Source organism: Elephas maximus, chromosome 12, assembly GCF_024166365.1.
Source record: "Elephas maximus indicus isolate mEleMax1 chromosome 12, mEleMax1 primary haplotype, whole genome shotgun sequence".
Classification (NCBI taxonomy): Eukaryota; Metazoa; Chordata; class Mammalia; order Proboscidea; family Elephantidae; genus Elephas; species Elephas maximus.
This window is the reverse complement of record NC_064830.1, coordinates 109533668-109673511: the sequence shown is the minus strand read 5'-3', so window position 1 is coordinate 109673511 and position 139844 is coordinate 109533668. Positions and strand designations below refer to the sequence as shown.

Genomic DNA, 139844 nt, shown 5'->3' with positions numbered 1-139844 from the left:
CTAGTGGTTGGTGCATATATTGGAACAATAGTTGTATTAACTGGTCTTCCTTGCAGGCATATGGATATTATCCTATCACTGACAGCGTTGTACTTCAAGATACATCTTGAAAAATGTTCTTTTTCACGATGAATGCAACACCATTCCTCTTCAAGCTGTCATTCCCAGCGTAGTAGACTATATGATTGTCCGATTCAAAATGGCCAGTACCAGTCCATTTCAGTTCACTAATGCCTAGGATATCGATGTTTATTCGTTCCATATACTGGTACATATATTGGAGCCCTGGTGGTGCAGAGGTTAAGAGCTATGGCAAGACCTAACCCATCTGCTGCCTCTCCTGAAGAAAGGACAGTTTGGGGGCCAACGCAGCAACATGTACTCCCCAAGCCTTAGTCAGCCAGGCTGTATGCGGGACATAGACGTCCTCCCTGCCCTCCTCTGTGAAGCCGCCTCGGGGTCCCTCTGTCCGGCCCTCCCAGACCCCAGCATCCAGGACCATGGGTGCATATGCCTGGGTCTGTGCTCTGCACGTAGGAGGTGCTGCCCCAGAGCTTGTTCTAGGAGGCACGTCTGATCGGGTCATCCCCTGCCATGAGCCTCCCACGGCTCCCAATTACCTCCACGAAAACGTCCACACTCCTCAGCTTGGCATTTTGTGTCTGGCAGGCCCTGGCCCAACCGGGCTCTCACCTGTTTCTCTCCTCTCTCCACCTTCAACTCTCCACCCAAAGTGCAGTCTGCCATTTCTTGCCTCTGTGTTTCTAAATTGTGGTTCCCCTGGCTGCAGTACCCCTGCCCCCTGTAAACTAGCAAACTTCTTGTCCTTGAAGACTTGGCTGGAAGGTCCCTTCCTCCAGGAAGCCTTCTCTGAGCATGAGGCAGGTCAAGTCCCTGCTCTGGGCTCCCATGGCCCCTGCTTCCCTTAGAGTCCCCCAGCCCCCACACAGTAGCCTCCTCACTGGACTTTGAGCTCCTGGGAGGAGGGCTGGCATGGACACGGTGAGAGTAGACATCAGAGGGCATGTGGGGAGGCATCCACAGGCAGCTGGACAAGTGGCTCTGGGGCTTGGGAAAGAAGCTTGGCTGGGGCTGAGGGTCCCCCTGGACTGGGGAGCTGATGGGATCAGGGCTGTGACCCTCAGATGGATGTGGGCTCTCACTAGTGTCAGCCCATGTGGCCTGGGCTGGCACAGGGCCCTGGCTGTGTCCCACTGGAGGAAGATGTCAGGGGACCCTGGGCAGGCTGCTCAAATGCAGGACATCTCCCCTGGGATGTACCCCTCTGCTCCAAGTGGGGCAGGCAGCTGTGGAAACCAGCCTTGGGCAGCACCTCCACCTCCCTCATGGCTCCCAGGGTCTCTTAGCTTGCTAACAGTCTCCACACCTGGCCCAGCCCATTCTCCACACAGCAGCTAGGGGCACCAGCTCACAGGTAGATCTGACTGTAATGCTCTTTCCCTCAAGCCCTCATTGGTTCCCTAGTGCCTCACCACAAAGTCTTAGCCTCATTCCATTCTACTGACCTCTTCAGCCTCATGTCTCCACACTCACCTCCATCTCCAGCACTCCACACCTCACATTATGCACAGGTCCCCAAACTGTTACCCCTGAGTCTTGCCACCACACTGCCTCAGCTTGGTCCCCAAACTGTTACCCTTAGCCTTGCCGCCACACTGCCTCTGCTTGGGGCAGTCTCTCCTCCTGCCTACCTGGCCAACAGGTATACTGTTCCCTCCAGAGAGGACTGACCGCTTGCCTCGGCCCCCCATCTGCCCCTTACCATCTGTCCTGGACCATGGGCACTGGGCCGCTCCTCTGTACCTGTTATCTTCTGCAGAAGTAGGCCTTTGAGTTTCTAAGAGGTTGTGAGGTGGTTTCTGGGCCTCGTCAGATGCAGGCCGGGGACCCATACACTTCCCCCACCACCCTCCATGAGCCCTGCAGGGAGCAGCAGGCTTGAGCGCCCCTCCGGGAGCCAGAAAGGGAGGGGGCCACTGGACCAGTCCTTGGAGACCTTTGGGGGTGTTTCCTGAGGCCAGGCCCCTGTCACCTAGGACATCTGCACTGCGAATGGGGAGCTGGGTGCAGCAGACCCCAGGAGATGCCGGCAGCCCTGCTCCTGGGCAGGCCCCAAGCTTGCCTCTCCGTCCCTCTCTGCCTCCCAAGCCGGGTGGGACGGCTGCAGGTGTTCAGGAGAGGAGGGCCTGATTTATGAGGCAAGGACTGATGGGACCACACTACAGACCCTCAGAAATGAGAACCCAGAAGTATGTAAGTGATGTAAACACTGGGGGGTAGACACCCCAGCTCCTCCGTACCAGGTCGAGACACCCAAGGCCCAAGAGCTGGAGACGCCTGAATGTGCAAGCAAGGCCTTGGATGGGAGGGGGCTCCAGCTCTCCCAGAGCCTAGCCTGTCCTCCCCACCTGCCAGCCGGGACCCCTTATTCACCCTGATAGGCCCCGCTCCATGCCCCCCACTGAGACACCGTTTTATCATGTGATGCCCACTCAGCTCTCCAGCCTCTTCAAGGCCAACCTGCTCCAGAACTTTCCGACTCCTTCAGGAGTTCCATCTCCACTGTCCTTAGGCCGGGACACTTCGACTCTCACCCGAATGACGGCATCCATCTCCCACACCTGACTGTGTCAGTCTGTCCGGGCTCCCCACTGCCCTCAGAGTCACACCCAAGCACCTTAGCCTGACATTTGAGGCCCTCTGGTCAAACTCCACCAGTCTTTCTCTGCATGAGGTGTCACAACCATTCTCAACCTCAGCCTTGCACTTCCCCACACTTCTAGCTACCTCTGAGCCTTTACATACGTGACACGTGTGGCTCTAATGTCCTTCCCTCCTCTGGTCTGCTGGCAAACTCCTACATAGCCTTCAAAACCCACCTCATGGGTCTCATCCTCCAGAATCATTCCTGCCTCTCTAAGGTAGGTTAGGGGCAGGTCACAGCTCCTATAGCCCTCGCCCCCCACCGCTGTCCTCTCAGCCTGGCTGCTCCCTCGATGGGGGCTGCTCCAGGGCAGAGACCTGTTGGGTGCCTTTTCTGGGTCCCTGACCTCTGCCTTGGGCTATTGACGACTAGAAATCTCCGAAGTCAAGGCTGGAGGTTCTGTCTGTCTGTGAAGCGGCCCTGCACTAAGGGTGTAAAGGGACCAGGCTCCCCAGAGCCACCCGTGTGCATATCCACTCTCTGTACTGCCCCTCAACCTGGTCCTGGACCCAGAGACCCTTTATTTGACTTGCAGCAGTGATGTGAGGGAATGGCCCGGCCTACTCGGGGAGGAAGCTAAGGCTGGTGGGGACACAGCCCCCCAAGCCACACAGAGAATAGTGACAGAGCCCAAGCTGGTCGATGCCCTTAAATAGCCCTACGTCCAGAGCAGGTTGGGGGCGCACCCACCCAAGTACGGGAAGGACACATGGGCCGGGCACTCCCAGCTGGGGATGCTTCAACTGTGTGCAAAGGCAAGTGAGGCACTGGCTGCCTGCTTGGGGCAGGGTCACGTGGGCAGGGACAGCAGCTGTCCACCTAGGGCAGGCATCAAACCAGCTGAGTGGCCAGGGCAGGAAATAGAACCAGGGATTTGTCAGCGGTGTGCAGGGCTGGTTCACACTCCCTGCCCACGGGTTTGGGGACCCACCTGCCTGCCGGCACAGCCACCCAAGTGGTGCATCCCACATGCAGTGTGCACAGCCTGGGACCCGCATCCACAGAGGCCGAAGAGCAGGGCCGTATGTGCTGCCAGAGACCACCCCTCCTCACTGCCCTCCCGCAGGAATGTACGACTTTGGATGGAGACTGTGTCGTTCCAAGAAACATTCTGTTTTCCTTGGTGCACACTCTGGAAACGGCAGAGGAACGGCTGTCCACACCTTTGTCCACATGCTTGGCTGGCTGCCACAACACCGAGCTGCCTGTTCCAGCCCTGTCCTCAGCCCAGCTGGGCCTGGCCCCTTGGGGGCCACCGCTTCCCTCCACCGCCTTCCTGGGAGACCAGGTGGGAACTCTCTGGGGCTGGGGCCTGGGGAGAGGCTGCAGGAAGTGATGGTCAGCTGCCCCTGACCCAGGTCCTACTGACCAGGAAGAGCCCCAAGCACTGCCCCCTATCTGTGAGGCAGAGACATGCATGCTGGTTCCTGTGGGACTTTGGGCAAACCACAGCTCGTTCCGTGCCTCAATCTTACTCTCCATACAACAGGCTCCCTATGGGCTTCTCCAACACTGAGGGGTCTGAAGTTAGAAATGTTGGATCTTGGCTGGGGCAGCTTGAACCCACAGGATGGAAGAGGGCCTGCCAGCATTCCCGAGTCCCTCTCCCCTCTGTCCCTGTTGGCTTCATGCCTCCAAAGCATCCCTCCTTCCTGCTGTTGAACCCCTCTTTAGGGAGTCCCCTCTGACCACTCACCCCAGCTTCACTTCTCCCAAGCCCCCCACTGCCCACTATGGCCCCTGCCCTTCTCTGAATTCAGAGCCTCTTGTGCTGGGGTGACCAGAAAAAGTCGAGGTGGGGAAGCTGTATCCCCCTTTCTGGTGGGAAACCAAGGCCCAGCCTCAAGGCAGCTCTGAAACATCTCTGGGATGGGTGCCTTTCCTGGGAACACAAGGGTGGCTTGGGGGAGGGGTGCTGTCAGTAACTCAGCAGTCCTGCAGCAGCCAGCCTCCTCTGCCCCCAGTGGCCCTGTCCCACAGAAAGGCCTTCCAGAGAGGCAGTGGGGCTGGTGTCACTGCGCCCAGAGTGTGAGGTCAGCTGACACCATCCCTCTACCCCCACCCACCAGCCAGTGAGTCCTGAATGTGGAGGCTGGCAGGGGGGCAGCGGGCCTGTGCCAGCCGGCAGCCTTGGGGGCTGGGAGCTCTCAAGGGCAATGATGGGCCGGCACACCTGGACTCTAGCCCCCAGCCCCGGGCAGCTGCCCGTTCTGCAGGGATTAACAGCTATACTCCAGCTCCTGCCATTTTCAATTAGGATGTGGTGGACAGAGCTCAAGGATTTTCATGTTCTCGTACATTTCTGGGCTGAGGAGAGATGTCTTCAGGGAACAGATTGAGGGGGGTGGGCAAGAAGCCCCTGCCCCAAATACCAGCTGCACCACCTGCCTCCCCCCGGAAGGCCACCAGAACGGCAGGCCTGGGGAGGCCCCAGCTCACAGTGCATGAGCCTGAGGGTGGTACAGCCCACACAGCCCCTTCACAGATGAGGAAGCTGAGGCCCACGGAGGGCAGGCCCTCAGAACATGGGTTGCGGAGCCCAGACAGGGGCCAGGGCCTCCACCCCGTCTCCAGAGGAGCACCACCTGAGGTGGCAGCTTTGAAGAGAGGACCTCCTGGGGTCAGAGGCCAGGCTGTGGTGGGCCTGTTGGCATGAAGTGGGCTGTCCTTCTCTCCCTGGGCCTCAGCATCTAAAGTGGAGGCACAGGTGTGTATGTGAGGGGGTCTCAAGGCCATGCCACCTGGGACCTGGCCCTCTCTGACTGGCATTCGAATTTGAGGGATTCTGGGATTCAAAATTCACCAGAAAATGACCCCTCTAGGTCGCATACACCAGCCCACCACCTGAGGGCCTCAGCTGGACCCCTGGAGCTGAGAGCCAAGCCTTAGGTGGGCCAGGTCTCTGGTCAGCCAGAGTCCTAGACCCTGGCTAAACAGAGGCCCAGCCCACCTAAGGATCCTTTGAAAGCCCCGGCCCGCCCACACGCCCTGCCTGCCCCCTGCCCGCTCCCTGCCCAGCCTGCGTTTGCCTTGGCCTGCCTCCACCCAACACCATGGAGCCCGGTGCTCCTGGAACCGGTTACATCCAGCCTAGCCATCTAAATAGGCCTGAGGCCCCAGAGCCCATTGGGCCCAAGGGGAGCCCAAAATAACATCTGAGTCAGCGTCCCTGCAGACACCCCCACCCTCCTGGCCCATAGGGAGGGGCCTAGAGGTGGCCCAGACAGGGGACCAGGCCAAGTCGGGCAGCCACCTGCTCTAGTGGGGCCTAGCCAGTGGCAGGCACAGCCCAGCGTGCAGCAAGGCCATCAGAGTGGGAAGAGTGGTTTTGTAGGGGTTGAGGGACGAGGTGGTGGCCCTAGCCTGGGGGCTCTAGTCTGAGGAAGACAGAGGCATTTGCAGACGGTAGCAGCCCAGCATGGTCAATGAAGCACTAGGGGAGGAGCAGGGTACTGTAGGGGAGCCCTTGACCCAGCCTGGGGTTAGAGAGTCCCCCAGGAAGGGGGACACTCACTTGGGGTCAGAGAGCCTCCTAGGAAGGGGGACACTCACTCAGCCTAAGAAGCAGAGGAGGAGAGAGAGCCTAGGGGCCCAGGGACTCAGACCAGAGCAAAGTTGTGTGTCATCTGCTCCAACAGGCAGACGTGGGCAGCCCCCGCCCTCTCACGGGAACAGACCCCTCCAACCAGCTCTGCAGACTTACCTCTCGGTGGGCCTTTTATGCCATGACCCATGGTCAGGCCTGTAGATGCCACACCACCCCAGCTGAGCAAAAATGGCCCCAGTCACTCCTCCAGGTTAGCCCTGACCCCAGGAGACACAGAGGAGTAGAGATCCCATCAGACCATCTGGGGTGGGTCAGGACTTGGCCTGGGCTGGGCTAGAGGGTCCTCTGGGGCATGAGACCTGAGCCTATTCTGGGCCAGGGGTCAGGAGGTACATGCCCTTGACTCCTTCCTGGAGGCAGCCCTGGAGCAGCTGGCCCAGGCCGAACTGTGTCCTCACGTCCCTGGGTGTGGCTCACGTCAGTCCCTCTGTTCACAGCCCTGCACAGCTTCGAGGTCGCCCTGCCCCTCATCTCCAGGCTGATACCTAAGCCCCCACCAGCCTGCTGGCCTAATCCCCCAGCTTTCCTGAGAACGGCTCTGATGTTCTTGGCCAAAGGCCTCAGCTGAGCCTGGCACAGCCTCAGCTTGGCCCTCACCAGCCAGTGAGGACTTGGCGGGCGCCCAGCTGGTCGGTGGACATGATCAAAGCACAGAACTTGGGGTCTAGGAGGGCAACAGGGACCCAGCGGGGCCCTAGTCAGTAGTGCCCAGGCAGGGCAGGGGCTCACCTTTGGGGCACCTCTCTCTAAGTGGAGGCGCAGCACCTTCTCCTGGCTCACCTGGCTCAGAAAGCAGACGTACCCTGCCCCTTCAGGCTGCTGAGGGAAAGAACCAGACGACTGAGAAAAAAACTCTGGGCCTCCCTCCCTCCCAAACAGGCCTTGATTGAGTCTCTACCACATGTCCGGCTTGGTGCCAGGCCCTGGGCAGGCGCGCACAGAGATGAATTTTCTACAAGCACCAAGGGCGCAGCACACCCTTTCTCTCTGCCCCCCAGTTCTTGGACTAGCCCTGAGCCAGTGACCCAAGTGGGTGCAGGGCAACTCCTTGGTGCCAGGCGTGCTTTAGCTTGCTGACCCCCCGCCCCATGACCCTATCTAACAGATGGAGACACTGAGGCTCAGAGATGGTACCTTGCCCGAGGTCAAGCAGCTCCAAGTGGATGAGTGGGGATTTGAACCTGAGCCCAGAACCTTGGTTTTTAACTGGTATGCTGGGAGTGGGGGAGAGAAAGAGATTTTCTATGAGCGTGTTTGTGTCTGTGTGTGTACCTCTGTGTATATTATTTCTGTGTATATGTGTGTATGCAAGGGTGTCCGTGTGTCTGTGTGTCTCTGAGCATATTCTCTGTGTGTGTGTGCCAGTGTGTCTGTGTCTCTGTGTGTATTATATGTGTGTCTGTGTATGTGCCTCTGTGTATATTAATTGTGTGTGTATGTGTGCAATTGTGTCCGTGTGTCTGTGTGTCTCTGTATATTATCTGTGTGTGTGTGCCAGTGTGTCTGTGTGTCTGTGTGTGTCTCTGTGTATATTACCTGGTTGTGTCTGTGTGTATCTGTGTATGTGTCTGAATATCTGTGTGTGTGTATGTGTAGCTCTGTGTGTGCCAGGGGTGGGCAGTGATGGAGAAGGGTGAGCAGTGAGGCCAGGCAGAGGGTGAAGCCAGGCAGGGCCAGGAGATACGCTCCTGCTCAGTGACCAAGCAGTCCCTGGGGGCCAATTTAGGCGTCCAGAGCACTCTGGTTCATCTCGTTAGTAATTGGGGGGTCACACGCTTTTGTTTACAGGTCTCATTTGTGGACCCCTTTCCTGAAAGAAACCTGGAGAGAAGCCCAGTTACCCATCAAGTTCCATTATTTAAAACATCGTAATATAAGCCCATCCAGAAACTAGGAGTGAGCACTGGCAGCTCACCAGATGGTAAATGATATCAAAGGAGACGGCAATTCGTTAATTTACAGATTGAACACTGGAATCAAGGAGATAAGGTGGAGCTAGGAACACACCACACTAGGTCTTGCTCACCACTGCAGCTTCAGTGCCCCGCATGGGCCTGAAACACAGGAGGTGTCTAACCAACATTTGCTGAATAAATGAGTAAGTTTCCCTCTGTTGAGTGGAGAGTGCCTGAGCTTCCAGTCCATCTCTATTCATTAATAGCTGAGCGGTCTCGAATGAGTCCTTTTGGATTAATCCTAATGAGGGACTTAGACTAGATTGGGGCATTAGATACACCATAAGCAGGGCATCATTCCCACCTCTTGCTCCCAGGCAGGCATTACCAATCAACTGTGAGATCCTCGCCTGCAGAGCCTGACTCCTCAGAATTCTTTTTAACCCCACTTCAGACAGTCATTGCCAAGCACAGTCCATGAGGGAACCTATTTGCCATCTTAGGATGGGATGAGCACCACCAGCCCATAAATCTAAGATCAGGTGGAGAGAAGCGACTGGGAAGGCCCAGGCTGCGGGGCGGGCTTGGGGAGGAGAAAGGAAAGACCACGCAAGGAAGTTCCCGGAGACTCTTTATCCCAGCCCAGGGACCCCCTGAGTTGTATGAGCAGGTGAGCTTGTCCCACACCGGCAGGGAAAAGAAGTTTTACAGAGAGGGGCTGGCAGCCCCGACTTGCTGTCTGAGTCTTGCTGATTAGAACCAGCGCTCAGCCAGAAAACCACAGGCCTCTCAGAACTTTTATTAACTCCAGGGCCTAGAGGAAGGGCTGGGCCAGCAAAAGTGGGTGTGCAGCTGGCGACCCAGAAGGGAAAGATTTTCCCAAACACTGGGACCACCACGCCTGGGGAGGGTACTTCAGATAGGCAGGCTGAGGCCCAGCTCTACCGAGATTTAAAAGGCTGTGTCTGCACAGATTATAGACCTAAATGTGAAGGGTAAAACTATAAAGCTTCTAAAAGAAAACATAGGAAAATATCTTCATAGCCTTTGGGAAGACAGTGATTTCTTTAAAAGGGTAGAAAAACACTAACCACTATAAAAAAAAAAAAAAAAAAACACTATAGAAAAGATTAATGAACTGAGCTTCATTAAAATCAAGCACTTCTGTTCATCAAAAGACATTGAAAGACAAGCCACGGAGTGGTACAAGATATTTCCAACAAATATATCTAACCACAGAATTCTTTCAGGATATATAAGAACTCCTACAAATCAATAAAAAAAAAATCAAGCAACCCAATTTTTCAAAATAGGCAGAAGACTCAAACCGGCACTTTAAAAACAAGGCTATTCAAGTGGCTAGTGCATGAGAAGGTGCTCACTATCACTATTTATCAGGGCAGTGAAAGTGAAAACCACACTGAGATACCCCTGCACACTCACCAGAATGGCTAAAATTTTAAAAGACTGCCAATTCTAAGTGTTGACAGGACGTGGAGCCACTGAAACTCTCATGCATTGCTGGTGGGAGTATAAAACGGTACAACCACTTTTTAAAACTGTGTGGAAGTTCCCCCAAAAGTTAGACATATGCCTTCCATACAATCCAGAAATTCCACTCCTAGTTATATGCCCACAAGAGACAAGGGCACGTGAGGACACCGTGGGCAAACCCCACCTTTATCACTAACTGTGTGGCAAGGATCAGCACGAATCCAATTCCAGATGGAAGTGGATCCAGGCCTCGTCCTCCCACATTTCCACTTCTCGTGGCCAGCCGCTTCCGTGGCAATTCCTCTCTGTTACCATAACCACCCGGAGTTAGACCAGACTTCATCCCTGACTATCCGGAGCAGGACCACAACATCCCCGGCTGCCTGAGGCCAGGTCATCAAGGAGCAGCTCAGGAATCTGCACAACTGCCTGCACTTCAGACCAGCTGGCCTCTGTCTCTCCGCCTGGGACTAGCGCACAAGCTAGAGGGACTCTATCCCTCTTCATCAACTGCCTTTCTCTGTCACCCAGCCACCCAGACGTGGGCCTACACAGGTCGACTGTGTACTGCCAGACCCTGCTGGCTCATAGCCTCTGTGGGTTCCTTAATTCCCTATAACGGCTCACAAGATTTACGGAGACTGGTGTCTTATGGTTAGCCATTTATTATAACCAGAAAAGATACAAGCATAGAGAGGCATCAGGCAAGGTCTAGGACAGTTCCCAGCATGGGGCCTCCACTGTCCCCAGGGACGTGCTGCTCCGTCTGCCATGCCTGGCTGTGTGTGTGTGTGTGACACAGTGTGTGTGTGACACGGTGTGTGTGTGTGTGACACAGTGTGTGTGACACGGTGTATGTGTGTGTGAGACACGGTGTGTGTATGTGACACTGTGTGTGTGAGACAGAGTGTGTGTGAAACAGTGTGTGTGTGAAAGACTTGTGTGAGTGTGAGACACGATATGCGTGTGTCACTGTGTGTACGGGGGGCACAGTGCATGTGTGTGTGTGACGGTGTGTGTGAGGCACAGTGTGTGTATGTGTATGTCACACGCACACACCATGTCTCACACACACTGTCTCTCACACACCCTGTCACACACACACGGTGTCTCAAACACACACTGTCTCTCACACGCACAGCATGTCTCACACACAGTGTCACACACACATTGTCTCATACACTGTGTCACACACACACCATGTCTTACACACACTGTGTCACACACAAACCATGTCTCACACATACACACCGTGTCACACACACACACCATGTCTCACACACACACCGTGTCTCACACACACACCGTGTCTCACACACACACACACCTGTCACATACACACACTGTGTCTCACACACACTGTCTCACACACACACGTCTCACACATACACACTGTGTCACACACATCATGTCTCACACATACACACTGTGTCACACACACACCATGTCTCACACACACACACTGTCTCACACACAGTATGTCACACACTGTCTCTCACACACACTGTCTCACACACACACACCGTGTCTCACACACACACCGTGTCTCACACACACTATCACACACACAGTGTGTCACACACACACACTGTCTTTCTCATACACACTGTGTCTCACACACACACACACCATGTCTCACACACACACTCTGTGCCCCCCACACACATGGTGTGACACACAAACACACACTGTGTCTTTCACACTCACACACTCACCCTCACCAACACGTCCTCTGCACGTCTCCCCTTCGGGCAAGGGCTGCAGGAAGCTCGTCCTGGCTGCCCACTGATCTTGAAGGCAGAACGCTAGCTAGGTGGAGAGAGGATGGTCTTCCCCGGAGCTACCCCCGCCCCCCGCAGGGCACCCATCCTCCCCTGTGGCCTGGAAGGGAGGCCAGGCAGCCAGGCCTGTTTCCGATAAACAGCTTCCTGCAAACCCGGGCACCTGAAAGCCTCCAGCGCTGCCAGGATAGAGAGCCCTGCGAGCAGAGAGAGGTGCAGTCAGAGACACAGAGAGATGAGTGAGAGAAAGAGACCAGAGACAGAACCAGAGAAACACAGAGAGAGAGCAAAACAGAGAAGGGACAAGGAGGGGAGACCGCCACCCGTCATTTATCCTTCCCCCCAGGCTACGATGGGTTAGGGAGACCCAGGGGGCTGAGGCATAGGATAAGTCGCCAAGGAGCTCCTGGTGCGGACTCCACAGATCCCAGCGGCGGGAGGGGGCCAGGCTTTAGGGCAGGTCTGCCCCACCCCACTCCCTCCAGAGCCCCCCTCAAAGACCCAGAGACGGGGATAAAGGCAGAGGACAGAGGGCAGGCACAGCAACACCCCGAGAGGGCCTGGATGGTGGGTGAGCGTCCACAGCTCCGTGGCCACCCCAGGCGCCCCTGCCTGGGTGCAGAGGTGTGCTTCTTCCCGTTAGCCACCCACGTTTCCCCCTTGTCTTCCTCCTCGGCCTCACTCTGTCTGAGGACACTGGACTTGGAGTAAGGTCCAGCTTCAAATACCAGCTCTGCCCTTCACTGGCTGTGGGACATTGGACAAGTCGCTTAACCTCTCTGGGCCTCAGTTTATTTGAAAAATTGCTGTCAGTGGCTGTTGAGTCAGCTCCGACTCGTGGTGACCTTACGTGTGACAGAACAAGACGTTGCCCGGTCCTGCCCCGTTTCTATGTTCTGAGTCCATTGTGGTGGCCACCGGGTCAGTCCATCTCACTGAGGGTCTCCCTCGTCTTTGTTGACCCTCTACTTTTCTAGGGGTTGGTCTTTCCTGGTGGCATATTCAAAATAAGCAAGACAAAGTTCACCATCCTTGCTTCTAAGGCACATTCCAGTATTATTTCTTCTAAGGATGATTTTGTCCATCCTTCTGGCAGTCCCTGGTCCGTTCGATATTCTTCCCCAACACCACAGTTAGATGCACCAGCTCTTTTTCTGCCTCTTTCTTCATCGTCTAGGATTGAAAAGACTGTGCAGGGCATTGGTCAGGAGCACCTTAGTCATCAAGGTGACATCTTCACTTTTAGAACTTTGAAGAGGTCTTTGGCAGCAGATTTACCCAATGCAATGCAGAAATCTAAAAATCGGGGAAAAACAGCACCTCCCCAAGTGTTTGATTAAACTAGTTAAGGCAGTGGAAGCACCCAGCGTGGTGCTTGGGGTGTGGCAGCGGCTTAGTCCAAGCCGGAATCTGAAGCCATGTCTCACCTCCTCTGGGAAGCCTGCCAGGCTGACCCCACCTGGACAGCTTCTGCCCAGCCCCCTAACCCACTTAGCTGTCGGGTGGTTTTTCCCTACCCCAGGGAGCTCTCACACACAAGGTTCTGGGGGCCAGAGGTCTCAGCAGTCTGGGCTGAAGGAGGAAAGAGGACAGCCCAGCCTGAACCAAAGAAATGGATGGAAAATCACACATCTGCCCAGATACTCCAGCCATGTGGTGACACAGTGTGACCAAAGACCCCTCAGAGAAGTCAGTACAGGCTGAGGGTCTTCTCTCCTACACCAGACATTTTGAATATTGTTTCAGGAGGTTCACACACCCCGACACCTGCCTCGGCCCCAGGGCAGGAACCTGAACTGGGGAGTGTTCTCGGGAGAGGATGAGGTGGTCTGTATGAGCATGGCGGTGGGGGGAAAGGGACCAGAGCTCCTGGGGCTTAGACCCTGCATGTTCCTTCACTGTAGGTGAGGGCTGGGAGGTGGGAGGGGCCTCTCCAGGTCCCTGCAAGACTTCTGGGAACTGCTTTTCAGAAGCAGAAGCCATGGGTAGGAGACACAGGTGACAGTCCCACAGGGGGCTCCGTTGGACCAGGTCTAGGCCAATGGCTCTCACACTTGAATGTGCCCCAGGACCCCAGAGATCCCTAGGCCTCACCCCAGGGGTTTTGAGTCAGTAGGCCTGGGGTGGGGCCTGAGAGTCTGCATTTCTCACAGGTTTCCAGGTGGGAATTAGTGACCGCGATGGGGCTTTGAGGATCCCTGTTCCAACAGGCAGAGGCCCCTGCATGAGGGTCACTTGCAGGGGCTTCTTCTAGCCCAGAGCTTCTCATACTCCACGGTACATTGAGACTGCCTAGGGAGCTTTAGACAGACCTATGCCTGGGTTCCATCACAGAGCTTCTGATTCATCCACCTGGGTTGCAGCCTGGGCACCAGAATTTTTAAAACTCCCAGATTCTAACCACTACCCATCAGTCAGTTTGTCGTACTATGGGGGCTTGCATGTTGCTATGATGCTGGAAGCCCTGCCACCAGTATTTGAAATACCAGCAGTGCCACCCATGGTAGACTGGTTTCAGTGGAGCTTCCAGAATAAGACAGACTAGGAAGAAAGGCCTGGCAATCTTTTTTGAAAATTAGCCTATGAAAATCTAACGGATCACAACAGAACATTGTCTGACTTGCTTGCTTTGGACACGTCACCAGGAGGGCTCAATCACTAGAGGAGGACATCGTGTTTGGTAGAGGGCCAGCGAGGGAGAGGGAGGCCATTGGTGAGATGGATTGGCACAATGATGGCTCAGACATGCTGGCAGCCATGAGGATGATGCAGGACTGGGAAGCGTTTCATTCTCTTGGACGTAAAATCAGCAGGAATCAGAGTTGACTCGATGGCAGCTATCTATCTAGTGACTCTAACTCACAGCCAGGGCTGAGAACCGCCGCTCCAGTCTACGCCCCACGTTTGGAGGGGGCTTCAGGCCCAGAGAGAAGAGTGACGTATCCAGGGTCACACAGTGATTGGGGCAGGTCAGGGACTGGAATGCAGGCCCCTAAGCACCTTGGCCTTGGTCTTCCCACGAGAAGGGTGGTTTTCAAGATTTTTAAAGCCCCAGAACCCTTTCTTCACATAGTGTTACTCGGAACCCAGCATGCAAAACAAGAAAACCAAACCTACCCTGGTACCAACTGGGTGAGGCTCTGGTCCCTGGCCACCTAGCAGCCTCACTTCCACCCCCAGGAATAAAACAGCTGCCATCTAGTTGACTCTGAATCATGGCGCCGCCACGATTGTCAGAGTACGAACGTGCTTTATAGGATTTTCAATGGCTGATTTTCTCGGAAGTAGATTGCCAGGCCTTTCTTCTGAGGCATCTCTGACTGGATTCAAATCTCCAATCTTTCAGTTAGTAGCTGAGTACATTAAACCGTTTACACCATCCCCAGGGGTGTATCTCTTGAAAACCACTCATCTTCCCCAACACGTCTTCTCAAGGGACCCGCTGGGGAGTCTAGAGGGCCTGAGGGCCAGGAGTGGTGCAGCCCATTCCTAAGAACGATGGCAACCCAAGCTTGGGAACCAAAACCCCAGCACCCCAGTTCTCAACAGCTTGGGGGGAGCCTGGATGTATGACCAAGGCTTTTGTGAATCAAGGGGGCAGGTGTGTGGCAAAGGTAGTCCCCACCCAACCCTCAACTCATTCAGATTCACTCGGGTGTCTAACTTTGGGGCGGACTTTTTCCACCTGAGCAGGATAGCACCCTCAGGTGGAGAGGGAAAGAGCAATTTGTAAACAGTTATTGCAACAACGTATTTCCAAAAAAAAAAAAAAAATCATCATAACCCAGTGTACACATGAAAACACACACATAACAAAAAAATGTTGCAGACCCAATACTCAGACTGATAACTTGTATTACACTTGCAACCATTCCATTCTGTTCTATTCTACTTCGTTTTAAAATCCTCTTTGTGACCCACTAGACTGATCTCACCACTCACTGATGGGTCAAAACCCAAAGCCTGAAACGTGCTGGTAGAGCACAGAAGGTACTTACTTTATGAGAGCCACACCTTGATCTGGGCCGAGCAGGAGGGGCCTGTGTCCTCAGAGGCAGGTACTGGAGGGCTCTAAGCAGAGCGGGCAAGCAGGACCTGTGCTTCCAGAAGCTCCCCTGGCAGGCGGCCGTGTGGGTAGGCTGAAGGGCAGAGGCCAGGGCCTCACTTAGGGCTGTGTTCAGCCTCCTGCTTTTGTACACTCCTCCTGGAAAGGATCCCTTTTAAAGAAGGGAGGAGATTCAACTCCGGCACCAACTCCTCCAGGAAGCCTTCCTGATTGCCTCCCCACCCAGGTGGCTCTGACCCTTCTTTCCCTGGACAGCAGGCTCTGGTGTCCTCTGTCTGTCTCTCTTCCCAAGGTTCAATCACAGCCAGAGAAGGCAGCTCTGGAATATGGAGCAAGGAATGACCTAGGGAGAGGATAACCTGGGGCCAGCGGGAGTCTCTGGCCTAGCCTCACCTGCCTGCCACCCCACATCTTAGCAGTTACCCTGCCTGCCCTGCGGGACCTGCCTGGCACCACAGGGATCAGGCCGGCTGAGGGTGCTGGGCATGAGTGGAGGGGTCTGCCCAGGACAGAGAGTGGCCAAACATGGCGTGAGAATGGAGACCAGGCAGTGTTTCCAGCTCCAGCACTTAGAGAGGTCCCTAGACACGGCAGCTGGGGGAAGCCAGGAGATAAGAGCAGGTAGAGAGAGGCCTGGTGTGAGCCGGCAGTGGGGCATGGGATCGCGACAGCTCTGCCCACCCTGCTTCCAGGGCTGGCCAGTGACCCCTGGGGCAGGCAGCCAGGCCCCAACCCTACTGCGTGTCCACAGGGGGAAACACCCCAGAGGCCTCAGCTCTAAGCCACAGTGCCTTTGGGTGACCGTGGACCAGTTGTGTCTATTCCTAAAGGCTCCATGTCCTCACCTGAGAGGCAAGGCAGTTCCTGAATCCCTGTGTGCACCCTGGGGCCCTCCCCTCTCGCTCTTTCCAAGCAGCTGACCCTAGCAGACTGAAATCTTCTTCTCTGCTTGGAGAGAGTGGGCCCTGGAGAGGCAGGAGGCCCAGAGGGCAGGTTTGCACGGCCTGGGGGTCCATGAGCAGCCACCTACACCCAGGCTTCCCAGCCTCGAAGCCTCAGGGTGCCCAGAACACAGGCTTAAAAACAAGGGGGTTTGGTGAGGCCTGGGCATCTTTACTTCTCCAGATCCCAATTAAGACGCATGGATTTTGAGGGGCAGTGGCTGAGATGGAATTCACTGGGCCCGCAGAGTGACACCGGCTCAGAGTTGAAACTGAGTAGATGGACAGGAGACACCGAGGCTGCTCCTCCTGGCAGCCCGCACTTGCAGACAGGGCTCCTAACCCCATGTTTACACGTTGGGATAATAATATCCCCATCACAATTGGAGATGTGCTTTGTAAACTGTCAAGTGTCAAACAAATGAAAGGCGTGTTCTGGCCTCCTCCACCCAGGGCCCATGGAGGGGCTGCACAGAGAGGGCTGAGTCGCCACATTCCCCCCGCCCCCTGCCGGAGCAGACAGAGGGAGGCCCTGTGGGAACAACTCAGGGCAGAACAGCCCGTCCGGGACACCCACCCCCTGGCTCACACCGGCCAAGGACCCAGACTGACAAATGATTCAGACACACAAACACCCGGGGGAATGCCCAGGGCCACAGCGTGAGCCAGGAGCTAGGGCCTCCAGCCACAGCTTGGGGGGCAGTACTCTGAGAGGGGGCTTCCTCCTGTGCCTCCCCCAGCCTCACTGTCAACTTCAGTTGCCTGAGATAGTGTATGGACCCCACCCCACATTCGAGCCCTGGCTCCATACCTGACTTGCAGACCTAGATTTTCAATCTTTAAGGCTTGTGAAGATCCCGTCTCCATGGGAGGAAACAGGGTCTCCAGGGGTTAATGACGGGTGATGTCACCATCATCAGGTATCACTAGGTGGGCTGCCTAGCTCACACACCAGTCCCTGTCAGTCCTCATCACAACCACAGTAGTGACTCCTGGCCTCCAGCCCAGCCCAGGGGTCACAGAAGTTCCCTGTGCCCCAGTCCCAGCCCCCTCCCCAAATTCCAACACCCCCTCTGCAGTCAGTTCCCGCCTTGGCTGGCCCAGCCTGATAAACAGACCCAACCAGCCACCCAGCCCTGCGGTGTCAAATCTATGTTTTGCTGTGACCCTTTACCTCCAGCGAAGCATTACACCTGCCCTGCAGTGGGGGTGTCCCGTCAGCTGCCTGCAGGCCAGGCGGAGCTGCAGGGGCTTTTCTCATTATTGGCTGTGTGGTGGGCTCTGGGCCTCCCTCACTTGGCAACCACAGTGGGCAGCTGCCCACTCTGGCTCAGTCGCGGGCTGGAGGGCAGGTTCTCTCTCCTAGAGCTATGTCTTGCAGGGATGCCTCAGGCCCCAGGTACACACAGTACCTTCTTCCTACCTCTCTTTCTTCCCCTCATGCCCCTGTCCTACTTTTAACATTCTGAGTAGCAGGATATACTCCTGGTTGTTTCCGGAGTCCCTCACCACTCCTTCGTAAATAAGGCAGGTCTGTGCCCACCGGTTTCCTCCAGGTCTAGCCCTGTACTGCCCACTGCACTGGCCCCAGGCAGCTGTTGAGCACTCGAAATGCGGCTAGTCTGAACTGAGATGGTCTGAGTGCAAAATACACAGGAGTTTTTAAGTTTTTTAAGTTTTAACAGAATGCAAAATATCTCACTAACAAGTTTTATATAGATTACATGTTGGAGGGGTAATATTTTAGATATATTGGGTTAAATATAACATATTAAAATTAATTTTACTTTTTTTTAATGTGGCATCTAGAAAATTTTAAATCGGGGAAGGGGCAGGACCTGGCCTGGAGGTCTACAGCTGGGCCTTGCGGCTGAGGGATGGTGGGCGGGAGAAGGTCTGTGGAAGGTCCTTCTCAAGGGATGTTCTCCCCAAGCAGCACCCACCTTCCCAAACCTCAGCTTGGTCTGCGCGAGAAACCCACGCCCCCTGGTAGTAGACAGTGGCCTATGTCCGTGTGGTTGGCAGACTGACCATCACTCACAAGCCATGTAAATGACTACAGCAGAGCCTTCTGAACCTGAGCAGGGGTCCCAGATCTGGCTGAGGTCTTCTTAGGCCAGCCAGCTGCCCTGTCCATACCTGTCCCCTGGCTGGTCCAGGCTCCCACAAAGACAGCATCACTTGGATTCAGCAGGTGACAGGACCATGTGTAGAAAAAGGAAAACACAGAAACCACACCCCAGGGATTCCGGGGTTCTGTCCACACCAACAGCCTCTGCCCCTGTCTCCTGGAGGGCACACACATCTGTGCTTGTTATCTAATATTCTCAGTCTGAACCAGTAGTGTCAGGGACTCTGGGAGAGACAGAAATGGGTCCATCTTCAAATTGCCTTCAATGGCCAGGCCAGTGTGGGGTGAGATGAAGCACCTAGGCCCAGCCTGGGGGGGGGGGCCTCCAGGAGAGGCCTAGGAACAGGATGCAGGGGTGCAGACCTGGAGGGACAGAGGCTGGGACCTGCTGAAACTATACAGCTCACCAACAAAGGCCCAGCACCCAGCCTCCCAGCACAAGTCTGGGTGCTGGGGAGCAGCCCCTGGGAGGTGGGGTCAGCAGGAGGACAGCAGGGTGGACTGAGCTCGCTCCTGCAGGGCCTTAAAGGCCACATCCAGATGTCTGGACTTTCTCCAGAGGGTAACTGAGGGTTTCTGAGCAAAGCATGGCACCGCGTAGAGTGACAGTGCTGTCCTTCCTAAACAGGTACATGGTGCAGGGGGAGGGGGGCCGGAGGGCAGAGACTGTATGTGAGTGACACCTGGGTGTCCCTGGGTTGGCACTCAGCTAGGGAGCAAGGCTCCCCAGCACTTAGGCCCACCTGCAGCCCTCTGTGGGCAGCCTACGGGCAGGGCCCTGTTTAATCCGTACAGCTGTGCTGGGAGGTAGGTACAGAGCGGGCGAGGACTGCCGGGCTTCTTGAATAAACTCGTGAATGAATGGGTGTTGGTTGGTGGCTATAATCGCCATCCTGACAAGATACATTGAATGCATCGGACCAAACTGCACTTGATTGTTTAATCAGTTTGCTTCCGGGTTGGGGCCTTCTTTGAGGGGTACAGGAGCCTTACTGAATATGTGTTAGAGGGGCAGCTATGATGAACCGTGGGTGCGAAGGAGAAGGGGGATACAAGCTGGGGGCAGGATGCGGCCCCTGGGGGAGAGGTCTGGCCCAGCCACCTCAAAGCTGCCCCTGAAAAGCCCCTGCACACCTCTCCCAGCGCCCCCACCCCCCAGCAAGGCCGCCCCTGCTGGCTCTGGCCTATTTCCCTGTCCTGGAACTAATAAAGACTCCAAGCAGACTGCGGTTTTCAAGTCTGAAAGCCAGTTCCTGCCCACGTCACTGCTGCGAGAGGAATGGGGCCCAGAACCTCCCCAGACCCCGTTCCCCCTTCTCCAGGGAGGAGACAGGAGCACAGATGTACCCCGACCTCCCTTTCTCTCCAGCAGCCACATCCCAGGCACAGAACATCAGACTCTGGCCCTGAACAACCCCTGCCCCACACTGCAAGGGCTGGGGCGTTAGACTCTCGTAATCTCCACCAGCTACCTCCAAAGCATACACTGTTAAGTACAATTTGTACATTTGCTATGCAAACACAGCTTTCAGAGAGTTCTAGCATGCCGCTGCCCCCAACTCCAAAATCTAGAGCCGCTACCACCTGAGACCAGGAGAAGAAAGGGCCCAGAGTAGCCCAGCCCAGGGCCAAGAGGAACGGGGACACCAAAACCAGGAGAGGTACTTGGAGAACTCGTGACAGTAATAGTGCTAGCGCCCTGTGATCAAAGGGCATTTCCATCTGACAGGCGTGGTGCAGAAACCTATGGCTACATTATGGTTATCTTTCCAATAAATCTAGATAGGGATAATTTTCACCATTTGACAGATAAGGGAACTGAAGCTCTGTGGAGAACTTACCCAGCTAGAAAGTGCTACAGCCAGGGTTTAGCCCCAGGTCCCTCTGAGTCCAAAGTCTGGTCTCTGGCCTCCCCACTCCTGACCACCCCTACGCACTCCAGACTCCCACGGTGCTCAGAGCCATTGCCCCGGCCCCATCTCACAGTTCCCAGAACGAGTCCCTCCCTGTTCTCCATCTTGGGGCAGGAAACAGCCTACACAACATGTCACCTCTTCTTCTTCCACCGGCTGTGGCCCTCTCCTAACCTCTGCCTCCGAAATTTCTTAATGCTAGCCTTGGGGCATGAGTGCCTTGCCCCTTCCCAGGAAAAGCCCAGGGTCCTCACCCTGAGCAGGCAGACAGGAATGGGCACCCAGAGTCCTGGAAATGCTGGGCCCAGCCTTTTCAGCACAGGGCTTCCCCCTCCTGGCCGCCAGGGGAATGTCGCCCCAAGCATTCCCAAGGGGGGCCGAGAGAGCCAGCAGTCTGGGGGCTCCCAGGTCTGTCAGGGTGCTAGTGGTGTCCAATGTTAGGATAGGTGATGGTCAAGTGAGAAAGAGGGAACTGGGCCACCTATCTGTGTGGGCTCCCCATCCCCTAGCTCCTCCCACAGGGTACCAGGGGTCCAAGCCGACTTTTACTAGACACTACAGCACGCGCAGGACTGGGTGTGGGGCCGAGACGTTGACTGGTGCAGAATAAAGACCCTGCGGTGTGTCAGGGTCCTCCACAGTCCCCCAGGTGCCCCAGGTGCCCCAGGAATAGCACCATCACGGCCTTACCTCCTGGGTCGTCCCCCAGCCTGCATCAGCTCAGCCCCTGCAGACACTGACCCCTAGAGCTGCCCGACACCCCTCTCCCCAGTTTTGGCCAGGGCCTGTCTCTATCCAGGCCTGGGGGTGTTGAGGAGTCTAGCCGGCTGAGGTGGGGGCAGAGGCGCGGGACAGCTGGCCTGTGTCCCCGTACTGGGCCCGGGGCCCAGCCAGAGGGGCGGAGGCCTGGCCACTCAGGCCTTGGCTGGGGCCGGGATTTTTGGCCAGGCTGCCGGGCCCTCCCTCCTGCTTCCTCTCCCGAGGGCTGTCCTGGCAGAGGCCCCCCTTGCATTTTCTGGCGGGAACAGGGCCAGCAGCTCGAGAACAGCCACAGAGGGAGAGAGGGAGAGCGATGGGGAAACTGTGTGTGTGTGTGTGTGCGCGCGCGCTCATATGAGTGTGTGTGTGTTTTAAGGAAAAAAGCCCACAGTCCAGTCAGACCCAGCCGGGGAGGCTGTGAGCCGGGCCTTTCGTAACTGCCCCCTCCCCGTGGCCCCCTCCCCCGGGCTCCCCCTTCTCCTGCCCGCCCTCTCTCCCTCCCTCCTTCCTTTGCAGCCGAGGAGGCAGCAATTACGCTTTGGGGATAAAACGGGGCGCGGAGAGCGGGCTGGGGCATTTCTCCCCGAGATGGCGGGTCCGACGGCTGCAGCCCTGCGGCCCGGAGTCCTTCTGCTCCTGCTGTCCACCCTGCACCTGGCACAGCCCGGAGGTAAGGACCCCACACCCAGCTCTGTGGCTGCCTATAGCCCATGGGCCCTCTCAGCCAGGTGGCCGAACCGACTGGAAGGGGCCTGGCAGAAGAAAAGGAGACCTTCACCCCCGAGGGGCCTCCAGGGGGTCCCAGGCAGGAGCCCCTCAGCCACTGGATCATTGGAACTGCCCCTTCTGGGAGCCACCCCAGTGCTGAAGAGGAACCTGTCACACAGACGCCCATGCCCACATTTGGCTGCCCTGAGAGGGTACAGGGCCCGTCTGCCCTGGGTGCTCCCTAGCCCAGGGGGTTGCAGCATGCTGGGGAGGGCCTGGCAGGGTCCCACTGGGTCTGCAGGCACAGGCGGTTCCCACGCCTCTGGTCCCAACTGGGTATGCATGTATGCATGAGGAACAGGGGATCTGGGTTTCACCAGCTCAGTGGCATTGAGCTGTGTGACCCAGCAGGTTTCTTGTCCCCTGGGTTTGACCAGCTCAGCAGCAGCCAGCTGAGTGACCCAGCAGATTCCTTGTCCCCTGGGAAGCCAGGATCTCCCTCTGGGGAAGGCCAGGGTCAAGTTGACCATGCAACTGCAGGCTGGAAGCTGCTGCCATAGTCTGTCCCAGGGCTGGGGCTCCTGACGGAGTGGGGTTGGGGGTGGGGTGCTGTTGCACAGGTGTACGTGTGTGCCCAGTGTGGCCAGTGTGTATATGCCCAAGTGTGTCACTGGATGGGGGGGGTGTCTGGGAGGGCCTGACACCTGTTCATGGCTCACCACTGGACAGTATACGTGGTGGGGGGTGCGGTTCATGAAGGTACCTGTTAGTGTGAGCAAAAGTCTGCCACCGACAAGCACGTATGCGTGGGAAATTAGGTTACTGCGCTGGTGTCCTAGTGTGTCATTAGGTGTGGGTTGTCATTGTGCATGAGACCGTGTGTGCGTGCACGCGCGAGACAGGATGTGAGGCTGGGGATGGCGTCGTCTCCTGCGGAGGCTGTACAGCCAGTGCAGAGCTGGAGGGGTCTTGGAGCGGTGCTGAATGGCTGCCATGTGTCCTGACCCAGGCCAGCTGGTCATCAGGGTGCTATCTGGGAGCTGCTACACAGCTTGAGGAGGTCTTGGGTGTGGCCGGCTGGAGGACACTGAGGTGCCTCCTGGCCAGGGGAAAAGAGAGGTGAAGGCTGAGCCATTGGGGGGATATCCTGGGAGGGGTCTGGTTTCCTCGGGAGTCCTCTTTGCCATGAGAACCAGACTTTAAGTGGGGGGCACCTGGCCAGGCCAGTGAGCTGGAGTCAGAGGGCTGGGCCCGACCAGCAGCTGTTTCCGCGAGATTGACCAGCTGGGCAGGACTGCTGGGAGCAGGGACTTCCTGTGCAAGGTCAGCTCCTGGACCTGGATGAGGCTTAGGGACGTGGGCACCAACAGGCGGTGCCTGGCGGGGGCAGTGAGGCAGTCCGAAAGGACTGGCCATCCCAGTTCCCCCGAGTAGCCATTCCCGGCCTGTCTGAGCCATTCCACCCAGATGTGGCCCCCGCCACAAGCCTGCTCCTCCTTCCCACGTAAGGGATTATACTTAATCCTCTCAGAAATTATCATTTCCATGTGAAAAACGGGGAAACTGAGGCTCACACAGATTAGGTTGCCTGGGAGGTTATTCTCAGCTCTCTGCCTGGGCTGAGCTCACAGGCAGCATTTGAGGGGAGGCAGCTGAGGGGCTGTGTCCTTTAAGGGGGCATGCCCTAGAGCAGTGTCACTCCTGTGTCCTCAGTGACAACGTCAGACGCTCAGCTCCGTCCCAGGGGCCAGAGTAGCTGGGTCTAAACAAGGGGCCTGTGAATTGACGAATGTTGGAGTTTGTGCAGTCCTCCTAAAGTCTGAAGCAGGAGAGGCATCAGTCTCCACACACACACACACACACACACACACACACACACACACACACACACACACACCTGGCTACAGGGTGTCACATAAATGCACCAGCTCCAAGGGGCCATGTTGCCATGGAGGCAAGAAAGTGGACTTCCCTGGAAGCCTTGATGAGACAGCAGTTTGACTACATCCTTTTAGGATGAGTCAAAAGCAGCTTTGAGGATAAGCTCCCCCAAACCCCCATGATGTTAAAAAGAGAGAAAAAGAAATTAAATCAGGTATAATTATCTCCTAAGCCCCTAGAAATGTTATTAGTTTCTTTCTGATTTTAGAACTTGAGATAGTTTTGAGTGAGGGGTTTTTAACATACACTGCTCATTAGAATTACTGGGGGAACTTTAAGCAATTCCAGTGGTGGGGTCCCACCGAAGAACCCATGTTTTATTTGCCTGGGGAGGGGCCTGAGCACAAGGCTGAGAGCCTCTGGTTTCCAGGTTGCTCCTGTCTGTTGGGGTTGCCACAGGAGAGCAAGCATGCTGGGTGGTGGCAGGGAGACCGAGTCACCCACCGGAAGGACAGATTGTTTTTGCAAAGCCCTTGGCAGTCTTTCTGCATGCAAATAACAAATACCTTCGTGCTGTCTTATCTGCTCCCCAGAGTCGGCCCTCTGGGCTTTGGCTTGGCACAACCCCCTGCCAAGGCCCGCTGGCCCACGGCTCACTGTGAGGCAGCCTGCGCCCAGATCTTTGAACCTGGAGCCCAGGGTCTGGGCAGAAGGCCCTGCTGGTGACTGGGGTCAGCTGTGAGTCCCAGGCCAGGCATTTCACCTCTCTGGTCTCGGTTTCCCCCTGGCTGTAAAATGGGGAGAGACATCCCTGTCCTACTTAGCTCCGAGGACCGACGGGAGCTTGCAATAATGTTACATTCTGCAAAAACGTGTAAAATAGGGACTATGGGATGTTAACTCGGGCTAACCTGTGCTGACGGACACTTGCCATTTGTCCACATTGTAAGGTATGAGGCTGATCACACCACGCTGTGTCTAGTGGGGGCAGTTGATGGACATACATGCAGAGGTAGAAGAAACAGACAGGACTGCAGGATAAGGAGGCCTGGAGAAAACCCAGGAAGGCTTCCCAGAAGAGTGACATTTATGTCAGACCTTGAGAGAAAAGAAAGAAGTGGGTGCAAGGCGAGCCTCCGAGCGGCGGGACTGGAGGGACAGAGGGGCAGATTCCCTGTGAGCAGGAGGACCTCCCTGCAGGCAGAGCTGATAGCACTGGGAGGTGGTGAGTTTCCTGTCTCTGGAGGTGTGCAAGCAGGAGCACAAGGGGATGTTTGCACACGGAGTTCCAGAAAACTGTCACGGTCCCTGAGATCTAGGATTCAAGATGCAAGTCCCACCCTGGGCTGGTTGGCAAAATAAGCCAAACCCACATAAAACGAGGCAAGTATGCTCCAGGCCAACTGCTGTGGGCCAACCGTACAGCACAGTCCCTGACAGGCCGTGCAGAGGCAGTCATGCAGGGAGGCAGGAGGCAGAATTGGGCCTCAGTCCTGATGGAAGGGGAGCAGACCTTCCCGGAAGGCGGTGTGGACCAGGGAATGAGGATGAGCCACTGGGGCACACAGGAGGCGACTAGCTCTCTGAAGACCCCTTATCAATTACGGTCTTGTTTTATTCTCACCTCCCCTGCATTTGAAGAGAGGCAAGACTTTGACAGTTCGCAGCAGCCTGGTCAGGCCTGCACTGCAAACAAGGGAACCCAGGCTCAAAGAGGTTAAGACGGTAAGAAACAGCAAAGCCAGGACTAGAAGCCAGATGGGTCTGCCCTGAGCCCTGTGCTCTTTCCACCCATCACGCTGTTCCCTGCGGTCTGCCCTCAAGCATAGAGGAGGCTAGAGGGGGGCAGAGGAAAGACAGACCCAAGGCAGAGAGAGGCCAGAGCACAACAGAGAAAGACACGTAAGAGACAGCCTTCTGAGTGGGAGGCAGGTGCTGGAGCCAAGGATGGCATCAAAGGCCCGGGCGGGCCATGTGCATTCTTGGCAGCTGATGACAGGACCAAAGCACTCATTCCCAGCAGGTCCAGCCCCCGGGAGCCACCGATCCGAGCCCTGAAGCTCAGACAGATTGCTTGCACACGCCAAGCCTGGGATTGCAGGCCCTGGGGGGCCACCAGAGTGACGCCGGAGCTTTGGCATGGGGTGGCCATGACAGCTGGGCATTCCTCCCCCCCTGCTGGGCTGCAGCTGAGGCTGACAGGGCCTTGGAGCCAGCAGGGCCAGCTGCACAGTGTCGCCAGGCCTCAGGGCCAGACATCTGGCTGGGAGGCCACCCTGGACACACTGTGAAGCTGCCCAACACTGCCCCCAGCCCCACCCACGCCCACAGGACTCCCTAGCCTCTTTCGGTGGGGTGCCCCTGGGCTTCTTCTGGGGTATTGGCAAGGTGGCTTGTCAAGGTTGGAGGTCCTTCGGGGGTGGAGTCAGGGCCTGGTCTGGGACTAGGACCTGTCTGTTGCCATGACTACAACTCAGGCCTCCATCTGGGACCCAGCATCACTGTTTTCCCCACCGGAAACCTCACTGGTCTTGGGAACTTAGCTCATGATCTTGGCCAAGGCAGGCGTCCCCTGCCTTGGCCAGTGAATTAAATTTTCCTTAGGAAACTATTCAATTTGTTCATTCAGGGTGTCCTCCTGTGGGCCCCGGCGCCTTCTAAGACAGCCCCGTGTCCCACAACGAGAACCCCATCCACCCACTGTCACCCAGTGTCCAGGGACAGGGGCCTCACGCCACCCTATCAGTGTGGGAAAGGCTGCATTTTTGCAGCACCGGGAATATTTACTTACTGCTCGCTCCTGTGGCCCTGCCAGCCCCTGCCCACGCTGCTCAGCACCCAGGGGAGTCGACTGCCCAGGGAAGGGTGCTCAGACCCAGCCCCCTACCAGGCTCTCTCCCTGGCCACAGGCCACTGCCTCCCAGGAGAATGAGCTAACACAGTGCAACCAGCCATGCTCAGAGGAGCAGCCTGCATCTGAAGCCAGGCTCCATTTTGTTCTAGCTGTGTGGCCGCAGCAAAGTCCCTTAACCTCTCTGAGCCTCAGATTTCACATTATGAAAATGAAGATAGCAGTTCCTGGCTTTCAATCTCACTGGGCCACTTTGAAAAACAAGAATGAGAAAATGCTTGGTAAACCTAAATTACTTCACTATCGTCATTTTCATCATCACTGTTACCACGCTTTAATTAGTTCTGGCCAATGGAGAACTCAGAGTCCCTGGGTGATGCAAACAGTTAACATACTTGGCTGCTTACCAAAAGGTTGAAGGTTTGAGTCTACCCAGAGGCACCTCAGAAGAAAGGCCTGGCAATCTGCTTCCAAGAAAATCTGCCATTGAAAACCCTATGGAGCATGGTTCTACCCTGACACACATGGGGCCGCCTTAAGTCAGAGCCCAGCAGATAGTAACTGGTTTGGGTTTCAATGGGGGACTCTTCTTACTTCCTTCCAGGTGTCCCAGGGGCTGTTCCTGGTGCTGTTCCTGGTGGACTCTTCTATCCAGGTAATGTACACGGAACTTCCACACACCTGTTTGCATATGTGTTGGCAAGAGAGGCAGGACTTGGCATCGCAGGAGGAGAGCACTGACACTTTTACTCTAGAGGACCCACCACCCACCCTGCTTACACATGCAGTGTGGGTGGCCCTGTTTTATAGCTCCCAAGAGCCACGTTTTCTGAAAGCTTGTGACTGACACTGTGGGGAGGTGGGTGTGGTCACACAGTGCTGCCATTGGAAGGGTCACAGCCCCCCAACTCCACTTGTGGGAATCCATTCAAAGGAAATCATCCAAAAGAAGAAAAAAAAGAACAATCTACAACAAGGCTCATAGGAGTATTATTTGCAAAAACGTAGAACAAGACGCCCACGTGACTACAGGGTGCGATTAAGTAAACTGTGAAATATCACACAGCCTTTGAAAAGTGTGACGAGGCTGTCGGCCCTGCAGTAGGCCAAAGTGTTTCTGAAGTAAAAACAACACAAAAGTGCTGACTATGTGCAGATGGGAGCCCCAGGGTGGTGCAAATGATTAACACTCGGAAGCTAACCAAAAGGCTGGAGGCCTAGAGGTGCCTTGGAAGAAAGGCCTGCGGATTAACGTCCCAAAAATTAGCTTCCGAAAACCCTACAGAGCACAGTTCTACTCTGACACACACGGAGTCGCCAGGAGTCGGTCGACTCAGTGGCACCTGGTAAGCTGGTCATGTGTAGATAAAGACTGGGGGCCCTGAAGGAAAATGGGCAGAGTGTTGGGGTAATGGCTTTGAGGAGATCAGTTTTTATATTAATTTAGAAAAAAAAAAAAATCACGTTTTAAAGTAGACTGAAAAATCACAAGTAATATTTTCAACACCAAAAAGTACTTGGGTGTTTAGAACTACGTGGAAGTAAGGGGAGCCCATGGCGTGTTCCTCACATGAAGACATGGACTAGCGTGAGGCTGTTGACCCAGTGTGACAAAAGAGGAAACAGGCTCACGGACATTCAGACCTGCCCAGGTCAGGTAGGCAGGCAGTGAGCGACTGGACCACAGGTGGCAAGGGTTTTCCGGGCGGGGGAGCACTGATGGTTCTCTTCTCCCTCCACACAGGGGCTGGTCTCGGAGGCCTCGGAGTAGGAGGTGAGCTCAGAAGCCAAGCTTAGTTCCTCCCTGAAGGGTCCCCTGCCCCGCCTTCACCCGAGCCCACACACATCCTCAGCACCCCTGAAGGCCCCAGCAGCAACGGCCTCTGTTATTCGGACTGGGTGTCCCATGGGGAGAAACTGGTCCTAGAACCAGACCCCTGGCTCCCTGAGCCCCCCAGCCCAGCCTCTTCCCCTGGTGACCCTGCCTTCTTTCACTTCTCTTTCGACCATCTAAAACACCCCTGTGAAGCCAGCAAAGCAGGGACAGTTGTCCCCTTTTGAGGCTGAGAACCTGAGGCTCAGAGAGTATAAACCACAAATCAGGGGCTAGGCTGGGCTCCCCTGCTCCCCGCCTGGACGCCAGGCTCCCAGAGGTGCCCCTTCTGAGCTGGAGGACTCTTCCTGCCAGCCCTTTAGGACCGGGGGGCAGAGATCCCACAGGGCCCTCCACTTGCTGGGGTACAGAGTAGCATGGCTAGCTGGGCTCCTGTTCACTGCCATCATTTCCTCTGCAGCTCTGGGGGCTGGAGCCAAACCGGCCAAGCCAGGTAAGACCCAAGGCCTTGGAACACTGAGGGCAAGGCCAGGGGGTGGGGGGCAGGCCTGCAGAGCTGTGAGCCAAGCAAGGTGGCGGGAGGTGACGGGCAGCGACAGCTCCCCCTCCCTAGCTCTGAGCAGGGTTGGCCCAGGCTCGGTACTCTGGGGAAGGAGGCTGGAGGCAGCCTGATGACCTCCCTTTGTGAGGATTCCCCAGGATCCCCCATGTAAGTGCATGCGCTGGCGTGCCAGCTGCCTGGAGACATACCCTTCCCCCCCTCCCCCCCCCACCCCCGCCCGGCACGGGGTCTCCAAATGGTCTTGGTGCTGCAGACAAAGGTGCTCCAGTGGCCAACAAGCCTGTTAACTGCATACTGGGACCCAGACACAGACGGCAGCCCCGGACTCCACCCAGATGCCCCCTGACACCTGGTCCCTGCCTAACCCCAAATAGCCCTGACCTGAATGCCACCTTGAGCCCTTATCCTGACCCCTGACTGAGCCCTGATCCTGACCCCAGACTGAGCCCCAATCCTGACCCCTGACTGAGGCCTGATCCTGACCCCTGACTGAGCCCCAATCCTGACCCTTGGCTGAACCCCAGTCCTAACCCCTGACTGAGCCCCAATCCTGACCCCTGACTGAGTCCTGATCCTGGCCCCTGACTGAGGCCTGATCCTGACCCCAGACTGAGCCCCAATCCTGACCCTAGACTGAGCCCCAGTCCTGATCACTGACTGAGCCCTGACCCCAAGCCCAGGCTGAGTGCTGCCCTGGCCCTGGATAGGTTTGCTTTCTGATCCCAGCCCCTTCCAGCTATGACCACCATGGGGTTGTCCATTGAGAAGGTGCGGCTGGCTGTGTCCTGGTTTCACCCAGGGGCCCAGCTCTGCCACAGGGTCCATTACCAGCTCCCAGGGACATCCCCAGGAAAGAGGGAGGGCAGGTCCCCCCCCCCCCACCGCCCTGGGAAAGACCAGCGGATGAGGAGCAGGGGAGCAAATGGCATCTCTGTCCAGATTTATGGCCCTCTCAGCCTGAGATGCTCCCCATGTGGCCTTGCCCCCACCCTGGGCCTGTCACCCTGGCTGTGAAGCCTGAGGCTCTCAGACACAGTTTGGATGTCCAACAGCTCTTACGAAATCCTAGGGCTCGACGATCCAAGTGCAAACGGATCTCCAAGACCCAGAGTCCCCTTCCCCGAAAGCCCGTCGGGTTGTGAAATACCAGGGTGGGGCCCAGACCAGCAGGAGGCTGGGGCAGGATCTGGTGTGAGGGGCTTCCTGGGCTCTGCCAGGGCTTCTCCTCCCTGCCAGCACCCACATCCTGCCTTCTTGGAGTGTGAGGGACTTTGGAGCCCTGATGGTGTAGTGATTAAGAGCTCGGCTGCTAGCTAAAAGGTCAGCAGTTCAAATCCACCAGCCACTGCTTGGAAACCCTACTCTGTCCTATTGGGTCACTATGAGTCAGAATCGACTTGAGGGCAATGGGCTTGGTTTTTCGGTTTGGTGAATGAAGGAGGAGGGACATTCAGGGGGAAGGTCTGGAGGTGGGACTTAGCTTGGTCTGGAAGACTCAACTGGGGAGATCACACCTGCTCAGCTACAGAGGGGTACCGATGGTTCCCATTGGCAGCAGGAGAGACATGGCAGGTTGGGCTTAAACCCCGAGAGGGAAGGCTGAGATCACTTCCTACAGAGCCCATGATGGAGGGCTGCTAAAGTGGAGCTTTCATTAACGAACGATCTAGGTTAGACTTTCTAAAGAACTTCCAGCTCAGGGTGAGGGAATAGACCAAAAGGAAAGTCAGGACATCTCCTCTGATGTCCCCAAGGCTAGACTCATGAGCTTCCTGAGGTCATCTTTCAGTCTCAGGATTCAGGGCTACAAAGGCCTTAGCAGGGCCACATAGGGCCCCCGGTGGTATCTCCCCCAATCCAGGCTGTGGGGACGTCCGCACCTGCGCAAGTGGGACAGAATGGGGAAAAAGCAGGGTGTGTCGTGCTTGGGAACAACCAAGGATGGGTAAGCAAGGACAGGAAGGTCAAGAAGCACCCCCTGGGAACCCGCAGGCTGCACACACTAGGCATTTTCCATCCACCAGTTCCCTGGTCCAGGGAAGTAGGAACTTCGTGGCCATTTCATAGATGGGGAAACTGAGCCTCAGGGAAGTGAAGTAACTTGTCCTGAGACAGGCCAAGTACGTGGGGTGGCAGGACTGACTGGACAAAGGGCAGACTAGGCTGGCCAGGCACCCGGGCTCCCAGCTGTGGTCACTCCTCACCTTTTCCCCGCTCTGCAGGTGTTGGACTCCTTGGGCCATTTGGGACAGATGAGTCCAAAGGCCCTTCTCTGCCTCAGTAGGGGTGAGAGCGGGTAAAGGACAGACGAGTGGAAGGGCCGTTTGGCCCCCACAAGGGCCTGGACCTGACAGAGGCTTGGCCAGACCTCCCGCTCCACCCCTGCCCAGGCTCTTCTCACTTGCCGTCCAGTTTCTGTCTTCTCCCCAGCCCCTCTGTGGACAGGAAATGACCAAGTGTGTCCCTTGCCCTCTCTGAGCTCAGGAAACAGATTGGGCTGAGAGAAGCCGCTGCCAGAACTGGGGAGTGGCAGACCCATAGCACTGGGAAATGCAGCCAGGCACTCCGAGGCCTTGCCTGGCCACCATGCCACACCTGCCAGGAGAGAGACCCCTCTCACAGAGGAGCTGACTGAGTTTCAGATGGGTGCAGGTCACACAAGTAGGAAATGGAAGGGTAGGGGAATGGAGGCCACACCCAGTGGAAGCCGGGGCTCGGCCACCCCCCACTTCTGCCCCTGGCAGCCCAGGGCTGGTGCTTGCAGAAAAGAGGTTCACATAATTGGAAACAAACCCGGCACGGTTGTGAACTCCAACCTGATTGCCCCTGGGTCCCTGGCCAAGGCTGAGGAATGTCTCCTGGAGGGGGGAGAAGGAGCGATCGGGCCCAGATGTGGCAAGGTGTGAGCCAGAGGGAGCCATTTGGCTTCTCATAAACATGGGGGCATCAGCCTGAGAGGAAGCAGGCTCCTGGAGTGCAGAGAGGCTGGACAGATGGACAGACAGATGGCCTGGGCTGAGGATTCAAGCTGGGGGACACAGGCGCTCCCAGACACAGGGGAGGGGGGATGACTGAGTCAGGCGACACCTGCAAAGGGAGCAGAGAACAGACCCAGGCTGGGGCTCTGGTGGGGCGTTGTGGCCTGGTCTGGCCTGACGAGGGCTTGGTTCCTGGCTCTGCTCTGCTCTGTGCCACCCTCACCCTCACAGAAAGCCCTGCTGGGCCCCTGCGTTAGCGTCGTAGGGTTGCTGGCGGGCCTTCTAGGAAAAACGCAGGCTTGGCTCCGTCTGTTGTGGAAAGTCAATGCAGTCATGTCTCCACGGCGCACAGCCGTTGGCCATCTGATGGTGGCTGCCGTTTTATCAGGATAGGCCCCCACATCCCCAAGCTTCAGTTCAGCTGCCAGGTTCCTGCCCCCACCCCAAGTGAGACCCTCCCCCAGGCCCAGGAGTGATCCACCCCCGGCCTCTCCTCACTCATCCCTGTCTCTTCCTTCTGCAGGTGTTGGAGGGCTTGCAGGCGCTGGTCTTGGCGCAGGTTAGATTTGGCATGCAGACCGGATGCCCCTCCAGGGCCCTGACCCATGTCCACTAAGACCTGAGCCATGTCCCCTAAGACCTGGGCCATGTCCCAGGCCCAGCATGAGGGTAGTCAGGATGCAGAGGTGTCTACCAGGCCCTGTCCTGGGCCTTGACATGCAGGCGACACTGCTGAGCCTGCCCTGACCATCTCCCTTGGGCGTGAGGATGTCCCAGCTGGCAATGAGTGATGAGGGCTGGGTGGAGGGATCCTCAGCTGGGGGACCTCAGAGGTGTCATTCAGCTCAAGGGGCTCAAGGCAGCTTTCCAGAGGAAGTGAGTGTAGAAGTCTGACCCTAAAAGCCCCGTGCGGTTTGGCCCAGCTGAGCAGAACAGTTGGGCACATATTGGTCTCCAACATGGTCCTGATCCTGGTGGGCCACAGTCGTTGTGTGGCGCTCAAGTCCTGCAGAAGAGGCTGCAGTGTGCTTCCTGGGACAGGGCGGGGCGGGGCAGGGCGGGGCCACTCAGGACTTCACCTCGTCCTCCTCTCCACAGGGCTAGGCGCCTTCCCTGCGGGTGCCTTCCCAGGGGGTCTGGTGCCCGGTGGAGTGGCTGGCGCTGCTGCAGCCTATAAAGCTGCCAAGGCTGGTAAGTGGTACCCTTTGGGGCATGCCCTAGGCCCCTGGCTTGTATGGTCTCCCTGCGTTGCAAAGAATCTTTCCTCATCCAGGCCTGGGAGGCAGGTGGGTGGGATCATCATCTGATTACTGAGGTTAGGGAAATAAGGAGTCCCTGGATGGTGCAAGCAATTAACACACTCGGGTAACCAAGTCGACACTTCCGGCCCATCCAGAGGCATCTCGGAAGAAAGGCCTGGCAATCTATCTCTGAAAAATCAGCCACTGAAATTCCTGTGGAGCACAGCTCTACACCGACACACACAGGGTCCCCACGAGTCAGATTCGACTCAAAGGCGACTGGCAGAAGGAAGCCACTGGCTCTGCCCTGGCCTCATGTGAGTTGGTGGCAGGGTCAGACCTCAACGCTGGCCCTCAACATGCAGCCAAGGGCCCCTCTGCCTCCCACACTCTTTCTTGCAAAACTTCTCAGTCCTCCCACTCCTGGTTCTATAGGTGCTAGGCTTGGCGGAGTCAGTGGTGTTGGTGGCATTGCTGGTGTTGGTGGTGTGGGTGGCTTAGGAGTACCTACAGGTATGGTGGCTAGACCTGAGTTTGCTCAGGTGAAGGCTGAATGCCCAGGCGGAGCTGACCCTGATGCGGTCCCATTCATGACAGGTGCGGCCGTGCCCCCGCCTGGAGCAGGAATTGGAGCTGGAGCCGTGGGGAAACCTGGGAAAGTGCCCGGTCAGTGTGGGCTCTCTGGGGCTGGAGGGCAAAGGTCAGGGAGGGTCAGAAGGTAGCGGTAGGGGCAGTAGCCCCAAGTATAGCGTCTGGGGTCTGTGAAGTTGGGAGAAGGGCCACAGGCCCTGGAGCAGAAGGAGACTTCAGGGACCAGTTCTGTGTCTGAGGTCACATCACAGGTAACAGATGGAGAAACTGAGGCTCAGGGTGGGAAGTCAATGCTGAAAAGCCCAAAGCTAGTCATGGCAGAGTTGGGATGAGCCCCTTCGGAAGTGACTCCAGGTTAAACAAAAGGCTGTCTGAGTCCACACAGCAGGGAGGCAACATCTGGAAGCTGTTACCCAGAGGTGGGCTGGGCCGGCCATGTAAACAGGCTCCAGGAGACGGAGATAAATCCACACACAGAAGGGTTCACAGATGACTTCGGAAACTTGGGAAGGAGGGTTGCGGCCGCCCTACATCCGTCCTGGCTGCCCCATCGGCCCCAGGGCTGCTAGTTCCAGAGCCCTAGAGCTGCCTGGGTGGGAAGGGCTGGGATGGCTTCCTGAAAGCCGGGCTGCTGCTCACGGCTCCTCCTTCTTTTCGGCACAGGTGTGGGGCTACCAGGTGTGTACCCAGGTGGAGTGCTCCCGGGCGCAGGTGAGGGCAAGGAGGGGAAGGGGTAAGAAAATCAGCCCCCGTCAGCCTCCCTGGTGCCCTGTCCAGCAGAGGCCAGCAGAGGCTTGAGGTCTTGGCCAGAGCTGTTTTCCTAAGCATCAAAGCACAAGCTAATGGACACATGGTCATTGGCCTTGACCCCACAAGGGGCAGTCAGCTTGACCCCCCTGCTAACCCCAGGCCCAGCCCATCGTCATAACCCAAGGCAGGCCCCAAGGATGCACTGGGTCCTCAGTGTGGTCAGCTCTTTCCCAGAAGCTGTGAGTCACCAGGGGGCCCGCCCAGCCCATCTGCCTTTCGGGAGCCCCTCATCCTCCTTTCCTACCAGGGCCTGGCTGCCCCGCCCGACATGTGACCTCCTGAATTCCCCAAAAAGCCCAGAGCCAGGCTGCTCTGGGGCTTTACTGACACAGTGCCCCACCCCTGCACTACCAGGCCGTAGTGGCCCAGCCACAGGGGAGATGGAAGAAGCAGGGGCCCAGGCACACAGAGAGTTCTGGGCAGCATGCATCCACACGTAGCTGGGAATGAATATGAAGTGGTAGACAAAAGGACACAGGCTTCCTGGCCTGCAGGGAGCTTCTACCATCTGAAACGTTCTCCCGCTCTGCCTCCTCGGGGAAGAGTGCTCCAGGAGGAGGTTGTCACTGAGAAGGCTGAGCTGCACGCTCATTCTAGGGAATGGGATTAAAACTCAGGTCTTCTGACCCTGGGCCAGCCAAGGAAGGCAAGTCATGGGCCTGGGCTAGGAGTCGGTTGTGTGACCCCAGGGAGCAGGCACCCACACTGGGCTCATTGCCTCCCTCTCTCCCTGCTCAGGAGCTCGGTTCCCTGGTTTGGGGGTGCTCCCTGGAGTCCCCACTGGAGCAGGAGTCAAGCCCAAGGTCCCAGGTATGTGGATGGCCCAGGCTGGGGCCATGGTGGGACTCCCCACTTGCCCTCAGGGCCCGCCCAGTCCCTCCCTCTGGTCTGGAGTGGGAGGTGGAGGAGTCCTGGGCTCTGGGACCCTGGGTGGGCTCCTCTTGGGCTCCAGCCCCGATGCAGCTGGAAATCTCAGAGTGTGCGCAAGGACGGCATGAGCAGGCGTGGTCTGGGCAGAGTGGGCCGCTTCTGGGCTGCCCAACCCTCAGGCAGCCTGGCACCAGCCAGGGTGCCTCTGCGCCCAGCACCAAGGCCATAGCTGCAGTGACAGCTCCTTGTCCTGGCAGGTGGAGCTGGAGCTTTTGCCGGAATCCCAGGTGAGCAAGACTTGATCCTCCCTGATGGGGGCTAGCAGGGCAGCTGGCCAGGCAGGGGCTTTGGCCCTGGGAGGGGTTGGACACCCAGAAACCCACCCAGGCCTGCCCCACTTCCCTCACACTACTGCTGCAGGCCTGGGACTGGCTTCAGCACAGAGCTGCGTCAGCACAGACCTGCCTCCCCAACCCCAGCCCCCATTTGTGGGGCAGCCCAAATGAGCCCAGAAACCCTACCACCCAAAGGCTGTGAGGGCTGCAGGCCCCAACTGTGGCCAGAGGCCCAGGAGGGAGAGGGCCCTGCATCTTCCCGTGGTTGGGGAGCACTCGGTGATGAGTGGTGGAGAGGTGGGGGATCTCTGGGCAGCATGCCTTCCAGGTGCTGTGGGAGCCGTCCTGGGGGGCACAGAGGAAGAATATAAGGATAAGAGCTTAGACAGGCCCGAGGAGATGTGAGAGCCTGGCCCTGATGCTGCTCTCTGTCCCACAGGGGTTGGACCCTTTGGGGTCCAGCAGCCCGGGGTCCCACTGGGATACCCCATCAAGGCGCCCAAGCTGCCAGGTAAGTCGAGGACAGGGGCAAGAGGTAGCACAGCCCCTCAGTCCTCACTGCTGAGTGTTCAGCTGGAGGGGGGCCTGTTTGGCCACCGGTGTCTCTGGTAGAGCAGCCAGAAGCCAGGTAGGGAGGCCCCTTCTGGACACCACCAAAGGAATATGAGGGGAAGTCAGTTCAGCAGGTGCTAGTCTCAGATACACTGCACGGACATGCCTATACATACATGTACATGTATGCACACGCACATGAGTCCACATAAACACACACCTCCACAGCCCCTGATGGGAAACTACTTGTGTGACAGAGAGCAGCACCATTCACTGGAAGGCCCCTCTGCTGTCAACCACCGGCACCCCCCACAGTCAGCTCGGACAATGAGATGTTTGCTGGGGTGGGGAGTAAGGAAGACAAGCAGACTCTAGGCTACTCCTGGGCCTGGATTTGTAGAGGATGAGTGTCCCATCAGACCCTGGGGCAGGGATGTCTCTGCTTTCCTGAGAGCCTCGGGATCCTGAGGGGACCCACATCAGGTCTTAGGGCAACTGTCACCCTACTTGGCAGGTGGGAGTGGGGGGAGAGGATGGCTGGGGTCTCGGTGCCTGTGGGGGTGGGTGTGTCCACATAGGTAGGTGGGGTCCAGCGAGGTGTGGGCCTGTTGTGGGGCAGCCACTGAGCTGCCCTGCCCTCTTCCCAGGTGGCTACGGACTGCCCTATAGCACCGGAAAACTGCCTTATGGTAAGCAAGTCCCTTCTGGGCGTTGTGGACCACCAGGGGCTTCCAGCTCCAGGGTCCTGGCAGGGAGACCAGCAAGCTGGAGGGGGGCAGATCTTGGAATGGGAATCCCCTAAGGAAAGAAATGGAATCTGGACTCAGACTGGTCTTCAATCCTGGCTGGCCTTATCACAAGGCCTTGGAGGAATCATTTTTCTTCCCTGAGCCTCAGGGTCTTCATCTGTAAAATGGGAATAACAAACATCTGGCTGTAAAATGCCACACACATGTTTGTATTTGTTTGTACTTTGGCTGGAGGGGACAGGGTGGAGACTTGGGCAACCTGGCCCCTAAAGGACAAGGCAGGGGAGGGCAGCAGATCTGAGATCTTCCCAGATGACTGCCGAGCCTTTCTGTTTTGTAGGCTATGGGCCTGGAGGAGTGGCTGGTGCAGCAGGCAAGGCTGGGTACCCGACAGGGACAGGTAAGGAAAGCCTCACCCCACTGCCAGCCAAGGAGGTGCTTATCATCCAGGCTTCAGGCCCTGAGGCTGGTCAGGATCTCTCCAGAAAGCAGGCCAGCTTACCCTACATCGGCCGGGGGCAGTTCTGTGAGCCTCTGCTTGCGATGAAGCCTCCACCTACACCCACATGTGAACGCGTGGGTTCTTTGGGGGCTGGGAACAGGTGAGCTCTAGAGCTGCTGGAGCCCAGTTTTCAGAGTCTCCCCACTCCCCTCTCTTCCAGGGGTTGGCCCCCAGGCTGCAGCTGCAGCAGCTAAAGCAGCCAAATTCGGTGAGTACCTCTGGAGTCCCCACCCACCAGCCCTCAGCCCCCATTCTCTCACATCACTATCACCACTGAAGGCCTGTCTCACAGACAACTAACCCAGGCCACCCCACCCCCATTTATTATCCAGGGCCAATTTTTTTCAGCTCCATCCATCCACCCATCCATCCATCCATCCACCCATCCATCCATCCATCCACCCACCCATCCATCCATCCACCCACCCATCCATCCATCCATGCATCCACTCATCTACCCATTCAACCATCCATCCATCCATTCATCTACCCATAGCAACAACCAGGGACAGAACTTGTCCAAAAGGTGTAAGCCATGTTGCAGGAGTCAAGAAGAGGGAGGCATCATTTCTACCTGTGGAAAATTCTAGGAAGGCTGCCTAGAGAAAATGACATTTGATTCAGGGCTTAAGATATAGGTAGTTTGTCATGTGGTTAACTAGGAAGGAGGAAGGAGTGCATACCTTTCCTTAATATGTTCCATAATTTTAGGTGGAACATATACGAGAATTTAAAATTTTAATAGTTATCTATCAATTTAAGGTGACCTATAAAATTTTTAACTAGCTCCTCAAACCCGTGATCCCTGGGATAGCGTTGCCAAAAATATGGCAATGCAGGGGGCAGGGCGGCGTCTAGACCACTGCCCTGGGTGATCTCTCAGTTTGGGGTCTGGCTGTTGAGGCTGAGTCCCCTCCTTCATCCCCAGACCCCAAGGAGCAGATCTATGGCCATGGTAGGACAGAAGGCATCTCCCGACTTGCCCAATGGGGCAAGAATGTAGCGGAAGCACCCAGCAAGAGGCCCTCCCTACAGGCGCCCCAAGTCTCCTTGGCCGGCGGACTGGTGGAGATGGCTGGAATGTGGGAGGGGGCGAGCGGGCACTAGGGGCTGCCAGAGCCGGGCGGCCAGGCCGCTTGGATTACAAACTTGGCTGCGTCTTGGGAACACAGGGAGAGGAAGCCTTCGACATTCCTACAGGGGCCCCTCTGGCTGGGGAGCAGCCGCTTGTGGTTTCTCAGTATGTGGCAGTGATTAGAATGGGATTTGTCTGAAAACATACAAGTCCCTTAATAAGCGTGTTGAAATGGACACTTCGGGGGTGAGTCAAGGAACAGTGGGGAGGGGGCCTTCCCAGGCAGGCCCAGCTGGAGACGCCTGGACCTTGTTATTGGATGAGATTGCTCTGGTCAAGTCACCTTCCAAATGGCCTTCCTGCCTGGCCTCAGGAGGGACCCTGAGGAGCCACACCTGCTCTGTCCCCACCCCAGCAGGTGCTGCAGGAGCCGGAGTTCTCCCTGGCGTTGGTATTGGAGGGGCTGGTGTTCCCGGCGCCGTTCCTGGGATTGGAGGCATTGCAGGTAGTGTCTGTTCCCTCAGGGGGCGGAGACTCCCTTGAGAGGGCTGCAGAGACAGTCCTTACCCTCTGTGCTGTTTCTCTAGGGGCTGGGATTCCCGCTGCTGCTGCTGCCAAGGCTGCCGCCAAGGCAGCCAAGTATGGTGCGTATCCCCGGGGCCCGTCCTGTGAGACGGCAGGGCTTTGCCCTCATCCCTCTGTAGCAGCTTTGCTTCAGCCTCCCCACAGAGTGAATCAGTCAACCACAGGCCCTTATGTGGGTCTGCCCCCCTATTCACACCATCCCACTCATCTCTCTGTGGAGCACCTGGTTCCTCCCACCCACTCCCTAGGGCAGACCCACTGCCTGGGTGCCCACCTAGCCCAAGTTGTGACTTTGCTTTAGAGATAGCTTTTGTTCTTCCCAATCTAAGCCCTCAGTGCTCTTTAGGGACTCTCTAGGTCCCTCCCCACCTCCATTGGGCCCTGGGGAAAGCCTGCACTCAGGACCTGTCACTCCTGCAGCACCCCAGAACCCCTGCCCTTGGAGGGCGTCAAGGTCCCCACAGGGCCAGGCAGGAGAACAATCCTTTTTCTTCCACAGGAGCTGCTGGAGTTGGAGTCCCAGGTGTTGGAGTCCCAGGTGTTGGAGTCCCAGGTGTTGGAGTCCCAGGTGTTGGAGTCCCAGGTGTTGGAGTCCCAGGTGTTGGAGTTCCAGGTGTTGGAGTCCCAGGTGTTGGGGTCCCAGGTGTTGGAGTCCCAGGTGTTGGGGTCCCAGGTGTTGGGGGTCCAGGCATCCTAGGTGTACCAGGTGAGTTGGGTTTTCTGTGTGTGTAAAAGAGAACTATTGAAACTGTCGCCAAAGCCTTTGGATTCTGACACTTTACTAATCTGTCTTCTCCTTTCCATACCCTTGGTCATGCCACATCCTCTATCCCTTGGGCTATAACAACCTCCTAACTGGCTACTGCCAGTATCATCTTCTCCAATTCACTTTCTGCCTGTCACTATGCTCCCAGGTGCAAGAACCATGTCTTTTTCATCTCTATGCTTCCAGCTCTTGTATGAGTGGGTGCTCAATAAATGGTGAATAGATTGGTGGGAAGGTAGATGGATGGGTAGATGGATGGGCAGACGGACAACTGGGTGGGTAGGTGAGTGGCCATGTGATGAATGAGTAGGCCCGTAGATGAATGGAAAGATACAAGGATGGTTAGATACATGGATGGATAGACAGACGGGTAAAAAGGTGGCTGGATAGATGAATGGACATGCAGAAAGGAAAATGGATAGGCAGATAGGGGACTAGATAAGTGGTTAAAGATGGATGGATGGATGGATGGATGGATGGATGGATGGATGGATGGATGGATGGATGGATGGATGGATGGATGGATGGATGATTGGATAGGAAGATGGGTGGATATGCACTGGTCAGATGAGCAGATGAATAGATGGAGGATAGGCAAATCCACAAAAGATGTTTGGAGAATGGCTGGATGAATAGATAGGCACATGGGTGATTAAGTGGGTGGACAGGTGGGTGAAAGGATAACAGAGAGGTAAGTGGTTGGTGGGTGAATTGAGATCCAGGGATAGCCAGACAAATGGACAGACAGATGGCTGGGTCAGTGGGTGGATAAATGAGTAGATGGGTGGACAGAAAGACGATAGATGGATAGAAATATGAGTGGGTAAATGAATGGATGGACACTCTATGTTGACTCAATAGAAAGAATGCGGATGGGAAGACAGACGAGTGGTCGAAGGTATGTGTATTGGGCATCTCTTCTCCTTCTCTCCTGAGCACTTATGTCCCCCTTGATCTCTCCAGGAGCCTTGTTACCAGCCGATGCAGCTAAGGCAGCCGCCAAAGCAGCCAAGTACGGTGAGTGCTGTGCTGAGGCTCTGCCCGCCCTGTCCTGGCCTTCACTTGTCAGAATTAAAGGACCCTCAGAAATCTTCTACTGCCCTGTTGTACACCCCAGAAAAAGGGAGTGACTTGCCCAGGGTCACATGGCAGGACACTGCCAGAGCTGGGGCTTGGACCTGGTGGGCCCAGAATGTCTCCCCAGTTGTCTGCCATTGCTGGCCATGGAGCTTGGTGATGAGCAACCAGGCTGGCAGTGCCCTGGCCCCCCTGCTCTGGCCAGAGTCCTCTCAGGTCTGGTGGGGAAATGGGACCCCTGCCTGCAGTCATTCCACATCCAACAGAGAAGAGAGGGGCCTGGGGGTATCAGTAAGGCTTGTGGAGGAGGCTTATGGGGGCCCAGAATCCCATGGGCCAGACCTGCTCACTCTCCCCACCCTTCCCACGGAGGTCCTTTTCCACCTGGTTCCCTTCCCTCTGCAGGGGCCGGAGTTGGAGGCATTCCCACCTTTGGGGTTGGTCCTGGAGGCTTCCCGGGCTATGGTGTGGCACCTGGAGTAGGAGCTATCCCTGGAGCTGTCTGTGAGTCCCGCCTGGGGAGAGCTGCTACGAAGCAGTGGGGCTTCCCTCCTGTGCAGCTACACAAGCGTACAGGGGAGTGCAGACGGCTTTACCGTGTTGAAGGCTAGGGGCCCAGAGAAGCTGGGGGAGATGCAGGAGGGCCTTCAGTGTCTTTTCGGGCAGGAGAGCTTGTCAGCACAGCCTGGCCCAAGGTTTCTGAGGGTCTCCTTTTTTCTCGATTCCTCATAGCTGCAGCCCAGGCAGCAGCTGCCGCAAAAGCCGCCAAGTTTGGTGAGTGTCCCAGCCTTGCCTGTCCCCGAGCCCAGAGTGGCACCCTCCCCTCCTCTCCTCCCCATGGAACCCACGCTCCAGGCTGGGAGCAATCCCCGCAGAAAGGCTCAGCAAGTACCCGGCCAGGCCTCCAGGGGCAAATGGCCCTGGCTTCCTCAGCCACACTTAACTTTCCCACCAGTTGCCCACTGCTAGGATTATTAGTGCCCGTGCTTCCAACCCTACTCCAAACCAGAGAGTCCAAGGTGCCTATGCAGCCATTCTGTCCCTCCCCGGCCCACCAGGAGCTGGGCACTGGCGGGGACAGGCTAGGATGTTCTTCACTCCCCAGGTGCCGGAGCAGCAGGGGCCCTGGGAGGCCTGGTGCCCGGGGCTGGAGTTGCCATCCCAGGAGTGCCAGGTGCTGGAGTAGTGCCAGGTGAGCGGGGTCCTGGTCCAGAGACAGGCTGAGGCTGCTTCATGGAAGGGTCCCTGGAGTTGACCAAGGTCAATTGCAACATTTTATAGATGGGAAGACTGAGCGCAGAGGCAGGGAGGAAGGAAAGCAATTTCCTCTGCAGTGGTTCAGAGGAGAGCCCTCTATGGGGTTCTAGTTAATGAGTGAACTTGGGCAAGTCCCACCCCCATGGCTACCCCCACCCCGGGAAACAGGCATGCTGGCTGAGCATCAGAGCTGTGCTCCGCCAGGGCGGGGGTCTCAGCCACTGCGGGGAGCTTCCCGTCTCCTCATCAGGTGGGGGACCTCTGTCCCCCTCGGTTCCCCCATGCCCTTTCCCCTCCACCAGTCAGAGGCCAAAGGGAAGATGTTAGATCACAAGGGGAGGAACCTACAACCTTGCTTGGTGGTTTCTTCCCATCAGATCTCTTTCTTTTTTCTGGGAAGAATTCCCCAAGCCGTGGGCCACTTCCTCCAGTTGTCTTGGATGCAGGCACTCTATATTAGGGTATTTTTTTAATTACCAGTCCGTATACAGAAAGCTGAACAAATCTTTCAGACCGGGGTTCAGGAGAGGGTCTTCACTCCTCCAGCAATAGCATCTTTAGGCTCCCACACACCATACTAGAGCTAGAATCTCAGACCCTCAGAGCCTCATCTCAGTTCAGGCACTGGTTCCCAAGGAAGGGAAGGGTAGCCCAGGTCAAGTGTTTGGGGGGCCCACAGAGCCAGGCCCTGAACCCAGGCATTCTGCCTCAAGCGAGCTCTGTCCACCTCCTTCAGTGTCTCCAGCATAAGGACAGAACGCGTGGGGAGGGGCTGCTGGGAGAGGGGATGTTTCCCTAGAGCTGGCTTTCGGCCACGGCGGGGAAGCCTAGTGGAGTGGGGTGCTGGAGACCACTCCCAAGCCCCTCTCTTTATCCCTCCTGGAGCAGGGGCGCCGGCAGCCGCAGCCGCCAAAGCAGCCGCCAAAGCTGCCCCGTTTGGTAAGTGCCCCCCATTCTGTCCCACCCCCGGGCCCTAGAGGGCTGCTCTTGTGTCCTTTGTCCTGGGGGCTGGCAGCCTAGCCCCCTTGCTTTCCCATTCTGGCCATGGGCCTTGTTCACAGCTTTGGGGCCACCCGATCACCTTTGGGGGTGTGGGTGCAGTTTCAGATTCGGAAGGCAAGAACAGGCCCACTGGGCCCTGCCCTCCACCTTCCTGCAGCCCCAGCACGTCCCCGTCCCCCCACCCCTGGGCCTCCTGCTGCGCCTCTCAGGGCTCCAGTCCTCCAAAAGCTATTGCAGTACTTCTTGCTCTGGACGAAGTTTCCCATCTGTTGTTCCTCCTGAGGGCCACCCGGCAGCTCCAGACACCCACGGTTTCCTGAATCTTATGAATCACAGCATCCTCACCTGTACCAAACCCCACTGCCGTCGAGTCGGTTCCAACTCATAGTGACCCTACAGAACAGAGTAGAACTGCCCCATAGAGTTTCCAAGGAGCATCTGGTGGATTCGAACTGCCGACCTCTTGGTTAGCAGCCGTAGCGCTTAACTACTATGCCACCAGGGTTTCCCCTCACCTGTACAGCCAACTGTATTTTCAGCCCTGGGCCAGGAAGGCTGCACATCCTAGCTTTAGGGGCCTGGAGCAAGGTTCGGGTAGGAATCTCTAGGGCCCTAAGGCCATAGAACTTCAACTCAGGTCTGCTGATGACCAAACCCATATACGAGAAACAACTTCTTTTGCTAAAGCCACGGTTTGCTGAGGTAACCCTTGCAACAAGCTTATGAAGCTGGTATTATTATTCCCATTTTACAGATGTAGAAATTGAGGTTCCAAGAGCTTACTTGCCTACAGTCACACAGCTAAAGAGGGCTGAGCTGAGATTTGAACCCAGGCCTGACTCTCTTCAAAGCTCCTTGTACTACATAAGTCTGCTGCCATCACCTCCAGAAGTCTCAGAGTGCTCCTTGTCCCTCAAAATGTTAAGAACTCCTGAACCTAAACATACCTCACATGAGGGATAAGGAAACTGAGAAGCAACATATCCAAGGTCACTCAGCAAGTCTGTGCCAGGGCTGGGCCAAGGACCCAAGGTCCTGACTCCCAGGCCAGTGCTCATTCCACAGGCTTCTGGCCTCTTTGGTCTGGACTTGGTTCAGAACTGGCTCTTCTCCCTCTCTGTAGGCTTAGTCCCTGGCGTTGGCTTGGGTCCTGGCGTAGGTCCCGGCGTCGTTCCAGGCGTGGTTCCCGGCGTCGTTCCAGGTGTGGTTCCCGGCGTCGTTCCAGGCGTGGTTCCTGGCGTCGTTCCAGGTGTGGGTCCTGTCGTTGGTGATCAACATGAGTAAGCGGGCCTGAGGGGTCCCTGAATCCTCCGTGGACACCATCCCTGAACCTCCTCTCTCTCCCTCCAGGAATAGGGGCCCCGGCTGCAGCCAAAACTCCTGCTGAGGCAGCCGCCAAAGCCCAATTCCGTGAGTGCCCACCGGCTTTCTCTCCTGGCCCCACCGAGCCAAGGCTGGCCCCAAGCTGCCCAGGCTGGAGCTGGCCTGGGACACGCAGCCTCGAACCAACCCCGCAGCCATGCCAGATCCCACAGGCAGCACGCAGAGGGGTTGGGAGCATAGACTTAGCCTGAGGGAGACCTGGGTTCAGTCCTGGGTCCCACACTAGCTGAGCAACCCCTGACCCTGTTCTTGTGTGTAAAGTCAGCACGCAGACTGCACCTACTGCGTAAGGCTTATAAAAAAAAAAAAAAAAAAAAAAATTCACTCCTTCAAGAGAGATAATTAGAAGATTAGGTTGGAAGGGAGAATCAGGTCCCGGTGTGCAGCCCTGAATGCCAGCCCCGGAGGGGGCTGAGCTTGGTGGTTAGCGGGAGCTCTAGGAAGATTGCTCCGGTGCCTGCAAAGTAGATGGGCCAAGAGGGCAAGTCTGCAGACAGCGGGAAAACCAGAGAGCAGGCCTCTGCACCATCTGGGCCCCTCCCCTGGCGTCTGACTCAGCTCTCCAGGTAGGACACCCCCTGCACCACTCACTGCTCATCTCTCTGCAGGGGCTGCGGCTGGACTTGGCGCTGGTGTGCCCGGGTTCGGAGTTGGTGCAGGTGAGGGGCGGTGAGGGCCTGGGAGACACCTCCTTCTCTTGGCATGTCCCCAGCATCCCACTCCCACCCAACTCAGATCACCACTCAGGGGTGCCAAGTGACTAGTCCGTTCCCCATGAAGTCCTCCAAGCAGTGGGAGTCCCCCCAAACAGTGGGAGATTGCTTCAGGCGAGGGGCCCAGGCTGCCAGATTGCAGAGTTTCCGTCTCCCCAGTGGAGGTAGCAGGGCTTCAGGCTGAGAAAAAGCCTAACTACCCAGAGCAGGGGACTGGAGATCCCTGGGTTCTGTGGGCACAGGCTGGGCCAGCCTAGTTCCCCTTTAGCAGTGCTCTGTGGGCAAGGGGGCCACTAGGAGTCCCACTTCTTCACCTAGTGGTTACTGAGCCCAACTCCATGCCCAGAGGGCCTGGAAGGGGAGGACAGGAAGGGAGAAATGGAAGGGCAGGTACAGTTCAGGGGTAAGCACCCCAGACTAGACTGGCAGGGGTGTAGTTAGATACTAGAGCTCTGTACCTGGCAGAGTGAGCTGCTGCCTGGGGATCCACAGCTTCTGGGCTGTAAGAGAAAGTCAGGGAGGGCTCTCTGGAGGTGGCAGAACCCCCAGGCACAGAGCTCAGCTGCTGATCACCCCCCACCCTTCTACCCAGTACCTGGAGCCCTGGCGGCAGGCAAAGCAGCCAAGTATGGTAAGTGCGTCCTGTCTCCCCACCCGACCCTCACGGCACCCTTGCTGCCCCATCACCCCTGTCAGCACCTGGACACCCACCCCCTCCCACCCCGGGCAGGGCCCAGTGCCCAGAGTCTGCAGCCCAGCCTGGGACGGTCAGGCTAGAAAGGGGCAGTTTCTACGACACATTAATGAGGGCTGAGCAGACCTGGCCCCGCCCACTAAATGCCTGTCCTGCCTCCAGCCACTTCCTCACCGGGTCTCCAAAGTTCCTCTGGCCCTGATGGTCTCAGTGGACCTAGAGGTCCAGGGAGGGGCCACACCTGCTGTTGGCATGAGGAGGCCAGCAACCCTTGCCTCTTCGCCAGTCCCTTGGCCAAACAGCAGAGTCGGTTGTCCTGTCAGGGCCCCGGGCCCCTTCCCTGTCCACATGGCTGCACCCGCTACAAGCGAGTGAGCAAGTGAGCACCGAGGACATGGCAGACCTGCCTGTCTCCCCGCTTGGCACACTGGAAGCCACGAAGTCCAGAGTCCGTCCCCTCTGGCAGCCCAGCTTGGCCAGAACCACACTGTCTGTGGCCCTGGCATTCCCAGCCTCCTCGGAGCCGGGCTGGGGTCTCCGCCAGGGAACTACCAACCTGACTCGACCCATCCACTTGGGGCCAGATTCCCCCTTGGCAAATCCAAGCCCCCACTCCCCCACAGCCTCCTCTGTTGCCGGCTGAGTCTGGCAGATGGGCCAGGAAATCAAGTGGTTTCCTACAGCAGGTGGGTGGAAGCGCAGGCTCAGGAACCAGGTTGCCTGGCTCCCAGCACAGCCCTGCACACATAACCTTGAGCACATCGCTTAACCTCTACTGTGCCTCAATTTTGTCATCTGCAAAAGGGGTATTTGTAACAGTACCTACCTTTCTGGTTGCAACGGCCAGTGAGTGTAAAGCACTCAGAGCTGTGGCTGGCCGGGTGCATGGTCCATGGAGTGTCAGCTGTAAATACCATGATTTCCAGCAGCTGCACACAGCGTCCAGACTTACAGAGTAAGCACACAGATGGTGTGTCCTTTTCCTCTCCAAACACCTGTAGGAAGGTGAGCAGAGTAAGCCCTATCGTTCCCTCTGGGGAGATGGGGAAAGTGGGGTTCAGAGAGGCTTCAACCATAACGAGTGGAGAAACCAGGCTTCGAACCCAGGGCAGTCAGTACCTGACATCCTTGGAAGCACCACCATCCACTGGTGTTCCACCTGTCCCTCTGGGCACTAGGCTTAGGCAAAGGAGGGGGCTGCGGTCCTGCGTCATAAGTAGAAGACCAGACCCCATGGACGTGTCCTCACCCAACTGGTAGGGCAGAGCTGGCACTCAGACCCAGGTGTCTGGACGTAAACTCTATATTCACTGCTCCTTCCACTAGTCACGTGGCCTCTGCTGCTTGTCTGCTTGCCTGGTTCCCCTGGGGCAGGGACACCTGGCCCTCCAGAAATAGGGGCTGATGTTTCCATCCTATCTCCACAGGAGCAGGGGCCCTTGGAGGGATTGGGGATCTTGGCGGAGTGGGTATCCCAGGTGGAGTGGCAGGTGAGGTGAAACCCCAGGATGGGCTGGGTGGAGAGACTGGCTTCTGGAGAGTCCCTCCCTGAGCCCCCTCTGTGTCCCCAGCAGCTGGTCCTGCTGCCGCAGCTGCTGCTGCCAAAGCTGCCGCCAAAGCTGCCCAGTTTGGTGAGCGCTGGCCTGGTGTGGGGCTGTCGCTAGGCCCCCAAGGGTGGGGTGGGCTGCTGACCACATACCTGGAGCACGTGTTCCCTGACCTGCCCCCGGAGGGCCTGTGCTCTCACCCTGGGGACCCGTCCCCCAGTGCCCATCCCACCTCCTTGCCCCACTGCTACCCCCAAGTCCTCTGGGAGCCCAGGCATGACCTGGGTCCTATGACAAGTCCTCACCCCTCCACAGAGCCACTTTTCTGGCCCCATTGTGTGGACCGGTGTGGTCTGATGCAAAACTCTCTTCGCAGGTCTCGGGGTACCCGGTGGGCTCGGAGTAGGAGGATTGGGAGCCGGACTGGGGGTCGTCCCAGGAGTTGGGGGCTTTGGAGGTGAGGGGCTGCTCTGGAATCAGTGAGTGTGTTGTGTGTGTGTGAGAGAGAGAGACTTTCTCCCCCCGGCCCTTCCCCCGGCCCCTTGCTGCTCCTTTGCTCAGGCCATGCTCTCTGCTCTCCACCTAGCGTGCCCGCCCACCTACCCGCCACGCTTCACCTGTCCTCCAGGTGGGTGGGCCGGGCCTTCTTCCTGGGCTCCTGCAGCACTTAAGGGCTTGAGCGGGTCCTGAGCCAACTTTCGGTTGGAGCCCCCAATCCTCTCCCTCTCCTCTCTCTTTGAAGCCTCCCAACTACTTAAAAAAAAAAGTTGCCTGTCAAGTCAATTCCGACTCATGGTGACCCCATGTGTGTCAGAGTAGAACCGAGCTCCGTAGGGTTTTCAATTACTGATTTTGGGCAGTAGAATTCTAGGCCTTTCTCCCGAGGCCCCTCTGGGTGGAGTTGAGCCACCCACCTTTCTTCCAGTTAGAGGAGAGCGATCAACTGTTTGCACCACCCAAGTCCTCCAAGTGGGAGTTAGTCAGGATAATGATGGCTATGCCCATTTTCCAGAGAAGGGAATCAAACCTCACAGGGAAATGACTCATTACCATCATAGTGGCCTTGTGTGGACATTCACTCTCTCTTGGGTGCTCACTGTGCCTCCCTCCCACCCCCACCTGCAAGCCTTTTCCTGTGCTCTCCCTGAGCACGGACACGCAATACCAGCTCAGTAAAGACTTGTGGATGGGGGATAGGAGCAGGAGGGCCGGGGGTGGGGGGGTGGGGAGGATGAGACAGTGGGCAGATGGTCAGGAGGGAGAGTACAACCCTTGGATGGGGGTACTCCTGAGTCCTCATTGCTCCCCGTCTCCCCAGGTGTGGCCCCAGCTGTAGCTGCTAAAGCAGCCAAATATGGTGAGTTGCTCCCTGCTGCTCTTCCAGCCCTCCCCACCCTGGGTCAGGCCTCAGTCCTGCTCATGGTGCCTCGTCCAGGATGTCCCTGACCCCAGAGCACAGGGAGGATGCTCAGGACCCTGTCCTGACCCTCATTTGCCCTCTTCTCAGGTGCAGCTGGCCTTGGGGGTGTCCTAGGAGCCGCCGGGCCTTTCCCAGTTGGAGGTAGGAGCCATCTCAGCTCTGCCCAGGTCTGGCGGAGCCTGGACAGCTAGGAGCGGGGCCCCTGGAGCCTGCTTCTAGCAGAAAGATATGAGAGAGAGGGTGGGCACTCCAGGACAGGGAACATCCAGGGCCAAGGTGAAGGGATGGGCCTCGGGTTGGGCAAGCACCGTGGGCCTCCAACACTAGGCTGAGGTGCCTCGCCAGGACACTAGACAGGGACAGGGCTTGTTGAGAGAGCCACTCAAGACTGCAGGTGGGGCGGGGGAGGTGGTCCCAGGCAGAAGGGCTGGAGGAGGCCAGTGCAGATGCAGGTGAGAGGAAACAAGCAGGGATGGAGCCATCGCCTGCCAACCCCAACTCTTTTCTGCAGGAGTTGCAGCAAGACCTGGCTTTGGACTGTCTCCCATTTTCCCAGGTATGCCCGGGCTCTGATCCCGGCCCCTATCCTGAAGCTCTGGCCAGGCCCTTGCTCCTCCCCTGATTTCTTTCCTACCCAGGGAAAGTGAGCCAGTCCCCAGGGGTGGACCCAATTGCCTCAGATCACACAGGGTCTGAGCGAACACAAGGCCCCCACCCCCCTTAAAAGGACAAGGAACACAGCTTCTCCAGAACACCTGTGATGCCTCTCAGGGTGGCAGATAGAGTTCCCGCCATGCTCAGAGGGGCACGCTGAGGTTCAGAGAGTGCCAGGGGCCTGCCTAAGGTCACACAGGGAGCCCGGGCGGAGCCAGGGCTCCTGAAACCCCAAACTAGAACTTGGCCCTCTTGAGCCCCTCATCCCACCCCAGTCTCGGGACTCAGTCATGCTCACAGTGCCTGTGAGGGCTGTCCCTGAGGGCTGGGGGCTCCACAGACTTGGGCGTATCCGCAGCCCCCCTCCTCGCCTTGGAGGTGGTGGAGCAGGGGGCCTGGGAGTTGGCGGTGAGTCTGCCGGAGGAGCCCCTTTCAAGCAGTGCCAGGGCCCTGAGCTCCTTCGGTGGGGTAAGGGTATAATCCTAGCAGCTGGAGACAACCCCCAAGGGAATCAGAGCCCTGGGAGGTGGGACAGAGATTCAAGGACCTCGATTTCTGGGGCTCCCAGTGTAGCATTTGGCTAGACACCAGGGACCTGGGTCAGCCCTGGGGCTTAGGGGCTAACTGTGTAAGGGGAGAGCGGTGTCCATTCAAGCAGGGTGGCCACGGAGGCTAAAGCCTAAGGCATGTGAGAAGGGCTGCTTGTGAGGCTGAGGCTCGCGAGGTTGTCTCGGGTCTGACCATGATGTGGGAGCAGAGGCTGGGGTACTGATGAGCTGCTCAGACCTCCACAGGCTGGATGCAATAGGCAAGGATCATGGAAGAAAATCCCCCTGGCCGGGGTGTGGGGCTGGGCAGGAGGGGGCTTGTGGGCAGGCTGGTGCCAGGAAGGCCCTTAGATCTCCTGGGATAGGACCAAGCTGGGTCCATGGTGGGGTACTGGGGGAGGCAGGAAACCTTGGCCCTCCTTAATTCCCTGCACTTCCCACCACAGGAAAACCCCCCAAACCCTATGGAGGGGCCCTGGGAGCCCTGGGCTACCAAGGCGAGTAGAGCCTCAGCCCTGGAAGAGGTCAGGGAGGGAGGGCAGGACAGGAATAGGGCAGCAGTGGAAACGTCTGCCAGCCAGGACAGGGAGGGGCCGAGGCATGTTTGGACTGGCCCCAACAAGGCAGGTCTTCAACCTCCAACACAGTTACTCAGAGCTGGGCGTGGCTCACCCCAGAAGAGGCCTGACAGCAGCCCCCTCAAGTCAAATATCCTGCTGCCCACACTCCCCTGCCCCCCGCCAAGAGGGACCATGGAAAGAGAAGGGATGAGGAGAAGGGAAGAACCCCTAGGGCAGGGAAAGAGAGAGGATGGATGAGCCACGGGACCTCATAATTACAGAAATCAAGGGGGTGGGCAGGGGGCCACAGGTGCCCCACTTGGCCCTGAGCCACCCCCTTGCTCAAAGGTGCCATCAGGGTGTGTGTGGGTGGCTTCTGATCACCACCTCCAAGTCCCTTCCAACCATGGCCAGAGGAGTAGCTCTCGGGACTCCTCTCCACCTGTTCCGCCTCCCACTGCACAGATGAGGCAGCCGAGGCCAGAGGAAGGGGCGGAGGCAAGGCTAGATTCACCCTTTCCAGGGGACCCACTTCCAATTGCAGGTGGTTCTGGCCCTATGGCAGTGCTTTCAAAAGCACCTGGGCGGACTAGAGGAGGAGGATGGTTTCTGCTCTTACCTGTCCCTACCCTGCTCATCTGCTCACTGCCACCAGGTGGCAGTAACAAGCTATGTCGGAGTCCGGAGGGCCTGGTTCTTCTAACTGATCCCATGACCTCAGACCTGTTCTTTGCCCCTCCTCTATGCCTCGGTTTCCTCACTATCCTGGACCACATAGGTCCTGCCCTGCACCCACCCCACCCCACCCCACCCACTGCAAGTGTCCAGCGGGAGTTTAGGAGATGCAACCGGTCAGAGTTTGGCCTGGGGTCATGGCCTGGCTCCTCGTGGCTTCTCAGAGCCTCTGCTCCCCCTTTGATGATGTGTGTGAGAACAGCTTGGAGTTGTCTGGGTGGGCAGGGGCCTGAGCACAACCAAGAGGCCCCACTGACTGCCGTGTGCACCCCCTCCCCAGGTGGGGCCTGCCTGGGAAAATCCTGTGGCCGGAAAAGAAAGTGAGCTTCCCAGGACCCCTGACTCACGACCTCATCAACGTTGGTGCTACTGCTTGGTGGAGAATGTAAACCCTTTGTGACCCTTCCCCACGCCCCCCCAACCCCTGTCCTGGGAGGGACGAGGCAGGCTGGGCAGCTTGGAAATCCACAGGGCAAGGAGCCAGGAGAGCAAGGGGCCCCCAGGAGGTCTCCTGCTTCAGAGGCAAGGGGTGGGTGGGCTTGGCCCCCTGCTCCACCCCCTTCCCACCCAGGAGCTCCCCCTCCACCCTCGCCATCTCCAGGGAACTTGGTGCTACACGCTGGTGCTCTCATCTTCCTGGGGGGAGGGAGGAGGGAAGGGCAGCCCCTGGGGAGCCCCTCCCCAGGGCTCCTCTGAAGATGGTGCGGACACTTCCCGGGCAGTCCCACGTCCCCCTGCCCACCAGGACCCACCCCTGGCTGTGGTCCAGTTGGTACCCAAGCACCTTAAGCCTCAAGCTGGATTCGGTCACACCATCCCTTTCCCCTTTGGCCCCTTCTCTCCCAGCAATTGCTGTTCCCCACATCTGGGGTGCCTTCCTGTTTGGAGACCCCCATTGGGAATAGCCCCCTTGCCCTTGTGGAATCCGTCTGCCCACGTGTCCATCCTTGTCCCCAGTTTACCGCCTGGCACCACTAGCTGGCTGGGCGCCCCACCATCAACCTGGTTACCCAGTCTTGGCCCTGCCTCTGCCCCCACCACACACCCCACCCAAAGGAGCTGTTCAAGGCGAGGGTGTGAGGCTGTGCCGCTGGGATGGCCGGAATCTCTCCCTGACCTTGGTCTCCCCACACGCAGTACTGTATCCCCCGAGCCCCTGAGCCACTGTATTTCTGAGCATCCCTCCCACCCCGCCCATCTCTTTGTGTCTCGCTGTGATAGATCAATAAATATTTTATTTTTTGTCCTGGATATTTGGGGATTATTTTTTATTGTTGATGTTCTCTTTGGGCTTCATTTTTGCGGTTCATTGGGAGGAATTTTCTTTTTCTCTGATCTGGGGAGCCGTACCCCCAATAGAAAGCTCATTTTAATCACTTTGGTATAACTCTGAAGGAAACATACTTTTTTTAATAAGAAAAGAGAGTTCGCTGTTTCAGAAAAGGCTAATAAATGAAAACCTTTTAAAGGAAACTGTCCTGGCCTCTTTTATGCTCTTCCATCTGCCTCCAACTCCCTACCAGGTAGGGAACAGAGCTTTCCCCGGGGGAACCTGGGGACCCCCCACTACATGGGTGTATTTAGGAGGGAGGCTTTGGCATATTGGTCCTTTAACAATGGAAGGCCCTATTAGAGTAAGTAGGTACCCAGTCAGCCCCACACACGCCCGCCCCGGGTTAGGGCCCTGAGTGCGTCCCCTCTGTGGAAGTGGCCTTACCCACCCAGTGACACCTTCCCCTTAGGCCCTGGGTCCTTGAACACAGCCACCGAACGTGGAGGGCACAGCAGGAGGTGGATGAGATGAACCAGGCCCTCCAGTCCAGAAACCAGACCCGTGGCCTGGTGAACAGCCAGGTAGAGAGGGGAAGAATGGCCCTACCTCTAGGAGCAAGAGAGACTACCTAAGGAACCTCAGAAGACTATGCACAGGGGGCCGTTTACCTCCCTCCAAATCAGTCCCCCAACCATGACCTCCTGTAAGGAACTGCTTCACCCTTTTTTACAGGACAACAAAAGACGCCCACAGGCAGCCCTAGGAGACTCAGCACCAACCTTAGTTCCAGGCAAGACAGCCCATCTCCCCTCCTCCCTGGCTGTACTCACCTGGAGCCCACACGCCCTTCTGAGCACCAGGTCTAGGAACTCCCTCCCAAACGGCCAAGCAGGTGGCTACCGGGTCCTCCTGGCTTCAGCCTGAGCCCACCCTGAGAGCAGACCCCACTACCAGCACGCCTGCCCTCCCGGCCAGAAGGGTGTCCAGCGGTGGCTGCAGCTGGGAGCATGGGTGGAGCTCGCACGTGCAGATTGTGACATCTGTCTTTGAGCTGTGCCAGGGATGGCAAGAGGAAGGGGGTGGTCAGGGACAGCTTCCCAGAGGACAGTGAAGGGCAAGAGGCAATTCCCCAGGCAAAGAACAGAACAGGGAGCGGCAGGGATGAAGGCCTCAGGACAGGACAGCAGAGTCAGAGTGCCGTGAGAGTGGGCAAAGCTGCAGAAGTAGGCTCATGGAGCGGAGCTCAGGTAGACCTGCAAGGGGGCTGCTGTGACGGCCCAGCATGGATCCACACAGCCTACCCAAAGGAGTTTCACCCATTCATTCACTAATTCATTCAACATGAGTCCCTGTGTGGCACAGTTAAACACTCAGGTACTAACCGAAAGGTTAACAGTTTGAGCCCCCACAGGCACCTTCGAAGAGAGACTTCCAAAAAGATCACAGCCATTGAAAACTGTGTGGATTCAGTTCTACTCTGACACACATGGAATTGACTGGTTTGTTTTCATTTAACAAAAATATCCCTTGCTGGTTCCTCCTCATCTCCCTGGCCTCAAACAGTTGGCAAGCCCCAGCATTCAGCCCCAGGACCTCACTGCCTCATTTTCATATAGTTCATGGTTTTTAAATGTGCTTGGCAAAACTTCAACCCCCTTACTTTGGACCCGTTATCAGGAAAGACTAATTGCTAGAAAAGGACATCGTGTTTGATAAAGTGGGCTGCCAATGAAAGCGAGGAAAACCCTCAATGAGATGGATAGACACAAAATCCGCAACAATGGACTCAAACATACCAACGACCACAAAGATGGTGCAGAGCCAGGCAACGCGTCATTCCGTTACACAGAAAGTCGCCGTAAGTTGAATCCAACTTGATGACAACAACAACGTACGTGGGTGACTCCCAAACGGGCATCTCCAGCACGGGCCTCCCCTCTGAGCTCCAGGCTGGTACATCCACCAGCCAGTTCTTAACTTCTCCACCTGGATGGCACATAGGCATCCCCTATACAGCATGGGGCCTCTTCCCCCCAAAGCCTGCTTCCCTCCCGGCCTTCCCCATCTCAGCGAACTGCAGCTCCTCTCTTCCGGTCGTCAAATTAGCAACTTTGAAGCCATCCCCGGTTCCTCTCTTTCTCCCACTCCCTACAGCAGATTCTCCAGCCAATCCAGGGATGAAACCTTCAGAAAATACCCTGAGTCCAGCTGCTTCTCACAACCTCACAGGCTGGCCCAGGCCACCGGCATCTCTCCCTTCGGCCTCCTAGTGGAGCTCCCTGGCTCTGCCCTGGCTTCCCTTCAGCCTTCCCTCCACGAAGCAGCCAGAACAATCTTTTTATTTACTTTTTAATTTTTTGTTTTATTGTGCTTTAGATGAAGGCTTACAGCACAAATTAGTTCCTCATTAAACACTACACACACTGTTTTGTGACATTGGTTTCCAAGCCTGAGACATGTCAACACTCACTGGCCCCTTCTCGACCCTGGGCTCCTCATTTCCATTTGTCCAGCTTTCCTGTCCCCTCCTGTCTTCTCTTCCTTGCCCCTGGGTTGGTGTGCCCATTTAGTCTCGTATACATGGTTGAGCCACGTGTGTTATTCTTTGTTTTATGGACCTGTCTAATCATTGGTTGAAGGGCAAACCTCAGGAGCGACTTTAGTACCAATTTAAAAGGGTGTCCGGGGGCCATACTCTGGGGGTTTCTCCAGTCTCTCCATACTCTGACAATTAAGTTTGGTCTTTTTTTTTCTAGTTAGAATTTTGTTCTACATTTTTCTCCATCTCTGTCCAGGATCCACTATTGTGAGCCCTGTCACAGCAGTTGGTGGTGGTAGGCGGGCACCATCTAGTTGCACTGGACTCTGTCTGGTGGAGGCTGTCGTAGTTGTGATCCATTAGTACCTTGGACTAATCTTTCCCTTGTGTCTTTGGTTTTCTTCATTCTCCCTAGCTTTAGAAGGGGTGGGACCAGCAGAGTATCTTAGATGACCACTCACAACTTTTAAGACCCCAGATGCTACTCACTAGAATAGGACATAGGACATTTTATTTATGAACTATGTTATGCCAATTGAGCTAGATGTCCCCTAAGACCATGGTCCCCAGCCCTAAACCCAGTAACTCGGTCCCTCAGGGGGTTTGGATATATCTCTGAAGCTTCTGTGACTTTGCCCTGGTCAAACTGTGCTGACTTCCCCGGTTTCACCAAACGATCCTTTTAAAACTAGGTCAGCTCACGTCACATTGCTCCAAACCCTTCTATGGGCTGTCTCACGCAGAGCCAAAGCCAGAGGCCTTTCCAGTGCCCTAGAGGCCCTGCCTGAGGTACACCAGCTGTTCTGACCTCACCACCCTCCACCACACCATGTGGCCATGCTGGCCCTCTTACTTTTCCCCAACACAACAGGCCACACACTGCAGGCCTTGGTGTCTGCTGTCCCTTCTGCCCAGAATGCTCTTCCCTCAGGTATCAACGTGGCTGTCTCCCTCACCTCCTTCAGGTCTTGGTTCACATGTCACCTTCTCAGAGGGTCCTTTCCTGACCTTCTCTGTAAAATCACGAGCTCTCTCCCTTCTCTGCTCCAGCACTCCCTCGACTGTCCCCACCCCCTTCCCTCCAGAGCAGCCATCACCATATGGCACAGTGCTTCTGGCTTCTTTGTCTGTCTGACTCCCTCCTCCTTCTGAAGAACAGAAGATACAGATTCCGTTTCACTAGTTATTCACTCTAGCAGAGAGATGGTAAGCGAATGTTGTAGGCTGAGTATACCCCCAAGCCTTTCAGGTCCTAATCCCTGGGATCTGTGAATGTTACCTAATTCGGAAAGGTCTTTGCAAATGTGACTAAATTAAGGATTTTGAGATGAGGAGATTATCTTGGATAATCCCAGCAGGCCCTAAGTGTCCTCACACGTGTCCTTATAAGAGGGAGGCAAAGGGAGACCTGACACACACACAGAGGAGATGGCAATGTGACCACAGAGACTGGGGTGATGCGGCCACAAGCCAAGGAATGCCAGCAGCCACCAGGAACTGGAAAAGGCAAGTAATGGATTCTCCCCTAGAGCCTCAGGAGGGAGCCCGGCCCTGCCGACACCTTGATTTGGCCCAGTGATACTGATTTTGGACTTTTTGCCTCCAATAAGAGAGAATACATTTCTGTTGTTTTAAGCCAACAAATTTGTGGTAATTGGTTACAGCAGCCACAGGAAACTAAGAAAGTGAATAAACAATTAACTCCAGTGCCAGGTAAATCAGTGCCGTGAAGATAATAAACCCAGGGAAGGAGGTAGAAAGTGACAAGGTATGCTAAGCTATTGAGGATGGTCGGGGAGGCCTGCCATGAGCACACACGGGAAATGAGAACAGCAGCAAGGCCCACTGTGCTCAACAAAAGTGAGCGAGGAAAGAAGAAAGAAAGCCGTGGCCCCCAGGTCCACTTTCTGCCCTTCCCCATCTGCCCTGCCTCTGGCATGGCTATCGTGAGGCACTAGTAGAGGAGGGCAGGCTGCAGAGTGAGACGAGGGTATTTCTCCCCCGCACCTGTCCTGCTGTGTGCCATCCTCACCATCTTTAGGGTTGTTGGTACGCATGACTCCATTGTTGAGGATGTTGTGTCAGTCTGTCTCACTGAGACTTTCCCTCGTCTTCGCTGGCCCTCACTTTACTAAACATGATGTCCTTCTCCAGCGGTTGGTCCCACCTGATGAGGCATCCAAAGTAAGCAAGTCAAAGTCTAGGACAATACCCTGCTGTAATCCACGGGATTTTCTTTGGCTAATTTTCAGAAGTAAATCACTTCGCCTTGCTTCCTAGTCTGCTTTAGCCTGGAAAAAAAAGCTCCACTGAAATCGGTCCAGCACGGGTGACCCTGCCAGTATTTGAAATACCAGTGGCATAGCTTCCAGCACCACAGCAACACACAAGTCACCACGGCACAGCACACCAGCAGATGGGTGGTGGGCCTGATGTTCTCGTTGTTGTTAGGTGCCATTGAGTCAGTTCCGACTCAGAGAGACCCTGTGTACAACAGAACAAGACACTGCCCAGTCCTGCACCATCCTCACAATCGTTGTTATGCTTGAGCTCATTGTTGCAGCCACTGTGTCAATCCATCTCATTTACAGTCTTCCTTTTTCCTGCTGACGCTCTACCAAGCAGGATATCCTTCTTCAGGGACTGTCCCTCCAGATAACACGTCCAAAGTATGTGAGATGAAGTCTCACCATCCCTTGCTTCTAAGGAGCATTCTGGTTGTACTTCTTGCAAAACAGATTTGTTCATTCTTCTGGCAGTCACGGTATATTAATATTCTTCGCCAACACTGTAATTCAAAGGTATTGATTCTTCTTTGGTTTTCCTTATTCATTGTCCAGCTTTCACATGCTTATGAAGTGATTGAAAACACCATGGCTTGGGTCAGGCACACCTTAGTCTTTTAAACAGACATCTTTGCTTTTTAACACTGTAAAGAGGTTTTTTTGCAGAAGATTTGCCCAGTGCAATGCATCGTTTAATTTCTTGATGTTGCTTCCATGGGCATTGATTGTGGATCCCAGTAACATGAAATCCTTGACAACTTCAATCTTTTCTCCGTTAAACATGATGTTGCTTGTTGCTCCAGTTGTGAGGATTTTTGTTTTCTTAATGTTGAGGTGTAGTCCATACCGAAGGTTGTAGTCTTTGATCTTCATCAGTAGGTACGTCAAGTCCTCTTCACTTTCAGCAAGCAAGGTGTGTCATCTGAATATCTCAGGTTGTTAATGAGCCTCCCTGCAATCCTGGTGCCGTATTCTTCTTCATATAGTCTAGCTTCTCAGATTATTTGCTCAGCAAACAGATTAAATAAATATGGTGAAAGGATACAACTCTGACTCACACCTTTCCTGACTTTAAACCACATAGTATCCCCTTGTTCTGTTCAAACTACTGACCCTTGGTCTATGTACAGGTTTCTCATGACCACAATTAAGTGTTCCAGAATTCCCATTCTTCGCAATGTTATCCATAATTTATTTTGATCCACAGAGTCAAGTGCTTTGCATAGTCAACGTCTTGGTCATCTAGTGCTGCTGTAACAGAAATACCACAAGTAGGTGGTTTTAACAAATGGAAGTTTATTCTCTCACTGTCTAGTAGACTAGAAGTCCAAATCCAGGGCATCAGCTCCAGGGGAAGGTTTTCTCTGTCAGCTGTGGAGGAAGGTCCTTGTCCTCACTCTTCCCCTGGACTAGGAGCTTGTCTGCACAGGAGTCCTGGGTTCAAAGGATGCTCTCTGGTCCTGGCACTGCTTTCTTGATCGTATGATGCCCCGTTGTCTCTCTGCCTGCTTCTCTTTTTTATACCTCAAGAGGCTGGCTTAAGGCAGAACCTAATCTTGTAGATTGAGTCCTGCCTCTTTAATATAACTGCCGCCTAACCCACCTCACTAACATCATAGAGGTAGAATTTACAGCACATTGGAACATCATATCAGATGATAAAATGGTGGACAATCACACAATACTGGGAATCATGGCCTAGCCACTTTGATACACGTATTTGGGGGGGACACAATTCAATCCATGACAGTCAGTAAAACACAAACAAACACCTTTCTGGTATTCCCTGCTTTCAGCCAAGATGCATCTGACATCTGCAATCATATCCTTGGTTCCACGTCCTCTTCTGAATCCGGCTTGAACTTCTGGTAGTTCCCTGTTGATGTACTGCTGCAACTGCTTGCAAATGATCTTCAGCAAAATTTTACTTGCATGTGATATTAATGATACTGTTCAATAATTTCCACATTCTGTTGGATCACCTTTCTTTGGAATGGGCACAAATATGGATCTCTTCTGCTGGGTTGCTCAGCTAGCTGTCTGCCAAATTTCCTAACATAGACCAGTGACCACTTCCAGTGCTGCATCCATTTTTGAAACATTTCATTTGGTATTCTGTCAATTCCTGGAGCCTTATTTTTCACCAATGCCTTCAGTGCAGCTTGGACTTCTTCCTTCAGTATCATCAGTTCCTGATCATATGCTACCTCCTGAAGTGGCGGAACATCAACCAATTCTTTTTGGTACAGTGACTGTGTATTCCTTCCATCTTCTTTTGATGCTTCCTGTGTCATTTAATATTTTCCAAGTAGAATCCTTCAATATTATAACTCGAGGCTTGAATTTTCTCTTCAGTTTTTTCAGCTTGAGAAATGCCAAGCATGTTCTTCCCTTTTGGTTTTCTAACTGTAGGTTTTTGCACATTTCATTATAGTGCTTTACTTTGTTTTCTCAAGCGTCCCTTTGAAATCTTCTGCTCAGCCCTTTGACTTCATCTTTTTTCCTTTCTCTTTAGCTACCTTACGTTCAAGAGCAAGTTTCAGAGTCTATTCTGATGTCCTTTTTGGTCTTTCCTTTCTTTTTAATGACCTCTTGTTTTCTTCACGTATGATGTCCTTGAAGTCATCCCACCTTTCATCTGGTCTTCAGTCACTGGTGTTTAATGCATCAAATCTATTCGTGAGATGGTCTCTAAATCCAGGTGGAATATACTCAAGCTCATACTTTGGCTCTCCTGGACTTGTTCCAATTTTCTTCAGCTTCACCTTGAACTTGCACATGAGCAACTGATGGTCTGTTCCACAGTCAGCCCCTGGCCTGGTTCTGACTGATGATATTGAGCTTTTACATCGTTTCTTTCCACAGATGTAGTCGATTTGATTCTTATATATCCCATCCAGCCACATGTGTAGTGCCATTTATGTGTTGAAAAAAGGCATTTGCAATAAAAAAAGTTGTTGGTATTACAAAATTCTGTAATGTGATCTCTGCCATCATTTCTATCAACGAGGCCATATTTTCCAACTACTGATCCTTCTTCTCTGTTTCTAACTTGCATTCCAATCACCAGTAATTATCAATGCATCCTGATTGCATGTTCGATCAACTTCAGATTGCACAGGTTGGTAAAAATCTTCAATTTCTTCATCATTGGCCTCAGTGGTTCGTGAGTAAATTTGAAAAATAGTAGTATTAGCTGGACTGCCTTGTAGGCATATGGATATTATCCTATCACTGACAGCATTGTGCTTCAGGACAGCTCTTGAAATTCTTTTTTGATGATGAATGCAATGCCATTCCTCTTTAAGCTGTCCTACCTGGCTTAGTAAGCCATATGATTGTCTGATTCAAAATGGCCAATACTAGTCTATTTCAGCTCACTAACGCCTAGGATATCAATGTTTATGCATTTTTTCACTTTTGATGATTTCCAATTTTCCTAGATTCATACTTTATACGAAGTCAGAATCTAGGAAAATTGGAAACGTTTGCAGCTGTTTCTTCTCATTTTCAGTTGTACCACCTCAGTAAATGAGGTCCCGAAAGTTTGACTCCAACCAAGTCATTAAGGTCAACTCTACTTTGAGGAGGCAGCTCTTCCCCAGTCGTCTTTTGAGTGACTTCCAACCTGGGGGGCTCATCTTTCAGCACTATATCAGACAATGTTCCGCTGCTATTCATAAGGTTTTCACTGACTAATTTTTTTCAGAAGTAGGCTGCCGGATCCTTCTTCCTAGTCTTTCTTAGTCTGGAAGCTCAGCTGAAACCTGTCCTTCATGGGTGACCCTGCCGTTATCTGAATACCGGTGGCATAGCTTCCAGCATCACAGTGACACATAGGCCACCACAGTACGACAAAATGACAGAAACATGGAGGTTGGCCTGATAAATATCCTATATATATAGGACACATCCAAGCGAAGATGTTTCGTCCCAGCCCCTGAGGGCCTTCTCAGGGTGTTTTACTGCAAGTGACCACCTAAGTGACAGGCAGAGTGAGGCACTAGCCTCAATCCGAGTTCTTGTTAGAGATAAAAATCCTAATATTTACTTCCCTCCCACTGGTGACTGCCTTGCACCCAGGGGTAAGAGCCCCCAGCTTTGCAGGCCACTGGCCAAGAGCTGACTAGAGGTTTATACAGAAAGGATGGCTGGAGTCTGGCCAGCTCTGCCCCTCCTTCACAATGACCTTTAGCAGGTGATCCTGCTCACAGCTTCCTGGGCAGTAAGATGCAGGGGGAGGATGGTCTAGGGGCCAGAGAGGCCCCCCCACCATCCAGCATTCTAGGATTTTCTACTCCTAGGCTGTGTGCCACCCTTCCAGTGCTGAACTGGGTACCCATGCTATGGGGACAATTCCTCTGGTCACTTCACTCCTCCAATACCCTGTCCAGCTGTGCACCCCCTGAACATATGCTAAGCAGAACAGCGCCAGCTCCGGGAAGCGCGAACCCCCTGGAACACCTCCCCCGCGGACATCTCCCCCGGGTTATACCCCTGGTGCGCCCTGGCCGGCCTGTGAGCCCCGAGACAGGGGGCACGGCCTCCCGGGCTCCTGCAGCTCCCTGCAGTCCTCAGCCGCGTGCCCAGAGGAGGGGCCAAAGCCGGCGCCCCTCCCCACGGCCCCTCCCCGGGCCAAGGCGGGGCTCTTGGCTTACAGCTAGCTTGGGTCAGAGTGGCTCGTCCCTGGGCCTCCCAGAGCTTCCCGCAGGGAAACTGAGGCCCCTGCCCTGGGCTTCCACATCCCCAGGCGGGCGCATCAGAGCACGCACAGCTCACACGTCTGAGCGCAGCCGCGCGGTAACTCGGGGACAGATGAATGGAAGGCGGAGAGGCACGGGGAGGGGCGGGGCGATGGGCGGGGCGATGGGAGGGGCGGGCGAGCAGGGCGGGGCGAGGGGCGGGGCGAGCGGGGAGGCGGGGCGAGGGGCGGGACGGGGCGGGGCCGCGCAGGGCCGTTCCCCGGGCCCCGCCCCGCCCCTCCCCCGTGCCGCAGCTCGCAGGCCCCGCCTCGGTCCGCCCCTCGCTCCCTCCCAGGCCGCGGCGCGGAGCCGGTGCAGGAGCCGGTGACCGAGAGGCGGCGGCGGCGCCGCGAGCTCCGAGCCCCCCGGCCCGGCCCGCGCGCCCCTCCGCCTCCCGGGCCGGCGGCGGCGGCTGCGGGCGAGCTCGCGGGCCCGGGCCGCCCCCTGCCCAGCCGGGCCTCGCCCCCGCCGAGTGCATGAGGTTGACGCTACTTTGTTGCACCTGGAGGGAAGAACGTATGGGAGAGGAAGGTGCGCGGGGCGGGGGGCGCGGGGCGGGGGGGGCGCGGGGGGCGCGGGGGGCGGGGGGCGCGGGGCGGGGGGCGCGGGGCGGGGGGCGCGGGGCGGGCCGGGCCGCCGAGGCCGCGCCCCTGGCTTCTCGGGATGAGCCGGAAGGCCCCGCCCCGGCCGCCCCCCGCCCGATCTCCATCCTGGGCCGCGGGTGGGCTGCCCTCCTCCCCTTCAGCCCTGCTTTCTCCCATCCCCCGACCCGGAGGAGACCCGGGCACTGCTCGCCCAGCCCGGCCTCTGGCCCGGTGCTCTGTCCGCCGGGGGCTCACCCAGGGGCCACCCCTTACCCAGTCTCAAACCCGGCCTAGGGAGAAAATGCGACTGAGGAAGCCCAAGGCCTGGGTCTGAGTGGCCACCCCGCTCCTGCCCGGCTCCGTGACCTTGAACCAGGCCTTCACGCCCTGGGCCTCAGTTTCCCCGTCTGTACAGTCGAGGGTGAGGTAGCTGGCCCCCAGTACTGGTGGGCAGAGCGGAAATATGCGGTCCGGGGATTCGGAGGCAGAGTCCAGCCGCGTGCTGGGGCCCCAACCTTCTCCTCTCCCTGCACCAAACCCAGTACCTGCCATTGGCCTTGGCTATTGGACGACTCTCATCCCAGCCTCCCATTCAGCCCCTTTCCCCTTATTGGGGTCCAAGGCTTGGGGTTAGCACCACGGTTAGTTCTCAAAGATCCCTGAGACTCCCCCAACCCAGGGCAGGCTCTGGGGCCTCCTTCCCTGGGTTTTCTCCACTCAACCGTCACGTAAGCTGACCAGGTCCCAAGGCAGGTCCTGAATCTGGACAGGCTCTCCCCAGCCCTCACCCTAAATGCTTGGGGCAAGCACCCCCCTCACCACCTCCCCTGCCTTGGGTCCCTGGTGCCTCATGGAGGGGCAGCCCATGGCCTTGAGCCTGGCTGTGGGATCTGGGTAAGCCTCGCTCCTCTCCAGAGCTCAGCGTCTCCATCTGTACGGTGGAGTGGGACAGGCCTAGGGGGTCTTCCGAGATCCACCTAGTCCCAGGTGCCAAGCCCTAGGGATGACTAAGCATGCCTGGCAGCTGGCTTGAGGAGCTGCCAAGCCTCCAGGAGCAGGTGTCCGGGAGTGCCCGCTTTGTAGCCCCAGCCCTTCGTCAGACCCGGGCACAGTCAAGGCTCTGTTGGAGCCGGCACCTCTGGGCTTCCTGCCCTTCCTCTCCCCAGAGGCTTCCTCCCAGGATGCCTTAGCTCTGCCCTGTCCAGTCCCTGCCCTTTGAGAGCCCTCTTAGCACCTCTTCGTGGACAGGCGGGGCTCAGGGAGAAAAAAGAGCTGTGACCTGTCACCTTATTTCTAAATCCCATCACTCCCTTTTGCCCCTTTTACCCCACCAGACCCTGAGTTGAAGAGTGCTGTTGCTGCAGGATGGGCTTCTGGTCCTCCTCCTCAGTTTACAGATAGGCAAATTGAGGCCCGGAGAGGCTTGGTAACTTAGCGTCTCAGCAAAATGCAGACCAACGCCCTTCTTCCTGCTCTTCAGGCACCACGAGAGCATTTGTGCGACTGTATGTTGGGTGGGCAGGGCCCTCTGGGCCTGTGCTGGCTCCTAAGAATGGTTCCCAACTCCCTTTTCACCCCTGCAGGAAGCGAGTTGCCCGTGTGTGCGAGCTGCAGCCAGAGGATCTATGACGGCCAGTACCTCCAGGCCCTGAATGCTGACTGGCATGCAGACTGCTTCAGGTAGGGCAGGCCTGGCTGGGCGGCAGTGCCCAGGCTGTGTTGCCCTAACGAGGCTGGGTGCCAAGGAATTCGGGAGACCTGCATATTCCTTCTGGCACAGTCTCTGGTCTTAACCTCCCGCAGGTTTCCCTCTCTGGCTTCAGTTTCTTGGTCACAGTTTCCTCATCTTTAAAATGAGACATTTTGATAAGAAGATCTCTAAAAGCCCCCCTTTGCCATTCTAGACCTTTAAGTAGACGGTCAGTGTAAAAGAGGAAGACCCTCAAGATGTATTGACCCAGTGGTTGCAGCCATGGGCTTAAGTATAACAACGATTGTGAGGATGGCGCAGGACCCAGCAGTGTTTTGTTCTGTTGTACATAGTGTTGCTAGGAGTGGGAACCGACTTGACCACACCTAACAATGACCTAACAGACCTCTAAGGAAAGGAGAGGAGAGACCACATTTCAGGGGTGTTACCAAGGCCTGCTGGCACCTCAGCAGGTGCAGGAGGCAGGGGCATTGGAGGGCCGTGCACCCTGCCTTCCAGGTGCTCATGCTCCAGGTGGGAGACAAACCAGCCTCGTTCTGTGGGGCCCCAGGCTATTGTGAAGATGCGTGGCCCAGCAGGACCAGCCCTCTCCTTCCAGACAGACTCCCACGTGTAGGAAGAATGGGTCACTGCAGTGGCCAAGGACAGGGTAGAGCACATGGGGACCCAGAGGCAGCCCAGTGAACCCAGTAGGTCCATCCTGAGAAGCAGATGCAGAGATGGAAGGTCTCAAAGGAGGTGTGATTTTCTGGGTGGAAACGGAATTCCAGCAGAGAGCTGGGTTATGCAAAGCATGGAACCGTGACAGGGCCTTACTTTGTCAGTGGACAGCAGGATTCCAGTGGGGAGGTGCCGTGATGGGGGGACATGAAGCTGGAGTCCAGCACGGCCAAGGGCACTCCCCACCAGCTGGAGGAGTTTGGGCTTTAGACCATGGGAGCTTCTGACAAGGTTTTTGTTTCTCTTTTTCAGTAATGATGTTAACATTTTCTTGCATTTAGTCAGGACCAGGCACTGTTCTAGGCACGGTGCAGTTAAATATCGTTTCCATTTTACCCAAGGAAATTGGGACACAGAGAGGTTAATTCTTCTGACCAAAGTCACACAGCCAGGGAGGGATAGGAACATACAGCACCCACACTGGCTGGTGAGGCCAGAAGAGAGGCAGGCACCCACACTGGGGTCCCAAAGCCGGTGCTCAAGCAGTGAGCCTTCAGGATGGAGGGGGGCTCGGCAGGCAGGGAAAACCATACGTGCAAAGGCACAGGGTGCAGTAGTGCAGGCGGTTGAGGGAACAGGAACAGCTCTTTGGGTTGGAACAGACGGTGAGTCGGGGGAAGTGATGAAGAGGCAAAATTGGGATTGGTTTGTGAAGAGCCCTGAGTGCCAAGTGGAGGACCTCCCCTGAAGGCAGTGTGGAGCCAGAGAGGGTTTCTCAGAGGAGGGAGAGTCGGGGGTGGACCTGCTGTTTAGAGACCATCCCAGTGAGCAGGGAATGGACTGTCACATAGTTCTCTGAGCTACAGGCCTGACTCAGGATAGCGACTGAGGGTAGAGAATTTCAGAGACAGAAGAGACAGAGTTGGGCTAAGTGGTAGTCCCATCAGCCACCGCTCATGGAGCATTCTGTTAAGGTTATTTCACTAAGCCTTCACTGTAACCGTACGGCGGTGTTGCTGGCTGCCGTCAAGTCGGCTCCAGCTCATGGCGGCTCTACCTATATCAGAAGGAAACGTTGCCCAGGCCTGTGCCATCTTCGTGATGGTTGGTGTGTTTGAGTTCGTTGTTATAGCTGTTGTGACAGTCCATCTCTGAGAGTTTCCCTCATTTTCATTGGCCATCCACTGTACCAAACATGGTGCCATTTTCTAGTAAGCTGGAGGAGGTCCCGTTATTTGTCCAGTTTGCGAGTGAGAAGTGGAGGCTCAGAGAAATAAGTAACTTGCTGAAGCTCGCACAGCTCAGACCTGGAAAGCTAACCTATGTCCGTCTGACTAAGTCACTGCAGATTTAAAGAGGTGCTTTGAGGTGAAGCATGTGGGACTGGTGAATGGCAGGGACACAGTCTAAAGCAATCTTGAACTTTTCTAATCTGGGTGCTGGGGAAGATGGTGACCTGTTGATTCTGGTGGGGTTAGGAGCTGAGTTAGAGGCACTGCAGGCCATCCGGGTGGTGATGCCCTGCCCAGAGCTGGCCATGGTGAGGCCATCAAGAATGGCTCACTCAGAGACAGCGAATAAGATTTGGGATAAAATCAAGAGAAATCAAGGGAAGAACTTTGGGGGTCCCCATGCCTAGGGGAGGGGAGGGAGATGGTGCTTTAGGAGAATGGAAGAGGGTCAGGGGCAGCCACAGGAGGGAGCAGTGGGGCACACAGGCACCCAGCCTTGGAGAGGCCCCTGCCCTGCGTCACCAGGAGAGGGTGACGCCCCAGGTCGGGGCAGTAGGGAGAAGCCTGTTGGGGCTGTACCTGGTGTGGCAGAGGCCATGGGGAAGGCTCCCACAGTGAGGAAGCTCCCACAGGTCTTGACAGTAAGAACCATGGCTTCTCTCATTCAGGAGACACGTCACGGCTACGTGAGTCTTCCTGCTTCTTCCAACAGCCTACGAAGAAGGTGAGGCTGGCAGTGCCCTCAGCGCTGCTTGCCTGGACCGTGTCTAATGGGCAGCAAAAAGGGGACCTGGAGGCTCTAAAATCCTTGGGCAGGCAGGTCAGCTTTTGGCAGAGGCCCGAGACTCTGGGCTCTGCTCGGTTCCCCCCGGAAGCATCTCAGTGCCATGAGATGGGGCTGACACAGGCCCTGGGGTCTGAGGACCTGGTCCTGGCCTCACGTGAATGACACCAAGACCTTTGTTCCAGAGACCCACACTGCAGGGCCCCGAACCCCTCTGAAGGTGCTCAGGGAGGAGGGATGTGCGAGGCGGGAGGTGGGGGCAGTCCTGCACCCTCCTGTGCAGGGGGAGGATGAGACCCGGTACACCCTGCTCTGGGCTTCTGTCTGCCGCAGCCCCCGCCTGCTGTTCTTGCTTCAGGAACCTCCTTGGGCCCCTGAGTCAGTCAGTCAGCCGCAGATATTCACAGAGCCCCTACTCTGCACTTGGCACCCTCACAACAACCCTGTGAGGTCGGTGCTATTCATGTCAGCCATTTTACAGATGAAGAAACAGGCACAGAGTTCAGTCACTTGCCCAGAGTTAGTAAGGAGCAGAGTAGGAATTCGGATCTGGAAGGCTGGCTTCAGAGCTGGCACTCAGCATGGCCCAGTCATGCTTCTCCAAGACTGGCAGGGCCCTGCCGACAGGGAGCTTGCCTTCTGCTGGGAGAGAAAGGCAATAAAGGAGTAAATAGGCTGTCAGGTGCTGGACAGACAGAACCAAATGTGAGGGAGAAGCCTTGGAGGGTGTGGCGAAGAGCGTTCCAGGCTGGGGTCTGCACATGCAAAGCCCCTGAGATAGGAGTATGCTTGGCGCCTCTGAGGAACAGCAAGGAGGCCAGTGTGGCTGGAGTCAGGGGGCTGGGAATGTGTTTGGGGATAGTCAGGGGCCAGATGGCACAGAGCCTGGTGAGCCCTATGAAAGGTGCCCTTGACTGTGTATTTTCTTTGAGTCTCGCAACCTGAGCACCTGTGTGCTGCTTGGGTCCTGGGGCCATGCCCTTGAGGAAGCTCCAGTCTGGGGGGCAGCTGGCGTGGAAACAGAGATAGAGCCACTGGTACTGTGACAAATGACTCAGGGGCTATGGGAGTGCCAAGCAGGGAGGGCAAATGCTGCCTGGAAGAGAACATAGTACCTTTCTGGGGCAGAGGAGGGTTGTCACAGGCCCAGTGGATGCCCCCAGTTTCAGTGCTGGGGCTAATCTGCTTAGAACCCCATAGTCCTCCAGCTTGTCGCCCCGTTTTTCTGTCCCAGTGGCCCTACCCTCTATGAGCCCCACTTCCCGGAAGGTTACAGCCAGGCCCAACGTGGTCCAGGCTTCCCTCATTCGGCCCAGCTGCTGCCTCTGGAAGGTCCCTTCCCAGAAGCCTTCAGTCCATGTGCCCTTGGGCAGTGGCAACTCTGGTAACATCTCCCTAGAGGCTGGGTGGGCCGCCCAGGGTGAGGAGGGCTGAGCTTGCAGCGAGCACGAGTGTCAGAGCCTGGGCCGGGACATAGCCTCCCCGCTTTGAGGGACTTTTTAGGTGAGGAGGACATACTGTCCACGGGAAGTCTACGTCTGTTCCCTTGGGGGCAGCACCGGAAGCAGCAGCTGCTTTCAAGCTTGTCCCTGTCCCCAGAGAGGCCCTAGGCCTCAGTGTCTTTGCCAGGGAGAGGTGGAGGAGCATGGAGGGACCTCTGGGTGTGCAGGACCCAGGCCGAGTGCCAGCCTCAGCCTCCGCCCAGGGTCAGAGCCTAGGTCCGAGGCCTCTGCCCAGGGTCAGAGCCTAGGTCCGAGGCCTCCGCCCAGGGTCAGAACCAGAGCTTAAGGTGCTTAAACTGCTTCCTGTTTCGGGCTCAGACCAAATCCTCGTGCCCCAAAGCTGCTGCATCCTCCTCCCTTGAGGGGTGGCCACACTGGCCACACCCTCTGTGGCCTCCAATCCTGAGTGCCTGCAGTGGGATGGGGAACTGCCTAGTTGGGCCCACCCCTGCCTTCCCCTGAGGCCACCAGAGGCCCGTGCCTGAGCTGCAAAGGATGCTGGCCTCAGTCCTGAGAAGGAACTACTTCCTCAGAGGATCCAAGTAAGTGCAGAGCCCTCCTCCCCACCTGTCCCGGGCCTCAGCCCAGGCCCCTGGTGTGAGGGTTGGGGGCATCTGTGGGCCAGACCCACCTGGGTCCTGGCAGCGAGGCAGGAGAACTGAAACTCCTTGGTTACTGGAGCCTGGGTTGGGGGAGGGGGTGCCTTCTAGAACAGGTTCCTTAGGATGTAAGGCTGGTCCTTCAGCAGCTCTGTCTTCCCCCTGGTGTCCAGGGATGTGGCTCTGGGCAGAAGGCATGCCTGGGAGGGATGGAGCCCACTCCTCTCTGCTGAGGGTGCTACTTGCTCCCTCCCTGGCTCTCCTCCCCTGCCTGAGCCTGGCTTGGCCTCCCCAGTAGCAGAGAGAGAGAGACTCCCTGGAGGGGGTCTAGGGCTGGGCCATCTCTGCACACCCTCAGTACCTGGCAGTCCCCTTGATAGCCTTTATGGGGGCGGGTGTGGGGCACCCTAAGAGCCAGGCCTGTCTCGTCCCTCCTGCCTCCTCTGGCTCCTGGCTGGGATGGACAGGTAAGGGGCTTCTAGGTGCCTTCCATCAGCAAAGGTCCACTGAGGCTCCCAAGGGGCAGCAACTGGCCTGGGCCTCGGTTCACTGCCTGAGATGGAGGCCAAGAAGGGGCTGGCCATCCTGCCCGGGAGTAGTTCTCAGGATAAAAAAATGCTGGGAGGTAAAAAAATGGGATGCCCCAGGCTGCCAGCATAGAGCAGTCCACTGGTGGGACCTCCGGAGGCTTTTGTGGGTGCTGGGAGGTGTTCAAGGCCAGTGGGGGAGGCCCGTGGAGGAACGACTGGTGTTGGGGGCTGCAGGGATGGCCACTTATGGACCCTTGGTGGGTCTTGCTGGGTCTTCCACAGAGTGGAAGACAACAATGATGAGTGCTTGTGAGTAAGTGTTTCTGAGAGAGTGGAGGGGTGGGCGTTTCCAGGCAGGAGTAGAGCACTGGCTGCTGGCAGATGACAGAGAAGGACGCCCAGGAGGGAGGCAGCCGCTGGGGCCCTCCCAGCCTCCAGCCCCGAGCAGCCCTCCCACCCGGGAGGCAGAGGACCTGCTTCCTGCAAGCTGGGGCCGCCGGTAGGTGAGGAGGGGCCAAGTCGTGTCTGGTTGGTGGAAGGGCGCAGTGAACCGCGGTGGTGTAACCAGCGTGGGGGCGCGGAGTCACGAGTGCGCGCCCGCCCCTTTGCGGACATGTCCGCGGGGCACCTTCTAATAGGACGGCGCCGTCCGCGGTGGGCCGGGGCGCCCCCCACTCCTGGATGCGGAGCCTGGGGGCTTCGGGATGCCCTGCACCCCCTCAGCACCGGGGAAGATGCCTGCCCATCCCGTGCGCTCCAGCCCTTCCGCCGGGCACTGCCCACCCTGGAGCTGCAGCTGCAGCCGCGTGGGTTCAAGTTCACTGCAGCCGCGTGGGTTCAAGTTCACTGCAGCCGCGTGGGTTCAAGTTCAAGCCGAGGCTGGGGTGGGCGGTGACGTCATGGCTCCCGGTCAGCCGCTTCCGCCACCACCCCCTCCCCCTCCTCCTGTCGCGTCTCAGGGCGGGTCTCCGGGCCCCTGGGTCCTCGCTCCCCACAGCCATACCCTCAGGGGGAGCTGATTTGCCCTCCCTTCCTGGATGCACCCCTACCCGTGTGATTCTGAACCCCGGCTTTTTGTGCTCCCCCAGCCCCTTGCTGCGGCCTCCCTCCCCCCTCAGGCTCCCAAACAATGGGGAACTGGCCGAATCCTCTTAAAGGAACAGTGTCACACAGCCCTCTTCTGCTGTCCAGTCCTTCCTCACCAGCCTGTCCCCTCCCCTGTTCCCTCCTTCCACTAAATTAGCCCGCAGTCAATGAGGGCTTCTGTGTTCAGGCCATGTGTGGCAGCCAGAGGCCTGCAGGGTGGCAGGTGCCCTGGCTGTACCCGGAAAGGGCTGTCTCCCAGAGCCCAGTCTCTCCTGCCCTCCTGTCTCCTGGACTGTTTCCCTGCAGAGCCCTGAGCTCTGAGCCTGGCCCCTCCTGCCCCTGCATGACCTTGGGAGTGCCCAAACAGCAGCCTCATACAGAGCTAGAGAGATTCCCTAGCCTGTTCTCCAACATGGTATGCCTACTGGCCCAAATATACCTGTGTACACCAGGACCCTGGGTCGGGCTCTCCAGAACCCAATGGGTCCTTGTGTGGGCTCATGGGGGAGGGGAGGACACACATATCTGCTCATTGTGGGTCCGTAGAAATGCTGGTCCCCACTCCACAGAGCCACTTGGGTGGAAAGAAGCCAGGAATGTCACGTCATTTTCCCTGCTCCTTCAGGGCTCCTGCCAACCAGGCCTCCCTGGTAGCCCCAAGCAGTGGGTGGGGCGGGGCCGGGGACCTGCTCCTTCCAGGGTAGCTGCTTTTCAGAGGGGAGATGGGGAGCTTAACGCTGCAGCAGAGCTGGGGGGGGGGTGTGGGTCGCTGTGCTGAGCTGAGCCTCAGACGCCCTTCTTGGAACAGGCAGCACCTGGAGGGCTGGCTGTGGTCCATGAACTCAGGAGACCAGACCTTGTCATGACCCATCCTGGCTGGACTGCACTGGACTGAGCTCCCCCCTTGTATCTTAGTGGGATAGTAAAGTAGCTTTGCGGGACCCGTGGTACCCGACTGTGTGACCTTGGGCAATTTAGACCTATTCAGATCCACCAGCCACTCTTTGGAAACCCTCTGGAGCAGTTCTGCTTTGTCCTATAGGGTCGCTATGGGTTGGAATCGACTTGACGTTTGGTTTTTTGGGTTTGGAGACGAATTGTGTCATCTCTAAAGTGAAGATAGCTGTGCTTGCCTCATGGTGGCGTTTGAGGACTGAGTAAATTCAATCAAGGAAACACTTATTAGGCCTTCACAGCTCCAGGTCTCTGCCACCCACGTGGGCTTGCCCCAACTCCCTCCACATTGCTCAGGGAGGGGCAGGGAGGAGAAGGGGGAAGCCCCCCTTAGAAGGGTGGGGCCTGGGGTTTGTTCAGCCCCTACACCTGATCCTGGGCTCCGGTCCCGTTCCTCCTGCACCTGGCTAGTGACCAAGAGCAAGTCACCTGCTCTCTCTGGGCCTTCGTCCTTGCGTGACAAAGACAGGAGCTCAGATGAGAAGCCTTGTATCTCTCAGCCCCAGGGACGTCTTACAGAGGGACTGTGATGGGGCTAGCGTGTGGGCTAGAGCTCTGGACACAGAGCGGCCGTGGGTGGTTGTGCAGGTTGTGCACTCCACAGAGGCATCGGCCGAGGGGCCTGAGGAGGTGGGGCTGAATCCATCCCTGGCTCCACTTGCCAAGCCTTATGCCCCGGTGGCACATCCCTAAAGGGCATATTTTTTTCTGAGTCTTCCAGAGGCTCCTGCAGACTATGTCAAGGCCAAGGTGTGGGTGAGGGGTGGACGTGGGATACTCAACCCCACTCCTCCTTCCACCCAGGTGTTGTGAGTGCGGTGCCTCCCTTTCACACCAGTACTACGAGAAGGATGGACAGCTCTTCTGCAAGAAGGACTACTGGACCCGCTACGGCGAGTCGTGCCACGGGTGCTCCGAGCACCTCACCAAGGGGCTGGTCATGGTGAGCGCCCCTCCTGGGGGGCGGGGAACATGCCCACAGGAGCCTGGGCTCCAGGTCTCTCCTGTCATCCCTCTTACTCTCCTTTTCACTGGCTGTCTGATCGCCCACGTTTTCTGGGTCTGTCTGACTGTCCCTCAGCACCCTGTCTGTGGAGCCAGCTGTCTGGGGGCTAACAGCCCACCCACCAGGACCCCACAGTTTGTCCAAGGCTGCCCTTCTGAGGGGAGGCCAAGGGGAGGAGCTATAGGGACTGAAGGGACTGCTGAGCTGGGTCGTTCTCCCCACAGGTGGCCGGGGAGCTGAAGTACCACCCCGAGTGCTTCATCTGCCTTATGTGTGGGACCTTCATCGGTGACGGGGACACCTACACACTGGTGGAGCACTCCAAGCTGTACTGGTGAGAGCCCACTTTGTCCCATGTCTGCAAGGACATACCCACACCCAGAGCCCCTTTCCCTTTCCATGTGGTGAGGTTGGAGGGGGCAGTCATCAGCACCCCACTCTCTCTGTAGTATAGAAATGGCTGGGAAATAAGACACAGGAGGCAGGCTGAGAGAGTCCCACGTGTCAGCTTGCCTTCTGATAAAGCTGGATTAGAGGACAGCTTGATTGTAGATGGGCCTGGAAGGGCTTTCTCCTGGCTGGATGTATCCCCAGGCCTTGTGCTGGTCAGTTTACAGCACATTAAAGAGGAGACAAGCCCAGAATGACCGAGCTGCAGAGAGGGGCACGGGCTGCCCTGGGCCAGCTCAGTTCCTGCTCCCAGTTCCTTCAGCCAGCAAAGTCCCCCCTTCTCCAGTGGGGGAATGAGGGGAGGGAGAGAAGGAGCCTGGGGCTGGTGGTTGGAGGGGCCTGGCGATACTGGTGGCTGTGCTGACTTTCTTTTCTCCCCTCTCTGGCTCCCCACCACCTGCGGCTCTGCAGCGGGCACTGCTACTACCAGACCGTGGTGACCCCCGTCATCGAGCAGATCCTGCCCGACTCCCCTGGCTCCCACCTGCCCCACACAGTCACCCTAGTCTCCATCCCAGCCTCAGCCCATGGCAAACGTGGCCTCTCTGTCTCCATTGACCCACCTCACGGCCCGCCGGGCTGCGGCACAGAGCATTCCCACACCGTCCGCGTCCAGGGGTGAGTAGCCAGCCTGCTGAGAGGGCAGCTGATATGGCCGTAACCACTGATGCTCTAGGTGGGTGGCTGACTTGGGCTGGGGGCCCTGAGAATGGGTGAGTGTTTGGGTACAGATAGAGCCCAGCTCTGACAACCTGGTATACCAGGTGCCTGGTCCAGTTATTGTTCTGACAGCCATTGCACATGCTAGGTGAAATATAGAAAACATTGTCTTTAGTCCTCATGTGGCCCAACGAGAAAGACGGATAGTCAGGTTAGCAGAACACTGAAGGCAGGTATGCCTTGAGGGCACATCTAAATTGAGGAAATGGAAGCTTCAGGTTTCAAGTCCTCTTTTGGCTGGGCCTCTCAAAGCCCTGACATGGCTAAAGAAGTTAGTCTAATAAGAGAACTGCCCCCTTCTAAAGGTGGGACCTCAAAAGTACTCTTACGGTGAGAATGATGAGAAAGAAACCACACCTACCATCCACCCTCCACTTCCTTACTCATAGAACTACACGAAAAATTGTGGCTTTGTCCTTAATGGAAGTAGGGTTGGGGTCTCCCCTGAGAATTCATAAACTCACATTTGCAACCTAAATTCATACACCTGGGTGGTTTTAAAAGACTCAGCGCAAAATTACAGATTTTTAGTTTCAGAGAGTTCCCAACTAGTCGTACCCCCAGGCCCTGACACAAGCTGATGAAGATCCTTTCTGGGGGAATGCACCTCTAGGCCTCATTGAATTAGATGAGCCCCAAGATGTACTTAGATAACACTAAGATTTAACTTGATGTTCCTACGAAGGTGAGGTGTTCTGTAAAAATCAGTGAACATATTTAAGGAAGTGAGGCACTGTGAGCAAGAGCCAACAGAAACAACAGACCTACAGAAACTTCAGATATTGGGATTATCAGAAACTGTATGAAACGATTATATTGAATATGTTTTATTAAAAAAGAGATGCTTGAAAAATGAGTAAAGAACAAATAAGTTTGAAAGGACCCAAAAAGAATTCCTAAGAATGAAATATATAATTATTAAAGTAAAAACTTCAATGCAAGGTTTTAATGGTAGAGAAGGATTTAGAACAGCTGAAGAGACAACTAGATAGAAAAAAGAATGAAAACTGAGAGATTAAAATATATACAGAACAGAGTAGACCTAGTAATCATCTCTTTGGAGTCCCAGAGGAAAATAGACAATGGAGGGAGAGCAGTATTTGAAGATAGAATGACTGAGAACTTCCCAGAGCTGATGAAAGACACTAATCTGTGGACACAAGCCCAGTAAACCCCAAAAGCAAAATAAAAAATCCACCCAGGAATATATCTAGTGAAAGTGTACTAAACCAAGGGCAAAAGAAAAGACTCTAAAAACTGTCCCCCGCTAACGGACAGATTACCTTCAAAGAAAGGGCAGTTAGACTGACGGATGATTCCTCGAGAAACAAGGGAAGTCAGAAAGCAATGAAATGATATCTTCGATACACTAAGTGAAAATAACGATCAACCTAGAATTCTAGACTTGAAAATACCTTTCAAGAATGAGGATGATATGTACAACCAAACACTTCATGATTTTGGTTTCTTGGTTTGGAGGTTTAGGGTCATGGTTTCATGGGACATGCCAGATAATTGGCCTCATAATGTGTTTAGTGCTTCTGTTCTACCTTCTGCTTCATTGCATAGATCCTGGGGTCTTAAAAGCTTGCAAGTGGCCATCCAACACACAACAATTGGTCTCTGTTTGCCTGGAGCAGAGGAAGAAGGAGAGTCAGGAACAGGCAGAGGAAATGGGATGTGGGGCTCATTGCCTCCATGAACAATTACCTCCTTGTCCATGAGGCCAGAAGAACTGGATGGTGTCCAGCTACCATTACTGAACATTTTTAATCAAAGATTCTATAGAAGAATGCTGATCAAAAGGGGGAAAATGGGGAACAGAATTTCAAATTTTCATGGAATCCAGAGTTTCTGTAGCCATGGAGGCTGAATGAACCCCTGAAACTATTGCCCTGAGATAATCTTTCAACCTTAAACCAAAAATACTCCCTGAAGTCTTCAAACTAAACAGTAGTTTAGCTTAACTGTAAAGAATGTCTGCCTTGAGCATTGTGCTCTGTTAAGATGTATCTATATGGGATCACATGGGTAACAGCAACTTAAAAGATTAAATAGGAAACTTAGGGGCAACGAGTTTATGTTAATGAGGGAGGAACAACTCAGAAAAGGAGGGTGAGAATAGTTGCGCAACTCGAAGAATTGTAATCAGTGTCACTGGATTGTACGTGTAGAAACTGCCGAATTGGTGTATGGTTTGCCGTATTCTTAACAACAAAATTAACAAAATAACAAAAAAGATGAGGGTGCAGCGCCGCATGGGATTTAGTTTCTTGGTTTGGAGGTTTAGGGTCATGGTTTCATGGGACATCCCAGATAATTGGCCTAACATCATGTTTAGTGCTTCTGCCGCCTAGTTCGTTGGATAGAGCCTAGGTCTTAAAAGCTTGCAAGTGCCCATCCAAGGCACAACAATTGGTCTCTACTCACTTGGAGCAACAGAGAAAGAAGAAGAGTCAGGAATAGGAGGAGGAAATGGAAAGTGTGGCTAATTGTCTCCATGAACAACTGCCTCCTTTGCCATGAGACGAGAACTGGGTGGTGCCTGGCTACCATTACTGGACATTTTGATCAAAGGTTCTATAGAAGAATCCTGAGCAAAAGGGGGAAAATGTAGGATGGAATTCAAATTCTCACAGACCCCAGACTTTCTGGAGCAATTGAGGCTAAAGATCTCTTTAATCTGTGACAATTCTTTAGTTTTTCCTTGTCTTTCACAACCTTGACATTTTTGACAAGTGCAGGCCAGTTGTTATGTAAAATGTCCCTCAATATGGGCTGGACTGACATTTCCTTTTCATTAGATTTAGTTTCTGTGTTTTGGGCAGGATATTGTGTGAGCGATCCCAGGTCCTTCTCCGTACATCCCATCATCAGAGGCACAGACTGTCAGTGTACTGGGTGCCAACTCCGGTTACTAGGTCGCAGCAGGGTCCAGTTCCTCTATTGTAAAGGGATTTTTTTTCCATTGTAATCAATAAGTAATTCATGAGGAGCTTTGCATCTGTAGTACCCTGTTCCCTGGCCGCCTTTCCCCAGTGCGGTGGCATCCACCGTCAGTTCTTATCTGTATCAGATATTACTGTTTTGGCTCTACAGCGGTAATCTTCTGACTCTTGTTACTCCTTCTTTTGTTGGTTGGCCTTCTCTAGTGAGGAGGTGCTTCTCCACCGTGGGAGAATACGCTTGCATCGATAATGGGGAATTGTTGTGAGCCTGTTTTTCTAGGACGGTCAGTCCCCTCTCTGCTCACCCTGCCCTACCGCAGGGAGCTAGGCCAGAGACGAAGTGGTTACCCCTTCAAAAGCTTGTGTGAGTACAAAATGGAAACCAGGTAACTAAAACTAAAAGCTTAAAGTAAGCAGGTAAACTTGGCAAATTGGCCGTCTGTGAGTTAGCTTCTGGCCCTGGCTAAGAAAGACTTGGAGCCCCAGCGGCGCAGTGGTTAAGAGCTACAGCTGCTAACCAAAAGGTCAGCAGTTTGAATCCGCTAGCTGTTCCTTGAAAGCCCTGTGGGGCAGCTCTACTTTGTCCTGTAGGGTTGCTACGAGTCAGAATTGACTCGACAGCAGCGGCTTCAAGCCCGGGCCTCCAGCTGTGGCTCAGAGCAGGCTGCTAGCCCCTTTTTGCCACTTCAGGAGGAATGGGAGCTTTAGGCACACCTTGCAGGGGGAGCGTGGGAGACAGGTAGAAAGCCAGTGGATCCAGACCCTTTCAGGGCTCATCTCACCCTGACACTCATCTGCCCTAAGCATATAGGCAGTAGGAAGGGTAACCCTGTTCCCATGGCGGAGACGACGCTCTGTTGAAGAAGCTGAGCGTCTAGTCTGGGACAGCAGATAGCTAGAGGCGTGCCACATTTCCCCAGTTCCACGCCCGTGGCAGACATGAGCAATCGACGACAGGACTCTTCTCAGTGTTCTGGACAGTTGCTGCCTGTTGATCACACAGGAGCAGCCCTGCCTCCCGTCTGGTCCCCTCGGCTTCAGTTCCTGTTGGGGCTCCAGGGCCTACAGGTACTGGTCTGACCACTGCTCTTTGCCCACAGAGTGGACCCAGGCTGCATGAGCCCAGATGTGAAGAATTCCATCCACGTTGGAGACCGGATCCTGGAAATCAATGGCACACCCATCCGGAACGTTCCCTTGGACGAGGTACGGGGTCCTGAGTTTGGGGAGCAAAGATGAAGGTGATATCTTTACGCCTGACCCCCCACTTCCTGCCACGTGCCATGCCTGCCCACACCTGCTCTTCCCAGATTGACCTGCTGATACAGGAAACCAGCCGCTTGCTGCAGCTGACTCTTGAGCACGACCCTCATGACACGCCAGGCCACGGGCCAGGACCAGAGCCCAGCCCCCTGGACTCCCCAACTCACACTCCCAGTGGGGAGGCAGGCAGCGTGGCCCGGCAGAAGCCTATCCTGTAAGTCAGCCCTGCTCCTTGGTTCACCTAGTTAGTTACACAGATGCTGGGCCTCAGGGGGAACAGGACCTGGCCCTCACGCCCCAGGGACCCACAGTCTGATGGGGAAGTCAACCTTGTGAAAAGGCAGCCCCAACACAGGGTGCTAGAGACTAAGAAAGAAGGTCAGTGAGAAGTGGGAGAGCAGGAAGTTACCTCCCCCAGCCAGGGAATTACAGAGGACGTCCGTCGCAGGGAGGCCAGCAGCAGGCAAGTAGTCAGGAAGACAGGAACATCAGACGTGGTGGGGGCGGGCTCTGAGGCTGGAGCTAATGGCAGGGGTCTGGATTTTGTCCTGCCCACCGTGGGTTCCACTGAAGGAGCATTGCAGGACAGAGATGTGGTTTGCAAAGATCACCTGGGCAGGAGGGTCTGGAGAAGGGGGGCTCACAGCTAGAGGCTACTGCACTGATCCAGGCAGGAGGTGCTAAGGGCACAAGGAGGAAGGCCAGAGGCAGCCTGGCCCCACCCCACTCTCCCGTGGTACCTGCTGGGGACGCCTTCTTGGGTGACAGCACTTGAGATATTGATGTCGTGCATTCCCTGTTCACTTCCGTGTGTGGAGCCCAGGTCACCCTAGGGGCCACCTGTGCACAGGCCTTTGGGCGTCTTGGCCAGGTTATCTGCCTCTGCACCCTTAAAAAAAAAAAAAATGCACCCTTAGGCCTGGGCAAAGTGTCTGACCCGGGACCACTGGGCAGAGGAGGCCAAGGACAAACATTCTCCGTGCACGAAGACTGAGGAGGGCAGGAGGGAGCTGGATGGGATGAGACACGTAGGCAGCGGTGTGACTGTCCCAGGGCCTGAGCTGGGCTGCTCCCTGTCAGAGCGGGGCCCAGATGGGGCATGGCAGGCAGGGAGGGGGAAGGTGGCCACCTCCCCCGGTGGCACTGGGCTCTGTGTGTGCCTCCCCAGTAGGAGCTACAGCATCGACAGGTCTCCGGGTGCCGGCTCACTGGGCTCCCCGGCTGCCCAGCGCAAGGACCTAGGCCGCTCTGAGTCCCTCCGTGTGGTCTCCCGGCCTCACCGCATCTTCAGGCCATCGGACCTCATCCATGGGGAGGTGCTGGGCAAAGGCTGCTTTGGCCAGGCCATCAAGGTACAAGCATGCCAGGACGGGACAGAGGGCTGTGAGTGGGACTGGGCGAGTGGGAGGGGTGAGGTCCATCAGTCCCCGCTTCCTCGCCAGCCAGTGCCCTCCAGAGTCTACAGTGAAAGGGGTATCAGACTTCTAGACTCCCTGCCAGTGCTGTCTCCCCCACCTTCACCCCTTTCAGCTGGTTAGAGAGGGTGACCTACTATAGACGGCCCAGAACTTGGGGTGCAGTTGGTTGTTGAAAGGCTGGCCCTCTGTGTAGGGGTGTGAGGGCGGAGCAGCCCTGCTGACCCTGAAGCCCCTCCCCTGGGCCCTGGGCCCCTCACTGAGCCTGACGCGCCCCTCGTGTTGGTCCTGGAGCTGCTTACCCACTTTACACTCCTGCTTCTTTTTCAATTTGGAGGTCTTAAAAAAAAAAAAAATTATCCACTGTTAACATTGGTTAATCTAGAATGAAACTGACACTCTCCACTGGAGCTCGGGATATATACCAAGGCTGCCGATGTGTATCGGCCAGCTGATTCCACTTTGATCAGATTCTCAAAGAGCTGCCCTAGGTCTCATGTAACCTGGTTGTGACCAGGCTGGAAGGTTCAGGCTTGTACAGAACGTGCATTTCCAGGCAGGCCCAGGCCCAGCCCTTGTCCCTGGTCCCCTTGCCAGGGGATGAGTTCCTGGTCCAGCCACTGTTTCAGCTCTAGGAGACAGCCTGACAAGCAGAGGGAGGAGCTGACCCAAGTCCCAGCAGTCCCCCTTCCCTGACAGCTGGGTGACTTTGCCCCTATTAGGAGAGCTCTCTGGGCCTCAGTTTACTTACCTGTGAAATGGGGTCTATAAGTCCTACCCCCTTGCATGTCTGTGAAGTGCTCTAGGCTGTCTGTACACCCCCCTGCAGCCCTGGGTGGGTACACGGCTCCTGCAAGGATGACTTAGAGCCTCTGTCCACACTGAGGCTCCGTACCTTGGTGTCCCCATGCAGGTGACGCACCGGGAGACCGGCGAGGTGATGGTGATGAAGGAGCTGATCCGGTTCGACGAGGAGACCCAGAGGACCTTCCTCAAAGAGGTCAGCCCCGCTTCACCGGATTTCTAGGGCGCGCCGATGGTCCCCCCCAGAGTGGCAGAGGGCTCTGAGAGGATCTGACGCTCAAGCCACGTGTTGAAAGAGAATGTATTGCAGGGAGGGCATCCCTGGGGTGGCAGCAGCCCAAGCAGAAGGCACGTGGTCCTGGCATGCAGGGGGGAGGGGGAGGGGAGGTGTGTGGAGGCCCAGGCCCAGCCTGTCTGTACCCTGCCAGGTGAAGGTCATGCGCTGCCTGGAGCACCCCAACGTGCTCAAGTTCATCGGGGTGCTCTACAAGGACAAGAGGCTCAACTTCATCACCGAGTACATCAAGGGGGGCACCCTGCGAGGCATCATCAAGAGCATGGTGAGGGCCGGCAGAGCTGCAGCTGTATACCCCAGCCCCCACGTGTGCCCCCAGGCAGGGCCCCCTGGGCTGCAGGTGCCCCATCTCCTCGGGGGAGTCAGCGTCTGCCGTCTCAGAGGCCTTCCAAGCTCTAATCCTGCATCTCAGTCAAGAGGGGCACACAGACTCTGTCTAAAGGCAGAACAAAGCTGGGGCCCAGAGAAGGGCAGCTGTTTCCCCACCCTGTGGCCACCCTGCAGGGCTCGTTCTGCATGACTGACCACCAGCCTCACAAGCAGACACTTGTGGGTGCAGAGGGGAGTGAAGGGTTGTTGGACCCTCCAGACAGTTGCCCCTCCTGACCACTGCTACCCACCCATCCCTGTCGCTGTGGCCCCAGTGGCCTCAGTGGCTCATCCCTGGCCGTGCTTTCCCCACCCCAGGACAGCCAGTACCCTTGGAGCCAGAGGGTGAGCTTTGCCAAGGACATTGCTTCTGGGATGGTGAGTAGGGTCTGGCTCTGACCACTGGGCGAGGGCTGGGTGATCTGACCCCACCTGGAAAGTCCTCCGCCACTAACCTGGCTCAGGGTGAAACCTTCCACCATTGGCTCTTTGTAGAAATGGGACCCACAGGAAGCTCTGAAAGAGGGTGGAGGGTGTGGCATGAGGGAGAAGAGCACCCTGCCTGGGGCAGGAGGGAGGTGGACCTGTGGGGCCAGGGCTGGGCTGTCCCTCAGCCCTGCTGCCTCCTGACTTCTGCACACCTCCCCTCCCCAGGCCTATCTCCACTCCATGAACATTATCCACCGGGATCTCAACTCCCACAACTGCCTGGTCCGTGAGGTGAGCAGCCCAGGCACCAGGCCGCCACACTCCCACCCACAGGGCCTTCCCTGAACCAGGGCCCCAGGTCACCTCCCTACTCCAATTTGAGGTGGGTGGGAGGCGGGGCAGCAGCCTGTGGGAAAGCACTGTGGGGTCAGAAGGCAGACAGACCTGGGTTCAAGTTCTGGTTCGGCCCTTCACTTGCTGTGTGGCTCCAGCCACGGCACTTAACCCTTCTGTGTGTCAGAAAAGTAGAACCAGCCTCTGCCTCTGGTCACCCAGGCCTTCACAGGGTTGAGAGTCAGTGAGGGAGACAGTGATGTGTAGACTGTAGGGATCAGTGGCGTGGGAGTCACAGAGGACAGCCCAGGGCAGAGTGGCCAGGGCTGCTCTGGGCAGCACCACCTGCTGGAGGGTCCAGAGGAGGGGGTAGGTGTGGGGGCAGGGTGGTCAGGGCAGGAGGCTTTGGGGGGATTTCTCAAGTAGGGGCTGGAGTCAGGGAGCCCAGGTGTAAGGGGTGGTGACTGTAGGGACCATAGCCGTTCACAGAAGGCTGAAGAGGGAGTTCCCATGCCTCACGGGAGGCAAGGCCAAGACCCAGTCCTGAAGAGGGAGATTCCCAGGTAGGAGTTTGGGGAATAACTTCAGTGCAGGAAGAGGGAACGGCATATGCAAAGGCCCAGGGGAGGGACGTTGAGGAGGTGAAGAGCCTTCCGCCCTGGGCAGAGAACAAGTGGGGAGGATGGATCTCACAGGCCTCCCAGGAGCACTCACACTGCCCCTGCTGGCCGTGGTGAGTCATTGCAGGGACGAGGAGAGGGTAGCTACTGGGCTTCTGTCCCACAGCAGGGACCGTCCCTGGAGAATCTGATGAGAGCTATGAGCCTCCCGTCTGCATCTGCGTAGCACTTGCTGACGATTTGGGGCCCCTGAGGTCCCTAGCGGTCCCCCTCACTAGTTCCCTTGGAGCTGTGCACCTCATAGGAGAGTCTGCGGACCTGTATCAGGACACCCTGGAGGGCCTGTTTCAGGTGCAGACCTGAGCGGGACAGGGCAGGAATCAGCATTTAAACAGTCCTGGTGGCACTGGCATTTGAGAGCCACAGCCCAGGGTGGGGGGATTTGAGCTCCTGCCACCCTATTAATACACCTGAGGAGGCGGAGCCCAGACAGGGTCCGTGTTCACCTGAGGGCTCTGTTGAGGGGCCCAGGATGCCCGTCCAGCCCCTTCCCTGTGGCTGCTGCCTTCGCAGAGGGGTGCTTTCTCTCAGTGACTTTCTTGTTTGTGTCACCCGCAAAGGTGGGCAGCACGGGCCCTGCTCGTCAAGATGGCCTGGCTAGGCCCTGTCTCACAGGCCCTCTATACCTTGGTGCCCCAGGTCTGGAGGCCCCACCAGGAATGCCCACACAGCAGTGGCCAATCCTGGGGCTGGCAAGGAGGGTCCAGGCTATTGGGGCCCCAGACACCAGGCCTGAGCACTCCAGCCCCAAGAGCTGCAAGGACCCATCCAGCTTCCTGACTTGGCTTCCTCCCCCGCCTCGTCTCTCGGGGACCCTCCTGATCCTCTGTCTTGCAGGGGGAGACAGAGCAGTCAGCATGTACCCTGTGTATAGGGTGCCGGGCTGGGACCTGGGTGGGCACTTCACAAGCCTAGAACACTGAGTGAGAGCTCTCAAGTCCTGGGTTTGAGTGCTAGCTGGGTGGTCTCGCAAGTTTTCTTACCAACTCTGGGCTCCTCTGTCAAGTGCAGATAAAAATAACAGGTACATCACTGGGTTGTTGGGAAAGTAAGATAAATCCAGAATGTGCCAACCATAGGACCTGAGGTCTCTAATTATAATTGCTCTTTTCCTTTCCAAAACAGGGCAGAGAGCACCAGGGCCCTGTGAGGGGCAGAGGTGGTACCCAGAGGAGGGAGTCATGGGGGTGCCGGGGTGGTTTCTGGGGAAAAGATGGGGAGGGGAGAGCGCTGGCATTTTCAGGGAGCTTTAAGCAGCTGCTTGGGAAAGAGCAGTGAGGGCAGGGGTCCCCACTGTGCCTGAGCCCCTCTGAGGACTAGGGGATCAGAAGGCTGTCTGTGACCCCGGTGGGCTCTGGGCTAGAGCGGGGTGGGTGGGCCGGTAGTGCCACAAACATGGCTCTGTGTGACCCACCTTCGTCATCTCCCAGAACAAGAACGTGGTGGTGGCGGACTTTGGCCTGGCACGGCTCATGGTGGACGAGAAGACGCAGCCTGAGGACCTGCGGAGCCTCAAGAAGCCGGACCGCAAAAAGCGTTACACGGTGGTGGGCAACCCCTACTGGATGGCGCCTGAGATGATCAACGGTGAGTGGGCAGCGGGCTACGCCCTCCCCGCCCCGGGGCTGGACCTGCACCTCGGGGGGAAGGGGTCTGCCCAGAGGTCCTCTGAGTCCCAGGCAGAGCTGCAGTGTCCTGACACCTGGCCTCACCTGGCTGTCGCAGCCCTTCAGCGCTCTGTTTGGGTCCTGTATGAGTCTTTTGTGGCTGCCACGAGTGGCTTAAAATAACACAAATTTCTCCTCGTACAGTTCAGGAGTCCAAAATCTGTCTCACTGGGCTAAAGCCAAGGTGTCGGCAGGACTGGTTCCTTCCGGAGGCCCTGGGAGAAATCAGTTTACTTGTCCTTTCCAGCTTCTAGAGGCTGCTGGCACTGCCTGGCCCGTGGCCCCTTCTTTCATCTTCAGGTCTGCTGTGTAGCATCTCCTCATTCCTCTCTTCCTCTCTGACCTGCTTCCACCATCGCCTCTCTTTCCCTGACTGACTCTCCTTGCCCTTCCCGTAAGGACACTTGGGATGGCATTAGGGCCCTTTTCTAGCATCTCAAGGTAGATACTTAGTCTCTGCAAAGTCCCTTTGGCCATATAAGGTAAGGTTCACAACTTCCAGGGATTAGGGTGTGACTATCTTCTTTCTTTAATCTTTGAGAAATAATTCGTATAAGTGCAGTTCACCTGTTTTAAGAGGACACGCTGATGGTTTTTCCGTTCTCCTTGCCCCACACTCCCTCCTCTCCTGATCCCTTGGGAACCCCCCATCTTCTTTTGTTTCCATGGATTTGCCTGTTCCAGACAGTTCCTATAAGTGGGATCATATTTGTCCTTAGTGACTGACTGACTTCACTCAGTATAACATTGTCAGGGTTCGTCCACGTGGTGGCACGCATCAGAACTTCGTTCCTCCTTATGGCTGAGTGATACTTCACTGCACGGGTAGACCACATTTTGTTTATCCACTCATCTCTTGTTGGCACCTGGGTAGTTGCAGGATGTGGATCTCTTTGGGGGACCATCGTTCTGCTGACCACAGGTCCTCTCTCCCTCACTCCATTCCTTGTTCTCGTGCCTGTCTCCTAGTGCTCCCATGTATGCCAAGACCATATGGGTCATGAAACCCTCCACAGGCAGGTGGCACCCAGTGACCCAACCACAGACAGGGTCAGAGCAGGCAGGGGGCCATTATCTCTAACCTGACACTGACCAAAGCTACATAGCCCCCCAAATACCGCAGCCTGTGAACTGGCGTTGACAGTCCCTGTCTTTAAGAGACGGTGTGAGTATTAGAGATAAGGTTTGTCAAATTGACATTCAGTAAGCTAGGGTGGTTATACTGATTGTTTTTAGCATTGTTGAGTAGGGGGCTTTATTCCCATTTTGCAGATGAGGAAACAGGCTCAGAGGGTCCATGACTTGCCCAGGGTTACACAGTTGGTCAGCGACCGAGCTTGGCCTGGAGCTCCTTGCCTGGGTCATCCTCTCCCGCAGGTTTCCCAAAGGGTTGCTCAGGCCTGGTGGGATCGGGTCAGAACCTAAGCCCTGGCCACCATGAAGGTTGCTAACATCTGCCTCCTGGCCCTGACCTGCAGCCCAGGGTATCCACCCAGCTGGCCCTGGGGGCAGTTGCCCAGTTCTGAGTGTCTGTCTGTCTGTCCAGGCCGCAGCTATGACGAGAAGGTGGATGTGTTTTCCTTCGGAATCGTCTTGTGTGAGGTAGGTGCGAGCAAAGGCAGCAGGCGGCGCCAGGGCGTGGTGACTCCTACCCCACTCCTCACATGCCCAGGCTGCAGACAGGAAGTCTGTAGGGGCCTCAGGCCAGGGAAGCTCTGGGATTGGGCTGTCCTTAGTGGGGTGCGGTGGTCAGGCTGGGACCAAGCCAAGTGTGACCTGCCCTCAGACCTACCTGGGTGGCACTCAGACCCATAGCTCACGAGGCACCTCAAGTAACCAAGGGGCCTTGTGCGGAACAGATCATCGGGCGGGTGAACGCAGACCCCGACTACCTGCCCCGCACCATGGACTTTGGCCTCAACGTGCGAGGCTTCCTGGACCGCTACTGCCCCCCGAGCTGCCCCCCAAGCTTCTTCCCCATCACCGTGCGCTGCTGTGACCTGGACCCTGAGAAGAGGTTAGAGATGGGCTGGGCTGTACTGGGGGCGGGCTGGCCTGAGCACAGCCAGGTGGGGGCTATACTGGGGGTGGTCTGGCCCAGCACAGCCAGGTGGGGGAGACAGGCTGGCCCAGCACAGCCAGGTGGGGGCTGTACTGGGGGCGGGCTGGCCCGAGCATAGCCAGGTGGGGGAGGCGGGCTGGCCCAGCACAGCCAGGTGGGGGAGGCGGGCTGGCCCAGCACAGCCAGGTGAGGGAGGCGGGCTGGCCCAGCACAGCCAGGTGGGGGAGGCGGGCTGGCCCAAGCACAGCCAGCACCCTCCGTGCTCCTGCCTGTCACCCAGGCCCTCCTTCCTGAAGCTGGAGCAGTGGCTGGAGACCCTGCGCATGCACTTGGCCGGCCACTTGCCACTGGGCCCACAGCTGGAGCAGCTGGACAGGGGCTTCTGGGAGACCTACCGGCGTGGTGAGAGTGGACTATCTGCCCACCCAGAGGTCCCCGACTGAGTCCAGCCCACCCAGCTGCCCCCTCTCCCTGCTGCAGCTGGGTTCCAGCTCTGCAGGAGAAGCCAAGCGTGGAGCCCACAGCTAGGGCAGCAGAGGCCCGGACCCCACCCCCAGCGCCAGCCCCCCGACCTGCCTTCTCCTGCCCAGCACATGTGGCCCTTGCCTTTCTAGCCCCAGAGCTGCCCTGGCTGCACACACACCACCTCACCCTGCCTTACCTCTGCTGTGGGGGGACTGCCCTTGGCTTCTCATTGCATGAGCTAGAGGGGCTGTGTGAGTCATGCCCCTGCCCACCCCCTACGCCCAGCCACCACCTCTCTGCAGCCCTCTGAGGCTGGGCTGGAGACAGCCTTAGCCCTGTGCCCTGGTAAAGGCTGGGTACACAGGAGGGTGTGTGTCAAGGGAGGCAGGGGCCAAGTTCCCAGGAGCCAAACAGGGAGTCTAGGGCCATGTCATCCCCCAGGGGTATCTAGGTTGCAGCAGGTATTGATAATCCCCCGAAACCCCAGAGCAGAGGAAGGCCTGATCCTGCAGGTGGAAGTCCTCATTGGCCAGGCAGCAGCCTTTTCTCTCCCTTTGGGTCTTTTTTGTTTCTTTATTGAAACCACTTTAGTGAGAAGCAGGTACCAGGCCTCAGGGTGAAGAGAGGGTCCCTTGAGGGGGAGGGGACGAGCAAGCCCAGGCCTAGGGAGGTTGGGCAGAGCAGACAAGGCAGGTGTCTACCAGCATCCCAGCCCCCAGGTTCATCTCATTGTCCTCTCCTGGGCCTCCCCGAGGCCCCTGCCCCTCCTTATGTCCCTCTGTCCTCTGGGTTCTTTCTGTGTAATCTATTTTTTAAGAAGAGTTTGTATTATTTTTTCATATGGCTGCAGCACCAGCTGCTGGGGGCTTGGGGTTTTATTTTTTTGGCGGGTGGGGGTGGGGGGGGCCATTTTGTCACTTTGCCTCAGTTGAGCATCTAGGAAGTATTAAAACTGTGAAGCTTTCTCAGAGCACTTTGATCCTGGAGAACCATCAGAACGGCTTGTGGGACCATGACTTAGGGAGGTGGGGCATGTCCCTCTCCATCCAGGAACCGCGATGTCTAAGGAACAAAACCCAGACACAGAATAATAAATATATTCTGTACTCCCCACCCAGATCCCGCATCGTGGTGTGTGTGGGGGGGCCCCAGGGAAATGGACAAGAGGGGAACTTGGTGCCACGTAGAACTTGGGAAGGCTTGAACAGAGGGGTGCGGGGCAATCAGAGGGATGTAGAGGGGGTGAAAGCACCCTGTCCCCAGCCCGGTGTTGTGCAGAGCAGAGGTAGTAGCCCAGCCAGGACAAGGAAAGATTTTTTTTTTAACAGCAGGAAGCAGCTACCTCCCCTTGGGCTGGGGACCTAGGCTATTTCAGTTATCTACTGTGCATAATAACTCATCCCTAAATTAAGTGCCATAAAATAATGGCAATCTTCATTTCTGACAGTTTCTCTTGGTCAGGAATTTGGAAGGAGGCTGGATGGGTAGTTTTGGTTTGAAATCTCTCTTGAGGTTGCTGTCAGATATTGCCTGGGTTTGGAGGGTCCATGTTCAAGGACGTTCCATGTGGCTCACTCACATTGCTGGCAAATTGGAGCTGGCTGTTAGTGGGAGACCTCAGTTCATCAAGAGCCTCTCTACAGGGCTACTTGGGTGTCCTCACAACATGGCAGCCGCCTTCCTCTAGAGGGAGGGCAAGGGAGATGCTCCAGGGCCTTTTATGACCTGGCCTCAGTAGTCATACACCATCACTTCCTTCATATTCTTTTGGCCACACATGCCCCCCTTGACTCAGTGTGGGAGGGGACTCTCCACGGCCACGAATACCAGGACCAGGAGGGGTCATTGGGGGTCATCTTGGAAGCTGGCTAAGAGTTTGGGAGGAGAAGCCACATGGGACCGGTGTCTGGATTTTTGGTGTGCTGGAGCAGATTCTAAGCAGTGTTGCTGTTGGAACTTCTAAGGAAGCAGGTGCAAAAATGGTAAGTGCTGGAGCAAAACGTCTGCTACCTCTGACTAGCACTGGAAAGGAGAAGGAAGTCTTTTTTTCCACCTTCCAATCTCCCTTAGCTGGCTCCTCTTGGCAGGCAGAACGTAACAGGAAACCAACTGGCAAAGAAGTCTGCGAAATGTAGTTTTCAACATTCCACCAAGAGAAAATGGGAGATGGGTTTTGGGCTGAGATAAACCAAAAAAAACCAAACCCACTGCCTTCGAGTTGATTCCGACTCATAGCGACCCTATAGGACATAGAGTTTCCAAGGAGCGCCTGGCGGATTCAAACTGCTGACCTTTTGGTTTCCTTACGGTTTTCTCGGGCTGAGATACAATAAGTAAATAACCAGCACAGTCCACCACTACGGCTCTTCATCACCCATACACACATTTAGTTTCCATTCAACTCAACGACTTTATGGTTCCACTCAGCAAAGATGCAAGTACCCTTTGTACAAAGATGCTGCCGTTTTTTTCATAAACGATGGCAAAGTTGTACAGCTGTCGTACCCATCACTTGGTAATATTAATGCCAGCCACAATTCCACTGAATATTCTGTAAACTAAAGACTTAAATCAGAAAGTTAATCAATAGTACTTATATCAAATAAGGCAATGAAAAGGGAGGGGAAAATTAGTTGATAATATAAAAATGTTACAAGCAAAAAAAAAAGTATAGCTACTACAGTCCCAATTTCTAAAACCGGTCATGATGTCATAATTGATTTTTAATTGTTTTATTGAGACATAATTCACATATATTCATCCACTTAAAGTATAAAATTCAGTAGTTTTCAATAGTCACAATTTTATAATATTTTCATCACTCCCAAAAGAAACCCCATACCCATTAGCAGTTATCCCACATTTCACCCCTCCCACAGCCTTAGGCAACCATGAATCTACTTTCTGTCTCCGTAAATTTGCCTTTTCTGGATTTAGTATAAATGAAACCATACAGTAGGTGGCCTTTAGTGTTTGGCTTCTTTCACTTAGCATAACGTTTTAAAGGTCCTCGTATCAGTGCTCCACTTCTTTTTATGGCTGAATAATATTCTGTTTTATGGATATACCGCATTTTGTTAATCCATTCATCAGCTGATGGACATTTGGGTTGTTTCCACTTAGCCATTAAAACTAACGTATGAGAGCTTGAATCAAAATGGCAGCCTAGTTAGATGCACCATGCTGTCCTACAGCAAAGACCAGAGAAACTATAAAAGATACAAATGACAACCCTGGAACCCTTAGCATCAAATGAAAGGATATAGGATTAGATCAAACACTGACTGGAAAAAGAAACTGAACGGCAGCAGTTCGTGGGGGGAGATACAGAGCAAAGGTACCCTGCCAGCCAGTCCAGCACAGCGGGGCCGTTTTAAGACAAAGCCAGCAGCAACACTGGGGGAGCACAGGAAGGCAACATCATGGGACTCCCAATAGGAGACAGAGAAACGGCAAAGACACCCAGAGTGAAGACAGGTGAACAAGACAGGAACTGCCACTAAGGAGGGAAAGTACAGGAAAGAGGATGAGAGTTTCTGGAATACATACAGTAGGGGGAAAATTAGGACCCAGAGACAGGGCAACTCTCCAGTGGTGGTACCTGACCGATAGGGCAGGTGGTTAATATAGAGCAATAGATGGGCCACCACTGCCCTTCTTTTTTTCATTTTTCTCACTCCTCCCCCTGGCTACCCACCCCATCCTTCCCCAGCCAGAGAGAGCACCTGCTTTGATACATCAAAACAAAAAAAAATCATAAAATAACACCTTCATGCCTTAGAGACAGCAGGCAATATCAAATCATATAAAGAAACTGGACAAGATGATTCAACCAAACGACCAAAATAAAGGTGCAGAAAAACTCCCCGGGAAAGAGATGGTGACGGAGCTGCCTGATGAGGAACTCAAAAGGCTTACATACAGGGTCCTCAAGGAGATCAAAGAAAGCTCAGAAAAAACCCGAGAAAAATTCAGGAAAACAATACAAGAAGAAAATGACAGACAATTAGAAATCATACAAAAATAAAAAAAATCGCAACTAGAAATCCAGAAGGTCAGCCAAAAAAAAAAAAAAAACCAATAACTCAAGGATATAAAAATAGAAACCACAGAAGAAAGAATTCGCAAAATAGAGGACAAATCCCTTAATGTCAACTTGTTTGAGGAACAATCAGAAAAAAGAATGAAAAAAAATGAAGAAAGCCTAAGACCTATGTGGGACACTCTGAAGAGGAATAATTTACTTTGGAAGCAGACAACTTGTAGTCTAGATTTCACAGGTTCACAGATGAAAAGGCATTTTGACCCAGGATGGAATATGCCTGAAGCCTCACCCATATTTGATTTAAATGATTCAGAAGATGAGATTTTAAACTTAGAGTTGATTTAAGTCTTTTGGAATGGTCCACCACCACGGCTTCTGTTAGGCATTCCAACCAAACCTGTGGCTGTCAAGTCCATTCTGACTTATATTAGTCATTAACCAAAAAAACCAAACCCAGTGCCATCAAGTCGATTCCGACTCAGAGTGACCCTATGGGACAGAGTAGAACTGCCCCACAGAGTTTCCAAGGAGCGTCTGGCGGATTTGAACTGCCGACCCTCTGGTTAGCAGCTGTAGCACTTAACCACTATGCCACCATTAAAAAAAAAAAAATTAGGGACATGTAAATTAGAAGCATAATAAGGTACAACTCACAAATATTAGATTGGCTAAAATGTTTTTAAACTGACAATACCAAGTGTCAGTGAGGATGCAAAACAAGAGAAACTCACATGTTGCTGGTAGGAATACCAATAGTATAGTCACTCTGTATTCTAACAAAGTGAAACATGTAGTTGTTGTTGGCTGCCATCGAGTCGACTCTAATTCATAGTGACCCTCTGTACGACAGAACAAAACACTGTCCGGTCCTGCACCATCCTCACTATCATCGTTATGCTTGAGCCAATTGTTGCAGCCACCGTGTCAATCCATCTCGTTAAGGGTCTTCCTCTTTTTTTGCTGACCTACTTTACCAAGCATGATGTCCTTCTCCAGGGAGTGGTCCGTCCTGATAACATGTCCTAAGTATGTGAGATGAAGTCTCGCCATCCTTGCTTCTAATTAGGAGTCTGGCCATACTTCTTCCAAGGCAGATATATTGGTTTTTCTGGCAGTCCACGGTATATTCAATATTCTTCGCCAACACCATAATTCAAAGGCATCAATTCTTCTTTGGGCTTCCTTATTCATTGTCCAGCTTTCACATGCATATGAGGCAATTGAAAAGACTATGGCTTGGGTCAGGCGAGCCTTAGTCCTTAAAGTGACATCTTTGCTTTTCAACACGTTAAAGGTATCTTTGCATCAGATTTGTCCAATGCAATCAGCCATTTGATTTCTTGACTGCTGCTTCCATGGGTGATGATTGTGGATCCAAATGAATGAAAACCTTGACAACTTCAATCTTTTTTCTGTTTATCTCTGGAACACCTGGCTCCTTGCGCTTCTTCTTGAAAGGCTGTGAAGCCACGCTTGACCGGGGAACCACTCCCCCACCCCGCAACACAGCGCTGGTGGGATCCCTGGGGCTTTTTTTTTCCCCCTTGTTTTGCTTTGTTCTGTTCTGTTTGTTTGTTTTCTTTTTCTTTTCGCAGCTTGGGAGCCCCTTCTAGCTGGGCTGCACTGTACGGCTTAGGAGCCGCTCCCCCAATCCGTGCAGCCACATAGGTAGGATCCCTGGGGGCATTTCTTTTTTTCTTTTCTCTCTCTTTTTCCCTTTCTGTCCATCTTCATTTCTCAGTTCTCATCTCTCTACACTTAATCTTCTTTTACTGTCTCCTTTGTGACATCTTTACCCACCTCTAGCCAGGCTATACCGTACAGCCTGGGAGTCACTTACCTGGTCTTAGTAGCCCCACCAGTGGGACTGCAGGACTTCTGGGGGCTTTTCTTTTCCAAATTTTTGTCAAGTTGTTACCCCCCCTTTTTTTTCTTTTCGCTTTTCTCCATTTCTCGTTTCTCATCTCTCCACTCCAATGGCAAGCTCCCTTAGTAACATTTTTTTCTCTTTGTGTGCTTGTTTCTTTTTGGCTCCTGTTTTTCTCTCCTCTCTCCCACACCACTATTAGCTCGACACATCACAACCTCCCCCCTTTCCTGCCTACCTGCATGTACACTGAACATCACACCCCCGAGCAGCACAGGCAGGGCCTACTGGAACCTGACCAGCACTGATTCCTGGCCTGCCCTGTTGGCCCTACTACATGCCACAAACAACCTATCCCAGACCCTCCCCTTCAGCAGGATTTTCCCTGCTGCACCATAGCTGAATGACTGTCCCTGCCCATTGGACAAGGAGGTGAAAAGTTTTGTGACTACAGATGAACAAACAACAAAGAATGCACAGCCCAGCTGCTCAGACATAACCAAATAAAACAAAAAAGTGGGACAAACAAACCTACAATCAAGAAATGAAGAAAGTAACTACTGACTGCCCCAAAGACAGCAGAAAATATCAAAACATATTTAAAAAACAGGATGGTTCCAGTAGGCGTCCAAAATAAAACACCAGATGACTTTCCAGTAGAAGAAAAGGCACTAGAACTACCTGACAGGGAATTCAAATCCCTATACTATTCAGAGCAATACAAGAGTTGAAGAAGAGAGCAGACAAAAATGAGGAAAAAATAGACAAATTTTTGGAAAAGGCAGACAAATTTGTGGAAAATACAGACAAAAAAATGGAACAATTCAGGAAATTAATATAGGAACAAAATGCCAAAATAAATTCACAACTAGAAATCATACAAAAGCAACAATTAGAAATCCAAAAGATAAACAACAAGATTTCAGAAATGGACAGTGTCGTAGACGGGCTGAAGAGCAGGTTTGAAATGATGGAAGACATAATCAGTGAAATTGAAGACAAACACTTGGCTACAACTCTGAGGAAAAATCAGAAAAAAGATCAAAGACAAATGAAGAAACCGTAAGAATTATGTGGGATACAATTGAAAGCAAAACTTTGTGAGTGACCAGAGTTCCAGAACAGAGAGAGAAAACAGAAAACACAGAGAGGATCATTGAAGAATTGCTGACAGAAAACTTCCCTAATATCATGAATGATGAAAAGCTGACCATCCAAGAAACTCAATGAACCCCATAGACTCCAAAAGAAAAACACCAAGGCATATCATAATCACACTTGTTAAAACCAAAGACAAAGAAAAAATCCTGTGAGCAGCTCGAGAAAAACAAAAAGTCACATACAGAGGAGAAATAATAAGACTAAACTCTGATTATTCAGCAGAAGCCATGCAGGCAAGGAGGCAATGGAATGACATATATACAACCTTGAAAGAAAAACTTTTCAACCAAGAATAATATATCCTGCAAAACATTCATTCAAATATGATGGTGAAATTAGGACATTTCCAGATAAACAGAAATTAAGGGAATACGTAAAAACCAAACTTATCAGAATTATTAAAGGGAGTCCTTTGGTCTGAGAACAAACAACATCCGACCACGGCCTGAATCTAGGATGCGGGATTGTATCAGCCAGATACTAAACTATGAAATGAACTCTCAAGGACTATCCAAAACCAAGACAATTGCAACAGGAAACCAGAGAGGTTAATCTGTAAATGACAACAACATCAGAAAAATAAAGGAGGGGATAAATGGTATAGGTATAGAACTTTCTAATGGAGAGGAAGGCAAGGTGATACCAAGTAAGAATAGACTGGTTCAAACCTAGGAAGATAAGGGTAAATCTCGAGGTAACCACAAGGAAAGTTAACAAACCCACTCATCAAAATAAAGAAAAACATAAAGTCTCAATAAAAACAAAATCTACAAAAACAAAAGAAACCCACAAACAAAAGGAACTCAGCACAGGACATTATGCTGAGTGAAATAAATCAATTACAAAAGGACAAATATTGTATAACACCACTAGTATAAAAACTCATGAAAAGGTTTACACACAAAAAGAAACAATATATGATGGTTACGAGGGAGGGGAGTGGTGGGGATGGAAAAACACTTAAGAGACAAAAGATAAGCAGTAACTTTGGTGAAAGGTAAGACAGTACAAAACACTGGGGAAGCCAGCATGACCTGTGCAAGGCAAGGCCATGGTAGTTCCATAGACACATCTAAACTCCCTGAGGGACTGAATTGCTGGGCTGAAGGCTGCGGGGACCATAGTCTCAGGAAACATCTAGCTGAATTGGCATAACAGAGTTTATAAAGAAAATGCTCTACATTCTACTTTGGTGAGTAGCATCTGGGGTCTTAAAAGCCTGTGAGCACCCATTTAGGATACTCCACTGGTCTCATTCCTTCGGGAGCAAGGAAGAATGAAGAAAACTAAAGACACAAGGGAAAGATTAGTCCAAAGGACTAATGGACTACATCTAATACAGCTTCCACCAGAGTGAGTCCAGTACAATGAGATGGTGCCCGGCTACCACCACTGACTGCTCTGACAGGGATCACAATAGTGGGTCCCAGACAAAGCTAGAGAAAAATGAGGAACAAAATTCTAACTCAGAAAGAAAGACCAGACTTGCTGGCCTGACAGAGACTGGAGAAACCCTGAGATTATGGCCCCTGGACACCCTTTCAGCTCAGTAATTAAGTCACTACTGAGATTCAACCATCAGCCAAAGATTGAACAGGCCCATGGAACAAAACAAGACTAAAGGGGCGCACCAGCCCTGGGGCAGGGACTGGAAGACACAAGGGAACAGGAAAGCTGGTAACAGGGAATTCAGGGTTGAGAAGGAAGAGTGTTGACATGTAGTGGGATTGTTAACCACTATCATACAACAATGTGTGTACTAATTGTTTGATGAGAAACTAGTTTGTTCTGTAAATCTTCATCTAAAGTTCAATTAAAAAAAATAATAAATTTTTAAAAAAGAAATAAAAGATTAGTTGAAACTTAGAAAAATAAAGGTAAATTTTAAGTAACCACAAAGGAAACTCACAAACCTACACATCAAAATAAAAAAGAAAAACGTAAAGAATCAGCAAATACAAAATCAACAACAATGAAAAAGATGAAAAGAAAACATATAAAGAAAAACAACTCAGCACAGAAAATTAAGTGGAACAAGGAAGCTGTCACACTACAAAAAAAAGAAGAAAACATCAAAATGACAGCACTAAACTAAACTCATACCTATCAATAATTACACCAAATGTAAATGGACTAAATGCAACAATAAAGAGACGGAGGGTGGCAGAATGAATAAAAAAACACGATCCATTTATATGCTGCCTACAACAGACACACCTTAGACTTAAAGTCACAAACTAAAACTGAAAGGATGGAAAAAAAAATCAAGTAAACAACAATCAAAAAAGAATGCTAGTGTCAATATTAATCTCTGGCAAAATAGACTTTAAAGCAAAATCCACTACAAAGCATAAGGACGGAAACTATGTAATCATTAAAGGGTCAACACACCAGGAAGACATAGCCATAATAAATATTTATGCACCCAATGACAGGGCTTCAAAATACATAAAACAAACTCTAACAGTATTGAAAAGAGAAATATATAGCTCCACAATAGTAGTAGCAGAATTCAATGCACCACTTTTGGTGAAGGACAGAATATCCAGAAAGAAGCTCAATAAAGACACACAAGATCTAAATGCCACAATTAAACAACTTGATCTCATAGGCATATACAGAACACTCCGCCCAACAGCAGCCAAGTATACTTTCTTTTCCAATGCATGTGGAACATTCTCCAGAATAGACCACATATTAGGCCATAAAGCAAGCCTTAACAGAATCCAAAACATCAAAATTTTACAAAGCTTCTTTTCTAACCATAAAGCCATAAAAGTAGAAATCCATAACAGCAAAAGCAAGGGGAAAAATCAAATACATGAAAACTGAACAACACCTTGCTCAAAAACTACTGGGTTATAGAAGAAATCAAGAACAGAATAAAGAAATTCAAAGAATCAAAGAAAATGAAAACACATCAAATCAGAACCTTTGGGACACAGCAAAAGCACCGCTTAGAGGTCAATGCATAGCAATAAATGCACACATCCACAAAGAAGAAAGGGCTAAAATCAAAATACTAACCCTACAACTCAAACAAATAGAAAGAGAGCAGCAAAAGAAGCCCATGGGCACCAGGAGAAAGGAAATAATAAAAATTAGAGCAGAATTAAATGAAATAGAGAATTAAAAAAAAAAAAATGGAAAGGGTCAACAAGACCAAAAGCTGGTTCTTTGAAAAGATCAACAAAATTGAAAAACCACTGGCCAAATTGACGAAAGAAAAACAGGAGAGGAAACAAATAACCCGAATAAGAAACGAGAAGGGCGATATCACAACAGATCCAACTGAAATTAAAAGAATCATAACAGAATACTATGAAAAATTGTACTCTAACAAATTTGAAAACTAGAGGAAATGGAAAATTTTCTAGAAACACACTACCTACCTAAACTAACACAAACAGAGGTAGAAAAACTAAATAAACCTATAACAAAAGAAGAGGTTGAAGAAAAAAGGTTGAAGAGGTAACTTAAAAACTCCCAACAAAAAAAAGCCCTGGCCCTGACAGTTTCACTGGAGAGTTCTACCAAACTTTCAGAGAAGAGTTAACACCACTACCACTAAAGGTTTTTCAGAGCATTAGAAAAGGATGGAACACTCCTGAACTCATTCTATGAAGCCAGCATAACCCAGATACCAAAGCCAGGTAAAGACACCACAAAAAAAGAAAATTATAGACTGATATCACTCATGAAGATAAGATGCAAAAATCCTCAACAAAATTCTAGCCAATAGAAGTCAAAAATATATCAAAAAAAAATTCAGCATGTCCAAGTGGGATTCATACCAAGTATGCAGGAATGGTTCAATATCAGAAAAACAATCAATGTAATCCATCACATAAATACAAGACAAGAACCACACGAACTTATCAATTGATGCAGAAAAGGCATTTGACAAAGTCCAACACCCATTCATGATAAAAACTCTCAGCAAAATAGGAATAGAAGGAAAATTCCCCGACATAATAAGGGACACTTATACAAAGGAAACAGCCAGCATCATCCCAAATGGAGAGAGTCTGAAAGCATTCCCCTTAAGAATGGGAAGCAGACAAGGATGCCCTTTATCACCACTTTTATTCAACATTGTACTGGAGGTCCTAGCCAGAGCAATAAGGCAAGAAAAAGAAATAAAGGGTATCCCAACTGGTAAGGAAGAAGCACAAGTAACCCTATTTTCAGATTATACGATCTTATACACAGAAAACCCCCCAAAATGCACAAGAAAACTACTGGAACTAATAGAAGAGTTCAGCAAAGTACTAGATACAAGATAAACATACAAAAATCAGTTGGATTCCTCTAAACCAACAAAGAGAATTTTGAAAAGGAAATTACCAAATCAATACCATTTACAATAGCCCCCAAGAAGATAAAATACTCAGGAATAAATCTAACCAGAGACGTAAAAGATCTTTACAAAGAAAACTGCAAAACACTACTGAAAGAAACCAAAAGAGACCTACATAAGTGGAAAAACATAACATGCTCATAGAAAGGAAGCCTCAACATTGTAAAAATGTCAGTTCTACCCAAAGTGATCTACAGATCCAATGTAATCCTGATCCAAATTCCAATGACAGTTTCTAACAAGGTGGAGAAACAAATCACCAACTTCATATGGAAACAGGTCCCAGATAAAGCATTTCTCGAGAAGAAGAACAAAGTGGGAGGACTCACATTACCTGATTTTAGAATCTATTATACAGCCACAGTAGTCAAAACAGTCTGGTACAGGTATAACAACAGTTACATAGACCAATGGAACAGAATTGAGAATCCAGATGTAAATTCATCCACCTATGAGCAGCTGATATGTGACAAAAGCCTCAAGTCTGTTAAATGACGAAAAGTCTCTTTAACAAATGGTACTGGCATAACTGGATATCCATCTGCAAAAAAAATGAAATAAGACCCATACCTCACACCATGCACAAAAGCTAACTCACAATGAATCGAAGACCTAAACATAAAATCTAAAATGATAAAGATCAAGGAAGAAAAAATTGGGACAATGCTAGGAGCCATAATACATGGCATAAACAGAATATGAAGCATTACTAACGATGCACAAACACCAGAAGAGAAACTAGATAACTGGGAGCTCCTAAAAATCAAACATGCTCATCAAAAGACTTCACCAAAACAGTAAAAAGACAACCTACAGACTGGGAAAAAATGTTTGGTTATGACATACCTGCTAAGGGTCTAATCTCTAAAATCTACAAGATACTTTAAAACCTCAACAACAAAAAGACTAATAACCCAATTAAAAAATGGGCAAAGGATATGAACAAGCACTTCACCGAAGAAGACATTCAGGCAGCTAACAGACAGATGAGGAAAAGCTCACTATCATTAGCCATTAGAGAAATGCAAATCAAAACTACAATAAGATACCATCTCACCCCAACAAGGCTAGCGTTAATCCAAAAAACACAAAATAATAAATGTTCGAGAGGTTGTGGAGAACCTGGAACAATTCTGCTCTACTGGTAGGAATGTAAAATGGTACAACCACTTTTGAAATCAATTTGGCTCTTCCTTAAAAAGCTAGAAATAGAAATGCCATAGGATCCAGCAATCCCACTCCTTGCAATATATCCTAGAGAAACAAGAGCTGTCACATGAATAGATATATGCACACCAATGTTCACTGCAGCACTATTCACAATAGGAGAAAGATGGAAACAACCTAGGTGCCCATCAACAAACTATGGTCCATACACACAATGGAATACTACACAATGATAAAGAACAATGATGAATCCGAGAAACATCTCACAACATGGATCAATCTGGAAGACATTATGCTGAGTGAAATTAGTCAGGTGCAAAAGACCAAATATTGTAAGAGACCACTATTATAAGAACTCAAGGAAAGGTTTAAACAGAGAAGAAAACATTCTCTGATGGTTACAAGGGTAAGGAGAGGGAGAGGGGTATTCACTAACTAGATAGTAAAAAAAAAAAAAAAAAAAGTAGATAGTAGACAAGAATAATTTTAAAGTGAAGGGAAGGACAACACAAATACTGGGGAAGTCAGCATAACTGGACTAAACCAAAAACTAAGAAGTTTTTTTGAACACAAGCAAACACTTCGAGGGACCTAGTAGCAGGGGCTGGAGTCTGGGGACCAAGGTTTCGGGGGACATCTAGGTCAACTGGCATAACAAAGTTTATTAAGAAAATGCTCTGCATCCCACTTTGGTAAGTGGCGACTGGGGTCATAAAAGCTTGTGAGCGGTCATCTAAGATGCATGAATTGGTCCCAACCCACTTGGAGCAAAGGAGAATGAAGAACACCAAAGACCCAAGGAAAACATGAGCCCAAGAGACAAAAGGGCCACATAAACCAGAGACTCCATCAGCCTGAGACCAGAAGAACTAGATGGTGCCCAGCTACCACCAGTGACCGCCCTCACAGGGAACACAACAGAGAGCCCCTAACGGAGCAGGAGAAAAGTCTGGAGCAAAACTCAAATTCACGTAAAAAGAGCAGACTTAACGGTCTGACAATTAAGTGTTCTGGAATTCCCATTCTTTGCAATGTTATCCATAATTTGTTATGATCCACACAGTCGAATGCCTTTGCATAGCTGACAAAACACACGTAAACAACTTTCTGGTATTCTCTGCTTTCAGCCAGGACCCATCTGACATCAGCAATGGTATCCCTGGTTCCATGTCCTCTTCTGAAACCGGCCTGAATTTCTGGAAGTTCCCTGTCGATATACTGCTGCCACTGTTTTTGAATGATCTTCAGCAAAATTTTGCTTGCATGTGATATTAATGATATCGTTCTATAATTTCTGCAGTTGGTTGGATCGCCTTTCTTGGAAATAGGCATAAATATGGATCTCTTCCAGTCAGTTGACCAGGAAGCTGTCTTCCATATTTCTTGGCATAGAGGAGTGAGCACCTCCAGTGCTGCATCCGTTTGTTGAAACATCTCATTTGATATTCCGTCAATTCCTGGAGCCTTGTTTTTCGCCAATGCCTTCAGAGCAGCTTGGACTTCTTCCTTCAGTACCATCAGTTCCTGATCATATGCTACCTCTTGAAATGGTCGAACATCTGACTAATTCTTTTTGGTATAATGACTCTGTAGTCCTTCCATCTTCTTTTGATGCTTCCTGCATCATTTCATATCTTCCCCATAGAATCCTTCACTATTGCAACTCGGGGCTTGAATTTTTTCTTCAATTCTTTCAGCTTGAGGAACGTGGAGCGTGTTCTTCCCTTTTGGTTTTCTATCTCCAGCTCTTTGCATATGTTGTTATAATTCTTTAGTCTGTCTTCTTGCGCCACCCTTTGAAATCTTCTGTTCGGTTCTTTTACTTCACCATTTTTTCCTTTTGCTTTAGCTTCTTGACATTCGTGAGCAAGTTTCAGAGTCTCCTCTGACATCTGTCTTGATCCTTTCTTTCTTTCCTGTCTTTTCAATGACCTCTTGCTTTCTTCATGTATGATGTCCTTGATGTCATTCCATAATTTGTCTGGTCTTTGGCCATTACAGTTCAATGCATCAAACATCTTCTTGAGATGGTCTCTAAATTCACTGGGTTATACCCAACGTCGTACTTTGGCTCTGGTGGACCTGTTTTAACTTTCTTCAGCCTAAACTTGAACTTGCATATGAGCAACTGATGGTCTGTTCTGCAGTTGACCCCTGGTCTTGTTCTGACTGATATTGAGCTTCTCCATTGTCTCTTTCCACAGGTGTAGTCAATTTGATTCCTGTGTGTTCCACCCAGCAAGGTCCAAGTGTATCTTATTGGTCTTGCAAAATCCTGTCATGTGATCTCCAGCATTGTTTCCATCACCAAGTCCATATTTTCCAACTACTAATCCATCTTCCTTGTTTCCAACTTTCACATTCCAATCACCAGTAATTATCAATGCATCTCAACTGCATGTTTGATCAATTTCAGACTGCAGGAGTTGGTCAAAATCTTTAATTTCTTCATCTTTGGCATTAGTGGTTCGTGCATAAATTTGAATAACAGTTGTATTAACTGATCTTCCTTGTAAGTGTATGAATATTATCCTCTCACCGATAGCATTGTACTTCAGGATAGACCAATGTCCTTTTTGACACTAAATGTGATGCCATTCCTCTTCAAGCTGTCATTCCTATCATAGTAGACCATATGATTCTCTGACTCAAAAAGGCCAACACCAGTCCATTTCAGCTCACTAATGCCTAGGATATCAATCTGTATGTGTTCCATTTCAACAATTTCCTATTTTCCTAGATTCACACTTCATACATTTCATGTTCCAATTATTAATGAATGTTTGCAGCTGTTTCTTCTCATTTTGAGCAAATAAAGGTCCCAAAAGCTTGACTCCATCCGCATCACTAAGGTCAACCCTACTTTGAAGAGGCAGCTCTTCCCTAGTTATCTTTTGAGTGCCTTCCAACCTGAGGGGCTCATCTTCCAACACTATATTAGACAATGTTTCACTGCTACTCATAAGGTTTTCACTGGTCAATTTTTTCAGAAGTAGACTGCCAGGTCCTTCTTCCAACTCCATCTTAGTCTAGAAGCTCTGCTGAAATCTATCCGCCATGGATGACCCTGCTGGTATTTGAAATACCAGTGGCATAGTTTCCAGCATCACAGCAACATGCAAGCCACCACAGTATGACCAGCTGACAGATGAGTGGTGGGACTGGTCAATAGACTTATGCAAATGAAGTGACCATAGCCTACTATGCAAATGAAGTGTGTATGGCCTACTGAAAGGGGATTGATCAGTTCATGTTCCTAGCGAGAGGATCACGCCTTGAAACTGGCCAGGAGTTTGCTTATGCTGTTGGCTCCTGACTTAGGACATGCTTGAGTTACAACGAAATGCACTTATGACTGTCCTTTTATTTGCACATCCTATTGTTAGTAATATGTACTACATACAAAGTTGCAATGTGTAATTTGCTGATGTTATCATTCTCATGCCAAACCCCAAAGACAAATAAAGATCAGATTTATAGATGCTGATAATAGAAGGCAATAATAATGAAAACTAAAAAAAAAAAAAAAAAAATCAAAGTATTGGACTTATGTCAGAACTGACTTAAAACAGTCCTAAGAATGGAACCGCATTGTAAGTTGGGGACTACCTGTATGTGCAGTGAACCCCACAGAGTAGACAGAAGAAGGAATAAAGAAGCAAGAAAGTACAAAAGGCAAGTGTGGTGGATAAGATTGTGTATTAACTTGGCTGGGCCATGATTCTCAGTGTTTTTATGTGGTCATCCCCATGATAGGACCTGCTGTGAGCAGCCAGTCAGTTGAAAGGGAGTTTCCTTGGGCATTTGGCCTGCATCTCAATATAAGTAGACATTCTGGCTTTTGCCTGCTCTGGATTCTGCAGCTGCCACATGTTCGTCTGACCTCTGGTTCGTGGGACTTGAGTTAGCAGCTTATCTGCCGATTTCTTGATTCGATAATCTTCACAGCCTGCGAGCAAGAGCCCTGCTCTCTGACCTGCCAATCTTGGATTCACCAGCCCCTGCAGCTACCTGAATCAGGAGAAGCCTTGTGGTCTTGCCTGCCAATTCTGGGATTCGTCAATCTACAAAGCATGTGAGCAGGAGCCCTGCTCTCCAACCTGCCAATCATGGGTTCACCAGCCCCTGTGGCTACATGAAGCAGAAGTCTCTATCCTGATCCACGGACTTGGGACACTCCAGCCTCTGCAATTTTGTGAGCCATTTCCTTAATATAAATCTCTCTATATATTTATACATTTTACTGGTTTTACTTCTTTAGAGAACCCAGCCTAAGACAGCAAGACAGGCAAGAAGGGAGAAGCAGAGAGGAGGCAAGGAAACTCCTAAAGGAGCTGTAACACAGGTCAGTGTCTAACACTGAAGACAGCGAGAGGCCTGGATAGGGCCCCGTGGCAGAGTTGTTAGTGGCAGCAGAAATCTGCTGAGGCTAAGAGAGCTGAACAAAACTGCTACACTAACTATGATTCGGGTCAGTTAACAACACAGAGGCCAACGGCAGGGAGGCAGAAGACGGAGAGGCCTGTCTTAAGGGGGCTGAGAGGAAGCCTGTCCTGAGGGGGCCAAGAGGAGTCCTGCATGGCTGAGAGGAGGCGTGTACAGCAGAGATGGGCTGGCTTGCTTGCTTGCTTGCATGGCTGAGACCAGCTGAGAGAACTGTCCTGCGCTGAAGAAGGAATGTGCTCCCCTGTTCGAAGGAGCCTCCCAGACTGCCTACCTGCTTCCTGACCCTGATCCCGAGCTGTAGCCTGTGGATCCTGATCCCGAGACATACCCGTTACTTCCTTCATAAATCACTTAAATGTAAGCATGGTCTGTGTGTTCTGTGTGGTCACTGCAACAGATTATCAAACCCAGAAGAGAAGTAGAGAATGCCATGGGAGAGACAGCTGCTGTCAGAATTAGTAAAAAGGTCGGAGAGTGGAAGTGTGTCGGACCTCCACCTCCGAGTAACCAGCTTTGGGCTGATCCTGGTCATTACTCTCCCTGAAGTCAGACAGGCTCTGACACTACTACTAGAATTTTACACTAGCCAAGTTGAGGGAATGATGAAAAAATGGTTTTAATCTGACTAAATATTTCTGATTCCAGTTTTCATTAAAGCAACAGCTATTTATTGAGCACCTTCTATGACACAGGCCCTGAGCAAAACAAACTCCCTGTTTTCAGGGAAGACACACAAGTCAGGTGGTGATGAGTGCTAGCAAAAGGAACCGAGCAGGGCACTGGAGAAACAACTGGGATCTGTCTTTATTTCAGATAGGGCAGTTAGAGAAAGAGAAGAAAAGGTGGGAGCCTTGAGGGCATCAGAGGGAAGAGTAATCCAGGCAGAGGGAGGGCAGAGGTGGGAAGGCGATGGGTATGAGAGAAAGAGCAAAGAGGCCAGCGTGGCCGGGAAGATGGGCAGGCCATCCAGGTCTTGTAAGGACTTTGACACCCACTGTGAGGAAGGAAGGCGGGTTTGAGCACAGGGAAGTGACCAGATCTGGGCTTTGGACAGAACACACGACTGCAACACAGAAAACAGACTGGGTGGGGGAGCAGCACAGGAGCTGAAGTGTCTTCTTCAAATGTATCTATCTCTTATTTGATACGTTTCAGATCTTTTTGAAAAAAAAAAAAAAAATTTTAGCTACATTGCAAAGTCTGCACATTTTTAGTGCTAGCAAGCTACCGTTTTGGTTTCAAACTAAACATTTTTCAGTATATTTTTGTCTTCTTTATTTTCGTCACGTATAGGTGGAGATTCCATGTGTCAGTTTCAATTTTCTCACATTCATACTCACTTGTTGGCAAAGCCTCTGACCTAGAGTAACACTTGTGCTTGCAAGAGAAGGATCTATGTAGATTTGTAGAGTATCAGCATGTCTTTTCATATAAATTGAATATTTAAGTCAATGATCTTAATTCCACACGAAAACAATATTTCAGATTTTTTAAAACAATTAGAAGTATGACACCAACAAATACCAATATTTCAGACCTTAAAAATAGCAAGAATAGTGAAAACCAGTACCACAAGGACTATTACTCCTATAGACGAAGAACTCGGTTCAGAGAGATTAAGCAACTTGCTTGAAGTCACACAGCTAGTAGTTGGTGGCTCGAATTTGAACACAGGCGGTTTGAAACGTGAAGCCACTGGTTTCACTATGACACCAAAGGCTTCTCAGAGGTGACGTCTGAGTCGGGCCTTCAAAGGGGTTGTCCTTCCCCTAGGGCTCAAGTGAATTAGTAAAGGCTGGGATATCCACTCTGGGGAAGGAATTAGGAAGCAAATTAGGAGCAAACCTGACTGGACAACTAACTTTTGTCATTGAGGCACATGCTCTGTTTATGGAACTTTCTTAAGTTGCGTTCAATCCTCTGGATCCTGTGTGGGAGGTAGACTGTGTGCTTGAAGCCAAGAGACAGGCCTACGGATTGGAGTCTGGGAGTGTGGTCCAAGCGACTGGTCTCGGGTTCTGCTGGGTGGAAACGGGGACTAAGCCAGGAGGGAGGGGATAACCCATGGAGGTCCTGGTGCTGAGGGAGGCCCAGCCATAGGCCTTCCTAGGAGCTCTCCCTCCCTTTACTTCATTGCTAATAAATTACCCGTCTTTCCTCTCCTGTAGGGTCCTGTGGGAGATGACAGACAGAGCCTCCTCTATGTGGTCCCTGTCCTCCAGGACATCACCTCGAGGTGACTTTGGACTAAAAATGCACAGACTTTGGAATAAGAAATGTTAAGGCTATCCAGGAATAATTACTAAGGTTTCATTTATTAAAATGCCATTTGTTGTTGTTGTTGTCAGCTGCCGTCGAGTTGGCCTCCAACCCATGGTGACACCACGCACAACAGGCTCGAACTGTTGTGATCCACAGGGTTTCCATTGGCTGACAGTCTGTCTGGAAGTTAGCATCAGAGAACACCAAAGCTTCCACTGGCAGACAGGTGGTGACTGTGCCTGGGCTACACCGACTGAGAGTCAAACCCAGCATGACAGGCAAGACTTCTACCTCCGAACCACCACTGCCCCCTAAAACGCATTCAGGTGCATTTTAACAGCAATGGAGCTATGGGGCAGGGATGTGGAGGAGGGACCTAACTTAAAGCTGTGGAGGGAGAGGAGAAACCATTGGTTCTTCTCTGAGTCGTGTGGTAGAAGTCAAAGCTGCGTGGCCTCCCGCGACTCACTTGCTTACTCTGGGCCTGTTTCCTCAGCTGTAAAGAAATTTGGAAATTATATATGTAAAACACCAGAAGGGTACCAGACACATGGTACATGCCAAATACATATTATTTTGTGCTAGGATTTTAACAAATATTTACTCGTTTAATCTTTACAACACTGAAGAGGTAACTGCTGTCGTTCCTCAAAAGGTGAGGAAACTGAGCTGTTAGAGCTTAGGTAACGTACCTGAGGTCACACAACCAGTTGGAGGCAGAACCCAGGCCAAGTCTGTTGTTGCTGTTAGGTGCCATGTGACAGGATAGAACTGCCCCATAGGGTTTTCTACGCAGTAATCTTTAGGGAAGCAGACCATCTGGTCTTTCTCCCAAAGAGCCACTGGGTGGGTTTGAACCAGCAACCTTTCGGTCAGCAGCCAAGCTCTTAACGGATGTCAAAGTTCCTGTTCTCTTACTCGGAAAGAAAAAGGGACAGAAAAACAAAAAATGAGTTAACGGCTGCTTTGCCAACCCCGGTACAGGGATAAGGTATGGGAAAATGTTTAATATATAAAAATACTGTGTGAGTGTAAGATACCTGGGTATACACTGCAAGAAGATTCTGTGAAATTCCTTTAAGTTGGGCCGAAAACACAGTAGGGCTCGTCAACATCGGTACCTCCACGGTAGGAGTATCTGACCTTACTGCCATCTCGGTCTAAAACCTGAGAAATCAGCCAGGCGATTAATCGATTAATCGGCATTGCAAATTCACTCTCTGCAGCCGCCAGAGAATGGACTTCACGTCTGGGTTCCACTGTTCCCGGCCCAACGACTCCCTCGTTTAACCACCGCCTACACCCTGTGACCCCCGCCCCCCAACAGCCAGGCGCGGCGTAGACCTCCGAGGGCAGAGTTCACCCCAGCACCCTGTCTCCGCTCGGGGTTCGCCCCAGCACCCAGTCTTCCCTCGGGGTTCGCCCCAGCACCCTGTCTCCGCTCGGGGTTCGCCCCAGCACCCTGTCTCCGCTCGGGGTTCGCCCCAGCACCCTGTCTCCGCTCGGGGTTCGCCCCAGCACCCTGTCTCCCCTCGGGGTTCGCCCCAGCACCCTGTCTCCGCTCGGGGTTCGCCCCAGCACCCTGTCCCCGCTCGGGGTTCGCCCCAGCACCCTGTCCCCGCTCGGGGTTCGCCCCAGCACCCTGTCTCCGCTCGGGGTTCGCCCCAGCACCCAGTCTCCCCTCGGGGTTCGCCCCAGCACCCTGTCCCCGCTCGGGGTTCGCCCCAGCACCCTGTCTCCGCTCGGGGTTCGCCCCAGCACCCTCAGCTCCGCGCGCTCTGCACCCTGCGGAAGGCGGCCCTCGCTCTGCTGTCACCCGGCCACCCCCGGCCGGGAGAGGGGCCGCGCAGGGTCGGGGCGAGGCCGGAGGGCCGCAGCCGGGAGCGCGGGGCAGCCGCGGCGGGGGGGGGGGGGGGACGGCACCGAGCCAGCACACAATGGGCCGGGCGGGCCGGTGGGCCGTCTGGCGGGGCCGAGCCGGCAGGAAGGAGGGCGGCCCGGGACCCCGCGCCGCGCCACGTGGCCAGGAGAGCCACGTGGCCAGGAGAGCCCGGGGCGCAGGCCGGGCGCGGCTTGCGTGCGCGCCCCCGCGCGTGCGTGCGATTTGCGATCAGGCGGCGCGGCGGACAGCCCGGCGGCGGGGCGGGGCGGAGCGCGGGGTCCTTGGGCGCGCAGCCTGGTTCCCTCGGAGGAGACGGCAAATGGCGGACTTCGACACCTACGACGATCGGGCCTACAGCAGCTTCGGCGGCGGCAGAGGGTGAGGCGGCGGGCGCGCGGGCCGCGGCCAGGCGGCGGGCTCGGGGCTCGGGCGCTCGGGGCGGCGGGCGCTCAGCTCTCCGGGGCGGGCGGGCCCAGAGCCTGGGAGGCGCCCTGAGGCCTGGGAGGCGCGGGGCCTGGAAATGGCGCGCCCGGCGGGGTCGCGGCCGTTGGGCTCCCGGGCCCTGCTCGTCGGCGCGTCCTCCGTGTGGCTGCCGCCCACCCCGGCGTGTCGCCCGCCTCGCGCCCCGTTGCCCCCTGGCAGCCGCGGCCGCGCCCCGAGGCCGAGCTCCGCTTCCGCCGCGTCCCCCGGGAGGGCGCTGCTGGGGCTCGGGGTGCAGCCGGGGTTCGGGGTGCAGCCGGGGCTCGGGGTGCCGCTGGGGCTGCCGGGGCGCTGCCGGGGTTCGGGGTGCTGCCGGGGCGCTGCCGGGGCTCGGGGTGCAGCCGGGGCTCGGGATGCCTCTGGGGCTCGGGGTGCAGCCGGGGCTCGGGGTGCCTCTGGGGCTCGGGGTGCAGCCGGGACTCGGGGTGCCGCCTCCCCCGGGCCCGGGTCCTCCTCGCCGGCAGCCGGCTGAGGCCAGGTCGGAGGCCGAGGGGGACAGATTGGGGGCCGGAGCCCGGGAGCGGCCTGATTCACGGCGGGCGGCGGGGGAACCAACGAAAACAAATACATTGTAGCTTTTTTTTAAAAAAACTTTTTAATCTTTCCGAGGGGTCATAGTGCCTGTTGCCAAGCACTGTGTGCGTCCTGGCAGAGAATTGTATTTCCCTCTGGTTTTCCGTTCTGACCTGCAAAGGGGATGGCATTTAGGCTCTTCCTGAGTTTGGTCAAACGCAGAAGGCTACAGTTGAAGCTCTTTGTTGACAAGAAAGACCCTTGAGTGGTGAATAAAAAGCTTAGGGCGTTTAATTCCAGGAACCTGCACTGTTGTGTGTGTGTTTTCGCCCTAATGCTCTGTTGTTGTTGTGTGTGTTTTCCCCCTAATGCAGGGTACCTCATAGAGAATTGAGAAGATGGTGTGTAAGACACCTTGCTGTTTGTCAAGGGCCCACTTGGACTTTGTAAAAGAGACAGAATGGATAACTTTCCCAGGATTAACACCCCAGTGGTACCTACTGAGGTGTCCCCTCTCCTGGGTTACAGCGCCAAACTATCTTTGTTTGGTGAAGAATGATCACTTTTAATACCTGGGTTTGGGAATGACTTAAACAAAGGCTTGTATTGGTGCAGGAGTGTAGCCAGTATCAAGCCTGACACTATAACATGGAAGTTGGGGGGTGGAGCTACCTGTTATGGTATTTCAAAGGATATTTTATTTGCTAATAAAAAAGAAATAGATGTTGGATGACTTGGAATTGTTGCCTTTGGGGTAGGTTTCTAGACACCAAATTTGTACTTCATTCATCTTGAATCTAGTAACTAGTCATTTGGATTTTTTTTTCTCCCTCTAGTTTCAAAAAATGTTCAGTAGTACCCAGGAACTCTTCTGTGCTTAAACAGAGTGGAATTCAATTTAAGGCAGATCCAAGGGGTTTTAGTTGTAATGGGACTGGACAATAAGGTGGTCGTAATATACCGAGCCTGGGTTCTTTGTTTTGTTTTTTTAATCTTACCTTTAGACAATAAAGTCTTCTGGTAACTTTAGGAGTTCAAGTTAGACTCTCCTAAGCTTCCTAACCCTGGTGACAACTGGTTAAGAGCTAGGCTGCTAACCAAAAGGTCAGCAGTTCGAATTTACCAGCCGCTCCTTGGAAATTTTACTCTGTCCGATAGGGTCTCTATGAGTCGGAATTGACTCAGCGGCAACAGGTTTGGTTTTTTGTCTTTTCTTTTAAGCATCTTATACACCTGACCTCCTTGGAATTTTCCATTTGGCTTTACATTCCTGTAAAAGTACATAGAAACTATTGCTCTTTCCTAAAAGTAGTTTATAAAACCTGTCGGTGATTTTGTGTGTTGACTTACGCAGTGTCTAGACTGGGTCAGGGTACCTCACAGAGGACCATAGATGGAGTGGTGTGGTCTGTGGAAAAGCACTCGTATTCTGAAGGGTCACTGTTTTTAATTTTAGGAGATCGGGAGTTATCAGTGATTGTGGTCTGAAATTTAGCGATGCAGTATTATAGTTGACCAACCCCAAAAAATCCAAACTCTTTGCCATCGAGTAAATTCTGACTCATAGCGAACCTATAGTTGACCAAACCCTTTGCCATGGAGTAAGTTCTGACTCATAGCGACCTTATAGTTGACCAGACCTTTGCCATCGAGTAAGTTCTGACTCATAGCAACCCTACAGTTGACCAAACCCTTTGCCATGGAGTAAGTTCTGACTCATAGCAACCCTATAGTTGACCAAACCTTTGCCATGGAGTAAGTTCTGACTCGTAACGACCCTATAGTTGACCAAACCCTTTGCCATGGAGTAAGTTCTGACTCATAACGACCCTATAGTTGACCAAACCCTTTGCTATGAAGTAAGTTCTGACTTATAACGACCCTATAGTTGACCAAACCCTTTGCCATGGAGTAAGTTCTGACTCATGGCAACCCTATAGTTGATGAAACCAAATGAAAAAACCATTGCCGTTGAGTCAGTTCGAGTCATAGCAACCCAGGGAGTGCCTGGTAGATTCAAACTGCCAGCCTTTTGGTTAGCAGCCAAACTGTTAACCGCAGTACCACCGGGGTTTCCTGTAGTTGACCAGATACCCTTTAATGATAATTTTTTTGTTATTTGAATTATGCTGACATCAGCAAATGTCTCGGTGCTTTTGTTCGGTTGCACCCAGATACAGTGTCTGAATGTTAAAGAGTCCACCTGTGCAAGGCCAGCCTTACATTGTTTTGTTTGGTACTTTTGTAAGGCGTCTTCCCCTAGTCTGAAACACCTTAAACTAGGGTCATAGGTGACCCAGGTCTGAAACGTATGGTTTTAATCAATAAGTGTACATTCCCCGTAAGTTTATTTTGTGGTAGTGTTTGATAATCAGAACAGTAGTCGGGAAGCTCTCTTGAACAGCTTGGATTTCAGATGCCTCCTTTTCTAGTCCTACACTTGGAGGCAGGTGGGATGTGCCAGCAGCCAAAGAGAGAACCAGGGACTTAGTTGTTGCTCAAAAGCAAATTTTCAAGAGGTGATTGTACCAGATCTTGAATGTACTTTGTTGGCAGTTTGCTAATTATTTTTTCATTTGTCATTGGTGAGTAATTGCAGCAAAGCTTTATGAGTGCTTAAAAAAAAAAAAAAAAACCCTGAGAACTAAATTGGAGCTTGGAGGTAGCAAGAGAGTTGAATTCTAGTCCTGTGGGACTGAAGCTTGTCATCTCTGCCCAAATGTAAAGGCCTATATGTTAACCCTTAGAACAGGAAGGAAAGTAGTATACAAAAATGTCACTTTGATACCAGAATTGTAAAGGTATTGAAAAGGTTATTCTGAAATCCTCTTTACCTGTCAGAGGTTACGTTTGGTTGTCGTCCTTCTTTCTTCCCTCCCCAGTGTTCCACCAACAGTTCCGTGATCACCAGTGCTTGCTTTCAATTCATTATTTTCTGTGAAAAGGCTTACTGAGAGATCTCTGGGAAGCAGTGCAGACCAACGCCCTGGCTTTGGAATCAGGCAGACCAGAGATTGAGTGTCCGCTCCGCCATGTGTTAGCTGATCTGTAGCCAGCGACTTTACCTCTCTGGGCCTCATTTCCCCAACTGTGAGGTAGAAACTCCTCTACAGAGCTGTTGGGAGAATTCAGTGAGATACTCTACTTACAACACGGTACCTCCAGTCAGTACCGAGTAGGATAGACTGGACCCATAATCTCCCTTGTTCTGCACACTGTTCTGTTAGTTTATGCAGTCAGGTGCATTCTTGGAGCGTTCAAATAGCTTTTCGGTCAACTGAAAGGCCTCTGAGCCTCTTCTTTGGTGTTTGCTTTGTCTGTCTGGAGTTCCTGAGTGGTGCAAACAGTTAATGTGCTCAGCTGCTCATCAGAAAGTTGGAGATTCAAGCCCACCCAGAAGCCCCTCAGAAGAAAGGCCTGGCCATCTACTGGTGAGAAATCACCGCTTGAGAACCCTGTGGGTTACAGTTCTGCTCTGACACTCGTGGGGTCACCGTGAGTCAGGACCAGCTTGATGGCAGCTGGCGCTGATGTACTTCATCTAGAACAGCAAATCACAGACTTTGTGGGCTCAGAACTCGTTACCCTCTTAACATTAGTGAGTACCCCCAAAGACCTTTTTTTTCTCTCTTTATTTCTTTAATTTTATTGTGGTTTAGGTGAAAGTTTACAGCACATGTTAGTTTCTCATTTCAAAAATATATATGCAAATTGTTTTGTGACATTGGTTGCAGTCCCCACAGTGTGTTAGCGCTCTCCCCCTTTCCATGGGTTTTCCATGTCCATTTGTCTAGGTTTCCTGTCCCTTCCTTCTCGTCTTGCCTTTGGACAAGAGTTGCCCGTTTGGTCCCAAGCACTTGATTGAACTAAGGAGTGCGTTCCTCACGTGTGTGATTGTTTGTTTTATGGGCCTGTCTCATCTTTGGCTTAGAAGTGGGCTTTGGGAGTGGCTGAGACCTTACTGAAGAACTTTTCTTACTGTTCTATTAAAATCCATTGATAATAACTTCCACTTCGAATGGAAGTTTTGCAAATCGATGCATTGGTCATTTGGGAAAAATTAGCCCGCTGAATTATTCTGGCTTTCCAAAGGTCGACACATTTTATCATACCATATCAGGGCATCCAGGGGCCGTATCTCGGGGGTTCCTCTAGTCTCTGTCATACTCTTAAGTCTGGTCTTTTTTTGTGAATTTGAATTTTGTTCTACATTTGTTCTCCTGTTTTGTTCCCTGTCATGGTCCCTGTCAGAGAGGTCTGTGGTGGTAGCTGGGTACCATGTAGTTCTTCTGGGCTGGGGCTGTTGAAGGCTGTGGTTCATGTGGTCCTTTAGTCCTTTGGGCTAATATTGTCCTTGTGTGTTTCGTTTTCTTCATTCTCCTTTGCTCCAGAGGGCATGGGACCATTATGTAGATGGCCACTTACAAGATGTTAAGACCCCAGATGCTACTCACCAAAGTAGGATGTAGAACATAAGTTTTATGAGCTGTATTGTGCCAGTTGACCTAGATATCTTCCAAGACACAGTCCCCAGCCCTCAGGCCTAGCAACTGGGTTGCTCAAGGTGTTTGGATGTGTCTGGGAAGCTTCTGTGACTTTGCTTGGTCAGGTTGTGCTGGCTTCCCCTATGATGTGTGTTGTCTTTCCCTTCACCAAAGTTGATACTTGTCCTCTGTCTAGTTACTGATTTCCTCTCCCCAGAGCTTTTTTTCAAATACACTATATCTGAATATTTACCTTATTAGAAATTAAAACTAAGGATTTTTTAAAAAACATAAAAAACTTATTTTCCAAGACAAGCAATGTTTAGCCAGAATAATGTCACTGTTTTACATTCTACAAACTCTTAAAATACCTGGCCTGCTTAGGAGAAGACAGCTGATTTCTCATCACTGCCTTTGTATCCACTTTTTGCTGTTTATTGTGTTGGAAAGTGAAGGAATGTTTTAACAGCCTTTTCAGGTGAGCGTGAATATTCTTTTATTCACCAAAACTCTGACAAGTGGTACTTTCTTTAAAGGTTAGTTGCATTGTGGATTCTGAGACCTTACTGAAGAACTTTTCTTACTGTTCTGTTAAAATCCATTGATAATAACTTCCACTTCAAATGGAAGTTTTGCAAATCGATGCATTGGTCATTTGGGAAAAATTAGCCCGCTGAATTATTCTGGCTTTCCAAAGGTTGACACATTTTATCATACCATATCAAAACCACATTCACTAATCTCACCTCCAGTTTCACCAGACAAGTCTTTGAATATTGGAAAGCTGTCAAGTTTATGTTGATGAATAAAAGTTTTCAGAAATTCAAATTTTTGCTTAAAAGCTCAGATTTTATCATTGACAATGAATACTATTGTTTCCTTGAAATGACAGGCTTACTTAATTCATTTTCAAAAAAGTGTCCACCTAATACCCAAGTCTGAACACTAGTTTGTCAGCCCTTTCAGTTAAAAATAGTGTTCCATGAAAAGAGCGTAGTTCAGCTTACAGCTCAGCTGTGTGAGTGCTTTGCCTGGAGCCAGCCGAGTGTGCAGCAGGAGCGCCTTATGTGTGCCACCTGTTTCGTAACATGGACTATTTAAAAAGCATGTATTCAGTGGATCAGGATTTAACAAAATTAATAATTTTTACTGCTTCATCAAGGACAGTTTTAACTGACATCGGCTTTAAAAAAACAAACACTGATGGTGTCTGGTGGTGAAGAATACGATGAGTGGTGGGGTTTGGTGCCACTGCCCTGATTCGAGCCGAGTCCAGTTGCAGGATCAGTGTCAGCCTCTGCTAAGTCTGGGGTGTTGTGATCTGTTCTGGAACGGTATTTTAAGATGTCAACAAACTAGAGCCTGTAAAAAAGAGAGTCAGGATGGTAAGCTCTGGAAACTTCATACATAAACTCATTGCTGCCCAGTCGGTTCCGACTCACAGCGACTCTGTAGGACAGAGCAGAACTGCCCCACAGGGTTTCCAAAGCTGTAAATCTTCAGGGAAGCAGACTGCGGAGCTGCCAATGGGTTCCAACTGCCCACCTTTCAGTAAGCAACTGAGTGCTTAACCAGGGGCCACAAGGTGCTTTTCCTTGGTAATGATGTATCAGTGTTGGCTCCTCAGTTGTAACAAATGTAGCACACTAGTGTAAGATGCTAACAACGGAAACTGCAGTGGAGGTGGGCGTATGGGAGCTCTGTGCTTAACCTGCTCAAGTTTTCTCCAAATCTAAAAGTGTTCTAAAAAAAGTCTATTAATAAAGTTTGAAAAAATAGTTATCTATTAGTATTTTAAAAAAGGAAAACTAAGCTAGTCTTGCCTACATAAGAGGGGAAAAACCCAAAAGGAATGGGTGTATTACTTGGTTTTACATGCTTGTTATGTGCAAACATTTTGTTTTATTTTTGTGATCGGTTTTATTTTTTATAGTATAAAATGGTTTTTATGAAATAAGAATTTGACTTTAGAGAATTTAACCTTTTTTTATTATTATCCACAAACCAATTAGGTTACAAATTGACCATCGGTTTCTTTCTTTTCTTTGATTTTTTTAAAGTACGTTTACTGAATTTTGTCTTTGTTGCCACCTGCCTTTTATTGTTACAAAGGGAGTCTTACTGAGATTTTGTATAGGATCTAGGGGGTGCCACATTTCAAATGATACATGCTAGTAAGTGTTTCTGGTGGTACTTGAAAGACTCAAGTTGTTGAGCAGCAGAGGGAGAGAGGGACTGCCTGGTGTTGCAGATGCCATGGGAAGAGCCTCGTCCTCGCTAGTCCGTGTGCCTCGACCTCTGAAGGGTGGTGGAGTGCAATAGTGTTTAAATTCAGTGTCGTTTCTAATGCATCTAGAAATAGCCCAAAAGTCTTTTACAAAAATGTTCTAGTTACAGCATGTGTCCTTCATTTTTTTCATTATCTTTGCATGTTGGAAATAAGCCTTGAGCATCTCATGTTCTGTTTCATCTGTGTTCTGAATCTAATCTCAGCCCTAGTAATGTCTACTCTTCTCTTTTGTTTCTTTTCTGGTCACTCTGCCTCTGTTCTCCTTGCTCCTGCATGTCTTTGCTAAGTCACGTGTAATGGTCTTCAGAGTTCAGTGCTTCCCTGTCTCCTGTCTGGACAGTAGAGCCTAAGTTTCTATTGCTGCTGTACCCTTTGGTCAGACGGTCCCTCAGCGGTTCCTCTATGGAGAGGCTGCTCAGCACGGTCCTAAATTTTCTGCAGTCTTTTGCTTGTGGTGTGATTTCTTATGCGCAGATACCTTGACCCCGAGGTTAAATAATCAGCTCCTGAGGTGTGACTGGGCCTGAGGTTTGCACTCACGCTACCATGCCCTGAACTTCATAGATATTCCCGTATTTGAGTGAAGAAAAGTGATTCGTAAGGGATTTTGATCATACTTGGAGCTAAAAGTTGGACTCCTAAGGTTGATAGTTGGATTTCCTAAATTACTGTGTAATTTATTACTTTAAAACGTTCACATATTGTTTTCTAAGATCAACAGACTGTCCCCGAGGGACGGTGAGAAGCAGTAACAAGCCAGGGAGGCTCCCTGCTCAGTGGTGGGGGTAATATGGCCTGAGTCCACAGCACAGACCCTGAGTTTGGGTTCCCGTTCTGAACTGGGCTTTGGAGAGGAGCACTGGTCTGCACAGACCTGCGACCTGCAGTTTTTTTTACCAGTTTCCTGTTCTGCCTTCTCAGGCTGCCTGTCCACGTGCTTCTGCGTGAACAGGGTAACCTCAAGCATTGTTCATTTCTACCCATCAACACCTTAGAATTGTTATTAAGCCTTTATGTAGCACTCAGTACTCATGAAGTGCTTTTATGGTCAATGTTAAAGTCTTTATAAAGGCTTGAAATATTTATACAATAACAGACAAGAAAACGGGAGGCACAGAGGTCGTGCACCAAGCCAGCTCATGTGTCAAATGTGTGCCCCCCCCCGCCACGTGCTATATGAACCTGGTTTAGGAAGTGTTTTTATGCAACCCAGTTTATTTGTTCAGAATATAGAGCCGTGTCCACTCCTGACCCCCCCCCCCCACATTTCAAATCTAACGTCAGATTTAATAGGAATTTGAGCTCAGAGTTTTCTGAGTTTTGACTCATAATTAATAGGTGGATAATAGGGTTGTATTGTGCTACTATATACATTTGCTCTGCAGGGCTTGTCTTACCCACCCTTGTCTCCAGTTTCTGACACAGGGTACACTTCACAAATGTTAGCATGAAGACATCGAAATGTACCTAGATGGCCCCAACCCTACTGCTCCATGAAAATCTAAAAATCACTTAAGTCCTAGGACTGGCAAATCAGGTAGGATAGTGTTCATGGCTGTTTTATATTATCCGTGCTCTGGAATTACATTACCAGTTAACTGCTGGGTACTTTCACTTGCTAATTGGCTAGCTTTTGAAATATTACTTGCCTAAAACGGGATTGTTTCTATCTTTCCTGAAGCAAGAAAGCAGGCTCCCTGTCCTGTTGCATTTTTATCAGTGCCCCATCAGGTTGTCTTTGCATTCACCTGGGCAGCAGCCTACCCACGTCAAGGATCTCCTTGCCCTTTTACTCAGTCAAGAGTCAGGCCTGACATCTTTTCAGCCCTCCCTCTAGCACCCTCCCTAAGTTCTCAAGTAAATCTTAAAAGTCACTGTAGCTTTTTGCTTTTTTGCATGTGTGTCTACGCACGCACATAGTTATATATGATTTATATGTGTTACTCAATTAAATGTTGAATAAATGAATATAAAGTAGGGGTTTTTAATTATAATTCATCCTTTGTGCACTGACAGTCTTCCAAATGTTTGTACTAAATCTCTATATATTTAGTATACACTACCAAAGAGTATCTTATTGAAAATATTTTCGGTTTTATGGTTGTGGAGCTAAGAATAAGGGAGTTTTATTGTAAAGGACTCATTTAAGGTCGCTATGAGTCAGAATCGACTCCACAGCACTGGGTTTTTTTTTTTATTATTCCAAAGGATATTGAAATGCAAATAAATCACATTTACTTACATGATTGGAGAGCTGGGGAAGCAGGAATAAGTGGGATACAAATCACTAGTAATCTGTCTCTCTGATGTTCTTAGAATAAAGCAGGACATCTTGTCGGCAAGTAGCAGGATTCTAAATTAGTAAATTTAAAAATTTTACCCATGTAAGAATCACCATGGCCTGGTCCCTCTGTTTTAGAAAAATATCATTTTAAGTAGTGATATTATTCACTATCAGATATTTGAGATAGCTGGAGTTTATCAGAGGAAGGTATGAGAGTTCCTTATGGTATTCTAGCAGTATCCAGATAGAAAATCAAATTGCTTTCCAAGACTTTTTTAAATGACATTTCCCCAGAAAAGAGGATGACTGAACAGGTCTTTGTTGTGAGGGGACTTTCTGTTTTTAAGTGTACCTGTGTGAGATACTCTTTAAACTGGAGCCAAAACTAGCTCCTGAGGTCACCTTGTAGCTAAACAACAGATTGGCTAACAAAATAAAGACTATCACCCATGAATACTGTGCTCCTTTAAAAGATTGTCTGTATGAGGCCAAACGGTCAACAATTACTTTAAAACAAGAGAATGTAAGGGGGCAGGGAGACTAGATTAATGGGAACAGAACCATCAGAAGGCCATGAGGATGTTCACACATTGTGAAGAATATAACCAGTCTCACTGAACCAGTCATGTAGAAATTGTTGAATGGGAGCCTAAACTGTATAAACCTTCACCGAAAACACAGTTAAAAAAAAAAAAATTTTTTTTTTTTTTTTTTAAATTATCTTTGGGGTGATAATTTGAGGTCATGTGAGTATCTTGTTCCCTCCTCTGGGTGGACCCAGCCACCCTTCTGGTTAGCAGCCGAGCACTGTAACTGCACCACTCAGTGTGCAAGAAGATGAGTAACCCCTCAAGGCCACGTGGCTAGGAAACGGCAGAGCTGGCGTTTAACCCAGTAGCTCTGCAAATTAACACTGGCCTGGTGGAGTCAAAGTCCTGCCTTTGCCACTTTTTAGCTATGTAACCGCTGACAAATAACTGTTATAGTTCAGGAATGACGTTGAGGTTTAAATGGGTTAGGAATACGCACTGTACATTTTCAGGACCTCGTGAAGTAGTCTGTGAGGAGTATTATTTAGATGACACTTGCTGAACAAAGTCTAAATGTTCATTAGACCATCCTTCTCACCCATAACCAGACAGTAGAGGAAATTAGTTGTACTGTGAGTGTGTTGAACTCCAGCCGCTTCAGTAACCACTCGTTTGAACACGGTCAGAGTTCACAGGACTGCCTTGTTCTCCTGGGTCGTGCAGATATCCCGACTCTGACAGGTGCCATCTCACCACTTTTCTGTCACCCTCTATTGGTGGACAATATTTGAGTTTTCCTTCTCTGGCAGATTTCGGCTTTTGCAGGTTTTATTATATAATGCATTCCTTCAGGACAGGCGACTTCTGTATATTACTGGGTGTGGGGGTGGGTATCTGCTCAGGTTTTAGAATATTAACACTTTGCAAATACTAATTCTAATGAATAGGAGGGAACCTATTGTCTTAGGATATGTTTGAATTTGGTTTTGCAGAGGAAAAGTTAATTTACATTCTTTATGCATCTTGGAGGACGTTGCTTTCACCATGTTTCATAATCTTTGTAATTTCAGAAAAATGTCAGTGTGTGCTATTGGGTAATAAACCAAAGCTGAACCCTTCACCTGCGGTGCTGGGCCGGGAGCCCACCGCAGACCTAAATGCTGTCTGTCTGTCCTCTCAGGTCCCGTGGCAGCGCTGGTGGCCATGGTTCCCGTAGCCAGAAGGAGCTGCCCACAGAGCCCCCCTACACAGCGTATGTGGGGAACCTGCCCTTTAACACAGTTCAGGGCGACATAGACGCCATCTTTAAGGATCTCAGCATAAGGAGTGTACGGCTAGTCAGGGACAAAGACACAGACAAATTTAAAGGTGAGTGTGGGGGACATCTTCCTATACGTTACTGTGAAGGTGGGTCTGAGAGCCAGAATGTGTTAGTGAACCAGAGGACTCTCATCACAAAAGTGGTGTAAATACTTGCCTGGTCCGAGGAGCTGAAATAACGATAGATCTTTAACTCCTACATCTCCGGTTTCACTTGGGTAGAAAATGTTTAACAGGTACCTAGTTTGTAGAAACGTGTGGCATATGCCCAAGCAAATACTGCTCTGTGCCTAGCCTGTATAGCAGTTCTGTCTGTGCCAGCAGAAGAGACAGATAAAACTGAGGACTTTTAAAGGTGTGTTTTACTTTGGCAGGCACACACGTTTCTCTTGATAGTTTTCGTGTTATCTAGTTGTTTACTGTAAAATGCAGAAGATAATCTAAAGTGTTGTCACTCTCTACTCGTGACTGCAGAGCATGTATTTCTGGGGTGGGTGGCTCAGATTACGGGTACAGTGACAGTGTTTGTAGATGGCCTCCTAGGGCACTTGAGCAGAAGGGGAGTGAGAATGAAGGCTCAGATGAACGTTGTCCCTGGTATTTAAGTGCGTGCCGCAAGGCACAGGACATTGGGTTTGCCTTATTCTCCCAAAGGACATCCGTGGAAAGTACAGGGACTTCTGACAGGGCGTGCCCAAGGAGTGGAGCCCACATTGCTCACCTGAGTGGTTTTGCTTGTAGGTGGTAGGTATTCTTGTCTTTCTGAGGGTTTGTTTTTACTTTAGAAGCCCGTGTATAGCAAGTGAGCAATACGTCAGCTAAGCTTATGAAAGTAGGTTCTGCCCCGTTGGCCTGCCGGCAGGTGCGGAACTAAACAAGTAGCAGCAGGTTTGGAGTTGTCTTCTGCGGAGGGTGAGCAAGAAGACTTTGGTCCTGCATTCAGTGCACTTACGATCTACTAGGCCTTGGAGAGAAAATGTAATCGTGATGCAGGCGGATGAATGCTCCGGGCAGGAAGGGATACAGGGGGCAGGGTGAGCATATGGGGCAGGGGCGGCTCATAACCCAGGTTAGGGTTCAGACAGGAGGACAGGACTTCCTGTCAGACAGGAGGAGGCTTGAGGCTAAACAGAGGACGAGTAAGAGGAACGAATGTGGACAGGAGTGTTCCAGGCAGGGGAGCAGCTTATTCTGAGCTTAGAGGTGAGAGAAGGGGCAGACCTCTGCCCGGAATTCTCTCCTCCCTCCCCGGCTTCTAAGCTACGTCAGAACTCAGTGTCGGGAAAATATGTTGTCAGTGGTACCTGCTTGGATCTTGGCCATCTGTCTTTTAATAACAACTGGGGGAGGCTGTCCTTTTTGCTCAGGGTCTATTTTTGAACTTTGTAAAGCCAGTCTTAAATCTACTACCTGAGTATTACAGACACTTTCAGACTCTTCCTTCAAAGCACTTTAGTTACTGAATTTGACGTCTGTTTTGAAGCCCCAGTTAGGTTAGATTAGAGAAAGTCATTTGGAAGTCAGAACTGAGAGCTCTGCAGTGCCCCAGAAAGGTTTTAATAGTGTGGTAAACACATAGAGAAGAGAGCTTTATGAAAATATAGCTGCCATTTCAGTGCCCGTTTGTTTAGCACTTTATCACAGAAGTTCTGTTTATTGAAAAGTAAAATATGTTCTTTCAGACTCAAAAACGGTAGTTCTAATGTGGGGAAAACTGTATGAATAGGCAGCCCACCATACCCTTATCCCAGAAGCACTTGAATCGGGGCTTTCTTTTCTCCCTTCCAGGATTCTGCTATGTAGAATTTGATGAGGTGGATTCCCTTAAGGAAGCTTTGACCTACGACGGCGCAGTAAGTATCCTCAGGTTTCTCAGTCATGGTAGCAGTTGGGACGTTTTTTCTTGCCAGTACTTACACTGTTTTCCCCTTATTAGCTGTTGGGTGATCGGTCACTTCGTGTGGACATTGCAGAAGGCAGAAAACAAGATAAAGGTGGCTTTGGCTTCAGGAAAGGTGGACCAGACGACAGAGGTGATTGGTGCTTCTAACATTGAACATGAACACTTGCTGTGCACCCACAGATGACAACTCTCGAAAGTTACTTGTAGGACTCCACCTCATAGGCCTGAGAGGTTTTTGTGAGCTTTTAAAAATGTGCATAATGTCCTAGAAAGAATAGATGATTTCTGCAGGCCTGCTGTTTTTTTCCTCTTGACAGCAGAAACTCTTTAATGACTCCACTGACTTCCCATCACATGACTTGTACATCTTCCAAATGAATTTTCCCTCGTTTGTGCCTCAGGGTAATGATACAACCTCGACTGTATCTTTTCAGTGTGTCCGCAGGAATGAGTGGCTCTCGAGAATCTAGAGGCAGATGGGGTTCCCGGGATGACTCAGTTCCAGTGTTGGTACTCACAGTGTCGCCACTTTCGTTTTTTCCAGCAGCCTTGCTGCTAATGCACATTTCTTGTGAGTGGCCCACCTGGCTGGACTACTTCTGTAGTCCTTTCACGAATCAAACTTTCCTGATGGTGCCCAGGCATGCAAGTAAGGCTGTGTTAGACCCTAATGTTTTGGGTAGAACTTGAAAGTGACCCATGGGCAATAAGACTGAGCCACCTCACCCAGGTGCCTTTCCTCAGCTACTGCTCCTCTTAGGTTTGTTGCCTTTTCCTCATTCAGTATCTTTTTCAGGACCTAGCCCAGGGGTACTCCGTGGTGTGGTTTTGTGTACTGCACAATGTGAATACCATTGCTTCCAGCAGTAGTACAGTGGTTCTGGAAGCTTCTAGAATGCCTCGTAGCTGGTTCCCAAGGTGGTAAAGGTAGTCCTGCTGGCCTGTTTTTTTCTCAGGGGCAGTAGATTTGATTCCCATAATGGTAGACCTGTCTTCTTTCCCTTCCCTTTTCTTAACCAGCCAAGTCCCCCTTTGGTGCCCCCATGGCTTGCTGAGGATGTCAGTTTGCATGTCAGGCCTCGGCCTTAAAGGGTTGGTCTCCTAAGAATTCGTTAACCTCTAATGTGTATTTTCTTTTTAATTAAAACAATTTGTATGCAACCCTGGTGGCCTAGTGGCTAAGTGCTACGGCTGCTAACCAAAGGGTCGGCAGTTCACATCCGCCAGGTGCTCCTTGGAAACTCTATGGGGCAGTTCTACTCTGTCCTATAGGGTTTCTCTGAGTCGGAATCGACTTGACAGCCCTGGGTTTTTGGGTTTTGTATACATGGCAAAAATGTCAGATCTTACAGAAAAGTAGAAAATGGAAAAAGTCTGTTTCTTTCCCACAAACTCGATTCTCTCTGCAATCCCTGCGATATAAGACAAGTGTCAGGATTGTCTGTCCTGCAGTCCCCAGTCCCCATGCCCCCTGTGGCCCCCATCCTCCCTGACAGAACAGAATTTGGTGTAAAGTGATTGGTAAGTCAGGAAAAGGCTGGTGCAAGGCATCTTGTGAGTCTAGAATTTTTTTTAATTCATTTCCAGTACTGCCTTAGCTAAGCAGATGCGTAATTATCTGTTGAATAATTTAATTCTTAAAAGTCCTATAGCCAATCAGAAATGAACTTATAAAAGTATAGTATAATCCTACAAACCTGTGATTTTATGTATAAACTAGTCTCTCATTGAAACATGCAGCAAACAAATGTGTCCTCAAAGCCAACCCCAGTGGAGTGGAGTAGTGGATCAGCGAGTATTGGTGTTCGACCCACCAGTTTCGTAGGCTTTGGTGCTGCAGAAACCACACGGTGCGCTCAGAGGTTAGGAGCTGTGGAAGTGAACCTTAGTGATAAGGCCTTCCTGCCATCGGCTTAGCTCAGTGAACGTAGCCACGGAGACTGCCTTAAAATGTGAACTTCAGTGTTTTGGTGACATCTAAAACCAAAAGTGTTCTGTTCTAGGTAGAGTAATGCCTAGTTTGATGTCTTATACATTATTTGTGAAAATGGATCTTTTTATTTTTTAGAAGAGTGATACTAATATTTAAAATGATACATGCTTGTTAAGAAAAAAAATTCAAGCAGTGCAGGAAAGTACAAAGGAGAATGCAGATTTAATAATCTCACCACCATTGTGTTAACTAAACTTTGTAGCAAAAACTGAAAAGATTCTCAAACGGTGGGCTTCTTAGAAGCCATCAAAAGACTTGATATAAGATACTTACGGATGTCAGAGCTTGCTTTTCCCGCCTAGTCTCCCCAGAGATAATATCGTAAGGTGTTTGGAAATGACGCTGTCACTTGAGATTAATGTTCGCTGATTTTTTTCCCAGTGTGGGACCGAGCTTGCTTTATGCCAAACTTCAGTAGTAAAAGCTTATTTGATCTCATATTAAAACGGAGTAACTGTACTTCCATACTCACGTGGAAAGGTACCATTCACAGTTTAAAATAGTTTGAGGGAAATGTTGGGTTAAATGTTTGAATCTTCATTTTGTTTAATGAACTGTAGAAGGTCTAGTTATTAACAGACTTCCTGAAGAATCTCATACTTGACTGTAGGCATCCAAACATGTTTTCATCCAAAGCAGTGCTCCTGTTGGTCCACATCTTTTTAGAATTCTTTTCATTACTTGTTTTGTTAAAATTGATACTGGTTCAGCGCGGTCTCTGAATTGGGTTCCTCATCACTTGATCTGTTTCCACACACCTTGCCACCCCCGTGTTGGAGAAACAGGGAAGGGTAGACAGGCTCTGAGGGGCTTCTCAAAGATGAGTTCCTAAAAACTTTTCTATATTGGCACCATCTTTGCAGTAAGTAAAAGTAGTCGTCTTTGAGAACTAATTTTAAAGGAGGGAACGCGTTTGTTAAGTTACTGTCTTTATTTCTTTAAGTTGGTTTACTGAAAGCTCACTGTAATAGGCTGTGCTGTTAGAAGTTAATCAGCTTGACATCCTCTCCCATGGAAGATTCTCACTTAAATACAAAACTAAAGCCTAAACTCCTGAAAATCCGTGAGGAAGTATTCTTCCTTCACCCCCTGATGAGAAGTGCAACTTACTCTCAATATTTCTAAATGAAACGCAGTTTACTTCTTTCACAGTTTGAGCAGATGTGCGAGTGAGCGCAGAGAGGAGGCGCAGAGTGGTCTGAGGCACTCCTGCCCTCCATAGGCCCCCTCTGAAGCGGGTGTGCTTACGTGGATAACTGCTTCGTTTCCCGCACAGGTGCTTTGATTTTAGAATGGTCCACGCCTGAAAAGCAGCAGAAACAGGAAAATGGGAAGTGTCACCTAGAGGTGACTTCGTATTTTTATTTCGTCTTCATAGCTAACTTTTCGTGTGATTTTGTGTTGTAAATTGTAAATGCTTCTAAATTTCAGGTTTCTCTTTTTCAATAACTGTAGATTTATGTTAGAAAACAGCATAGAGCCTGCTTGGAGGGTTTGTTTGTTCTCTTTGACGCTGTGTTAGAACGTACTCTCCTGTCGTAGTTGTCCACTCTTGACTGCGAGCTAAGAATTTCAACAGCAGTTCATTGTATTTTTCTCTCCTAAGATTCTGATTGTTTTTTTACTTAAAGAGCCTGTTAGTGTTGTAATTGCCCAGCAGGTTCACATTTGGACCATTTTCAGTGCGTTTTCTTTATTTTGGAAAAACTTCAGATTTTGGACAAGCTAACGAATTTAAAAGAAATTAAACTCAAACAGTTCTCAGAATACTGTGTAAGCATCTTTGAGACAGTAGTTTAAAAATCATTCGGTGTCGTCTTCCTTCTTCAGGCTTCAGGGATGACTTCTTAGGAGGCAGGGGAGGGAGTCGCCCCGGTGACCGGCGGACAGGCCCTCCGATGGGGAGTCGTTTTCGAGACGGCCCTCCCCTTCGTGGATCCAATATGGATTTCAGAGAACCCACAGAAGGTATGGCAATAGCTTGGAAGTTGATAACGTTGACTTCACCCCACAGAACTCAGTCGCCTTCATGTACATCCAGCGTTTACAGTAGACGGCCCTCTTGGTCCTAAGTGGAACGTCGGCTGCTTTTCGTCCATTGCCAGCTGTTGGGACAGCCGTTCCTCGAGGCTGTTAATGTTAGAACTTGGGCTGGGTTGTTGAGATCAGCATCGTGTTGCTCATTCTGCCTGAGTGGGGCTTGGGATCCATTCTTTACAAACCTTGTTTTTTCTCCCCCAGAGGAAAGAGCACAGAGACCACGACTTCAGCTTAAACCTCGAACAGTCGCAACACCCCTCAATCAAGTAGCCAACCCCAACTCTGCTATCTTCGGGGGAGCCAGGCCCAGAGAGGAAGTCGTTCACAAAGAGCAAGAATGAGCCTGCGGTTGGGAGGGAATGGGGTGTGGGGGAGAGTCAGACAGGACCGCGGCCTGGCCAGCCCCCTGAACTGGCCACCCTGCAGTTACCGTTCCTGCGCCTGACATTTGTCCTCCTTTCTTACAGCGGAAACTCAGAGCTTGTGAATGCATGTCAGCTGTTAACAAGTGGTTTTTAGTACATCCTTGGCTTTGCTCTGTCTATCTAGTGCCTGCTTTGTGCTTTTTTTTTTTCCCCCTACCACCTCTTGCCCATTTTTCCTTCTGTCCCGTTTTCTTCTGGCTTCCTCACAGCACATGGTTTTCTGTAGAGGAGTGAAGGCAGCCAGCATTTGGGAGGAGCTCTTTGGGTTGAGGTGCTGCTTCATCTTTCTCCTTGGTTTCTCTTTTTTACTTTAGATGCACTGGCCAGATTCCAGTCATCCCCTTTGGTTTTCCTCAGTGCTTCTCTTCTGACCTGCATGTCGAGTTCTGTATTGCTGTGACTTCCAAGGAAAAAATCAGAAAAGAAGTCACTGAAAAAGTGAATAGCATCTTGGTTTTATTCAGATCAGCATAGAGAATCTGAGGCACCTTGTTTTAAAAACAAAAAAAAATAATTTGTCGATGCCTCACCGATTCCTGCCTGTCCCCACTTCTCTGTGGTCTTGTCTCCACGGCCCCTGCGCAGGTGGATTATTCAAGCAAAATAGGCTCAGATTTCAAAAGGTGAAGCCTGAAAAAGAGTGTTGTGAGATGTTGGTGGGCATTCACATGGAGGATGGGTTGAATGTGCTCATGGGCTCACAGTTTCTTTATGGTAGCCCTTCAGACTGCGGTCCAGGCTAGTGATTTCTTTCACCGGGCGGATGTGTTTGAGGGCTCCTCCCTCTGGCCACATGTAAACAGACTGCCTTCTTGTCCCATTTCCTCTGGGTTGAGGCACTGTGGGGGTCAGGTGTTGGTGGTAGAGCTGTGCTGGGCTGACCATAAAGTCCTTACATTGCTTTTCCCAAATCCATGTAGTCTGTGTGTTGGCGTCTGTCTCTTGTGTTTATCTTTTACCCCGTGTAACATAACGAGAAGTGTATGTCCCACCACCCCTTAAATTTGTAGTAAAAATGGAATAGAATCTGGCACTTTATTTCACTTGATGAATTGAAAATTTCACTATGCAGAGTTATCGAGAACCTTAAAATAGCTTCCAGGTGGCTGCAAATGACAGCCTTGCTCCTCGTCTTCGGGGCTGAATTTATTATCCTCATGTATGGTGTTTTCAGCACTTGTCTGTGGATTGGGGGTTAGGCAGTTGTTTTTGAGCTTGAATACCTCTGTGAACTACATAAACATTCTTTAACCCCCAAATCCCAGCCTGTCCCATTGGGAGCAGTTCAGGGTCCGCCAGCAGCTAGAGTCCTAGGGAAAGAGACCCTGGCCAGGATGGGAGGGCGGGGGAGTGCCAAGGGGTAGCCTGGCCTGTGCAGTGCAGTGTGCTTAGGGAGTAGTCCACGCCAACCCTCCAGCCCGGGCTTCTACTGTGTCTTTGTTCCAAGGTCTCAGCAGTTTACAGAACTTGCCTTCCTTGCCTCTACCTGTCCTGTCTGCTTCCGAGATAAGAACCATTTGTAACACCAACACTTAATGTAGAAAGACATGCATTATGTGGTTGTAATCAAACCCGATGCTTTCAGACGACCTCCTTACATCTTCAATGTGGAAAAGATTAAGAACAAAACAAATCATCTAAACTGCTGGGCGACCCAGCTGACTTTTAAATGTAAGAACAGGATTCCAAACACTTAACACATTCAGCTATATGACAGAAAGTAAATCTATGGATATGGTATTTTGTGAATGATCTTTTAAATAAAAGAAAACCTTACGTAATAGTTAATGCCTGTCTTTGATTTTTTAGTTCTTTTTTAGCTGCTCATGAAATTAAAGTCAATTTCAAATTTGGATAGCAGCATACAAATTGAGAAGTGTGTGCTGTAGTTTAAATGAAAAAAGCATCTTGCTTTTGAAAGTTACAAATTTAGTGAGAGATTATTTTAGGCGCTAGTGATTAGAAATATGGTGCTAAACGCCTCCCCCCCCCCCCCCCCCCCCCCAATTTCCTAAAAATGTGATTTTCCTATCCAGAACAGTCTGGAGCCGTTTTGGGTTAGGTAAATGGATGTAATTTTTTACATAATGTGTACCTACTTTTAGCAACTGCTTGTTTTGAAGGGATTTTAGGTGGTCTCCATGCCAGGGAGCTGGGCTGCTTCACCACAGGCCCGTTGTTTGCTTCTGTGAAGCGCTGCTGCTGGGTGCTTGCAGTCTGGCTTGTTTCTCTAACCACTTTTGTAGGCAAAGAAAGACCAAACAGATGGGAAAGATGCAGAGTCTGAGGTGTGTTTGGGAGAGAGCTGGCTGTCGGGGAGGGCTGTGAGCTCACTGGCCCTGTGCAGAACCTGCTTCCCTGAGGTAGGGGTGCCGTTGAGCGGGGAGGGGTGCTGCTGAGGTCAGGACCTGGAGTAGCAGTTTACTTCGACTGCTCCCTGGCTGAATGTTGTGGAAAGGACTTTTGAAGCTTCTGGTGTTCCTTTTGGGAGGAGAAATTCCTAAGACGAAAAAGCTCTTCTACTCTAAGTTGAGCTGAGACTTTGTCTTCTGTAGAAGTGTCCTGGGGATGGCTAGCCAGAGGCGTGAAGTCTAGCTCAGTGAGACTTTTTTCCAAGGGTCTGTTGGATTCCATCTTGGGAGGGCCTGTGAAATGGTCGAATGTTTAAAAGGGTCCACTAGGTCTACCAGTAATCAGAGGTTTCCGTAGGATTGAAATGAAGCTCTCGTGTGTGGCTCTCCCCGTCGCCCCCTAGTGTTGCAATTTTAGAATGGCTGCTTCTCATAAGCACCTGTTCCTCGGTGTGGACCATGGTTTACGCAAACAGTACTCAACCTCTGCGTTTGCTGGTAACCACTCCTTTCCCCCATGAGCTATTTTTGTAAGTGCCTCTATGCCTTTTTTTTTTTTAATTCTCTTTCTTTAAAAGATTGGCTACTTATTTCATGAGGGAAGGAGCAATTGGCAAACAAACATAGAAGGTGCACATTTTCTGTGTAAAAATACGGTAAATATTTACAGAACGCTGTTTTAGTACCTACCTCCCATCTAAGTAACTGAGTAAAGGGGCGTACGTCTTTCCCCAAATAAGCACCTGAATGAATAGGGTCGTTTTCATTAGAGTTTGTGCCAACTGTATCATTGTTCCAGAGATGGGTCGCAGCAGATGGTTAATACCAGGGTTCTCTCTGGCATTCTTCAGCTTAACATCAGAGAAACCAAACCAGTGTAGCGAAGGTACCTTTGTTGTTGTTGAGAACATACACAGCAAAGCATACACCAATCTGGCAGTTTCTACGTGTACAGTTCAGTGACACTGATGACATTCTTCTAGTTGTGCAACCATTCTCATCCTCTTCCGAATCGTCCCCCCGCATTAACATAAACTCACTGCCCCTTAAGGTTCCCGTCTGATCTTCTGAGTTGCTGTTGTCAGCTTGATCCCATATAGTTCGGTCTTAAAAGTGCATGATGTTCAAAAGAGGCGTTATGAGTTAAGCCTAACTGCTGTTTGGCTTTAAGACTTCCAGGATATCTTTGGTTTAAGGTTTAAAGATCATCTTAGGGCAGTAGTTTCGGAAATTCATCCAGCCTCCATGGCTCCAGAAGGTCTAGTCTCTGAAAACTTGAAATTCTGTTCTGCACTTTTCCCCTTTTGATCAGGATCCTTCCAAGTGAGGTCTTTTTAATAAGGGCTCAAGTGTCTAAAGAACGTGCTCACCCCTGGGGCCCGCTTTGTCCTGGACCAGGTTGTTTCTCCAGGATCAGCCTGGCACTGGGTTACTCACTGTTGACAGCACAGTCCTGTGGTAAAGGCATAGTGGGGCTCCAGGTCTGAGGAGGGAAAAGTGTCCACAGCTGATTTCAGGAAGCCTGGGTCTCCACAGGACTCAAAATATCTTCTTTCTTAACGTAAGTCTTGGTGAGCAGAAGACAAAAAGAGGGAAGGGGTCAAGGCGTGTACACATGGGTGAAGGAGAAGGCTGTTGGAATTGTTACCTAGTGGCCCTGTTCTGCTTCGTGTTTCCTAGGGAATAGCCTGGTGTCTCGGTGAGGGGGATTAATTCTAGAGCAACAACTGAAGCCACTGTGGCTTGAAGAGACCCACTAGAAACAGCATTTTTTTTTTTTTTTTTGCCTTGTGATGAGACGGTGCCCTGCAGCCTCTAGAGATTCTTAGACCTGTTTATTCTTTTAACTCTTTTTTACCAAGTAGCTTTTTAATCTGTTCTTTTCACAAGTTGTGCTTTGAGTAGCCCCCCCCCCCCGACCCCGCCGCCGCAGGGCTTTGCACAGACGACTCTGCGCTTGGCCTAGGCTCTTCCTGCTTTCCTGAAGTAGTAGCGGGTGGCCCTGGTCCCACCACATCTGTGTTTTGGCCAGTCTTGAATGTTGAAGTTCTTCCTTACATGTGAGGTTGAAAGGCTGATAAACACCTCAGCATCTTAGAGTCGTCCCTTGGCAGTTCTATGTCATGAAAATGAATTAAAACCATGAAGAGTTAACTATACTTAACTATAACCACTGGTAATCTCTTCCCCCATCTGTAACCACACCGTAACTCTAAGAAAATGTGCAAGTAAAAGCATCGCCTCACAGCAGCCACTTTCTGGTGTTCACACTGGCCTTAGAGAATTCATTTCCTGTACTTGTTCTTGTGTTCACTGTGGGGGATAAAGTGGATGTTAAAGAGGTCGTTACTGGACTAGGAGCTCCTACTTCTAACAGGATTGGGAGGGAAGGAGATGGAGAACCTTTCCAGGTGTCCTGAAGGTTCTGTAGCCAGCACCAAGATTCCGTGGATCTGGTAGCAGTCCTGCATTGTGTTCTGTTAAAGGTAAGACTGCTCACTAGCCAGCATCTTTATCACGACGTAGAAACAGTGAAAGACAAGTTACAGACTGAAGAGATTTTAAAAATATGAAAAAATCTTACAAATTGGTAAGAGGAAACACAATAGGAAAATAAGCAAAATATTAAGTTATTTCACAGAAGAGGAAATACGGCCCCAAAATGATGTTTAGCCTCTTCAGTGATCAGGGAATTATAAATCAAAGCTTCAAGGAAATGAAAGACTTTTACACCCATTCAAGCGGCAAGAAGCTGGGAAAACCAGAGAGTTTGTGGGTCTCTTACACATCTGTGCACCCACTTAGGAAGGTAACTTGCAAGTTGAACCTTCCAGCGCTCCACAACCCAGTGGTCCCCTGGAACCAGCGTGATGTGTGCCATCAGCTACAGAGAAGTCTGTCGTCAGATCGTGGACTGTAGTACAGTGGTGTACAGGAGTGAACTACAGCCACAGCAGTGTCAGTGAGTCGTGGCGGTGTGTGGAAAAGAAGTCCAACTGCTTCACACAGCGTGATATTAGTAAACACTTAGGAATACACGTAGACGACAACAGCAGTTACTTAATGTGGGAGGGGCCGGAAGGGTAGGGGAATATTCCAGGTTAGCTTGGGTAATGGGTTCACCCCAACAGTCAGTGTCACAAATGGCAGAGGGGAGGTTCCTTTACACCTTAGGAGATTGGGGGGTCGGGGGTGTCCTACTGCATATGCAGGCTCCAGGGTCTGTGTAATACACACTTCATCAATTCAAAAGGAATTTATGGCCCCAGAAGATTCTCTGCCCTGGGGATTATTTATAGGTCTTTGAGCTGTTACTATTTAGGTACTTGAAAAGCACACATGACAGCTAGCTGTGAACTGAAAAAACCAGAATACCTGATGATGCTAGAATATGTACTGAGGGACACGAGCTGTCTCTTGGGAGTCTAGCTTCTTAAAGCTTGTTTCCTGATTCTCAACTGAATGGTGGGTGAGGTGTATAAATAAAAGTGAACTTGGAGGAATTGGGGAATTACCTAGAAAGGTAACAGATTCTCATTCCACTCAGGTCCAGGAAGAATCTTTCGGTTGATAACCCCTTGTTTTGTAGATGGCAAACAGGTTCAGAGAGGGTTCCAGGTGATTTCTAGGTCCCACCCTGGGTGGGCCTCCCACAGAGAGACCTCCAGACTTTGCTAGAGGCAGGAGATGGCTTCTGCCCAGCACCTGCCACCTCCAAGGCCCCCCCGCCCGGGGAGCACAGAGTAGGGAGCTGGGCACCGACGCAGGCTGTTCCCAGCTGTGTGACGAGAGCTACTGAGAGGTGCTGCCCACTGATCTTGGGTTCTTGGGGTGGTGGAAGGACTGCAGGCTCTAGAATCCGGATTCAGAGTCCCCTAACTGCTTGAGTCTAAAAAACTAGCATTTAGCTGCAAGAGTTACGTGGGAACTGAATGTAGTGAGGAACCCAGTGCACCTCGCATTGCCTGGACGAGGGGGCTCTGTGGGCAGTTACACAGAGCGGTCAGCTGTCCAGGCGTAGGTTTAAAGCCAGGACCTGGCTCTTTAGTCCCAGCCCACCACATTTGGGGATTGGACCGCCCTACAGCGCTGAAGGCCCATGGGCTCTCCCAGCACCAGCTCCGGATCTTTTTCCCCCACAAGGTGGCAGCAGTGGGCAGGCCCAGCTCCCTGGTTTCCGTTTCGATTATGGCTTGGTCTCCTGTCTGCTTACAACCTAGCCTAGCCCTCCCTCCCTGGGGTTGCAGGAAGTCTCAGCATCCTGGGGAAGGACTGAAAGAGACACCTAAAGCAAAGCCAGGAGCAGCTCCCAGGGCCGGGGTACCAGTTTCTGGAAAGGCTGTACTTATTGGGGAGGCCCTGGTGGTCTTCCCTGGTGTCCCTAGCTGAGGGAGGCCATGGTAGTTCACTGGCCTTGGGCAGGTTACTTAATGACCAGGAACATAAAGGCCTCAATAGCTGTTTTCTGGGTGGACGTTTATAGAGCTCTCCCAGTGTGCAAGGGACTGTTCCAAGCACTTCAGGTGATGGTCCCCTTCAGTGCTACTCAACTTGGACCCTGAGAGGCAGGTAAGAGCCACGTTGTACAATCCAGGGAAGGGGAGGGTGTAAGAGCAGCCCACAGCCAGAAGGTGGGCAGTTGTCAAGCTACCTGTGCTCTGAGTCCGCTCCTCCACATGCTACTTGACCGTCTGTCTCGTAGGATTTTATCTTAAATAAATGCTCAGGCTCGTCATGCATAAACCTGTGTACTGCAAGAGAGTCATGGCAGGACATGCAGGTAAGACCTCAAGGCTTGAAAATCTACCCATAGACTTGATTGACTCGGTTCACCTAGGGGATTGATCAGCTTTGCCATCCTGCTAGGCTTATATGAGGGCCAATCTCACAGGGGCTGAGGGGGGACCTCACTACCATCAAGAAGAATCTGGAGCAGGGTGTGTCCTTTGGACCCAGAGTCCCTGTGCTGAGAACCTTCTAGACCCAGAAGAGAGAGCTCTAACACTGATGACAGTTTGAGATGGCAAGAAATAGCAGTGGCAAGCATAGCATAGCCCAGTGGCAGGAAAACAGCAGCAGCAGAACCAGCAGCAAGAACCAGGAGACGGGTGTAAGACAGCATGGTGAGCCTTCCAGCCTACGGAGAGAGAGAGGGCAGCTGCGGTGAGCTTTCCAGCCTACAGAGAGAGAGGGCAGCTGTGGTGAGCCTTCCAGCCTACGGAGAGAGAGAGGGCAGCTGTGGTGAGTTTTCCAGCCTACAGGGAGAGAGGGCAGCTGTGGTGGGCTTTCCAGCCTACAGAGAGAGGGCAGCTGTGGTGAGCCTTCCAGCCTATGGAGAGAGAGAGGGCAGTTGTGGTGAGTTTTCCAGCCTACAGGGAGAGAGGGCAGCTGTGGTGGGCTTTCCAGCCTACAGGGAGAGAGAGGGCAGCTGTGGTGGGCTTGCCAGCCTACAGAGAGAGAGGGCAGCTGTGGTGAGCCTTCCAGCCTACAGAGAGAGAGGGGGCAGCTTTGGTGGGCTTGCCAGCCTATAGAGAGAGAGGGCACTGTGGTGAGCCTTCCAGCCTACAGAGAGAGAGGGGGCAGCTTTGGTGGGCTTGCCAGCCTATAGAGAGAGAGGGCACTGTGGTAAGCCTTCCAGCCTACAGAGAGAGAGAGGGCAGCTGTGGTGAGCTTTCCAGCCTACAGAGAGAGAGAGAGGGCAGCTGTGGTGAGCTTTCCAGCCTACAGAGAGAGAGAGAGGGCAGCTGTGGTGAGCTTGCCAGCCTACAGAGAGAGAGAGGGCAGCTGTGGTGAGCTTGCCAGCCTACAGAGAGAGAGGGCAGCTGTGGTGAGCCTTCCAGCCTACAGAGAGAGAGGGGGCAGCTTTGGTGGGCTTGCCAGCCTATAGAGAGAGAGGGCACTGTGGTAAGCCTTCCAGCCTACAGAGAGAGAGAGGGCAGCTGTGGTGAGCTTTCCAGCCTACAGAGAGAGAGAGAGGGCAGCTGTGGTGAGCTTTCCAGCCTACAGAGAGAGAGAGAGGGCAGCTGTGGTGAGCTTGCCAGCCTACAGAGAGAGAGAGGGCAGCTGTGGTGAGCTTGCCAGCCTACAGAGAGAGAGGGCAGCTGTGGTGAGCCTTCCAGCCTACAGAGAGAGAGGGGGCAGCTTTGGTGGGCTTGCCAGCCTATAGAGAGAGAGGGCACTGTGGTGAGCCTTCCAGCCTACAGAGAGAGAGGGCAGCTGTGGGGGGCTTGCCAGACCATGGAGAGAGAGAGGGTAGCTGTGGTGGGCTTCCCAGCCCATGGAGAGAGAGGCCAGCTGTGGTGGGCTTGCCAGCGTACAGAAAGAGAGGGCAGCTGTGGTGAGCTTTCCAGCCTACAGGGAGAGAGGGCAGCTGTGGTGGGCTTGCCAGCCTACAGAGAGAGGGCAGCTGTGGTGGGCTTGTCAGCCCATGGGGAGAGAGGGATGAGCACGTTCAGGCAGGAGGCTTGCTGGCAGAGATAAAAACCTGCAATGCTTGCCTGAGCAGGACAGAGGCCAAGAGGCATGTCCGGCCTGTGGGCACGGCCAAGAGAAGGGCCATGGGCTAGCGCAGGTGAGAAGGAGCAGAGATCTGTGCTGGTTGGAAGCTGTCCTGATTGACAAAGTTTATCCTGTCTCCTGAGCTGCATCCTGTTATTTCCAAGTTGATCCTGATCCCGAGTTGTAGCCTGTTCCTTCCTTATTAAACCACACAGCTGTGAGTGTGGTCTGTGAGCTCTGTGTGGCTATGACAACGAATTATCAAAGCCCGTGGAGAAGTAGAGAGTGCTGTGGGGGGACAGCTGGTGTCAGCAACGGTGAAACTGCTGGAGAGTCTGACTTCCACCTCATAGGAACTAGCTTTGTGCTGACCTTGATGCTTGTCCTTCATGCACCTAGGTGAGTTCAGATCCTGTTACACTACGGGAGGTTTCTGTCATATCACGTATGCCACAAGCCAATAGTGGTTAAGTGCTATGGCTGCTAACCAAAGGGTCGGCAGTTCGAATCCGCCAGGCGCTCCTTGGAAACTCTATGGGGTAGTTTTACTCTGTCCTATAGGGTCGCTATGAGTCGGAATCGACTCGACGGCATTGGGTGGGTTAGCTATATGTTACATGATTGCTACATCACAGTTTTCTAATGTAGAAACCCCCTGTCTGGTTAGGAGTTACAACTTCTTTATCATACCAGGTGAGCACAATGCCAACATACAGAGGTTCTTTACCACGTTCTTCTATTGATTTCTAAAGTTAGAAATTTTCTAAGTAACTTTCCGATGACTTACAGTTTGTAACATCTTGTAAATTGTTAATGACTTATAAGTTTTCTGGTTAGAGTCCATCACAGAGGTATATATGTTTCTAGTTTTAGCTCCATGTCATGAGGGAGTTGTACATAGGCATTCTGAGAGCACAGCAGCACTGAAAGCCTGTGTGATTTGGAAATACCATACAGACAGACATAATTCAGCCCTTGATCTCAAATCCCTTTTCAGATTTCAAATTTTAGCACACAGTCTCTTCAAAGCAAATTTTAACACAAATATTCCCCATACAATTAGTATGATAAAAACAAAAACTTCCATCTATATCACTTAAAATCTATTCCTCAAAATTCCAAAGGCTCAACTTATTTAACTGTCCAAACAAACTTCCTTGACAAATCCTTGTTCAGAGAAACACCATTTTTCTCACGCTTACGGGGTTACAGATATTGGTAGCATGTTGTAACGCATGCACAGATGCCATAAAAGCTTTACTTACGGGGTCATACTCGTGTCGGGTTGATTTTACATTAATCAGAGAAATATCTGGTTTAGTTAAGTGATAAACTTCACTAGTAATTCTTACTATTCCTTTGTCCTGTGTGGACTAAGAGTAGTGTTTTGCCTCCAGTATAGTATTCAACCCCACGTGTCTGTCACTTTGTCGTCCTTTGGGGGCTTCCATGTTGCTGTGATGCTGGAAGCTATGCCATCAGTATTTCAAATACCAGCCTGGTCATCCATGGCGGGCAGGTTTCAGCCAAGCTTCCAGACTAAGACAGACTTGGAAAAAGGGCCCGGCAGTGTACTTCCGAAAAAACTAGCCAGTGAAAACCTTATGAATAGCAGCAGAACATTGTCTGATATAGTGTTGGAAGATGAGCCCCCCAGGTTGGAAGGCACTGGAAAGATGACTGGGGAAGAGCTGCCTCCTCAAAGTAGAGTCAAATTTAATGACATGGATAAAGTCAGGCTTTCAGGACCTTCATTTGCTGAGGTGGCATGACTCAAAATAAGAAACAGCTGCAAACATACACATAATAATCAGAAAATGGAATGTACGAAGTATGAATCTAGGGAAATTGGAAATTGTCAGAAACGAAATGGACCACATAAAGATCTATATCCTAGGCATTAGTGAGCTGAAATGGACTGGTATTGGCCATTTTGAATCAGATAATTATATGGTCTACTATGCCAGGAATGAGAAATTGAAGAGAAATGGCATTGCATTCATCGTCAAAAAGAACATTTCAAGATCTATCCTAAAGTGCAATGCTGTCAGTGATAGGATGATATCCGTACGCCTGCAAGGAAGACTGGTTAATACGACTATATTCAAATTTACACACCAACCACTAAGGCCAAAAATGAGGAAATTGAAGATTTTTCCAACTTCTGTGATCTGAAATTGATCAGACGTGCAACCAAGATGCGTTGATAATTACTGGTGATTGGAACGTGAAAGTTGGAAACGAAGAAGAAGGATTGGTAGTTGGAAAATACGACCTTGGTGATTGGAAATGACTCTGGAGATGGCATGATAGAATTTTGCTAGACCAATGGCTTCTTCATTGCAGATATCTTTTTTCAACAACATAAACAGCAACTATACACGTGGACCTCACCAGACGGAAAACACAGGAACCAAATCGACTACATCTGTAGAAAAGGACGATGGAGAAGCTTAATATCATCATCAGTCAGAACAAGGCCAGGGGCCGACTGTGGGACAGACCATCAAGTGATCATATGCAAGTTCAAGTTGAAGCTGAAGAAAATTACAGCAAGTCCCCGAGAGCCAAAATACGACCTTGTCTATATCTCACCTGAATTTAGAGACCATCTCAAGAATAGATTTGATGCACTGAGCATTAATGACTGAAGACCAGGCGAGTTGTGGAATGACATCAAGGACATCAGATGTGAAGAAAGCAAGAGGCCATTAAAAAGACAGGAAAGAAAGAAAAGATCAAAATAGGTGTCAGAAGAGAGTCTGTAACTTGCTCTTGAACGTAGCCTGTTACTCCTTAAAGTAAAAGTAAGTTAAAGTAACGTTCACTAAAGCAAATGGAAGAAACGATGAAGTAAAAAACCTGAACAGAAGATTTCAAAGGGTGGCTCAGGGAGACAAAGTAAAGTGTTCCAATGAAACATGTGAGGACCTGGAGTTGGAAAACCAAAAGGGAAGAACACACTTGGCATTTCTTAAGCTTAAAGAACTGAAGAAAAAAATCAAGCCTCAAGTTGCAATATTGCAGGATTCTATAGGGAAGATATGGAATAATGCAGGAAGTATCAAAAGAAGATGAAAGGAATACAAAGTCCCCGTACCAAAAGATTTGGCCGACGTTCAGCCGTGTCAGGAGGTAGCATACGATCAAGACCCCATGGTGCTAAAAGAAGAAGTCCAAGCTGCACTGAAGGCATTGGTGAAAAACAAGGCTCCAAGAACTGACGGAATACCTGTTGCCATGTTTCAGCAAACAGATGCAGCGCTGGAGATGCTCACTCGTCTTTGTCAAGAAATTTGGAAGTCTCCTGGTCAACCGACTGGAAGAGATCCATATTTGTGCCCATTCCAAAGAAAGGTGATCCAACAGAATGTGGAAATTATCAAACAGTATCATTAATATCACATGCAAGTAAAATTTTGGTGAAGATCATTCAAAAGCAGTTGCAGCTGACAGAGAACCGCCAGAAATTCAGGCCGGATTCAGAAGAGGGCATGGAACCAAGGATCTCATTGCTGATATCAGATGGATCCTGGCTGAAAGCAGAGAATACCAGAAAGATGTTTACCTGTGTTTTATTGACTATGCAAAGGCGTTCAACTGTGTGGATTGTAACAAATCCTGGGGAATTCCAGAACACTTAGTTGTGCTCATGAGGAAACTGTACATAGATCAAGAGGCAGTCATTCAAGCAGAACAATGAGATTCTGTGTGGTTTAAAGTCAGGAAAGGTGTGCATCAGGGTTGTATCCTTTCACTATACTTATTCAATCTGTATGGTAAGCAAATAATACCAAGAAGCTAGACTATATGAAGAAGAACTCCGCATCAGGTTTGGAGGAAGACTCATTAACAACCTGTGATATGCAGATGACACAACCTTGCTTGCAGAAAGTGAAGAGGACTTGAAGCACTTACTGATGAAGATCAAAGACCACAGCCTTCAGTATGGATTGCACCTCAACATAAAACAAAAATCCTCACAACTGGACCAATAAGCAACATCATGATGAATGGAGAAAAGACTGAAGAGGTCAAGGATTTCATTTTACTTGTATCAACAGTCAACACCCATGGAAGCAGCAGTCAAGAAATCAGACGATGTATTGCCTTGAGCAAATCTGCTGCAAAAGACCTCTTTAAAGTGTTGAAAAGCAAGGATGTCACTTCAAGGACTGAGGGTGCCTGACTCAAGCCATGGTGTTTTCGATCACCTCATATGCATGCGAAAGCTGGACAATGAATAAGGACGACCAAAGAAGAATTGATGCTTTTGGATTATGTTATTGGCGAAGGATATTGAATGGACTGCCAGAAGAACGAACAGATCTGTGTTGGAAGAAGTACAGCCAGAATGCTTCTTA

At 52.0% G+C, this 139844-nt stretch overlaps 3 protein-coding genes and 1 long non-coding RNA gene across 15 annotated transcripts; 3 read left to right on the top strand and 1 right to left on the bottom strand.

Moving 5' to 3' along the window:
* The first annotated feature begins 21591 nt into the window (after positions 1 to 21591).
* Positions 21592 to 52200, top strand: ELN (elastin). Of its 6 annotated transcripts, none has more exons than XM_049904788.1 (33): positions 21593 to 21982; positions 27357 to 27407; positions 28497 to 28526; positions 29047 to 29079; positions 32650 to 32685; positions 33225 to 33317; positions 33965 to 34033; positions 34622 to 34669; positions 35507 to 35578; positions 35896 to 35925; positions 36413 to 36484; positions 37173 to 37214; positions 37615 to 37674; positions 37937 to 37984; positions 39270 to 39356; positions 39439 to 39495; positions 39936 to 40142; positions 41166 to 41219; positions 41685 to 41783; positions 42012 to 42053; positions 42385 to 42471; positions 43422 to 43475; positions 44662 to 44787; positions 44889 to 44948; positions 45530 to 45580; positions 46227 to 46265; positions 47756 to 47818; positions 47900 to 47959; positions 48252 to 48332; positions 49194 to 49232; positions 49383 to 49436; positions 49807 to 49851; positions 52073 to 52200. In XM_049904788.1, the coding sequence occupies exons 1-33, from the start codon at positions 21901 to 21903 to the stop codon at positions 52114 to 52116; spliced, it is 2115 nt and encodes a 704-aa protein (XP_049760745.1). In that variant the 5' UTR covers positions 21593 to 21900; the 3' UTR covers positions 52117 to 52200. The 6 variants fall into 6 exon arrangements, with proteins under 6 accessions (XP_049760746.1, XP_049760745.1, XP_049760742.1 ...); XM_049904785.1 differs by having other exon boundaries at positions 39267 to 39356; XM_049904787.1 differs by having other exon boundaries at positions 21594 to 21982; positions 39267 to 39356; positions 43425 to 43475.
* Positions 52201 to 63028: 10828 nt separating this feature from the next.
* Positions 63029 to 88046, top strand: LIMK1 (LIM domain kinase 1). Of its 3 annotated transcripts, none has more exons than XM_049904792.1 (16): positions 63029 to 63162; positions 64799 to 64895; positions 73078 to 73216; positions 73504 to 73613; positions 74141 to 74347; positions 78498 to 78603; positions 78708 to 78874; positions 79832 to 80012; positions 80989 to 81075; positions 81308 to 81439; positions 81862 to 81921; positions 82198 to 82263; positions 84416 to 84572; positions 86199 to 86254; positions 86512 to 86669; positions 86995 to 88046. In XM_049904792.1, exons 1-16 carry the CDS (start codon positions 63108 to 63110, stop codon positions 87155 to 87157), a joined length of 1941 nt encoding a protein of 646 aa, XP_049760749.1. In that variant the 5' UTR covers positions 63029 to 63107; the 3' UTR covers positions 87158 to 88046. The 3 variants fall into 3 exon arrangements, with proteins under 3 accessions (XP_049760749.1, XP_049760748.1, XP_049760750.1); XM_049904791.1 differs by having other exon boundaries at positions 79829 to 80012; XM_049904793.1 differs by lacking the exons at positions 63029 to 63162; positions 64799 to 64895 and adding an exon at positions 69154 to 69646 and having other exon boundaries at positions 79829 to 80012.
* Positions 88047 to 105492: 17446 nt separating this feature from the next.
* LOC126087370 (uncharacterized) lies at positions 105493 to 108573 on the bottom strand. 5 transcript variants are annotated; one of them, XR_007519740.1, is made up of 5 exons: positions 108219 to 108573; positions 107528 to 107654; positions 107180 to 107404; positions 106374 to 106983; positions 105495 to 106243 (listed from the first exon to the last, which is right to left on the bottom strand). It is a non-coding gene; the product is annotated as an uncharacterized LOC126087370 (long non-coding RNA). The 5 variants fall into 5 exon arrangements; XR_007519743.1 differs by having other exon boundaries at positions 105493 to 106983; positions 108189 to 108571; XR_007519741.1 differs by having other exon boundaries at positions 105493 to 106983; positions 107180 to 107400; positions 108219 to 108571.
* A 65-nt stretch (positions 108574 to 108638) lies between these two features.
* EIF4H (eukaryotic translation initiation factor 4H) lies at positions 108639 to 128414 on the top strand. The gene is made up of 6 exons (XM_049904802.1): positions 108639 to 108747; positions 120131 to 120318; positions 122059 to 122123; positions 122207 to 122303; positions 125997 to 126134; positions 126408 to 128414. The coding sequence occupies exons 1-6, from the start codon at positions 108689 to 108691 to the stop codon at positions 126545 to 126547; spliced, it is 687 nt and encodes a 228-aa protein (XP_049760759.1). The 5' UTR covers positions 108639 to 108688; the 3' UTR covers positions 126548 to 128414.
* Positions 128415 to 139844: the final 11430 nt, after the last annotated feature.

Excerpts from the sequence above, each read along its gene's own strand:
- EIF4H (XM_049904802.1), top strand. The coding sequence starts at position 108,689 with ATGGCGGACTTCGACACCTACGACGATCGGGCCTACAGCAGCTTCGGC. Across the intron at positions 120,319-122,058 it reads AGACACAGACAAATTTAAAG|GATTCTGCTATGTAGAATTT; the intron begins GTGAGTGTGGGG and ends TCTCCCTTCCAG. Across the intron at positions 126,135-126,407 it reads TTTCAGAGAACCCACAGAAG|AGGAAAGAGCACAGAGACCA; the intron begins GTATGGCAATAG and ends TTTCTCCCCCAG.
- ELN (XM_049904785.1), top strand. The coding sequence starts at position 21,901 with ATGGCGGGTCCGACGGCTGCAGCCCTGCGGCCCGGAGTCCTTCTGCTC. Across the intron at positions 44,949-45,529 it reads AGCCGCCAAAGCCCAATTCC|GGGCTGCGGCTGGACTTGGC; the intron begins GTGAGTGCCCAC and ends ATCTCTCTGCAG. Across the intron at positions 49,852-52,072 it reads ACTGTCTCCCATTTTCCCAG|GTGGGGCCTGCCTGGGAAAA; the intron begins GTATGCCCGGGC and ends CCCCCTCCCCAG.
- LIMK1 (XM_049904791.1), top strand. The coding sequence starts at position 63,108 with ATGAGGTTGACGCTACTTTGTTGCACCTGGAGGGAAGAACGTATGGGA. Across the intron at positions 82,264-84,415 it reads ACAACTGCCTGGTCCGTGAG|AACAAGAACGTGGTGGTGGC; the intron begins GTGAGCAGCCCA and ends GTCATCTCCCAG. Across the intron at positions 86,670-86,994 it reads GACCTGGACCCTGAGAAGAG|GCCCTCCTTCCTGAAGCTGG; the intron begins GTTAGAGATGGG and ends CCTGTCACCCAG.